Source organism: Bos grunniens, chromosome 13 (assembly GCF_055505025.1).
Source record: "Bos grunniens cultivar Pamir isolate PY7600 chromosome 13, Bosgru_T2T1.0, whole genome shotgun sequence".
Taxonomy (NCBI): domain Eukaryota; kingdom Metazoa; phylum Chordata; class Mammalia; order Artiodactyla; family Bovidae; genus Bos; species Bos grunniens.
In genome coordinates this window covers 42,813,285-42,957,463 of record NC_141177.1, presented here as the reverse complement: position 1 = coordinate 42,957,463, position 144,179 = coordinate 42,813,285, and the positions used below count along the sequence as shown (strand labels likewise).

Sequence of the window (144,179 nt, the reverse complement as noted above, 5' to 3'; positions counted from 1 at the left end):
CAAGTGAAGTTCGGATACAGCTTGATCAAGCTGCGTATCCTGACACTTCCTGTGTGTCAGACTCTGGGGGACTAGTCTTTGGGAGCACAGGGCTGGATCTGATATAGTCACTGACCTCGGGCGCCCTCACTCCAACAAGGGTGAAAAAGCCTGAAGCTCAGCACATTGTGTACAGCCCCTTTGGTAGATCCTTTGTCCCTGAAGCTCTGAGCAGCGAAAACACTATTCCTCCTGCGGCTGAGTTGGGGAACTTTCACGTGGGAGGTGACATTAGCACAGGACAGGCGGGGCCTGGAGGAGCAAGAACACTCCAGGCAGAGAAATGACCCCAGCAAGGCCCAGAAGCATAAGAGAACTGGTGCAAATGAAACGGTCCTCACATGAAACCAGTGCAGGACGTGTGTGGCAAGGATGAGGGCTGGAGGGGCGCCCGAGAGGAAGAGGGGCTACAGACTGTGGGAGCAAGGGGGGAGGCTACAAAGTGTGGGTGATTGATGCCAAGGTTGTCTCCAAAGAAGATCCAGACGCTGGAGAAGAGCATTAAAACCAGTGAGAGTTTTGAGATAAAAGCAATTTCAACAATTAACAGTATAGGGACTTTCCTGGTGATCCACTGGTAAAGAATCTGCCTTGCAATACAAGGGACAAGGGTTCGATTACTGGTCAGGGAACTATGATCCCACAAGCTGCAGAGCAACTGAACCCATGTGCCACAATGAAAGATCCTGCATGACTCAACGAAAACGCTGTTTAGCGACTGAGACTCAACACAGCCAAATAAATAATACATTTTTTTTAAGGTTAAAAAAAAAATCAACAGTATAGTGATACACCCAGAAAGCCAGTTTGAAAATATTTTTTAAAGATGCCATTTACAGTAATCAAAAATTACATGTGAAAAATCTTCAAGTTTTTAAGCCATCAGTGAAAGACGAAATTTAAACATCTATTGACAGTAGAGAACTACACATTTATGGATGAGAAGATTCTATTTTCAAAAGTACAAGTTCTGTCCAGATTAATCCCAGAAGTCAATGCCATTTCAATCAAAATCCCAACAGGTCATTTCCAAGAAGTTGACAAGCTGGTCATTAAGCTTGGAAGGAATTTAAAGGTTCAAAATGGCCAACAGTTCTGCATAATAAAGAGAAGATCTTACCATAGCAAACATCAAGATTTATTATCAAGATCATCATTAGGTCTGTGTTCCAGGCTCAGGGCTGGAAACTTGGAGCAGAATGTTGCTCAGTTGCTCAGTCGTGGCCACTCTTTTTGCGACCCCATGGACTGTAGCCCGCCAGGCTCCTCTGTCCATGGAATTTTCCAGGTAGGAATACTGGAGTGGGTTGCCATAGAGGCCCCAGAAAAAAACCCAGGCATGAGATCTGGGTACAGACAGATGTTTCAGAAACCAATGAGGTGGTAACAGACTTTTCAGTGAATGATGCTGGACCAGTTGGTAATCCACATGGCAAAACACAAAATTAAGTGTGTTATGCTTCAATCATAAAGTATTTATTTTGCTTCAATTATCTCTCAGCGGATAGCAGCATCTGTAATGACCCTTTGTCAGTTTCTGAAGGGAGCAGCCCCACACCCGCTCCTCGAGCCTCACCCTCCCCCAGCTCAGGATGTGGCCTTGCTCCTGTTCAGCAAAGACTGAGGTCGAAGCTTCTGGCTGTCCTTCCACTGCCATCTCTTAATACCTGGCATCTTCTATCCTTCCCTCACTGCCTTATTTCTCCCCTACCATTCATTCATTCATTCTCTCATTTATTCACTTACGCATTCAGGGTACATTTGACACCATTTTCCTTAGTACATTTTTTCTATTTTTTTAGCTGGCTAAATGTACATAAGATTTGCCGTCTTAACCATGTTTTAAATGTACAGTTCATTAGTATCACATACATTCATAATAGTGTGCCAATTGTCTTTTTATTTAAAGATAAAAATATTTTTCATTTTTAAATAAACTATTTCCACAACTCATCTCATCTTGTAAAACTGAAACCTGTTCCCATCGCACAATAACTCTCTGCCCTCCACTCCCCCCAGCCCTGACACCCATCCTTCTACTTTCTGCCTCTATGATTTTGACTAGTCTAAGAACCTCACATAAGGGTGCCTTCTTGTGACTGGTTTATTTCATTCAGTATAATGTCCTTAAGCTTCCTTCATGTTGAGCACACATCAGAATTTCCTTTCTTAAGACTGAATAATATTCCATCATACAATTTCCCAGGTGGTACAGTGGGAAAGAATCTGCCTGCCAATGAAGGCGACATGGGTTGGATCCCTGGCTCAGGAAGATCTTCTGGAGAAGGAATTAGCAACCCACTCCAGTATTCTGGCTTGGGACATCCTATGGACAGAGAAGCCTGTCAGGCTATGATCTATGGAGTCCCAAAAGTGTTGGACATGACTGAGCGACTAAACAACAACAATATTCCATTGTAGGTGTGTGCCGTATTTTGTTTCTCTGTTCATCCATCAGTGGACACCTGGGTTGCATCCATGTTTTACTTATTGTGAATAAGGTTCTTATTCACTTATTTTTATGAACATAAAAATGACCTCTTTCCCTGCTTTCCATTCTTTTGGGTATGTCCCCTGAAGCAGAATTGCTAGATCATGTAATTCTGTTTTTAATTTCTTGAGGATCTGCCATCCTATTTTCCACAGTGGCTGCACCATTTTAAATACATTCCCACCAACTGTGCATAAGGGTTTGAATTTCACCAACACTTGTTATTTTCTGGTATGTTTTTATAGCAGCCATCCTAATGGGTGTAAGGGGGTAAAATTTATACATCACACTTAACACAGAGGAAATTCCAACTAGAATAAAGAACTAAAGTGAAAACGAAGACTTTAAAACTCTTAAAGAAAAAAATAATAGGCAAGTGTCTTTATGACTTCCAAGCAAGGAAGAATTTCTTAACACACATAGAAAATGCACAAACTCATAAAGAAAAATATTAATAAATATTACATTGAAACTAGAATGTTCTGTATGAGAACGACACCAATAAGATGCAAAGACAAGCCATGGACTAGAAAGTGACATTTGCAGGATGTGAGTCCGTCAGAGCTCTGCAGCGAAAATACATAAAGAACTACACATCAACAGGAAAAATGTGACACAGAAAGATGAACAAAGGATTAGAATGAGCGAGTCATAGGAAGAGTAACCTACATGGGCAGTAAACATGAAAAGGTACTCAAACTTACCAGAAAAGCAAACAGCAAAAGGAGAGTACAACAACGCAGCTTTCTATACCCAGAGGACAAGGCAAGGATGGCAGGCAGATCCCTCTGAGCGTCAGGAAGGGCACCAGGAAAGAACTTGCACGCACTTTGAAGAGCACATTTATATCAAGCACCATTGCAGATGGTGTCATAACCTGTGATGCTATGGTTCTGTAACCGGAAGTGGGGTCTGGCTGCTCACCTCTCAAAAAGCAATGAAAGAGGCAAGGTTGGTGGAAAGGAAAGTTTGCTTTATTTCAGGTGTTCAGATGCTGGCCTCTTGGAGGGAGGGCAGACATCAGTCCAAAGGCTGACTCCCTCCACTGACTATCAGTGTACAAGAGCTTTTATAGATGGACGGAGGGGCTGCATGTAGAAACAGCACAGTCAGCTCTTGAAATTGGTCATTGGTGATCTGACCAGCATCATCTTGATTATTTTAAGTACAATTAATCTTCATTTCCAGGGTCAGTTTGTTTCCATTTCTTGAGGCCAATTCTTGGAATTGTGGCAGCTCATGTCATGGCTGGGGCTTCCCAGGTGGCTCAGTGGTAAAAAATGGAGACCTGGGTTCAATCCCTGGTCTGGAAAGATCCCCTAGAGCAGGAAATGGCAACCCACTCCAGTTTCCTTGCCTGAAAAATCCCATGGACAGAGGATTCTGGTGGGCTACAGTCCATGGAGTCACAAAGAGCTGGACACAACTTACCAACTGAGTAATAACAACAAATGTCATGGTGATAGTCTGCTCATCATGTAGTGAACTTCTCCATCTGGTGGGGGTTTCAGTATCTACCAGACAGCTCACAGAATATGGCCCAGAATATTATCTATAGCCCTTGAGAAGGAACTGAAGGTCCTTATTTATGCTTAATGACTAAACTAATATTATCTTTCCTTTGTTTCTGCATGTTCTCACTTCTCTGATTAAACTTATTCTTTGGGTAAATATTTCCATAGACAAAAAGCAGCAGAGGGCATGGGCGGTGGGGGGGGGGGAGGGGCGGGTAGAGAACCATGGGATCCTATTCCATTTCAGTTCCATCTCTAAATATATACTTGACAGTCACATTGTCCGTACACTCATCACCAGCTTCTTGTGACCCCTGAGAGCTTGAAATGTGGCTCATCTAAACCAAGAAATTCATATCGGATTTGAAGACTTTGTATGAAAGAAATACTATAGGGTGTTTCACTAACATATTGGTTATATGTTGAAATGGTATATTAAACAAAAATATGTTAGTAAGATTAATGTTATCAATTTGTTTGTATCTTTTTTTTAATGTGGCTACTAGAACATTTTCAGTTACATACATAGCTCTCGTCTGTGGCTTAATTATATTTCTAGTAAGAAAGTCTCTGTGCAGAAACTCTGTTGTAAACACAAAGAGACACGATCAAAATGTTAATTGTTCTGTTGTTTGAAATGGCAAAAATTGGGGCACATTAGTGCCCACTGCCAGGAAAACAATGAGAAGCACATGTTGCTGAAAGATTTAAACTGTGAGTAAAACCCACGTTAAAGTGAAAGACACAGAACAATTCACTGTATCATTTGCAGGGAAGGAGGGGGCATTCAGATGAAGTGAAAATGTAAAATGTGGGCAGAAGAGACATAATCAGATCCTGCAGAGTGACCGGCCCTGGAAAGAGGACAGCAGTGCGAGCCGTACGTACAGAGATGATGCACTCAGAACAGCTTCTTTCAGTTTAAAAACCAAGTGTGCTAGGCAAATGTGGCTAAGTGCCAACTTTTGTCAAATACTCATCCAATCTGAGTGTGGCCCCGTGACATCTATGCTATGCTATTCTCTACATGTTTGCATGCTAAAAATAATTCATCGTTTTTTAAAGAAACGGTCGTGAAGAGATTTGTATCTCATGCAGAGGGGTTTGGACTTTATTCTTTTGGTCAACGTTTAGAAGCCATAGAAGGGTTTTAAACAGGGGACAAGATTTCCTTTTGGAGGAAGCATTTTGGCAGCCTCATTTTAGGCTCACCCAGTCCAGCTAATAAAAGTCAAGAAAAAGATTTCATCGCTTCCAACACATACTTTTCACCTCGTTTAAACAGCTCTGAGACTTGGGCCACCTTGTGCGAAGAGTTGACTCACTGGAAAAGACTCTGATGCTGGGAGGGATTGGGGGCAGGAGGAGAAGGGGACAACAGAGGATGAGATGGCTGGATGGCATCACTGACTCGATGGACGTGAGTCTGGGTGAACTCCGGGAGTTGGTGATAGACAGGGAGGCCTGGCGGGCTGCGATTCACGGGGTTGCAAAGAGTTGGACACGACTGAGAGACTGAACTGAACTGAACTGAGACCAGGCTGTGCCGTGCTGGCCGGTCAGGAGTCAGGGCTCGGGTGTTGCTGACGTCGGCACTTGCAGGATGGGCAGCAGGCCCCTGCGTGAGTGTCCTGGGGATGATGGAGCGGCCTTAAATGCTGCCCAGGCTTGCTCCTCAGGGTGCAGAGAGCAGCAATGCTGACAAACCTCAGTATCAGCGACTCTGAATCAAAGCGTGATCTATGTGATTTACAAGGGTGGGTTCCATATGTGTAGGACTTTTAAAACAGTGTTAACTTTCTGAATTAGTTCATAGTTTCCTTTTTATGTGTGCGTAAGAATGGAATTTTTTTAAACTTTTTATTTTGCATTGGGATAGAACTGATTAACAATGTTGCGATAGTTTCAGGTGAACAGCAAAGGGACTCAGTACATATATATGTATCCATTCCCCCTGAAACTCCTCTCCCATGGTGGATTTTTTTTTAGTTAAAAAAACTTTTTTTTTTTTTTAAAGTTCCCTAGTGGTCCCTGGAGTGATTGAGACTCCAAGTTTTCACTGTCAGGATCCCAGATTCTATCCATGGTCAGGGACCTAAGATCCCACAAGCCACAAGGTCAAAAATAAAAATGAAATTTTTAAAATCATGGTAAAATTCACGTAATGTGAAATTTACCACCTTACCCGTTTTCAAGTATATGGCTCAGTGGCTTTAAGCACATTCACCTTATGCAACCATCGCCACCATCTGTCTCCAGAACTCTTTTTATCATGTGCAGCTGGGATTCTGGCCCCTTTATGCAATAACTGAGAAGGCTGAGCTCCAAAGAACTGATGCTTTTGCATGGTAGTGTTGGAGAAGACTCTTGAGGGTCCCTTGGACTGCAAGGAGATCCAACCAGTCAATCCTAAAAGAAATCAATCCTGAATATTCATTGGAGGGACTGATGCTGAGGCTGAAGCTCCAATACTTTGGCCACCTGATGCAAAGAGCCGACTCATTGGAAAAGACCCTGATTCTGGGAAAGATTGAGGACACGAGGAGAAGGGAACGACAGAGGATAAGATGGTTGGATGGCATCACCAACTCAATGGACATGAGTTTGAGCAAGCTCCAGGAGATAGTGAAGGACAGGGAAGCCTGGTATGCTACAGTTCATGGGGTCCCAAAGAATCAGACACAACTGAGCAACTGAACAACAAATGCAATAACTCCCATTCCTGACACCAGAACAAACCAGTCTCCAAGTCTCACACAGGTCCGTCTGATCAGTAGGGGCTCCTGAAATCACAGCAGAACTCTAGTCCAAGGAGTCTGGAGGGGGTTGTTTAGCGAGGTGCCCTCAGGGGCCTGGTTGGAGGTGGGGACCACTCTGCCATCTGTGCTGTCAGTGCCCACCAGCCCTGGTCCAGGAAGCCTGGGGCGGGATTGTTCGAAACAGAGAAACCTGAGCAGAGGCAAATTCTGTGACTTGGAACCACAAAAGTTGACCTTGCTTGAACTCTGTCCCTAGGGACCCATGCCTGTAACTCCCAGTAGAGTCCTCTGCAGGGTCCCGATGGCAATGGGACATCACATATCCTCCAGGATGAGACTCTGTCAGGGCCAGTCCAGGCTGAAGACCTTATGAAGATCTTCTGAAAGGCCCATGTCCTGGAACTTCTCATCTCAGTGAATTGCTCCTCTAATGCGTTTCCTTTCCCAACCACCCAGGTGCCTCTTGGGCTCCCCTACCCCAGGCTTTCCCAGTTGCCATGTGGTCTGAGGGTTGTGCTGTTGACGAGTGGGGTTGTTTATGCCCAGTTCTCTGTCTGGTCAGCTCGTGAGTTCCCTCCTTCCTTTCCTCAACCAAAAAAAAAAAAAAATGAGGAAAGCAAACAACTACAAATCCTAACAGCTTTTATCCAGTTCTCAAGCTTTCACCCACTTTCAGTGCTCCTGTCACCAGTGGTTGTGTCATCAGCAGAGTGCTTTGGGGACAATCAGATTTTGATGCATCAAACTGGCAAAAACATATTAAAGGAGATCTCAGTAATTCCAGCCCCAAATCCAAGCAGATAAGGATGAGATTACTCAAGAACAGATGCCGAGTGACAGAAACTAAACTCATCCAACGAGAAAGCTCATTAGTATTCATCACCCAAGACCCCAAGTCTAACCGCTTTGGGTAGTGGGTTTTATATATTTATTTCAAAATCATCTGGAAATCTCTGGCTCCTGGAGGTAGCTCCCTTTAAATCTTTTTTGAAAGACACGGTGCCGCCATTTGCCTGCCTCCACTGATGTTTTCCATTTCCTCAGGCCGGTCCAGCCTTTGACACCAAGACTAATATTTGGTGACAGATGGCTCTGTGAGCTTCTGGTAAGGCCATATCTCACTTTTGGAATGCAAGCGATAACCGGGTGCCTCTAGAGACTTATTTATTATACTATTATTACGTGCAAACTCATTTGTTGTAAAACATTCTGCCAGTCAACTTGAACCCTCTCTTCCCCAGCTGTCACGTTGGCAGCTCAAAGGACAGCGACAGCTGATGCTGATGGACAGGACGTCTGCCATCTCCTGTCTTCCCAAATTTAAAGCCGGATGCTTCCCGATCGAGGGAATGTGCTAGAGACAAGAGCTAGGAAGGCACTCTGCAGCATCCTGCTGGTTAATAACCATGGAGGTTTACTGAGAGTCCCTTGGACTTCAAGGAGATCAAACCAGTCAATTCCAAAGGATATCAACCCTGAATATTCACTGGAAAGACTGATGCTAAAAGCTGATGCTCTAGTACTTCAGCCACCTCATGCAAAGACTTGACTCACTGGAAAAGACTCTGATGCTGGGGAAGATTGAGGGCAAAAGGAGAAGTGGGCAGCAGGATACGGGATGGTTAGATAGCATCACCAACTCAGTAGACAAGAATTTGAGCAAACTCCAAGAGTTAGTGCAGGACAGAGAAGCCTGGCATGCTGCAGTCCATGAAGTCACAAAGAACTGGACACAACTTAATGACTGAACAACAACAACAAGTTTACCAAGTGGCGTTTGCAGGGTCCTGTTGCCAGGCTTCCTAGCACTTGTGAGCATACTTATGGCAACGGTATGAAATCAGCTGAAAGCAGACCACCTCGCTTTCTCCAGAGTCACGGGAATGCTGTCAGTCTTCCATCCTGGTCCCAATTCTTGCCAAGGACCAGTTCTTTCTCCTTTTCAGAGATGCCAGCATCCAATCTCCAAGCTCAAACATTTCTCATAGACACCTTGGCAATAATATAAGAAGTAATGATTTATTCAGTCACTCACTTAATAAAGGCATGCAATAAATACTAGCTAATGGTATTATTGGGCTTTCCAGGTGGCACTAGTGGTAAAGAACCCACCTGCCAATGCAGGAAGCATAAGAGACATGGGTTTGATCCCTGGGTCAGGAAAATCCCCTGGAGGAGGGCATGGCAACCCACTCCAGTATTCTTGCCTAAAGAATCCCATGGGCAGAGGGGCCTGGCAGGCTACAGTCCACAGGGTTGCAAAGAGTCAGACGTGACTGAAGCAACTGAACATGCATGCATGCAATAGTGTTATTACTTGCTGTTTCCTGGTGGCTTCGCTGGTAAAAAATCAGCCTGCAATGCGGGAGATCTGGGTTCGATCCCTGGGTTGGGAAGATCCCCTGGAGAAGGGAACAGCTACCCACTCCAGTATTTTGGCCAGAAGAATTCCTTGGACTGTATAGTCCATGGGGTTGAAAAGAGTTGGACATGACTGAGCAGCTTTCACTTTCACTTTTCTGTGGAAACATGTTAAGGACAGGATAGACCTCTGTGCATGGATTCAATCAGGAGGTTACCTTTGGAGTGAGTCTCAGAGGACTAATAGGAGTTTGACAAGTGGACTACTGGGGGATTAGTAGTTCTGGGCATGAGTGTGCCAGGGGAGGTGTTACCTGAACAGGTAACCATTTTTACCTGTGAGCAATTAGAATTTTCTTATGTGAAGAGAGCTCATGTTAGGCTCCTGAGTCTCCCATTTTAACCCCACGGTGACCTTAAACCTCAGCAAGTCCTCTTGGGAGAATGTGGGAGAGGAACAATTATTAATATATTGGATTGGCCCAAAAGATCATTCAGGTGTTTTTTTTTTTCCATAAGAACTTACAGGAAAACCCAAACGAACATTTTGAGTTTTCACGTGAAGAAACAGGTATATGCACAGTAATAATAATTCTCAGTTTGCACATTATCTTGCCCGAAGTTGAATAACTTCACAAGTTTCTTCTTCATTTTTCTTTGTTTTACTTTTACTTATTTATTTATTTGGCTGCATCAGGTCTTAGTTTTGTCATGTGGGATCTTTGGTTGCTGCTCACAGACCCTCTATTTATGGCTCACGAGCTTCAGAACTCGAAAGCTCAGTAGTTGTGGCTCCTGGACTTAGCTACGGCATGTGGGATCTTAGTTTCCCCACCAAGGATTGAACCCACATCCCCTGCATCACAAGGCAGATTCTTAACCACTGGCCCATCTGGGAGGTCCCACACAAATTTCTTGGTATTGTGCGGAAGGATTCTGAAGGTTCCTGGGGCACTTATTGTCATGGCCCATCTGCAGGTTGGAGAAGAATTTCCAGACATGAGGCAAAATAAGAGAAAAATAAAGTTTATTAGAGTGGAAGACACTGTTAGAACAGCAGACTGGTTCAAGGGAGAGCTGACCTCTTACGTGGGCTACTGCTGTTGCTGCTGCTGCTAAGTCCCTCTAATCGTTTCCAACTCTGTGCAACCCCATAGACAGCAGCCCACCAGGCTCCGCCGTCCCTGGGATTCTCCAGGCAAGAACACTGGAGTAGGTTGCCATTTCCTTCTCCAATGCATGAAAGTGAAAAGTGAAAGTGAAGTCGCTTAGTTGGGCCCGACTCTTAGCGACCCCATGGACTGCAGCCTACCAGGCTCCTCCATCCATGGGAGTTTCCAGGCAAGAGTACTGGAGTGGGTTACCATTGCCATCTCTGATGCGGGCGAGTAGCCAGTTTTCATAGCCTCAAGATAGAGAAAATTCCTACTGGAATGGTGGCATTAGGTGATTGGTTAGAATGCTATAGAGTGGTAGCCGGGTGGGTATTTTACCTAACATGGGATCAGGCAACTGGCAGGTTTAGATCCAGAGGCTCATGGCAACAGTTGCCATGGGGCTTGGTCAGTTCCAGAGATTTTTGTCCTGTGACCTTGATACAGGGCTCCACACATAATGTTGCCCTCATGTCACATGGGAGAGTCTGTTTTATTCTAATAAATGAATATTTAACAAATGTTTACAAGGACTTTCGAAGGTTTATTTGTGACCTGAATCCTTAAGGTGTAGTGCCTTTCCAAGAGTCCTCTGCGTAGACGGAAAGGACCAGGACCCTGGTTTAGCCAGCTCCCACCTCCAACCCTCTCCCCCAGGAAATCTCCAGAAACAGAATATTGCAGGGACCCCATGGGCAATACAATGACCTGGGAAATCGAATGTCTTCCCTGTTTCTTCCTACAGAAGCAGCTCTGCGAGAACTGGGTAGGGACAGATTGCATCCCATCTTCTCTGTGGCCTCAGGGGAAGAACTGCTGATTAAAAACGGAAGGTTGACATCATTCCCGCTGGGCAAACTTGAGATATTTGAAGAGACTCTCAACCCAGTAGGACTCTCAAACCCTGCTCGGAGCGAGCAAAAGGAGACTCAAAGCTTTCCCCTTGGAGGCCCATCTTGGCCTGAGCTCATCATCAAATGAGGAGCGTGTGGATGTTTATGTGGCCAGTGCTGCCCCGGTCAGAAAAGCAGTCATCACAGCACCTCGCTTTATCACTTCCTGCAGAACCTAGATTCCAAGTCACGCCAAGCCTCTCTTGTCGGAACAGGGGAGATGACATTGGCCCACGTGAGTCTAGAGTAGCACACCGGCTCTCAATTGCAAAACTGGTCTGTGGCCTTACTTGACCCCTCCAGCCTAATGCTGCATCCATTTGCCAAACCCAACAAGCTCCTTCAGGGCAGCAGAAAGCTGCTGAGATTTTAAATAGATGTCACATATTATTGTAGCTGTCTTTTGGGGTCATGGCCATCTTTCTCCATTCTGGTGATTATAGGCAGGGACTCTGACCTAGCTATATTCTCATGGAGGGGGAGAGGCGGGGTGAGGGATGATCCCTGGCCCATAAGAAGCAGACCACAGGCTGGGGAGAGGCCCCTTGCCTCTTATCCCTGTCCACCAGCGCTCTGACCTGGCCTCCAATGCTTTCCTGATGAGGCTGTCTCTGCCTGGGCTTCCCTAAGTCCTGCTTGGATTCCGCACCTCCTCGCCTAGCACACGTAACTTGACAAGGAGAAAACCAACATCCCCAGGCCGGGACCTCAGCGGGAGCTGTTGGCCAGAATGGCAACACCTGGCCTCTCCATGTGATTTCTTGGCATCCTCATAACCTGGTGGATGAATTGAGAGAGAGCAAGAGACGCTTTCCCTTCAGACTGGAAGCTGTATTGCCTTGTCTAACCTGGCTTCGGAAAGGCAATGGCACCCCATTCCAGTACTCTTGCCTGGAAATTCCCATGGATGGAGGAGCCTGGTAGGCTGCAGTCCATGGGGTTGCTAAGAGTTGGTCCCGACTGAGCGACTTCACTTTCACTTTTCACTTTCATGCATTGAAGCAGGAAATAGCAACCCACTCCAGTGTTCTTGCCTGGAGAATCCCAGGGACTGGGGAGCCTGGTGGGCTGCCGTCTATGGGGTTGCACAGAGTCGGAGACGACTGAAGCAACTTAGCAGCAGCAGCAGCAGCAACCTGGCTTCAGGAGTCACATACTTACTATCCCTTCTGCCACATTCTGCATTGGGATCAAGTCAGTCAGGCCAGTCAAATTCAAAGGAGGGAAATGACGAGAACATGCTACAGCAGGTTCAGACCTGTTTTAACTTTACCATGCATCTGCACAATTGTCAAAGTTCACTGACTATTTAAGAACTGTTCACCATATGGTTGGTTGTGATATTATGACTTATCATAAGAAATATATATATATATATATATATATATATATGGTCTTGGTTTCCCAGTTCCTGGCACAGAGCTCCTGAAACTCAGGGAATTTTCCAAGTTCTGAGAGCGAGTAGAGATTTCTTTTGTGAGGTTAATGAGGCTGGAGAACCAGCCTTGATTGGATGGTTGGGAATTTCAGTTCCACCCTCTGGTTTCAGGGGAGGAGAGAGGGCCTGGAAATGGAGTCAGTGATCCATCATGCCCACCAGATGAAGCCTGCAGAAAAGCCCAAAGTGTAAGTTCGGAGAGGGTCCAAGTTGATGAACATATTGAATTGGAGGGAATGGTGGACCCCAGAACAGGAAAGCTCCATGCCCTTCTCACCCACTAGCCCCATGAATCTCTTCCATCTGCCTGTTCATAGGTGAGGTCCTTTTATAACAAACTGATAAGATAGTAAAGAAAGCTGAGCACCAAAGAATTGATGCTTTTGAACTGTAGTGTTGGAGAAGACTCTTGAGAGTCCCTTGGACTGCAAGGAGATCCAACCTGTCCATCCTAAAGGAAATCAGTCCTGAATATTCATTGGAAGGACTGATGCTGAAATTGAAACTCCAATACTTTGGCCACCTGATGTGAAGAACTGACTCCTTGGAAAAGACCCTGATGCTGGGAAAGATTGAAGGCAGGAGAAGAAGGGAACGAGAGAGGATGAGATGGCTGGATGGCATCACTGACTCAGTGGACATGAGTTTGAGAAAAGTTGGTTGGAGTTGGTGATGGACAGGGAGGCCTGGCGTGCTGCAGTCCTTGGGGTCGCAAAGAGTCAGACATGATTGAGCGACTGAACTGAACTGAACTGATAAGCTAGTAAGTAAAATGTGTCTCTGAGTTCTGTGAGCCACCCTAGCAAATTAATGACCTCCTGAGGAGGAGGTCATGGGCACTTCTGATCTACAGCCCCTGGGTTAGAAGCACAGGTTATGGCCAGGCCTTCAGGTGGTCTCTGAGGTCTCAGAGGAGGACAGTCTTGGAGGACTGAGCCCTCAACCTGTGGGACTGTAACCCAACAGGGACTGTACCTCCACAGAGACCCTTCATTCCTTTTCTTGTCCAAAACTTGCTCTTCTCAAGATTGAGGAGTGTCAACTTTTAAAAACTTTTTAAAAATGCACAGGGACTTCCCTGATGGTCCAGTGGCTAAGACTCTGTGCTCCCACTGCAGGGGGCCCAGGTTCGATCACTAATCAGGGAACGGGATCCCACATACTGCACTAAGAGTTTGCATGCTGTAACTAAAGATCCTGGGGCAACCAAATAAGTAAATCAATGTCTAATAATAATTTTAAAAGGCTGTTAAAAAATGCACAATGTGAGAGTAACAAACTAAGTTTTACTTGAGGCAAAATGCACTGAGAAAATGCTCTCAAGAGGTTGGGGGGAAGGTCAGTAAAAATGTGGCCTTTGGTGAAGGGGGAAGCACATACCATCAAGTATATGTTTTTCCAGAAGATTTCTCCTGGTCTCGTGAAGCCTTTGCTAGTCGCAGGGAACCATCTTCACCTTGGACGATTTCAGTGCTTTTTCTAGATATGGGGAGATACAAGAATTGGGCTTCTAAAATCAGCTCCTGGAAATATCTGCCTGAAGACATGTCCTGCCAGTCCTCACCCGCCCCCAGGACTGAGGGCCTCATTTCTGTTCTCCACCCTGAATTCCTTTCATGGGGTGTTGAAGGTCAGCAGCTGCAGCAGGACATGATTTAATCTTTGTAGAGGTAGATAAGTAGATAAGTATTAGTCCCTCAGTCGTGTCTGACTCTTTGCAACCCCATGGACTATAACCCACCAGGCTTCTCTGTCCATGGGATTCTCTAGGCAAAAATATTGGAGTGGGTTGCCATTTCCTCCTCCTCCAGGGGACCTTCCCACCTGTACATAAACGGGACTTCATTAATGGGCATTAGAGGATCCCCCAGGTTAACCTGTCATAGAAAACTGTCTCTTGAGCCTTTAAATTCTATACCAGTTCTACACCTCTGGTTGGCTTATCATTTCTTCCTTTATTTAGGTTTTAAGGTGAATGACCTGGGGCTATTTGTTTCCATCAACCTGATTTCAAATCTAAAGGCACAGTTGAGATGTCTATTTTTCTTGCTATCCTCAGAAGATATTGCTGCAAATCTACTCTGATTCTCATTCTGTTCAGCTTACAATACAAATAGCTTATTATTTTTTGCAACCTATGTCTTACAATAAAGCAGTGCTGAAAAATTAAATAGAAGAAAGTTCAGTTGCCATATTGGCTATGAAAATGATTTGCTGGTGGTAATTTTTAAGCCTGATTCTAAATAGATTTTCTGAGAAGGGCACTTGGAAAATGTGGTTCAAATTTTGCTATTTAAGGTATCTTGAAATTAAAGGTTCACTCTCCCTAAAATTTCAAAAAGCATAGAACTTAGGCTTTTAAGGGTATAACAGTGAGAATCCCAGGGACGGGGGAGCCTGGTGGGCTGCCGTCTATGGGGTCGCACAGAGTCGGACACGACTGAAGCGACTTAGCAGCAGCAGCAGCAGCAGTGATAAAAGCTTTCATAATCATTTCTAAAAAGCAACACTTCACAGTTTTGTCTCTCCAATGGTTCTCTAATATACTTGTAGAAGGAAGGCAACAGAAAATCAAGAATAAAAATAGCTGAGCTCTCCACAGTTGGGGTTCCTGCCTACTTTTCCTGTTCAAAGAAAAGAGGAGACACCATCTTACAACAGATTCATCATAGACAACTGGGCTTCTCCAGGGACAGTCAGCATTTGATGCCCCATATCCCTTGGTTCTTGTTGCCAATGGTCAGCCTGGTGATGGTGGTGAAATGGGGGCAATTAACCTGTAGATGAGGGAGGGCTTCCTTTAACAGTTGAGGGTTACCATCCAGCATGATTCCAAAGACCTGTAGTGTTTTTAGTGTGGGAATTTCTCTAAGTTCAAGTAAAGTTTCAGGTATTATGTCATAGCACTGACTGAGTGCTATGTTGGAGGTAGCTGAGTTGGTAAATATCTAGAAAGCAGTCACTTTTCAGCATAACACTATCACTTAAGTATAACGGTGGACAAGATTGGGACATCTTCCCAACTGAGGCAGAGACATCTGATCTCTGCAGATTCCTTTGGTACCTGCTGAGATTCAACTGGATGATGGTCTCCGACATGTATGCTGCTGCTGCTGCTGCTACTAAGTCGCTTCAGTCGTGTCCAACTCTGTGCGACCCCATAGGTGGAAGCCCACCAGGCTCCCCCATCCCTGGGATTCTCCAGGCAAGAACACTGGAGTGGGTTGCCATTTCCTTCTCCAATGCATGAAAGTGAAAAGTGAAAGTGAAGTTGCTCAGTCATGTCCAACTCTATGCGACCCCATGGACTGCAGCCTACCAGGCTCCTCTGTCCATGGGATTTTCCAGGCAAGAGTACTGGAGTGGAGTGCCATTGCCTTCTTCTGACACCATGTGCAATAGCCACCTATAGGTGCTTTTCAGTGAAGTCAAAGCACCAAGAGAGTTTCAGCTCAGCTCATCCAATCTGGAACAGCTGCTCAGCAAAATCTTCAGGGCAGATTCAGAGAATCCAGAATGCCCAGAAAGGTTGAGTTGCAGTAAATTTGTTTTCTTAGCAAGATTATCAACAATGGGATCAGAAAGCCAGAGGCCTTCCAGGCTGAGATTCTGCAACTTGGAGCAGTGAGACAGAAGGCCGTGGAGGGTAAACACGTCAATCACTAAGTTCGATAGGTCCAGGTGCTGTAGACAAAAAGGGCTGAAATATTCAACTAACAATTGGTCCATAAATGATCACGGGCAGCAGAAGGCAACTACCCATCAGGACAGAAGCCGACCAACCACATCTGGGTAGAGGTTTCTGCCCATGAGGTCTACAGTCTGCCAGAGAGACTCATCAAACTCTAGATAATGCTGTCTCTTAACAAACACTGGAGACTTTCAGGAGTTCAGGGAGGCACAGACAGGAAAAGATTCCTAAGAGTAGCTCGTCTGGAAGGGAGTCCCAAGAAATAGCTGGAAAGTTCTCTTGTTTAGCTTAGGTCTGCGGATAATCTCAAAGTCCTTGTCATTTCCTTTGCTTTTCAGCCATTTTCATGGGGGACTCTGTGGGTGGCCCAGGTTTGAAAGCAGTTGCTGGGGGATAGTCTCACTGTCCATCTCCTCCTTCTCCAGGGTGGAGACCCCCATGCCTGAAAGCAGTCAGAAGTCTAGAACCCCCATCCCCACGTGAAACTGGTGGTGGCATTGGTCCTCTGGTTGGGTGTCTCCTGGAAATGTTTCCTGTGTGTGGCGTCTGCAGGTTGGGGAGTTTTAAATGTGCTTATTAATTGCAGAGGTGCCCGCCTCCCAGATTCCCACTTTAGCCTGTCAGTTCAGTTCAGTTCAGTTCAGTCGCTCAGTCATGTCCAACTCTTTGCAACCCCATGAATCGAAGCACGCCAGGCCTCCCTCCCTGTCCATCACCAACTCCCGGAGTTCACTCAAACCCACGTCCATTGAGTCGGTGATACCATCCAGCCATCTCATCCTCTGTCGTCCCCTTTTCCTCCTGCCCCCAATCCCTCCCAGCATCAGAGTCTTTTCCAAAGACTCAACTCTTCACATGAGGTGGCCAAAGTACTGGAGTTTCAGCTTTAGCATCATTCCTTCCAAAGAACACCCAGGGCTGATCTTCTTTAGAATGGTCTGGTTGGATCTCCTTGCAGTCCAAGGGACTCTCAAGAGTCCTCTCCAACACCACAGTTCAAAATCATCAATTCTTCGGCACTCAGCTTTCTTCACAGTCCAACTCTCACATCCATACATGACCACTGGGAAAACCATAGCCACCAAATAGATAAGTAGATGGCAAGTGCCAATTTGTAGTTGACAGGAATACCGAAGAAAGGTGGAGGGGCAGAAATTGTAACCAAGAAGTACCCCTTGGGGCCTTCCTGGGTTGGGGGAGGGACATGTCTCCCCCCACCCCCATCCTCTGCTTTAGCTCCTCTCGTAGCTCAGTTGGTAAAGAATCCGCCTGCAGTACAGGAGACCCGGGTTTGATCCTTGGGTCAGGAAGATCCCCTGGAGAAGGAAATGGCAACCCACTCCAGTATGCTTTCCTGGAAAATCCCATGGACAGAGGAGCCCGGTGGGCTGCAGTCTATGGGGTCGCAAAGAGTGGGACACGACTGAGTGACTAACACACACACAAACTATCTAGATAACAATATTGGATGCAAATTTCCTGAGTTGTTTTAAAGATGTAAAAGCCTCCCAGTCTCCAACAAATGGAAGATGTTGACTACTTGAAGACCGAGAGCACAGAGCCCCAAGCCTCCTGGAGCCTGAGGGCTGAGACACTCTGAATCCCTGTGATCCCATCCTTCTGCCTCAGCATCAGCCAGTCAGATAACTGCACAAGCTGACCTCAGACCTGTGACACCACTCCCTTCCCTGGTCCTAAAAATGCTTTCCCGAAACTCTTTTGGAAACTAGAGGTTTTTCAGGGCGAGAACTACCTTGTCTCCTTACATGGCCCGGCAGTAAAACTTGCTCTGCTCCAAACTCTGACCTTTCTGTTTGTTTGGCCTCACTGTGCATCGAACACACGAACTTGCATGAACATGGTCTGATGCTGTCTCGGGGTAGACAGTGTCAGAACCTAGTTGAATTGTAGGACACCCAGCTGGTGTCAGAGAATTGCTTGATGGAGAATTGCAATTACACACTGAAACTGGTGTCAGAAGCATATATGTTAATTATAACCCAATGTTAGGGCTTCCCGGGTGGTGCTAGTGATAAACAACCCCCCTGCCAGTGCAGGAGACGTTAAGAATCACAGGCTTCGTCCCTGGGTTGGGAAGATCTCCTGGAGGAGAGCGAGGCAACCCACTCCAGTATTCTTGCCTGGAGAATCCCATGAACAGAGGAGCCTGTCAGTCTACCATCCACAGGGTTGCACAAAGTCAGACATGACTGAAGCAACTTAGCACACATGTGCACACTCCAATTTTAAAGTATGGAAAATAGCTTTTCTTGACACTAAAATAGAGCCCACACCCCACTCTCATGCTCTATCCCTAGGCCCTGTTTTATTTTACTCCATAGCACTTATCACAACCCAATTACATGTTGTTTCTTCACTTAGTTGCTCCCTACCCCAAGCAAGACTGTAGAATCTAGGAGAACAGGTCATTTTTGATAAACACCCAGCACCTGCAAAAGAGGCTGACACAAAGCTGTGCAGTCAAGATCTATCAAACGTCACCAAAAGCACTGAATGACCGCAGTCATTGGGGAGGGAAGCCCCATTCAGCTGAAAACAAGTGGCAACAAGCTGTGTATGTCAGCGTATTCAGTGAAGATCACAAATGCCACAGGCATTTGGACAAGGAAGGGGTGTCTAATACTGGATGGTTAGAGCCAGAAGTATCCTCAGAGGTGACTGGGTGTAGCAAGTGGCTTTACAAGTGAGGACAGTGAGGTCCCAAGGAGGCGAGAGGCTTATTCAAGGCCACACAGCGGTAGGTCTAGAGTCAGGCCAGTGACTTGGGTCACTATGTAAACTTAAAGCTCCACATGTCTTATTCCTCTCTCCAATGAAGCATGTTTTAGGGCCGTAGCATCTGGAGCCTGACAGTGCTGATTGGCTGGGCAAAAACGAATGAGATTTCAGGAGGAGACTATGGACTGGACAGTGAAAGTCAGGCTCACATGCTGTGGGATCTCTGGGTACTAGACAGAAGGAAACATATTCTTTGGAGCTTTATTTGATTCACCTTGGGTCATGGGATCAGCTGCATGAAAAATATTTCCAGTCTTTGGTATCATAAAAGCCTGTTTTTCCCAGACATCAGCTAAAGTGCTCACTGTAAAAGACAGAGGTTTCTAAGCCAGTTCTCCTTAAGTAAGTGATCCCGTGATAGAAAGATAGAAACACGTGACTGCCATTCACACAGAAAAGCTTTCAGGTTCTTACCTTTGTTAACTTTCTGAAAGCACTAATTAATTTGAGGCACTCTCTCGTGGTGCTGGACTAGTTCCCACATTGTGCAACTAGAATTTGAGTCATGACTCATTTCTGCATTACACAAGTGTCCAATTCTGTCTTAGTTCTCATTCAAGTTTCTTGAGTGATTCTATTTGAGTAACATATTCTAAGACAAAGACGTGCACTAGTCCAGGTAGAAGATTCATTTCAGAAAAGAAAACGAGGATTTGCAGAACAGTGGGAATTAGTTTTTTAAAAAATACAAGAAATGAGAAATGGTGCTTGCATGCTTTCTACACCAATGGACTTTCTCCTTCAAATTGGCATGGTTTTAGCAAATTTAGCAAAGTGGGCCACTGGTAATATTTTTAAATGCACAATTCTTCTCCCGGCCATCCTTATTTTCATCTTCATAATTAGGTTTACCTTGAAGAGTGAAAGTGAAAGTCACTGAGTCGTGGCTGACTCCTTGTGACCCCATGGACTATACAGTCCATGGAATTCTCCAGGCTAGAATACTGGAGAATTCTCTGGAGTGGGTAGCCATTCCTTCTCCAGGGCATCTTCCCAATCCAGGGATCGAACCCAGGTCTCCCACATCGCAGGCAGATTCTTTACCAGCTGAGCCACCAGGGAAGCCCATCTTGAAGGGTGTTAATGACAAATTGGCAAGAGTGTCAACTATGAATTGGCACTTACCATCTACCTCTACAGGATTAAAGCATGTGCTGCTGATCTTCGACACCCCCTGAAAGGAGTTCAGGGTGGAGAGCAGTAATGAGACCCTCTGTGCTCGGGGTGGGGGTTGGGGAACTGATAGAACACATCTCCAGATAGTTAGATATTTTCAGGGGCCAATTTTATGAGCCCAGTTTTTACATCTTCTTTATCTAGAAAAGCATGAAATTCTTCATGGTGACAGCTGCTCCTCATGACCATCAGAACCTTCTGTAAAAAATAATGTGCTTAATTGCATGTACTCTACCTTCGCCAAAATCACATATGTACTGACCTTCCCCCTTGCCTCTTTGGAGCAGTTTCTCAGAGCTATCTGAAACGCTGTCTCCCAGGCTACAGTCCTCATTTTGCCTCAAACCAAACTTAACTTGCAACTCTTGCACTGTGTATTTTTTAAGTTGACAAGAGAAAACAGTTGAGTGAGACAGGGTGAGATAAACCCTTTCTTTTTTTTCCTCTTTGTAATCATTATGAACTGTACATTCCAGTTTTCTTGTTTGTGCTTCAGATAAAATTGTATCAGCCCATGTGGTCACTTCATGCTCCCTTGGAGCTGTCTGCTACTTGCCCTTTTTAGACTGCTGCAGTGACCCACACCCATCCTACGGAGACTCTACAAATGTATCTACTACTATGCCTTGCTCATAGTAGATGCTCACTAAATGCCTGAAGACTGAATCTGTGAAGAGAATGCCTTCTGTACTCCCCACCCTTCAAAAAGAGGATTTCTGAAATCTTACAAACATGCTTGGAATGTTTAGAGACAAACAAAATTTCAAGATTCATGATATCTGTGAAATTTGTCTTAAGAATGTACATAAGTCACACATCTAAGTTAGGACTTAAACCTTTGGTAGGTATGTGGTCGCAGACAACGAGGCAGAAAGAGGAGGAAATCCATGTGAAGCACTGCCACTTATATTTGGCTCAGTTGTGGACAAGCAAGTTCAATTGTGTGTGAGTGAGTGAAGTATAAGTATACTAGCGAGGTGGAAAAGCAAAATAATGAAAAGCAGATGGCAGAGGGCCACAGATGCTAGTCTAAGGAGTATGAATTCCACTCATAGAAATCAGAGAGCCTCCTAAGGTTTTAGACAATGACAAGAATGCTCATAGAGGCCATGCCTATAATCATCAAACATATATAACATAAATGTTGCTCGGTTGCGTCCGACTCTTTGCGAACCGGTGGACTGTAGGCCACCAGGCTCCTCTGTCCATGCGGATTCTGTAGGCAAGAATACTTGAGCGGGTTGCCATGCCCTCCTCTAGGGAATCTTCCCAATCCAAGGATTGAACTCAGGTCTCCCACATGGCAGGTGGATTCTTTACTGTCTGAGCCACCAGGGAAGCCATATATGTTACCAGCAATTCTTATTCCTAGTATTTTCTCTAAAGAAATGAAAAGTGTATTTGCAAACACAAAAAATTTGTACATGGGTGTCCACAGAAGCTCTATTCCAAAAAGCTGAAAACAACTCAAATATCCACCAAGAGGTGAAGATCCAAGAAATTGTGGGACATAGACATAGCAATTAACAAAGGATTGATTCACAGAATATGGATGTTTCAAAACCATTACGCTGAGGAAAAGACATCAGACAAAAGACTACAAATGGTAGGTTTCATTTATAGGAAAATCTAGAAAACAAACAAAAAACTTGCCAGGTGGTGCTAGTGGTAAAGAACCTGCCTGCCAATGTAGAAGACACAGGTTTGATCCCTGGGTCAAAAGGATCCCCTGGAGGAGGAAATGGCAACCCACTCCAGTATTCTTGCCTGGAGAATTCCATGGACAGGGGAGACTGGCAGGTTACAATCCATGGGGCCGCAAAGAGTCAGACACGAATGAGCACACAAGCACACACTAGAAAAACTATTCTACTGGGACAAAATGCAGATTAATTGTTGCCTGAGGCCAGGGGTGAGGGGAGGAGTTGCCACCCCATGCACAGGAGCACAGGGAACTTTGTGTGTGTGTGGGGCAATAGAATTATTCTATGTCCCAGTTGTAGTGGTGGTTTCACAAGTATATACACTGGTCAAAATTCATTGACGTGTACACTTGAAACGGATGCATTTCAATGTATGTAAATTAAAGCGAAATGAAGTTGGTTTAAAAAAAAGAAAACAGAACTATATTTGGGCACAGCACTACTTAGGGCAAAGGAAACAGCACAGACTTTCCTAACGTGGTTGTCCTTTAGCCTGAAGGTGAGGTGTAGCCTGTGACATAGAGGCCCTGCTCTGTAGCACCATGGACAGCAGCGTGGGGAGGTGGGGGGGTGCCAGGTGGCATGGCCAAGGAACCACGTGGACAGAAAGGAGCCAAGAATGCCTGTGTGTGTGTGTGTGTGTGTGTGTGTGTGTTTATGTGTTGAGGGGATGGGATCCCTGCAGTTAATTAATGCATGTCGTTCTAGTGAAGATCTTACCTACTGGCTCATCCTTCAAGATTCTTTCCAGTCCTGCTTCCCATAAAGTCTTACTTGAGCTCCTGCCCACACCAGCCTTTTCCTCTTTCTCTCTTCTGAACTCTTACAGTAAGTCCTGTTTGTTTAATTTGTTTGGAGGTAACTATGGCTTTTTTTTTTTTTCTTCTTGTACTGCTCTTTCAGTTGCTTATTGCTACTTAATTTGAAATGTGGTTACACTTTACATCATCTTCTACTGCCAGGCCCTGAAGAGGGAACCACTGTCTGGATCCCCCTCAGTGCCTCCAGAGAAGTCAGGCAGTATTTGTGTACGTTCTTGATTCATGTTGGTTTTCACTTCCTAAAACTGGACTCTGTTAATAATTTGGCATAAGGAAGAGACAGCTACAATTCTGTTACGATTGAACTTAAGGGCTAAGTAGGGAGATACTGGGGCTTCCCAGGTAAAGAACCTGCCTGCCAATGTAAGAGATGTGGGTTTGATCCCTGGGTTGGGAAGATCCCCTGGAGAAGGAAATGGCAACTCACTCCAGTATTCTTGCCTGGAAAATCCCATGGACAGAGAAGCCTGGCAGGCTACAGTCCACGGGGTTGCAAAAGAGTTGGACATAACTCAGTGACTAAACAACAACAAGAGATACTGAGGTTTGTGAACCCTTCGGTAATTCATCTCTGTTTCTACTTTAATTGACTGACGATAATTTCTACCACAAAGCCAATACCCTATTCAGGCGATGTTTTCTCTGCAGCAAACTGAAATCAAGTTGATGTATTTCCCTGATGATTTCATATCTCCATCATTTTTTTTTTTTCAATCCTGAATTTCAGCCAGGGCAGTCACATTTGTATTCGAAGCCTGCCAACTCTGGCCAGAAATCAGGTGTCCGCTTAAGACACACCTTGACAAGTGGATTAGATGTTCCAATGAAAGGCAGATAAATGTCACTCATGTCACTATAAATAAAAGTCTAGGCCTGCTTATCAGCTTGTAGGGTTGAGGTTGTACCTTCAATACTTCTGAGTGCTTCACGCTTTATTATCCTTGAAACGAGGCTGTTTCCCTCCAGTCTCTCCACTTACACACCCAAAGGGAATTATTACCATTTGACTCCTTGAAACATGTGCCTTCTGTCAGTGTCCTGTCTTTTGCTTTAGGAGACAATATAACCTGTGGCCTTAAACAGAAATCTGCCAGGATCTTCTGAAATGTCATATTATGGGGTGAAATGTAGCAGGAGTCTTTCATGGTGCTGACCGAGAACGTCTAGTACCTGCTTTATAAGCAAATCACATTCTAGCGGACTTTGACTGTTTGGGGTTATGTTTTAGAGCATGGGATTTGTCACTGAAACCCATGTAATAATAAGTATGATTTAGATTTGTGGTTTTGGTCAAATCCTGTTCTTTGAAACCAAACTATGTACAGCCAGCCAAACTTTGCGAAAATGTCAGTCACAACGTGTCACACTTACAAACATACAGCATCAATTCTAAAAGCATCTGAGGGATACAAGGCCTTGAAAAAAAAAGAGGGATTTTTGTGGTTGGAGAAATTGAGAGATGAGGCATGAAAAAAGGCTCTAAAATGGCCACAGAAATGTAGGCCACTTAATGCAATTTAACCCTAACATCATTTCATTACAGTTTCCCTTTCTCAACACTTTGGGGTACGATGCTCATTGTTTAATGTCTTTGGTTAACTTAAGGTGTGAGCACAGATGGAGAAAGTTGAGAAGGAAATAATCTTTCTGAATACATTCATCAATGTGTACAGATGGAGGCCTTACAAATGCATCTTTCAGTTATCTACATTTCTGAGCTGCATTCTGAAGTTCAGCCAGGACAGGACTGCATAGGAGCACACATGCTTTCACCAACGTCATGTTCATTTGTACCCGTGAATTACACTTGGTGATGATGATTGCCTATTGCGTAAGATCTCAATATATCAAAATCCTAGAAATCTGAAAAAGTAGCTTTGGATTGGGTTCTAAGAGCAGAAATTTGTTGATTCTATTTCCATTTCTTATGTCTTAAGATAGAGGTTCTCAAAGTGTTTGGCCTTGGGACTCCTTTATACTCTTACAAATTATCCAGCACCCCAAAGAAGTTTTGTTCAGGTAATTATACCTGTCAATATTTACCATGTTTGAAATCAAACCTGAGAAAATTTTAGAAATATTTAAAATGCTAAAATAAATAATTATTAATTCATTTAAAAATAACAAGAAGCCCTTAACATGCTAACAGAAGTAACATGCTTATGAAAACAACTATTTTTCCCAAACCCAGATTAGTGAGGAGATTGGCACTGTTTTATATTTTTTGAAATTCTTCAGTGTCTGACTTAACAGAAGACAACTGGGTTGCCACAGCTGTTTCTGATTGGCAATTCGTTGAGAGATCCCATCACATAGCCTCTAGAAATTTCCATTATATACTTTATACACTTGGAGAATGAAAGTGAAGACAGAAAATCACACGTTTTTTTGGCTGTGCAGCATGTGGGATCTTAGTTCCTCAGCCAGGTGTTGAACCCATGTCCTCTGCATTGGAAGCTTGGAGTTCTACCCACTCGACCACCAGGGAACTCCCCCAAATCACATCTTAATATTATTATAAAAAGTTTTAACATCATGGACCCACTGAATGAATCTCTGGGATCTTAGGGATCCCTTAACCACATTTTGAGAACTACCGCTCTCAAAATTCAATACCATGAAAATATTAACAATCTACTGGATGCTCATCACAAAATCAATAAAGACACATCCCTGCCTCCAGGGAACTTACAATGTCTTCTTCCACACACATCTCATTTCCAACCCAATCTCACTGAGATTTCAAGACTCCTTGTCAATCTATTTCCTCCCTATCATCTCTGACTACCCCTTTAGATGACTAGATCTGTATCTTTTTAAAATGTCTGTAGCAATTGTCTGTGCAGTTCATTTGGGATATTTAATAAGACTTGTGGTATGAGGCTTGTTTATTATTGGTCAAAATGTGACTTAATTACTTCACTTATTTCATATGCCGTGGCTGTACTTTGTCCTTGCTAGTGATGGATAAGACAGGTGATGGTAGCAAGACAATGATTTATTTTGCTAATGGTGCCCACATAGGCAGCAAAGGCTGTGGACTTTAAATAGATATTTAATAATTTGATTTGCGGCTTAACTAAGGAGTGTGGCAGAGACAATGCTGTGTTCCCCCATCCTGTTTCCTTTTTCTATTTATTGAGTACTCCAAAAGATGAGATTGGGAAATATTTCCCCACAATATTTCCCAATCTCGTCTTCAGCTGGGAGCCAAGTGATTGGAATTTGGTCAAATGAATGTAAGTAGAAATTATGTAAGCCACCATCAAGCCTAGCCCTTCAGAACATTCAGGGCAGCCCTCTTGCCCTGCCTTCCTTTGGTAGTGGCTGTGGTGGTCACATGTTGAGCTAACAGAACCGCAGGATGAAAACAGCTGGATCCCTGAGTCACCATGTGGAGGACAAACAGCCCTGGAGGGAGCTCAACCACACTTTTGGTCAGCTGATGAGATTTCAGCCATTATTTATTATCCCAGCAAAGCGTAGCTTGTCCTGGTATATTAGAAGAAAGAGAATATTTACAGATGAGATAAGGAAAATGTAAGATGCAATACCACACGTTAGAAGTCAAGGAGAGCTATGGAAGATGAGAACTGGCAGGAGCCTTGGGCTCTGTGCTGGGAAAAATTTATGGAGAAGAGGGGAAGTGGAAACACGTAGGATTTGAGCTGGCACAAAGACTCTTTCCTATGCAAAGGAGAGGAACTTAGCTCCAAACAGCTTAGGGCAAAAGGATCATTTATTGGCACGTGGAAATAAAGAACAGGTTTACCAACCAAACTGCAGGAAGAGGGATTTAGCTGTACTCGAAACCCACTGCAACCAGGGACTAAATCTGGTTCTCTCATTGCAGACCGGCAAGAAATCCCATTGTGATCTTTCAGCCTCAACCATCTGGGAGGTACTGCCTCACCTTCCTTATGGCTTGAAGTTGAAAAACACTGGGCAAGGACTCTCAGGGACTCAGCTTTCCCAGCTAACCATCCCCATACCAAATGCCTACTGGACATGTGTGCCTATGAGAACATAGCACTGCCCAGGGAAGTCAAATACTTGAGGAAGGGCTCTTTGTAGGAGAAACGAGGGACTTCACCACAGACACAATTCCAGGTAATTATGTTCTTAGGTTCCAGGTTTTGACTGTTCTTAGGTAAAATATGGGCTAACCATTTCTTTAATTTCTACACCAGTGGTTTAAACAAAGTGGCATCAGACCACAGAGAAGGGGGCAATGAATACTGCCAGGTGGCAGGGAGAAACACTTCCCTAGAGACCTCTTGAGGTGAGCCTTTAGGATTGAGTGTGATTTGTCAAGGCAGGAGGGGATTCCAGGGAGACAGACTTCCAGACTTGAGCAAATGGACATACATTCCTCCTCTTCCATGCCTCCCTTCTTATATGTTGAAAAAAAAAATGTATTTAAAGCCATCAGAAAACAAAGGATATAAGCATCCTCTTAGTGCAAGGACAGAGTATTAAATGATCTTTACTTGGACTGAAACAGAAGCAGTGTGAATAAGCAAGAGACTTAAGCCCCCTCTATCGCGGCCTCTCGTCTGTTACAGGAAGATGATGAAAGCACCCTCAGAAGGCCCAAGTGACGATCAAATTTGATAATGCCTTGCTGCTGCTGCTGCTAAGTCGCTTCAGTCGTGTCCGACTCTGTGCGACCCCATAGACGGCAGCCCACCAGGCTCCCCCGTCCCTGGGATTCTCCAGGCAAGAACACCGGAGTGGGTTACCATTTCCTTCTCCAATGCATGAAAGTGAAAAGTGAAAGGGAAGTCGCTCAGTTGTGTCCCACCCTCAGCGACCCCATGGACTGCAGCCTACCAGGCTCCTCCATCCATGGGATTTTCCAGGCAAGAGTACTGGAGTGGGGTGCCATTGATAATGCCTTTGCCAATGCTTTAGCACAGTGTAAACTTGCAAATAAGTGCTGGAGAGTGACACCAGCAATTATTTTACACTCATAAATGTAGCTGGAAGGTTGAATTACATGCTACATTGCATTTTATAACCAGTGATAAGTGAGTTGTTTACGCAAACCAGCCGTCATCAGTGCAAAATACTTAAAAAAAAAAAAAAAAAAAAAACGGTTGCTAACCCAGATTCATGCTGTGGCATAAAATCGGGAGAAAGCAGGAAGCAGAAGTAACGAGTGCGTGTGGATGCTTAGATTCTACATGAATCGAGGTGGGTGAGAAGGAGGAAACCAGTCCGCCAAGGCTCCCCTGGAGCAGCCTGGTACGCAGGGTTCCCGCCCGAGGGTCGCCGGTTGCCGGGGAAGCTCCGAGTCCCGTGCGGCCGAGGACGACGAGCCACGCGGGCCACTGCTCCGGGCCACCCGCTCACTAGCCCCGCCCCTTTCCGGCCCCGCCCCACCCGGCCGGCACCTCCTTCCTGGTCTCTTCCGCGGCGGCGCCGTGACCTAAGTTCCGGTCGCCGGGCGCACGTGGGCGGAAGCGCCGGTGCCCGCCGCGGCTCGTCTCTGTGGTTACCGCGCGTTCGCTGGCCGGGCCGCCGCCCGCTGCTGCGCCGCCGCCATGGGAGTCCCGGCCTTCTTCCGCTGGCTCAGCCGCAAGTACCCGTCCATCATTGTCAACTGCGTGGAAGAGAAGGTGAGGGGGCGCCAAGCGGCCGCCACGCCGACGCCTAGAGCACGCCCCTGCCCCGGCGCGCGTGCAGGCCGCGGTCCCCGGGGGGCCCGCCGCCCGCCCGCGGGGCCCGCGCCCGCTGCCTCCCCGGTCGCCGCGGGTCGACGCGCGTCGGGGGCGCGGGCGCTCGCACTCCCGGCCTGGGAGCGGCTCGGGCGGCGCGAGAGCCGCCCCTGCGCTGCCCGCGGGTTCCCGGGCGGCAGACCCCGCCCACGGCTTTGTCTCCTCCCGGGGCGGCCGACCTGAGAGGCTTTCGGCTCGGGGAGAGGCAGTCCGTCGGTGTCGTGTTAGGGGTCGCGCGGGGAGAGCAGCGCCTCGGGAAGGTCTCGGACAGCACTCAAGTCCGCGAAGGGGCCCCTCCCTCGTTGTCTGACTGCAGGGCTAAGCCTGTCTTTGACATTTTCAGGGTTCCTGGGCGCGCTCGATCGGTGCTATGCCTCTTGCTGTTGGTTTCTTGGCGTTTCTTATTGGTCGTTTCCAGGTTTCTCCGTCCGGTTTCGATTTGGTACCCGTGCTTTCAGTTTCCAGATCGGGGAGGTTCAGGGACACACGATGCCCTGCTTTTGAACGAAGTGCCCAGCCGACACTGGGAACTTTCTGCTTCGGCTAGTGAGGGTTTTTTTTTGGGGGGGGGGGGTGGCAAAGGTTTGTTTAGTTTTTGTTTGTTTTGGACAGGTAGATGGGTCTTCAGACTTCATTCATCATTCTGTGTGAGATCTTGACCTTGCTTAGTTCCTGTCCGAGGAGAAACCGAAACTGATGGTTCTGATGAAATTTCCAGTACCGCCTGTGTTTTTCTCAAAGAGAAACTGTGGAAACAATGCTCATGTCCTTTGCGTTTAAAACTTTTCTTAACTTTATATCTTACCTCCTTTCTGCTCTGCAGGGATAACTGCTTTAAACTTATTTTTGGTTCTGTCTCTGAGTGTCATGGTTATGTTTGATGTATTGCTTCTGGATGTATCTGTGGAATTGTAGTTGTGTTAGGAGCAGTCACTTGTACAGGCCCCCGCCCCCCACCCCACCCCACCCCACCCCACCCCCTAATCAGTGCCTTTATTCTTCTACTGATAAACTATAGCGTTAAGTAATGTATTTTTTTTTTTTCTTTTTCCTCTCCTATACAGAGTACCCCTTGACCCTTCACATGCTGAGGTTAGGTATTAACTTTTCTAAACCCCTGCTGTCCTTACTCCTCATACCAAGCTTGTCAGCTGTGCTTTTTGCCTTGTTGGCATCCAGGATTAAATTGTCAGGGCTTTGGCTATACAAGTTTGTTTTAAAAGCTGAAGAATCAAGTAGTGTTGGTGATTATTGTCACTATGTAGATCTAGGTTGTGTACTAGGATTCTCTTTCTTTTCTGCTACGTTTATCTTTTTGCCTGTTGCGTGTTTTCCACTGTACATGGTTCCCCATCCAGACTCTTATATCAGATATTCTATCAAGTCCTCTTTCTAATTGGAGACTGCTTGAAGTCTGTATTTCTGCTGCTGTGGCACCTGGTTATGTAGCCTAGCTGAAAAGCTGCTTCTTGATATTTTTAAAAATTTCTGCAGTTGGAGGTACTGTTTTTTAATCATTTTTCTTGGTTTTTGTTCTTACTTGAGTTCTTAAGAAGTGCTGTTGTAGTATGTGAGTTTTCTAAGTCCATTCTGCCTCGTAAACATGAGTAATCATTAGCTAGGCAGAGGTTGAGTTTGAAAATTGCTTTCCCTCAGAACTTGGAAAGCATTGTTCTTTTGATTTTTGTCATCCAAAATTGTTGATGAAAAGTTGAATGTTAATGCAGTTTATTTATTTAGCTAACACTTAAATGCAGTATATAGTAGGTACTAGGCATTTCACCAGAGAAGGCAATGGCACCCCACTCCAGTACTCTTGCCAGGAGAATCCTGTTAGGAGGAGCCTGTTAGGCTGCAGTCCATGGGGTCGCTAAGAGTCGGACAAAATCGAGCGACTTCACTTTCACCTTTCACTTTCATGCATTGGAGAAGGAAATGGCAACGCACTCCAGTATTCTTGCCTGGAGAATCCCAGGGACAGAGGAGCTGTTGGGCTGCCGTCTGTGGGGTTGCACAGTCAGACACGACTGGTGCGACTTAGGAGCAGCAGGCATTTCACAGATGAATTTATTAAATCCCCATAACAACCACGTAACTATTTCTTCTCCTCTTCCTCTTGCTTCTTATTACAGGTGAGAAAACTGAAGCACAGGCGGCTTAAGTAATGTACTCATGGTCATGTGGTTAATGCATGTCAGAGCCTGTGTCAGCCAGGAAGCCCATGCTCTTAATTTCTGTGTTCCTTTGCTTTCACTCTTTTGTAGTTGATCGGTTTTTCTTTCTGAATTTTAAAAAGAGCTTTATCCTTGATAATATAAGCTTGTGTGACTGTGTATTACAGATTTTTTTTTTTTTTTTTTTTAGATTTTAATTCCTTTTCATCAGTGCTTGGCTGACTGTGAGTCTGGAGGCTTGTGTTCGTAGTTATGGGGAATGCTTTTTTATTTTTTTCCCGTTTTCCTTTTACTTTGTTCTCTGAACTCTGAATACTGGTCCTTCTAGTTGATTTATTTTTCTTTTCTCTCTCCTCCCCCGAGGTATAATTGACCTAGAACAAACTGCACTTTTTTAAAGTGTACAATTTAATACATTTTGACATGTGTCTATCCATGGACTCCTCACCACAATCAAGGTAATGAACATCACCTCTGAGACATTCCTTCTGCTCCTTTTTTGTTCCCCCAGCCCCTTCCTGCTGCCCATCTTTGGTCAACCACTAATTTATTTCTATCGATGTTTTCATTTTCTAAAATTTTATATAAATGGAATTATACAATAGGTACTTTTTTAAAAAACCTGACTCAGTTAACTTGGTTACTTTCATTCAGAGTAATTATTTTGAAAGTCTTCCATGTTGCTACTTGTATCAATAGTTTCTTATTTTAGAATTGTATTCTGTGTTGTGCATATATTACATTTTGATTTTCATTCATTGGATTGGTTTTCATTCACCTGATTGGTGAACATTTGGATTATTTCCAGTTTGTGGCTATTAAGAAAAACTGTGAACATTGGCATACAGATCTCTGTGTGGACATAATGCTTTCATTTCTTTAGAGAAGTGCTTGCATTGTATGCTGGTGTTTGATTATTTAAAAAGAAAAAACTAGCCAGACTGTTTAATAAAGAGGCTGTACTGTTTTACTGCCAACAGCAGTGTATGAGAGGTCTGGTTGTTGCTCTTCCTTGTCAGCACTGAGTGTGGTTAGTCTTTCTGGTTCTAGCCATTCTAGTGCAGTGGTACTGCAGTGTGAGTTCAATTTGCATTTCCCTGATGACAGATGATGCTGAGCATCTCTTTAGGTGCTTATTTGCCTTCCATATATCTTCTTGAGTTGGGTATCTGTTCAGATCTCCCCTTCCCCCCTTTTTTAAGAGTAAGGACTTTTTTTTTTTTTTTTTTCCTTTTATGAGACTTGAGGAATCTTAGTTCCCCAACCAGGTATTGAACCCAGACACACAGCAGTGAAAGCAGAGTCCTACCGGGGAAGTCCCTTTTGCCCATTATTAAGTTGGATGGTTTGTCTTACTGAATTAGAGTTTTTTACATATTGATTTTTTTGGTAAATATTTTCTTTTAATCTGTGATTTCCTTTTTCATGCAAAAAAGAGCAAAAGTTTTTAATTTTAGTAAAGCCTGCTTTCTTTTTTCTCTATATTACTGCTTTTTGTGTTATGTTTAAGAAATCTTTGTCAAAGCCAAGGTCACTGAGATTTTTCTTATGTTTTCTTAAGAGTTTTTAAAATTATACTGTTATAAAATTACACTTTATGCTATGCTTTCTCTTTTTTAGTTTGTTTTTTTTTTTTAAATGGTGAATCACATTGATTTTTAAATGTTAACATGAGTCTGGTATTTCAGGTAAACAAACCCCACCTGGTCATGGTGTACTATTTTTTTATATACGTGGGAGTCAATTTGCCAAATTACTGCTACTCATTTCTAGAATTTTTTTATCATTCCAAATAGAAATTCTGTACTCACCTAAACAATTCTCTGCTTCCCCTGCCACCTACTTTCTGTCTTATGAATTTGCCTATTCTAAGTACTAATGTAAGTGGAATCATATATTTGTTATTTCGTGTCTGGTGTATTTCTCGTTTTCATTTCGCATAATGTTTTTAGGATTCATCCTTGTTCAGCATGTATCAATTTATTATTTTTTTTTTTTCAGGATTTTTGGAAACCTTTATATGCCGTATTTATAAGCAAACTGGAGTTTCTTGTATTTCACAACCCCATTCCTACAGTCTATGCTCTGGTCATTTCTGTATGAGAGCTGACATAGGGCAGAGTGCTGCCTTGTTTAACATCAGTTGGGAGTGTGTGTGTCGGTGGACTCAAATTTTTCCATTCTGCTTGTGTTTGTGAATGACCTCGAGACTGCAACAATATTAATTTGGGGTATAATAAAATTTTAGTGAGCAGATGAGTTCGCAAATTGGAATTCGTAAATAAAGATGACCAGTTGTATGTGCGCCACAGAAGTTGGTTGTGTGGATTGAGTCAGTAAATCCAAGTTAACAGCTTCGAATAGTGCCTTGCATTGATTGATAAGTTAATTTTGGTAGTTTATATATCCAAGTAAACGTGGAGATATTTTTGTGTCTAGTTCTCAGTAGCATTGCGTCGTATAGAATTATGCTGTTTGCCTGCAGTGAAATCTAGGTTTCCCACCTTGTTTTTTTCTTTCTTGGTCAGACTTGTCAATTTTGTTGATCTTGTAAAACAACCGCCTTTTGGTTTCATAGATTATTTATTTGCTTGTGGCTGCACTGGGTCTTGATGCTGCGTGAGGGCGTTGTCGAGTTGTGGTGTGTGGGCCTCGTGTAGTGGCTTCTGCTGGTGCAGAGCTTGGGCTCTTGGCACATGGGCTTCAGTAGTTGCAGCACAAGGGCTCAGACTTGCGGCTCACAGGTTCTGGAGCAGAGGCTCAGTAGTTGTGGCGCACAGGCTTAGTTGCTCTGTGGCACGTGGGATCTTCTGGGATAAGGGCTCGAACTCGGGTCCCCTGCACTGGCAGGTGGGGTATCCACTGTGCCACCAGGGAAGTCTAGTTTCATAGATTTTTTTAGAAAATTGTCCTTTTTATTCTCTGTGTCATTTTCTCTCATATTTGTTTTCTTCCTTCTGCTTGCTTTGGATTTATTTTGCTCTTCCAGTGTCAAGTTGGAAGGTTAGGTAATTGACTTGAGATCTTTCTTAATACAAACATTTACAGCTATAAATTTTCCTCTGAACACTGCTTTTGGGCTTTACAATGTTAGTTTTCATATGTCGTATCCTGTTTTTCATTCATCTTAAATCATTTTCTGATTTCCCTTCTGATTTCTTCTTGATTGTTTGTGAGTGTGTTGTTAAATTTCCCATGTTTACAGATTTGCCAACTTTTCTCCAGTTATTGAGCTCGAATTTTATTTACTTTGTTGTGGTTGAAGAACATGCTTTGTATTACTTTCGTGCTTGTAAATTTATTGAGGCTTGTTTCATGGCCCGGCGATTGGTCTATCCCAGAGAATGTTGCACACGAAATCGAGAATGTATATAGTCTGTTGAGCGTTCCACAGAAGTCTGTTATAGACTAATGCAGTGACACCTGCAAGGCTTCGCCTCTGAGATTAATGTCTGGTATCTGTTCTAACCCCAGCTGGAGGGCGGCTCCTCCCAACTGTCTTAAACGCCACTTCTGTCCCACAGACTAGCCAGTCTGTGGTCTAAGCTGTATCTTCCTTAGGTCCCTGATTCTTTTCTTGGTCCCTTTTCGCCACAACTTACACAGTTCTTGAGAATGCCCTTGGGTGTGAATTTCTCCACGTTCTGTCACAAATGAAGTGAGTTCTGAATTTTCAAAGATTTTCTTGACTAGATTGCTCTTTGCCTCCAGACTGTTTCCAAAGGCTTTAAATTTAAATGCTTTTGTCTTTTTCAAAAGATTCTCACTAGTTCAGCTGGAGAGCAGGTGAGCAGAAGTCCTCATGCTGTCATGTGGCAGCTCTCCTCACCAGTGTGCCCTCTGGGCAAGTGAAGATCAGGTTCACACGTCAGCACGCTATGTGTCCCCTGTAGTTCTGGCTGTGGTCCTTGATGCCCGTTACAGGTGTTGAGTTCATGCTGAATCTAGTGAAATTGCAATTAATCAGCCTGACATACGGCTTAAGGTACCAGCTCTGAATTCAGATGACTGAGTTCAGTCCTGGTCTCTGAACTTGACAGAAGTATGACATTGGAAAGCCACTTAACGCCTCTGAGCATTTGTGTTCTCATTAGTAAGTGAGATGCTCTATACCTCACAGGGTTGTTGTGAAAAGAGAGGGAAATAATCCACGAGTAAAAGCCCTGAGAACAGTGCCTGTCCCATTTTAAGTATTCTGTAAACGGTGGTGGTAATTAGTAGTCCTTGTTGACTGACACCATATAAAAATGGAGAGCTGACATACTACATGAAAAAATACTAATCACTAAAAATATGAAGCTTTTCTATTTGGCAACTACATCAAAATTTATGGCCTGAAATTTTAACAAGAATACTGTAATTTAAATTTTTCAGTAGCCTTGTGACCCTTTCTCCCCAAAATATCACCTGTGTTTTGTAAGTCTTTTCTGAGCTGCTTTTTTTTTTTTTGTAAGTTCTGAGCTGCTTTAAGGGAAATCTAAAACCAAGTTCTACAATATATTATCTATCAAGAATCCACCGGCAATGCAGGAGACCCCAGTTCAATTCCTGGGTCGGAAAGATCCGTTGGAGAAAGTACAGGCTACCCACTCCAGTATTCTTGGGCTTCCCTTGGGGCTCAGCTGGTAAAGAATCTGCCTGTAATGCAGGAGACCTGGGTTGGATCCCTGGGTTGGGAAGATCCCCTGGAGAAGGGGTAGGCTACCCACTTCAGTATTCTTGGGCTTCTCTTGTGGCTCAGCTGGTAAAGAATCTGCCTGCCATGTGGGAGACCTGGGTTCTATCCCTGGTTTGGGAAGATCCCCTGGAGAAGGGAACAGCTACTCACTCCAGTATTCTGGCCTGAAGAATTCCATGGACTTTATAGTCCATGGGGTCGCAAAGAGTCGGACATGACTGAGCCATTTCACTTCCCTTTCATTAAATGGAGGGAGTTCTTACTGCAGCAGAACCTCAGGCATGAGTCCTGATTTTTCTGTGTCTGCGTGTGCTGTACCCTTAGTTGCTCAGTCGTGTCCAACTCTTTGTGATGCTTAGGACTGTAGCCCACCAGTCTCCTTGGTGCATGAGATTCTGCAGACCAAAAACTGAAGTGGGTTGCCATGCCCTCCTTCAGGGCATCTTCCCAACCCAGGGATCAAACCCCCATCTTCTGTGTCTCCTGCGTTGCAGGTGGGTTCGTTATGCTGCTGTGAAATGTGTGCAGGCTTACACAAAAAAATGCATTTACTTAAATATTACTGATAGTTGGGGTTTCTACCTTACATGTGAAGAGCCAGAAAGTTGTATATTGTTGACTAGAACAGCAGGTTGGTGTGGAGTTTATTTTAGGGGTTTTGCATTAAAAACTGTGGAGTGTATTTTTATACAGAGTCACTATTTGTGTGTGGACCATATTTACTTTTTCACATACCTTCTTTATCAGCTTGTGCAGAAACAGGGTGATCTCTCAGCTGCTTGTCTGGGATACAGATAGTTCTTTCTCCCCTCGTGCCGTGGGCCGTGGAGAAGTGGGCTTCCCACGGGGTAGGACTGCCCTGATAGCTAGCCTTCCATCAGCCGGGGTGCTGACTGCCCTTCCTCCGCAAGCACCCTTGTCCTTTGAGAATAACGGTCTCAAGGTGCCTGGTCCTCATGGGGCCTGAGACGGTGAGCGGAGGGGAGAGTGCTAAGTTTGACCAGCTGGACTGTTCCTGCTGTTGCTGCTTCTGGATCCTCCAGAGGCTCTTACGTGAGCCCCCTGTGGGCCTGGAGCCCTCAGATTCTCCCACATCTGCATGTTTGAGGCACGTCCTCTGATCAGATCTACTAGTTTTCCACGTTTTGGGCGTCCCCTGTGATTTACCAGTCACCGACGGTTCTTCTCTTGGTTTTCCAGCACAGCTCTGTAGTTGTGGTGGGATGTTTTTAGTCTTTTACGTGGTCCGGGGATAGAAAGGAAAGGCTGCGATGTGTGCTCAGTTTATTACTGGAAACCCCCAAAGATAATGAAAAGCTATTTGAGATGAATTGGTTTTCGTGTTCAGAGTAGCTGTCCGTGTAGCTACTCTTTGATTAAGAATCTCTCGAATCCAGCAGCAGATACACTCACATTGTAGTTAATGGCCAGCCTCTTGAAGAGTAAGTTCCTTTGTTGAGAATCTTCTCCTGAAGAAAGAAACTCTAGGGTTATGTAATTAATGTGTTGAAGATATCCTTAGAACTCCCAAGAGGAAAATGTGTGTCTTTCTTGTTGGGAATGCCTGGCGCTCTTTTCTCAAAATCAGGACCCGCCTACACCTTCTTCCCTAGGCTCTGCTTTCTAGGCAGGGGAAGTGGAAACTCATCAGCTACACTCAGCATTTGTTGAAAAGCTGCAATATAGCAAGCCAGCGGTCTATACTGTTTTTGTAAATAAAACTTTATTGGAACACACCTATACTCATTCATGTCCATATTGTTTAGGGGTGCTTTAATTTTATAAAGGCAGAAATGAGTCGTTGCAACTGAGGTCATAGGTCAACAAGTCAAAAATACTTAACTGTCTGACTTCTTGGGAATCATAGAGAAAGTGGGTCTGGATTTTCCTGAGTGTGGTGTCTGGTTGGTTCAGGAGGAAGGGAGGTATGGACCTTGAGTGTAGAGCAAGTGGAGCGGCACAGCCTCCTGCCTTTGTAGAGCTTGTTTTTGTTTGAGAGTCATCAGACGATCTTCTCTGATAGACCGCAAAAATTGACTTGCTTTCCTTCTGGTTCACTGCTTCTGATCAAGCCCCTCTTCCCTGATTCACAGGGTGTCTGCACAGAACTCTGATAGCCTCTTTCTTTGACACCCAGTTCTTCCGATTAGAAATGCAAATTGAAGCCCAATCTCATTCCTTCTCTCTCGAGGATCACCACTGTCCTGAGATTGGTGTTCATCCTTCATCTGCTCTTCTCTGTGGTTTCTGTTCATCCCGGAACAGTGCCTAGCACTGTTTTGATCATTTATAATTTCCTGTAAGTGGTATACAGGATGTGTTTTTCTTCACCTCCTCTTTTGGCTTAAGGTATTTGTGACCATCCAGCTGGATGTTACTTTTGTAACATTTGTACTTATTGTTACTTTTGTACATTTGGAATGTACTTTTGTCAGACATTGCAGTACATGGTTGTACCACGGTTTCATCAATCCTTTCTGTGGGCCCTGTTTTTTTTCTCATTAAATTGACCTTTTGTCTTTATATCTTTTTAAAATAGCTTTATTGCAATATGTACCATATAATTCACCCTTAAAATGATACGGTTCAGTGCTTTTAGTATGAATGCAGTGGTACAGCCAGCACCATTACTTAATTTTAGAACAGTTTCCTCATTTCCAAAAGAAATGTTGTAACCATTTTCTGTCACTTCCTATCTTCTCCCTTCCTTTCCGCCCCCACTGCAGATTGAAGCTAATCTGTTTCTTTCTAAAGATTTGTCTGTTCTGAATCATGTAAATAGGATCTTTTGTGGTCTTTTGTGACTGGCTTTTATTTAGCAGAATGTTTTTGAGGTTCATCCATGAGGTAGCATGTATATAATGGGTTTTTAAGTTCACAATTTTTTTTAAAAATGATACTTTGCATGTGTTATTTTTAAAGTGCCTTTACTATTATTAAGAATAAAAACCTAGCTCTTATCATTTGCTAAAGCTCTGGCAGAAAGAAAGATAATGCTTTACCACAAAAATACAGTTGAGAGCCTCCAGGAGTGAGTGTAGCACAGTCCTTACCTTTTGAAGAACTTGCAGTGTAGTTGGGGGTTAGAATGGCAAACCAAGTAATAAAACACAGAATAAGAAGAATTGTGAGGACATAGAAGAGGAGCAGTTAATTCGTTGGGGGGATGTGTTCAAGGTGTGATAACACGGTGGCATTCGATCTGAGTCTAGACTTTGAAAAATGAATAAGGTGTCAGGAAGGAGTGTTGGTCAGGAGGGAGAAGGAGGAACAGAGGCGTTGAGAGATGGAAGAGCATCTTCTGGGAACAGGGGAGGTGGGGTGGCCTGAGCAGCGTTGTGGCAGGACCGAGGGCTGGTAAGGGCCAGGCTTGTGGATCTGCACGTGCTGTGGTGGCACTGGAAGATGTAGGCAAGAGAAGACACAGCCACGTTTGTACTTAAAAGAAAACTGACAGCATAGAGGGTGGGCTGGAGAAGAGAGAGCCTGGAAGTGGGGCAGTCCATCCAAAGGCCGATCTTTTGGGTGAGAAGTGATGCCTGATGCTGGTAGCAGGAGTGAGAACATGTGGCATGGAGAGGCATCTTTCAGGTTAAGTTGAAATGGGCGGTAAGGAAGAGAATTCTGGAAAGACTCCCTGGTCTGTCTCTTGCACAGCCGAATGACTTGGGAATTTGGTCACTATCCCCCACGTAGTCAAGAGTAACTTGTGCTGGAAGCTTTAAGGAGTAAAAATAGCCTATCTTGTAACTTAAAGATGACTAAAAGTATTTTATTTCCAATTCAGAAATGAAGCACAGGTTCATACTGAGCCTAGGATATGTCAATTTCAGACTTGAACAGTCAAACCAAACTACTATTAATTATCACTTCCTCATAGCCAAAAGAATGCAATGGTGTAAAGATTCCTGTCGATGCCAGTAAGCCTAACCCCAATGATGTGGAGTTTGATAATCTGTATTTGGATATGAATGGAATCATCCACCCCTGTACGCATCCTGAAGACAAGTACGTAACCCATTTTTGTCGCTGATAGCACAAGTCACGGAGGAGTGCTATATGATATTACACTATTTGCTTGTCATTGTAGACCAGCACCAAAAAACGAGGATGAAATGATGGTTGCAATCTTTGAGTACATTGACAGACTCTTCAATATTGTCAGACCAAGACGGCTTCTCTACATGGCAATAGATGGAGTGGTAAGTGCTGAATGACTTAAAATCAGTTCCCCTGTGTTTGTTTTTGCTGTGTTCCCAGTGTCTAGAATGAAAGTCAGCTAAGTGAAGAATGGTTGACGATAATGAGTTTGAGAAAGAAAGCCTCACCTTTCAGCCTCTCATTCAGCTGTGTTTTGTGAGTGTGCCTGTTTTGTGCCAGAGCCCATGAGGTCCTGGGGGTGTTGGTGGCTGCCACTGCAGGGGCAGAGGCAGGGGTAGATGGGTACGGTGAGTTACCCAGGGTCTTCCTGAGCATCAGCAGCGCATGCAGGGCATTGGGGCGTGGAGTGGGCAGTGCTACATGGCAGTGAGGCAATAGAGAGGAGCGGGCCTTTGTCCCATTTATTTATTTATTTATTTTTGAAGAGTTAAAAGTAATGAATGAAATAATTTTGAAAATCCAGAAAGCTTTGGGTTCGAGAAGATTAACTTTTCTATTTATTCAAGGAAAGAATCTTAGCTGCCTAAAAACTTAAGCTACAAGTAAAGTATAGTAAAAAAAAGTAAAGGGAACGGGAGTATGTCTTTCTTGGAGCAGATTACAGCTCACGTTAGCTAAGTTTCTTGCAGAATCCCTTTCACTGTACTCCACTGTGTTTTTCTGCTGGGTCAAGGATAAGTTATGTGCACATTTGAATGTTTATAGATATGTACCCATTCTTGTCTGTAACCCTTTTTTTTGTTTATGTTAAAAATATAAATGTAGATCATAGCACTTGAAAGAGTTAGATTAGGTGGTCTCATTTTACAGGAAAGGGAACTGTTTAAAGAGAATATGAAATAGCTTACTTTATGCAGACAGGAGGCTTGAGAGTCCCTTCCAAACCCAGTTCAGTAATTGCAAAACCTTACAGTTCAGTTCACTTCATTCACACTTACTCAGTGATTGAAGTTACATTTGGTTAGAGTGATATAAGATAAAGTGTTCTCTTTCTACCCGCTGTGCTTTATTATAGAGACAGCGTGATAATTATGGTCTTGTGAATCCCATTTAGAGACCTTTCTTCCTTTTAGGTGTGGGCTCAGAGAAGGTATTCCTGATCCTGGCTCTGTGGCAACTACTCCCTCTCTGTGTGCTGAGTCTCTGAGTAAAGCGAGCTTTCCATTGTATTGCAGCCTAGTGGAACTGTCCTGGGCCCGCCCTTGTGCTGTGCGGCCCTCAGTGCTGTGGCCTTATAGAGGGGTTGTCCTTTATTGACACGTCACTCGTTCACCTGACTGCACTGCGTTTAAGGGTTTTGGTCCAAATTTAAGCCCTCAGGTTCTACTGTATGTGGTGAAAGGATTGTTTGGACGTATTACTTAGCTTTTCCATTTGAGTGCGCTATTTTTATCAGAGTAGCTGGTTCAAAATAATGTACAAATATAGTTATAAATGTTTGAAATAGTATGTGAATATGAAATACCCATTTTCAGGCACCGCGTGCTAAAATGAACCAGCAGCGTTCAAGGAGGTTCCGAGCATCCAAAGAAGGCATGGAAGCAGAGATAGAGAAGCAGCGAGTCAGGGAAGAGATCCTGGCGAAAGGTAAAGAGCATGCACCTTGGGCTTGGATGTGTTACACGAACTGTGTGGAGGGGGCAGGGCTGGTGCCTTCTCCTCACAAGTAGGCAGGGTTTTAATTTAATCAAGATCCCAGGATATCCAGGAGAAGTTTATGTTCACTGTTGAGGAAAAGTAGTTAATAGAATCGTTTATTCCTTTAATAAGCTTTTTCGTTTCTGAACTCTGTAGTAAAAGGGAAGTGAAAGTCTCTCAGTCGTGTCCAGCTCTTGCGAACCCGTGGACTCTACAGTCCCTGGAATTCTCCAGGCCAGAATACTGGAGAGAGTAGCCTTTCCCTTCTCCAGGGGATCTTCCCAACCAGGGATTGAACCCAGGTCTCCCACACTGCAGGCAGATTCTTTACCAGCTGAGCCACCAGGGAAACTTGTGGACAAAAGGAAGGAATTAAGTAGGGAGAGCAAATTGTCAGCTTCTGTCAGGGCGAGTGCAGCCCTTCGGTTCAGTTTCATCTGTCTGTAAACTAGAAATACATTGAGTGCTTCTTATTGCCTTTTGCTGTGGGGGCTGTTAGGAAGCCGCACTACTGTAAGCGTTTTCCTCCCATCAGTCTTGGTGGCTTGCTTGCTGCTTCTCCGTAGCACTCAGGTCTGTATGCAGAGGCCTGGGATGATGGCACCATGTTTCCAGGCTGTACTGGGATCGTGCACACTCACCGTGCCCAGGGCTCCCTCAGTTCAGGAAGGGGCTTGTGGGGTCGAATGGGGTCGTCTTTGCAGTCCGTCTAAGGCCTGATGGGTCGAGGCAGGAGTTGGCTGTGACTCAGAGAGGAGGGAGACCAGGGTGCTGAGCCCCTGGGACCGCTTCTCCCAAGACCCCTGTGGGTGAGGCGGGGTGAAGTGCGGTGCCTGCAGGGTGACTCGTTTGCTGTTGTGTTACCTGAGGCAACGTGATAGACCAGGAGAGCCACCATTATTGGTTCAGGATGTTGTGTCTGGCAGGTGGAAAAAGAGGCGTAGTGTAGTCGTCTGAGACTTGTAGTTACCGTGCATTTCATGTTTTTTAATTTGCTGGAAGTATGCAAGTACATACATATTTTAACAGCTTGTAATTAATATTCTGATTACTGTTTGTATTTATAACAGGTTGTCTTTGCTTCTAAAGATGTCTTTTTTTCTTGAAGATGTTAGAAGCTCAAGAAAAGGCTTTTCAGTGATACAGAGGAAAAAATAGAATTTCTAAATCGCTCTAAGTGATATAAAGCTGTGATAAACTTGGCTTTTTAGTTTTTTCTTGGGCCCCTTCATCTTAAGAACTGTTACTGGGATTAGAGCCTCTACCCTGTGTGTGTGTGTGCACACGCACGCGCGTATGCCAGGTCATTAGGAAGAATGTCTTTTTTACATAACGATAGAGTATCTTCCGTGTACCATGTCTTGTTTGACAGTCATGTTAAAGCAGCTTCATGTAATTTGAGGGGAGGAATCTTATTTTCTTCGAAAAGGGGGAACATTGTTCCTCAGGTGACAACACTTCTCTTTCTTTATATTTCAACTTTCTGTTTTTGTTGTTCTGGTCTAATATTGAGTAACTTACCTCACTGTTTATGGGGAGAACAAAGCATTGCCCCTTCTTCTCTAGGTGGCTATCTTCCTCCAGAAGAAATAAAAGAAAGATTTGACAGCAACTGTATTACACCAGTAAGTAGTCTCATACTTTGCTAGCTATTGCTAACTCTTAAATGATAGGTTAATTTATTTTTTTCTATCATTTTAGGGAACTGAGTTCATGGACAATCTTGCTAAATGCCTTCGCTATTACATAGCTGATCGTTTAAATAATGACCCTGGGTGGAAAAATTTGACAGTAAGTTTCACATTTTGGTACTTCAAAAAGATGAGGGTGACAATTTGAGTCATATCAAAGTTATGTCCTTTGATAGGACTGATATTATTTGTCTTTTTCTCCCTCCATGAAATGCTGATTGATGTTAGAGGAACGAGAAGCTTCTAGGGTTATTAGAGATGGGGTACCTTGCATGGTCCAGTGACCGGCAGCCGAATTTTCTCTCAGTGCCAATTTTGTCCTCTTACCGTCACCATGAAGCTGTAAGATGGGACTCATGATTTAAAATACATATATATGAAAGTAATTTCTGTTGTTAGAAATCAAAATACAGCAAGATAAAAAACCCTGGGGCTGCCTTTAAAGAATGGCTGTGTGCTCCTGAGTGTTTAAGTAAAATTTAAGCAAAATGTTTATATAATCTTGGGTTCATAAGCCCATTTCCCTGTTAATTAGATGTGGTACTCTGTATTTAATGGGTATCTCTTACCAATTACTCTCAGGGCTTGTATGGCTTGGTGCTGTATACTTGAGTAGCAGTGAAGAGTAGAAACTTGTGAACTGATCTGTTTTTCTAATGGCTAAGTTTGACCCAAACATTTCATTTTTTCTATTTCAAGTAGTCAGTTAACTAGTGAAATAATTTTGATGTCTAACACACACCTTATTAAGAAAAATTTCCAATTAGCAACACTGTTTTAATAGAATTATCCCAGTTTATTTTAAAATGTTCAGTTCTGTTGATTTTTGAGCTTGAAAAATGGGAATGAGCTAAAAATGTTTAAACTGTTTTTTGTAGGTTATTTTATCTGATGCTAGTGCTCCTGGTGAAGGGGAACATAAAATCATGGATTACATTAGAAGACAAAGAGGTAAAATTCATATATAAATAGTTGATTATATGTTCTATTAAAAAAAAAAGACAAGCCATTGTGTAGAAAATGTTTGGTAAAATGTGATATTCCTGTAGTATGAAATCTATTTACATAAATATATATTTCCCATCTCTCTAGCCCAGCCTAACCATGACCCAAACACTCATCACTGCTTATGTGGAGCAGATGGTAAGTTTCTTCTTTGGGATCTGAATCTCTTTGGGTTAAACAGTAGCGAGTCCATGGTTTGGTGTGTAGTAATGAATTATTCATGGCTGCCTGGAAATTCTAAAATGCCATGCTTATTTTATGTTTGAGAGAGAACTAGTGTGGAGTCATTTAATCTGTGTTTAATATTCACCTATCTTGATTTTTTTTTTTTTTCAACTTTTTAATATGGTCACACATATCTTTAAAATGGAAAGTTGCCAAGTGTTGACTTCTGAGTGGTAGTTACACTCTAAGCTCATGTTTCTGGAGGTCCTGTTCTTGGCCACTAGGAAGTTTTAGGCTTTTCAGCTTTGCTCTCTGTGTGATCCTTGGGGCTTTTCTTTGCCTTGCTGTCTTGTGTTACGATATTATCTTGCCTTTGGTTACAGTAAGGGTCTTCCGGAAATGCTCACTGTTTGGTGTTTTGTTGTTGTTGACTGATAGCTGATCTCATTATGCTTGGCCTTGCTACACATGAGCCCAACTTTACCATTATCAGAGAAGAATTCAAACCGAACAAACCCAAACCCTGTGGTCTTTGTAATCAATTTGGACATGATGTCAAGGACTGTGAGGGTTTGCCGAGAGAAAAGAAGGGAAAGGTAAGAATTTCAGGATGGTAGTAGCCTCATTTAATATTTTTCAGTTTTATTTTTGTGATCAAACATACATACCAAACTACCACTTTTTAGCCATGTTTAAATGTGCAGTTCAATGGCATTAAGTATATAAATGCCTCATTTTAAAAATGGATAAAAAGAAGACTGGTTGATTCGATTTTTCATCTATTTGCTCTGTTACCCCTCACAGAGATGTATCTTTCCAAACTCCTTAAACACACATTCACAACCTTGCACGCAGTCAGATTCTTTCTCCTCCCTGCTTTCCTAGCACAGCTTACATCTGCACAAGGCTGAGGTCTCATAGGTAATGATGCCCATTGTGCATGATTTGTTTGAACTGTAAATAAAGTCTATTAAACTTCTTGATACCTTTGAGTAACTCCTAGTTTCTCCCTATTATGAGTTCCCTTGGTTATATCCATTTAACCATTTATATCCTTTTAAAGGGTGTCTAAGAATATGGTACCTCTTTAAAAGACGTGTTGAGTGAAAACTGGTAAAAAGTATACATATTCACAGAGAAGGGTGAGGCATGTACATTAAAATGTTAATATTGGTTGGGTGTAGGTCAGGGTTTGGCAAACTATAGCTCTCCAGGTTTGACCTATGAGTTTAGAGGGTCTTTTGTTTTTAAAGGGTTGTAAAAATAAAACATGAAAGAATATGCAACAGAAACCATACATGTCTCCCTCCGCAGGCTGAAATAGTTAGTGTCTCGCCCTCTGTTAAAAACATGTGTGTGCTCCGTCAGTGTCTCAATAATAAAGAACCTGCCTGCCAGTGTAGACCCGCAGGAGACGCGGGTTCAGTCCCTGGGTCGGGAGGGTCCCTTAGAGGAGGAAATGGCAATCCACTGCAGTGTTCTTGCCTGGGAAATCCCATGGACAGAGGAGCCTAGTAAGTCCCATGGGGTCGCAAAAGACTCAGACACGACTGTGCGTCTGAGCGCTCAGCCCCTGGTCTAGGTGTGACTGAAATTGTGGGTAATTTTTATTTTTAAAATGGTTTGGTAAATTCTGCTCTTACTTAATACTTGTAATATTAAAATGGGTCTTGCTTTAGAAGAAGCTGTGCTATTTGTTTGGATGAAGGAAGTTCCAAGATTCGGAGTAGATATATTGAGTCTTCCCCCCTTTCTTACAGCACGATGAACTGGCAGACAGCCTTCCTTGTGCAGAAGGAGAGTTTATCTTCATTCGTCTCAGTGTTCTCCGTGAGGTATGTGGCGGTGACCGTTGGCATGGGTGCACCAATAATAAGCCAACTGCTATTTGATGGCTTTAGTGACAGCATTCCTTTTTGGTCGCAGTATTTGGAAAGAGAGCTCACCATGGCCAGCCTGCCGTTCACATTCGATGTCGAGAGGAGCATTGATGACTGGGTCTTCATGTGCTTCTTTGTGGGAAACGACTTCCTTCCTCACCTGCCATCCTTAGAGATTAGGTATGTGTGTGTGAGCTTGTGTGCTCAAGCTCCTGTTTAGCCCTCTGGCCTTTCAGTGCAGTCTGGTCCTAATGCTTGATGTTTGTTTCCTGGTGGCAGGGAAGGTGCCATCGACCGCTTGGTTAACATATACAAAAATGTGGTACACAAAACCGGGGTAAGTTCACTCTTGAATAATTTCAAAACAGAAGTGTTTGCTTTTGTAAGAAGGTCATTTTACATGTATTTTATCACTTACAGGGTTACCTTACAGAAAGTGGTTATGTCAATCTGCAGAGAGTACAGATGATCATGTTAGCAGTTGGTGAAGTTGAGGATAGCATTTTTAAAAAAAGAAAGGATGATGAGGTAAAGTGTTTCTCTTGCAGTAGCTCAATTGCTCCTGTCTCTCATAGGCTGTGATGATCCTGTGATTGTCCTTTTAACCTCTCTGAGTGCGCTGTTAAATCAATGTAGTGTATCAAATACCAGTGTAATCACGAGTGGTCAGTGCTTTGATGATTTTATAAAGGCTGTGATGCTTGCTGTGTGGAATTATGTATTGCACCCTGTGTGAGTTGCATTGTACCTTCTCTCTTTTTAATCCCAAGTAAGATATAAATCCAAATACCTGCCTAATCAATGGGCTGTGAAATGAGGGTTCCAAAGCTAGAAGAATGCTGGAATTGAACTCCTGGCTGCCGTGTTTTATAGGCACTGTGTATGCTCTGGACTTTGCAACTCCGTACTCTGGTGGCGGAATGTAGGGGATCTGGGATGGATTGACTGCATTGGCCAAGGCAGAGGGTTGCAGCTGGTGTAAGAAATGTGGGCATAAAAGAAGGAAATAAAGTCGCAGAGCATTTTGGAATTATTTATGTGGGATAGGGTGAGTCTTAGCATGGGCAGTGGAAGTTTGCTGGTGCCATTCACCCAGGCAGTGAGCCCTGCAGGTGGAGCAGATGGGGTGGAGATAAGGTCGAAATGAGTTTCGTTTTGGAGGTGCTGCAATTGAGGGGCCACAGGACACCTGAGAGGAGAAGTCTATGAACCAGTCAGATGGATCCATGTGGAGCTCAGGTCAGAAATCCTTCAGAAGGAGATTTGAGAACCGTGAGCAGATAGGATATGGCTCCTATCTTGAGCAGAAACTTGACATCTCTGGGAGTTTATAAAGAGGGAAAGTGCTTTCCATCAGGGGTCTCTGGGAGTGTAGAGGTTTCAGGAGAAGGTAAGGCCGGGGGAGGAAGCCCCTGGAGAGAGGCGAAGCTGTTGGTGCTGCCTGAGGTTGTCAGAGTGGGATGGATGGGCCCCTGGTCCTCAAGCTAGAGGGAGGGGCCGCAGCCTGGAGGCAGAGTGGGCTGGAGGGAGGCCGACAGTGGGTGAGAGGAGCAGAAAGGAAGCAGAGGAGACCCTTCAGCTTCTTAGTCCTATAGATCTTTATGAGCAGATGGCAACATAATATTGATACATAACTTCCTGATCTCCTCAAAGATTAAAACATGTTATTGTATCTGATAAGATTTTGTGTTTTCCTCAGCTTTGCTACTGTAGCTAATGGCCTCTTCTTTAGAATCTTGGGTACCATTTTGTATAACAGTGAGTGGCCTGTAGGCATTTTTTCAAAGCCTTTGGTACTTGGTAATCGTCACATGTAAGATTCAAATCGCAGAAATAACTCACTCTGAAGTATGAAACACCTACCAGAACAGCCATTTTAACGAGTCTTCAGCCGTCACAGTGGCTCCACTTGAGCTGCTGCTCTTTATGCTGAAGAAATAAACTACACACATTTTGTATTAGTTGGTATAAAAATCTCATCTTAGAAAAGTCTTTTTCTGTGACTTTAGCGGACTCTGTAGTGTTAAATATTGATGGTATTTGGCATTAGACTGGGATGTGTAGGATTTGATAGAAACCAAAGTGCTTCAGACTTCGGTATATCATGTGGTTTCTGGCTGGCCTGGCAGAGAGGGCATTTGACAGCTTTGGGTCTTTGTTGGTGTCCATGACTTGTTACAATGTTTTTTGGCATGGTTGGGCATTGTATTGGACAGATTTATGAACCCTCAGAAACTCAACATAAAAGTATCTGAGTGTATATAATTTCCAGGAATGTGTGTCCATGGCTTTTGACAGATTTCCAAAGGAATTCATAAGACACAAAAGATGAAATATCAGTAAGGTCTTGTCCAGGTAGATTTGATCTGCTTATGTGGCTGCCGCCCTTAAAAAGAGCAAAATAGTAGAATGGGAGTCTATCGATACTTGTTATTAAAATAGAACAGTTAGGTCAGAAATGTCTTTTTTATTTTATGAGCTTTAATCTTTGCCTTTTATCTTGCAAATGTTCATTTATTCAGCACACATTTCCTGTTTACAATGTGCCTGATAGTATTCATATTCTGAGGGTTAGTGATACAACAAAAAAACAAAATAAAAAATAGATGGAACTTCTTAGCTCGTGGAGCTGACATTCTTCTGGGGGAGATGGATAATTAACACAAAGCTGAAGTGTAGTATGCAGGGTGTGAGAGAGTGACACGTGCCCTGAAGGAAGTTAAAGCAGGGGACGAAGTGTCTGGGGAGATCACAGCCCTAGGAAAGGTGGCTGGAGAAGGCCTTGCTGATGTCAGGGAGTGGACCATGCAGATGTTTTCAGGAAGAGCACTGCAGACGGACGGAATCACCCACCAAAAGGCTCTGGTCTGGAGCACGTATGGGATGTTGAGAACAGCGAGGAGCCCGTGTGGGAGCAGAGGATGCAAAGGGAAGGGAATAGGAGAAGAGGTCAGAAAGGTGGTGGATGTAGTAGAACCCTCTCGATCATTAGCAGGACTTCAGCTCTCAGTCTGCATCACTGAAGCATAGAAGTGACAAAGTCTGACACGAACTAGGAAACATTAACTCGAGCTGCTGTGTGGAGGCAGAGACAGAAGCATCAAGCCCAATTAAGAGGCTCCTCTGCAGTATGCTAAGGGAGCCAGCATGGTAGCAGTGAAGGTGGTAATAGATGGTTGGATTTGAGATAGGTTTTGAAGCTAGAACCAGTGGGATCTGCTGATGGATTAAATCCTAGGTGTGAGAGAAGGAAAGGTATCAAGCATGACTCCAAGGCACCTTTTTCTGAACAACCGAAAAATGGTCTGGTCTGAGTAGCTGTGAAGAGAAGACTGGGAGATGGAGAGATGGGGGTGGCGATTCTGTTTTGGACATGTCAGGGTTGAGACACGTAGGTGGGGGTGTTGAGTTGGCAGAGGCTCTGGTTGGAGACTCATGAGACTAGGTGATTATTGTTAGGAGAGCAGAGAAGTGGGGAGGTCCAGGTGATGGGCCCAGGGGAGCAGTGGCTTTCAGAGGGTGGAAGGAGGGCCGCGTGAAGGCAGCAGCAGGAGTGAAAGAACAGGTGAGTGGTGTCCTGGCAGCGAGGTGAAGAGCGTGGTTTCAGAAGGAGGAGTCACGGCCAGATAAGAGACGGCTCATTAACTGTGTAAGCAGAGTGTGGTTAGGGAAATTGGCAGTGTTCAGATCTTAGGAGGTTTTAAGTGGTCAGTCAGCATGTATCTGGCATTCAGCCCCTCCTGGCAGAAAGTGCTAACCTCCCATCTTGTTAAGTGTTCTCTTGGAGTGGCAGTACTGCCTTGGAGGGTGGAAGTGCCAAGAGGAGGGTGATGGTCATTATAGTACCTGCTGTGGGCACCTTCGCTGTCGTTTCAGTGCCTGAACACTCAGGCATGGGCATGGGAGGGGTGCTTTCTGGGGAAGGACGCCTTTGAATGACTCAGTTAGTGGGGAGCAAGGTCAGCCCTAAATCCTGTCTAGTTGAAATCATGGCTAGATTTCAAAAATGAGTGGAGGGAAGAATCAAGGCAGATTGGACCCTTTCCTGTGAGTTAAACTGGCCCAGAATAAGCAGTGCAGACATCTGTCTTTTCTTCCTTCTCTCATTGGGTCTATTTGGTGGTGGTCATTGAGGGGAGCATCTGAGTGGTAGTGTTTTCCTAGAGCCCCACTGTTCTCTTTATCACTTGTGCCACACATGTGATAGGGTAGGGACTGTCCAGCCCTTTGTAGGTAATAGAGGCTCATTATTAAATTGTCTTATTGAATTTTTAAAATTTTCATCTTGATTATGAACTATATTCAGCTACAACTTAAAGAATTGTTTTCTTATGTGTATCTTCTCTATACTGACAGCCTGTTCACTCCAGGGTGAAACCAAGGGTCTTTGTCATGACTCTTACATTTTTCCCTGAAATGATATTAAAAACTATCTGCAAAAAAATTAAGAGGAACCATTTAAATTGTATATAAACCCAATTTAGAATACCCTCTAGCCATGTGCAGTTCTGATAAGCAGCACTATGAACATGCAGTCTATTGCCTAGTTTCATTATGTACCTAGGTTTCTGGGGTCTTCCTTTAAAACTTTAATTGTCTCTCAAATCATTCCTGGTAATGTTTAACTCTTACATTTTTGTGTAATTATTTGACAGAATATGTGGATTTTATACTTTTAGGACAGTTTTAGAAGACGACAGAAAGAAAAAAGAAAGAGAATGAAGGTGAGTTTTAATTCATAAGACTGGCAGTGGTATAAGTTTACAATTTGGGAGGAATGTGTTCATGACAGTAGCTTTTTATTCTTTACCCAGTAGGATCTGGTTAGAGACATGGTACCCACCCAACTGCCTTCCTGCCTGGTATTGATTTTAAAGGAGTCCTATCTAAGCTCTGTCTCAAGTCTGAAGGGAAATACTTGATGGGCAGGTGGTACTTAGTTATTTGAGTTTTTTACAATGATCAGTTATTATTATTGTTTTTGTAATAAAAGCAGTCAACCTTTGGTATCTCTTGAAGTCACTATGCTCTGTCTTTAATTTTGTCAGGTTAATCTTCCTAGAATAGAATGCATGCATGCTCAGTCGCATCCTATTTTTTTTGCAACTCTGTGGGTTGTAACCACCAGGCTCCTCTTTCCATGGGATTTTCCAGGCAAGAGTGCTGGAGTGGGTTGCCTTTCCTTTCTCCAGGGAATCTTCTTGACCCAGGGATCTAACTCACATCTCCTGCTTGGCAAGTGGACCCTTAACTGCTGTGCCACCTGGGAAGCCCACAGAATAGGATGGCTACCTGGAGTTTTGTTGTTTCTCTGATCAGAAATCAGCAGTGACTTCTTAGTCACCCTCAGAGTCCATTCTCAGTCTGGCTTGCAGAGCGCTGGCCGCCAGCTCCTCCCTTCCTGTCCTCTCAACATCCTCTAAACAAGCCAGGCTGTTTTAGCCTGGCCTCCGTTGCCTCCTCCAGAGGTTCCTCCTCCCATCTGTGCACACTTCGCCTTCTCCATGGCTTCCCTTGCTGCCTGGCTGGTGCCTGGGTTGAGCAGGCCTTTCCTTTACCTCTGGTGATTCTTGTTGTCCTTCCTAGATTTTAAACTCAACGGAGTTGAGGGACTGCCTTTTATTTTCAGATTTTATTGGGTTTGAGCAATTTCAGGAACCTAGAAAGAAGAATAATTTATTGCTGAATTAGTTCCAAACCACTTAGATCTGGGGAGAAGCCTGTTTGGTTACTGCTTTCTTTTTTCTTTTATTAATTTTTTAAATTGAAGTATAGTTGATAACTGAAGAAGGGAAAGGCTTATCCACTCCAGTATTCTGGCCTGGAGAATTCCATGGACTGTATAGTCCATGGGGTCACAAAGAGTTGGACACGACTAGGTGACTTTCACTCACTCATTCATAGTTGATATATAATATTATGGAAGTTTCAGCATAATGATTCACAGTTTTTAAAGGTTATAATCTATTTACAGTTATTATAAAATGTTGGCTGTGTTCCCTGTGGTCTTGCAGTATATCCTTGCAGCTTATTTATTCTATCCATCATAGTTCATACTGTGTATGATTATTTTCTTTCAGTCAGTATTTGTTTTTAAAACATCTGTCAGTCACAGCTGTCATCTATTATAGCTGTTGTCATAGCTCTGGCAATAAAGAGTTAAATTGTAGCAAGGTGAAGCGTGAATAAAAGCTGTATTTCCTAAGTAGAAATCAAACGCTTGACTTTTTTTTTTTAACCATTAAGGTAAAATGTTAATGTTATTTGTTATTTTTATTTGACTAGAATTATGTCTCGAACATGTAGCGAAATTATAAGAGAAAAGCCTGAGACTTGAATAGTTCCATAGAGTGGAACTGAATGTGATGATGGCTATTCTCAAACTTCCCATGTATGTACCAGAACAATGAATTATATGTACTTTTAGAGCAGAGTTGCTATTACAGACTGTTTACAGGGTGAGTTACCATCATATCAAAGGGTAAACAACCCTGAACGTCAACAGAACATCCCATCTTTTCCATGCTTGTAGTGGGGTCTCTTTCCATTGCCCTCTTTTTTTCCCTGTCATCCAGTTGTGTTGTGGTTTCATTTTAATTTCTACATTCGTTTGTCTTCATTTATTTTAGAGAGATCAACCATCTTTCTCTCCTGGTGGAATATTAACCCCTCATGCCCTTGGTTCAAGAAGCTCACCAGGATCTCAAGTGGCCAGTAATCCAAGACAAGCGGCTTATGAGATGAGGATGCAGAATAACTTGGTAAGGGACTCACTCTTCATGTAGCCTGAAAGGCTGGTGGCTTACCAGGTGCCCCTTGTAGTTGTGTGTGAATTTGATCATGTAGCCTGGAGGTGTTTTTTGTTTTACAGCTTTTTTCAATGTCTTTTACCTTGGGATATTTTTATTTCTGTTAAATCTATCTTTATTAATATGAAATGATCTAAATGTGAATATGAAATATGAAAATACGTAAATGATGTGAAGGGAACGAAAATGCATGTAAATAAGATGGCTTAGTGGCTGCAGTGTTTCCGTAATGAACATGGGCCTCAGTGCTTCCAGCTCCTCCCCAAGGCACGATGGTGATGGTGATGGAAGCGTGAGGGGACATCCACATGTCTCATAGCTGGGGCAAGAGAGGAGGGAGGGTTTTGCTACCTAATTTCCCCTTTCTTCCAGGGATCACTTGTGGGCATTTTGCAGAATGGTATTCCTCAGTCTGTTAAGTACAGGTGCTCATTACTGCCTAAAGTCTCGCTCTCTGATTCAGTCATGGAATAGATCCAAGTATCTATTTTAAGGTAGCTCTCACTACCGAAATTCTAGTTGCTGCCTGTTTGTAAACTCAGGAACTAAATGGATTTGCCTTGTGATAGCCCTCCTTGTTTGAACTTTGTAATCCAGACTGCAGGAGCGGACCATCTCAGCTGGCAAGTCTCTACTCTGCCCATTAGCTTTCTGTTGTATTGACAGAAGACCCAAGAGCCTGGGGCACATGGCGGACAGCAAGCAGGGATGAGGGAAGAGACCATGAGCTAACACAGACAGACAGCAGATGATCGAAGCTATTGCTTATTTCAGTCTAGCAGGCCTGAGAGAAAGAGTTCTGTACAGGGAAAAAAGATATATAACTTTTTACTATGGTGAATTCAAGGAAATTGTGTAACTTTGGATATTTAAGTTTTATTATTCCTTTTAGTTATCCAGTTGATGTTCAAGTTCTTTATTATAGGGCAATCCTACATGTGGAATTTTTGCCACGTCAAGAGACTGAATTTATATTCCCATTAACTCACAATGAGAAGTTTTAGGACCTTAGATTTGAAATTGAAGAAACAAGGTTTTGCATCTTCCCAGAGAAGAAGCTTGCCTTACTGTTGTGGGTTTGTTATTTTTATTTTTATTTATTTATTTATTTTAGTATTATTTTTATTTTATATTGAAGTATAGTTGGTTAACAGTGTGTTGGTTTCCAGTTAGATTCAGCTGTACATATATACATGTATCTGTTCTTTTTGCTCTTTGTTTTCTTGTCTTATTTCTTGCACCATTAACAGTGAGCTGCAGAGGGTCAGTGAAAGGGATTGCAGTGAGACTCTTGAGTAGGACAAAAGAAACTGATATTTGTCATTGAAGAGCACAGTGGCTACGGTCCCCACAGAATGGACTGAACGTGACTGGCAACACCATGTTGATGATGGAGTGCTGTTTTCTTAATGTCAGGGAGGCATTAGGTCTAAACTCTGTAACCTGTGACACCTGGCCATACAGTATCATGAGTAAAGTTGATGCTCTACATTTTTAAAAGAAAGGGTTATAAACACCATGTGAAACAGAATTTTGCTTTGTTGTAACAGACTTTCTTAGCCTATGGTTTGAACTGCCTTTATGCTCAGATTTTACAGTTTCATCATAATAGCCTCTTGAACTTCTCAATTTAGAAAGTTCAATTTATTCAAAATATCTAATAGATTTTCACTAATAGAACAAAACCTTTACTATGAAAACCTTTTCTGCTGCATATGTTTTTGGTCACTTAAAACTAAAGTTGCAGAAGATTTTAATTTTTAGTTTAAAGGATAGGGTGTGCCTATCCTCACTGAGTTAGGTACATAGAGAAGAGAACACTGAATTTAAACTGGTATCCAAGTCTTTGAAATACTAATGTATATTTTTCTAAGATGACCAATAGATTTTTATTTGTACATTGAATTTTAAAGCAGTGTATGTAAAATATTTAATAATTTAATAGTTACCTGGCTGAGTCTTATTACTAAACTATTGCTTTCCAGAGTGGTTATACTATGCTAGGTTGAACACGTACCATTTAAATTCATTTTCATCTGCTTGGCTATTTTATAGTTAATTTATATATTTATCTTTTCCCCTTTTACAGTTCTGCTGTTTGATTAGTAGAAAGTGATTGTGAATTCGTAAGATCAGGGGATCAGCAAAGAAAAGAAATATTTAAATAATAATTTTAAAAATCTATAAAATTCAGTTTTTCTTTTCAAGCAGTTTTTGCCCTAAGAACGTTCAAATTCATTTAAGCATAGGAAACTTGGTACCATATTACTCTTTTTGGGGAGAAGTACAATAGGCCAAAATCAGTCTTTATGCTTTCTAAATATATTCACCATATCCATTTAACAGGTTTAAAAAATAACAGCTTTAAATAAGGTATTACCATGAAGCATGGTGGTAGAAGCAGTGGGATGTAGCTTCTTTTGTGAAATGAATAATTAAATCCTTCCTCTGTAATGTCATAATTGTCTGCAGAGTCCATCAGTCTCTCCTAATACGAGTTTCACTTCTGACGGCTCCCCATCTCCGAGAGGAGGAATTAAACGAAAAGCGGACGACAGTGACAGTGAACCTGAGCCAGAGGATAACGTCAGGTGAGGCCATTTTTTGGTAGCACTTTGTTAGCAAATTGCTGAAATAGAGGTGGTCTAATTAATGCTATTTAGCTCAGAGAAGCAGTGCCTTCAGTTGCTTGCCTGTGATCTTTTTATCCAGCAGTAATTAATGTGGAGGGTTAGGATAGTCAGTAAATTCCAGTGAGATGTGTAAGCTATAGCTGTTAAACCTAAGTATCTAGATTAGTATGCGTGCAGGTTCTCATCCTCCAAGCCACTTTCCCTCTGAGACCAGGCGCTAGATAGGCTAGGCATGAGGTGTTTAGCTCTGACTATGTGATCTGAATGTGACTGTGTGGGGATTAAATTTTCAAGCTGCTTAATCCAGAAAGTTCAGTAACACTTGGATACTTGATATAGTTTGCTTTAATCTTCTCAGTTGAAAAGTTTCTTCCTCAGGATGAAATATGCAGAAATCGTTTGGTTAAGAAATATGTATATTTTTAAAAACCACAAATTTGTATATGCACAGTTCTATTTCATGACAAAGGAGTTTCCCTTTAACTGTACACTTAACATTTATGATGGGAAACTTTGATTCTTTCATTTGTCCAGATCAGAGATTAATAACCTCTTTTATAATTAAATCTAAGCTTGAATCCTAGACTCCCAAGTACAAAAGGCCAACAGTCTCAATAAATGTAACTCATTAATAATTTAGCAAAATAATAGGTAGTCCAAAGTTAAGCGAACAATAGTGGTCCAAAAGCATGCACAAAAGCAGCTCATGCTTCTTATATAGGTTATGGATGGTGCGTTTGTGTTTATGATTAGAAACCTCACAAATGTCGTGTGGTTCTGCATTTTCCAAACAACCTTTGATGTCAGGTACTGCAGTCTGTGATGACGTGTCATCGTACTTTTACCTTACCTGAGTTTTTGTCCTCTGCTTCTATGACAATGGATTTTCCTCTTTGAGTGTTTTTTGTTTACTAAGAAGTCATCATGATCTGGCTAGTTTAATAGTAAACTAATTAATGCTAGCTTAATAGTAAACTTGATTTATTTAGTGTTTTATTGTTTAATTTTGGTGCTGGGAATAATCATGATGGAAATGCTTCTATCAAGAAATGCTTGGGATTCTTAGCATTTATTTTCTTACTGTCTTTTGTATAATGGTGATCTACATCATGAATAGAGATATTTCTCCACATTGGTGTTCTGTGAATCCTTTGTGTAGCTATGAAACCTTTCATAGCTAGAATGGCATATAGTGAAGAACCAGTTACCCCAGGTCGCATCTTGCTACACAAAATAAATGGAGATCAGGCCCAGCTGCTCACAGACACAGCTCACAGCTCTGACGACTGATGCTCAGACGCTGAGTGTGGTTCCTGAGGAAGGAGCTGGCAGGGCTGCTCCCACTCCTGGGGTGCACCCTGAAAACAAACATGCTAAACAAGATTCCTACTTTTGCCTTTTTAAAAAAAAAATGAAATTGTCTCTTCACTTCTTTCACTTAGGGAAAACAGGCATTGATGGAGGTCTTTTGCACAAGCCAAGTAGTGTAAAGTGAACTTTGGAAAGGGTTTACCTGTATTCTGAAACATGACTGCAGTTACTTTGTAAGGTCTGGCACATGGTAGAAAGTGGCCTTACTATAGAGGCATCTTGAGATCTGTCCTGATGAAAAGAAAATTATTTTGGCTTCTTTGTGTTCTATCAAGAAAATGTTTTAATCTCTCAGAGAATGAGAAATCAGTACTTTGTGGTTCTTCTCATTGTATGTTTAGTAATTAATGATAACTTAGTGAATTGATTGGCCTGCTTCTAAGTTTTACCAGAACATGCAAATATACATACATACGTGTGCATGCATGTCCTTCCCTTTAACTCTTAGCTTTAAGATGCCCAAGCATGCAGAGTATAGATTAGCTATACCAAGTTTCTGCCTGGTTTTTACTCTTTTATAAATTGTGTTTTACCTTTAAAAGAATTACCCATAGCAAATCTTTTTTTTCCAAAGTAGTTTAATTGACTTGTTTTGTACAGTTTAGATATATCCTAATAAACTGAGGAACTTGAACTATATAAAAATATATTCACTATTTGAATCTTAAAATGTAGTTTTAGAATTACTCCACGGTCCAAAAGCATATAAAATAGTATAAAATTTCAAGCACACAAGTGTTATGTATCTGTGCTTAGTCACTCAGTCATGTCTAACTCTCTGCGACCCCATGGATTGTAGCCCACCAGCTCCTCTGTCCACGGGGATTCTCCAGGCAAGAATACTGGAGTGGGTAGCCTATCTCTTCTCCAGGGGAATGTCCTGATCCAGGAATCAAACCAGGGTCTCCTGCATTGCAGGTGGATTCTTTACCAGCTGAGCTACCCAGGAAGCCCTGTTACGTATCTACTTTAGCATAAGTGATGATCCTTTTTTAAAATGTAGTTTTAGAATGATCTTACTGGAATCAGTGTTTTGAATTTTTGATGTTTAAATATCTTTAAGTTGGTAATAAATCCTGTGAAAGTGGAGGTTTTAGAAAATAGTTAAATGAACTGTGTTTGCTAGTGTTACTGTTGAACTCATTTACATTTCACCTGGACATTAGATGTAAGTTGATTGGGGTGATAAATAGGTGTACACTTACCATATTAAATCAGGATAAACTGATCTTGCCTGGTTTTTTAGGTTATGGGAAGCTGGTTGGAAACAGCGATACTATAAGAACAAATTTGATGTTGATGCAGCAGATGAGAAATTCAGACGTAAAGTTGTTCAGTCTTACGTTGAAGGACTCTGCTGGGTTCTACGATATTATTACCAGGTACAAAGGATATTTTCCTCTAAATTTCTAGCTGATAATTTTAGAAAGATAATTTTTGTAATAATGTGTATTATTGAGCCTAATATTTGTTTATAAAGCTCATTAATGTATACACAGAGCTCATTTTTGTTGTTAAAGAATTTCAACATAAAGGAGTGTTGTTGAGTATGCTTTGTCTTGCAAATGACTACAGTTTAGTGTTTTTTTAAGTTGGAATAAAAAAACAACTGAATAACTAATAGGTAGTCACTAAATGAATTGGAAGAAAAAAAATAACTGAGCAACTATTAGATAGTCACTAAATTACAGAACAAAAGAGAAAGCCTGGAAAATACTAGTAAGAATTGGAAAGGAATTTGAATGATACCATTTCTTCCATGTAAAGTAATGATGTTATTGAAGTTTGACTTAAAGCCTTTGGTAATTGGGATGTCAGATTGGTGAGAGGTTAGGTAGACATGGGGGTTGTAACTCATAGTTAGTATCTGGTTTTGTGTTTGTAGAATGAAGCAAGTTCAGTTTGTTGTAATCTGAAATTAGTAGAAAGTAATTTAATGTGTTAAGTATCAACTATAGAATTTTTTAATATAGTGTTTTACTTCTACAAAGATTAATTCCCCAGGCACATTGTCAAAATACATATCATTGAATATTTTTATAAGAAAAAGAAAGTTCTCACTGAAAATCTAGGGAATTCTCAAATGAAGCTTTTGCTGGTTTTGCTGTCAATCATGGTGATGTCCCTTCTCCATCTGTAGGCTCAGTGTCAGCTACACTTTTGTTCTTCATTTTAACTGGAAGCTCTAGAGTTGTAAAAAAATGCCACCAAACGCATTTGAAGGACAAAAATTTCACCAAATTGTGTTTGTCAATATAAAATTTGGTATTAACTACTGATTTTAAAGGTGTTTTGCAGTATTTTTTTAAATAAAGGGGCCATTGATATGAAGTGAAAGGTTCAAATTGAATCAAAATAACTTTTAGAACTCATGGAAAAATTAATACATGGACTATCTACTAGAAATCATATGTTTTATAAATAGAATATTATAGATTAATAGCCTAATATTTTTTGGTTTTCTGTGTATATCATTAACATAGATTTGTGGCTTTGCTGTTTTGAATGATTCCAGGGCTGTGCGTCCTGGAAGTGGTATTATCCATTCCATTATGCACCATTTGCTTCAGACTTTGAAGGGATTGCAGACATGCCTTCTGATTTTGAGAAGGGTACCAAACCGGTAAGCTGAGCTATTTAGAGCCATAAAATTTATAGAATTTTGGCATAGATCAAAATTGTGTGTCATATGTTAAAGTTTTTTGTTTGTTTTGTTTTTAATAGTTTAAACCACTGGAACAACTTATGGGGGTTTTTCCAGCTGCTAGTGGTAACTTTCTACCTCCATCATGGCGGAAGCTCATGAGTGATCCAGTGAGTCTCTCCCTACCCGCCCCTGCCAAGTCTTAGACACGTTTATTATTTTGCAAAATAACAGGTGCATTCTATTTCTTCAACCTGCTAATAACTAAGTAAACTTCTTAATATTAAATAGTAAATTTAAGCATTTTTCTTGATTGGTGTTAGTGGTGGTTTGTTTGTTTTCTTATGATATAGAAACTTTGCTGTCTGGCTTGAGAGAGTAAATCTTTGGAGTTGTTCACAAAATTAGCCAAATTTAAATTATTCTATATTATCAACATGTTACTGTGTTAATGTTAAATTCAATATGATGTATCCGATATATTCTGAGATATATTTGCCATGAGTCTTGGTGTTTTGAGTGTGTACCTGGGTTTTTGTCATACACTTTACTAACATGAGTCACAGTTGCATTTGCATTTCATAGTTAAAAGAGTGAAGTACAGAAACAGTGCAAATATTTGAGTTCTTCTGTATTTTTTCACAACTTTATTATTTTTTTCTGCTTTTCTTGGCTATCAGTACCCTATTTAGTAAATAAAATGCATTTGTATTTTGAAGAAATTCTTAAAACAGTTATTTTGTTCTCCGCCTACCTGTAAGCCATTGTTTTTGTTTGTTCCGGGCCTTTGTGGTGGCTGCCAGACCTAAGACTGGCACAGCTGGAATCCCCTCCTAGCTTATCTTGTATGTGAGGAGGAGTGAGGCACAGCTGGGAAACAGGGTTCTCTGTGAATTCTTCACTGTACACTGGATCCACCGATATCCACTCTAAAATTCTTCTGTGTTAGTATCTTTTATTTTTATCTTTTAAAATTGTTGATTTTTTTCTCCCTGGACCTGCAATTTAAAGAATACTATTTTAAAAGGAAAGCTTGTTTTCTTATCATGCATGATAGTGTGATCAAAAGTTTTATATCAAATTTTTCATAACAGAAATGTGTGACTTCATTTTGTGAATCTATTTGTCTCCCTGCTATAGGATTCTAGTATAATTGACTTCTACCCTGAAGATTTTGCTATTGATTTGAATGGGAAGAGGTATGCATGGCAAGGTAAAATTTAGACAGTATTCCTTTTTGTTAAAATAATTTTCTCTTTCTGATAAAACTATGTACTAACATGACTTTTTCCAGAAAAACATCTGCTGCTTCTTCATTGACTACGCTAAAAGCCTTTGACTGTGTGGATCGCAACAAACTGTGGAAAATTTTTCAGGGGATGGGAATACCAGTCCACCTTACCTGCCTCTTGAGAAATCCTTATGCAGGTCAGGAAGCAACAGTTACAGCCAGATGGAACAACAGTTAGTTCGAAACTGAGAAAGGAGTACATCAAGTCTTTATATTGTCACCTTGCTTATTTAACTTATGTGCAGAGTACATCATGCAAAATCCTGGGCTGGATGAAGCACAAGCTGGAATCAAGATTCCTGGGAGAAATATCAATAACCTCATATACGCAGATGACACCACCCTTATGGCAGAAAGCGAAGAGGAGTTAAAGAGCCTCTTTAGTGAAGGAGGAGAGTGAAAAGTGAAATAGTGAAAAGAGAGTGAAAGTAAAAGGGGAGAGTGAAAAGGCTGGCTTAAAATTCAACATTCAGAAAATGAAGATCATAGCATCTGGTCCCATCACTTCATGGCAAATAGATGGGGAAACATTGGAAACAATGAGAGACTTTATTTTCTTGTGCTCCAGTGCTGGGCTACACCATCACTGTAGATGGTGACTACATGAAATTAAAAGACAGTTGCTCCTTGGAAGAAAAGCTATGACAAACCTAGACAGCATATTAAAAAGCAGAGACGTTACTTTGCCAACAAAGGTTTTTGCCAACAAAGGTCTTTGCCAACAAAAGTCAAAGCTATGGTTTTTCTACTAGTCACGAATGGATGTGAGAGTTGGACCGTAAAGAAAGCTGAGCACTGAAGAATTGATGCTTTTGAACTGTGGTATTGGAGAATACTCTTGAGAATCCCTTGGACTGCATGAAAATCAAACCAGTCGATCCTGAAGGAAATCAGTCCTGAATATTCATTGGAAGGACTGATGCTGAAGGCCACCTGATGCGAAGAACTGACTCATTGGGAAAGACCCTGATGCTGGGAAAGATTGAAGGCAGGAGGAGAAGGGGACGACAAGGGATGAGATGCTTGGATGGCATCATCTACTCAGTGGACATGAGTTTGAGCAAGCTTGGGAGTGGGTGATGAACCAGGAAGCCTGGTGTGCTGCAGTCCATGGGTCACAAAGAGTCAGACACAACTGAGTGACTGAACTGAACTGGACATGACTTACGGAATGAAAGAATTTTCTATGTTTTGCCATCCAAACTGGGATTAGCCATGATTAATGTAATTTTAATAGTCACATTATGATAAATAGTAAATCAGGTTGAGACAGATTAATCATTTTATCTTTCATCTCCTTTGAATTAACTAATGGAGCCTGGGACTTGGCTCCTGTTAGTCATTGATGCCTTATGAAGTTGCTTGGTGATGTATTAATAGAAACACAAGGGTATCCATGTGGAGATTTACTTACACTCTTTTGAAAAATATATTAGACATTTAGTTTAAATGTTTAACATTGATCATCACTTAAAGTTTATTATTTATCTATATATTACTTTCTCATTTCTTCTGTTCATGGACTTTGTAGAAGTAAGGGCAGTAAAAATTAGTATTAAATTTAAGGTGATAATTTAGCATTCAAAAAACGTGTAATAACAGAACACAAGAAAGTCTCAAACACAGTAAGCCAGCTGTTGTTTCCCATCAAAATCCCTTTCAACAAGTCATTTTAACCTCTCCTTCCACCATTATTGTTCTAAAATGATAAGTGTGTTTAGTACTACCATTTTTCACACCTTTTCCTTGATTATTCTCTGTGGTGCAGAAGACCAATAAAATAACTCAAAGAGAATTGTGGAACAAAGGGGAATAAGTAATAATTTACCAATTGAAATAATTATTTTATGAGATTTTAGAGTTGACTTACGCAGTAACTGGAATTTCGTATTAACTTGAAACAGAATGGTAGTGCGAAATGCAGCCCATTGCTTGGGGCTATGCAAGTGTAGTGCTCTGTGGGCATATTGTGTTACACATATGAATTGGGATTTAGGTTGCTTTTGAAGATGCTTTGTGGAGGAGTAACAGGGAGAGGAGACAGGAGAATAGGAAGTAGTAAATAAAAATATGAGTGTATTTATGTGAGTGTGTGTTAAATGAGTAAGTAAATACATACACATGCAGACAACCTGCTATTACTGTAGTATAAATTACCCAGAGGAAAGGTCAGGCAGTGTGCATTAGTTACAGCTTCTCCACATCCTTACTGATAGTAGCTTTCTGTTCCCTTTGATAGTAGCCATCTGGATGGGTGTGAAACGGTGTCTCATTGTGGTTTTTATTTTCATTTTCCTAGTGATTAGTGTTATTGATCATTGTTTTCATGTGCTCATTAGCTATTCCTGTATCTTTTTTGGAAAATTGTCTGTTCAAGTCCTTGGCCCATTTTTGACTTGGGTTTTTGGTACTGTATGGTAGATGTCTTTTGTATGTTCCAGTCTCTAATCTTTTATCAAATAACATGATTTGCATATATTTTCTCCCATTCTGTGTGTTTTCTTTTTCCCTCTGTTGATAGTGTCCTCTGATGCACAGAAATTCTTAATTTTGGTGAAGTTCAGTTTTAGTTGGAGTGTTTTGTTGTTCCTGCCTTTACTTTTGGTGTCTTAAGAAATCACTGCCTGGCCCCGTGTCATTGAAGTTTCCTCTGTATGTTTTCTTCTAAAAGCTTGATAATTCTGGCTCTTTACATTTAGGACATTTGAGCCATTTTGAGTTAATTTTTGTACATGGTGTAATGTAAGGGTCCACCTTCTTTCTTTTGCGCGTGGATATCCATTTTCCCAGTGCTGGTTGCTGACAAGACTGCTTTTTTTTTTCCCCACTCAGTGGCCTTGTGGGGGTTTATTCCTGGGCCGTCTGTTCTATTGGTCAGTAAGTCTGTCTGATGCCAGTACCGTATACTGTTTTAATTACTGTACCTTTGCAGTAAGTTTAGAAATCAGAAGATTGGAGTCCTCTAACTTATTTTTCTTTGTCAAGATTGTTTTGAGTCCCTTGAGAGTCCAAATGAATTTTAGGGTGGGTTTGCATGCGTGCATGCTCAGTCATGTCCGACTCTTTGGGACCCCCCCCTGGACTGTAGCCCGCCAGGCTCCCTCTGTCCATGGGATTCTCCTGGCAAGAACACTGGAGTAGGTTGCCTTCCTTCTCCAAGAGATCTTCCCAACCCAGGGATCGAACCCATTTCTGCATCAGCAGGCAGATTCTTTACCACTGCATCACCCGGGCAGTCCCAGCATGGGTTTAACTCAGACCTTTAATATTTTTATATCTTATATAAATATTTTCACTTAGTAGACTCTGTACCAAGAATATACCTTTCTTGAGGTAAAACTTACTACTATTAGGAGGTATAGTTTTTTTCTCCATACATGTGTTTAAAACTTACGGAAGGTAATGATAATGCTTAGTTAAGTTCTTGCCTAAATTGAGTACATCTAGCATATTCAAAAGCAGAGGCATTACTTCGTCTAGTCAAGGCTATGGTTTTTCCTGTGGTCATGTAAGGATGTGAGAGTTGGACTGTGAAGAAGGCTGAGCGCTGAAGAATCGATGCTTTTGGACTGTGGTGTTGCAGAAGACTCTTGAGAGTCCCTTGGACTGCAAGGAAATCCAACCAGTCCATTCTGAAGGAGATCAGCCCTGGGATTTCTTTGGAAGGAATGATGCTGAAGCTGAAACTCCAGTACTTTAGCCACCTCATGTGAAGAGTTGACTCATTGGAAAAGACTCTGATGCTGGGAGGGATTGGGGGCAGGAGGAGAAGGGGACGACAGAGGATGAGATGGCTGGATGGCATCACTGACTCGATGGACGTGAGTCTGGGTGAACTCCGGGAGTTGGTGATGGACAGGGAGGCCTGGCGTGCTGCGATTCATGGGGTCGCAAAGAGTCGGACACGACTGAGCAACTGAACTGAAAATGATAGAAGATAAAACTTATCTGGGTATATTTCCAACATTTATTGACCATACAAATACTATATGTAATAATATAACAGATATTTCAAGTGTGTTTTTTATATGAACAGAGAATATAAGTTATTTGATCAGTGTCAGAAGTAAGACCAGAACCTGGAAAGTGTGACCACTGTTTTTACCTAAATACTACCACCATTTGGACTGCCTCTGGGCTATTGAGACGATTAAACGAGCCATTGGATATAAGTGCTCAGGAAAAAGTCACCACTGCTGTCGTTTTTACTATCATTTCATTCTCAAGCACCACCATCTTCATACCTGGGTGCAAAGTGTTCTTTTTTCCACTGGCCTGTAGGGCTTGTTTGTTACTTATTAACCATATTGCTGTCATTAGCACTGCAAATTGCTTACTCTTTGCTTCTGGAGTTGATATTGTAGGAAAGTCTCTCATAATTTGTTTAGATCCTGAATCTAGTAGGTAGAAAATGAAAGCCAGGTAGTGTTTTAGCTTTTCATGGTAATTTATGTGTATAGACTAACTAAACTCAAACAACTCTCGAGGTTTTTTTCCATCTAAGTGTTTATCAGCTGTTTTGCCCTATGAAATTCACACTAGAACTTAGTTTCTTTTTAACTTAAAAAAAAAATATGTATTCTCCTTAGTAGGTAGTACACATTTCTTAACTTTGAAAATACGGCAGCTAAATCATTAATGACAACTTTGGAAACTTTCCACTTCTAATCATTTTAAAGGGAACAGTCATAAATGCAGCAGTTTTGAATGGCAGTTTCAAAACTGTTTAGCTTCATTTAGCATTTCTCTTTGCTATTTAAGTTTTTTATTTGGCAAAGATACTATTTATACTATAGGCAGCATAACTTTAGTTTAGTTTTAGTTCAGTCGCTCAGTCGTGTCCGACTTTCTTCAACCCCATGAATCGCAGCACGCCAGGCCTCCCTGTCCATCACCATCTCCCAGAGTTCACTCAAACTCACGTCCATAGCTTACTACGCTTCAGAAGCTTCATACGTTTTCTAGTAATGGATCCTGCATTTACTGGTGTGCTTCTTTGAAGATGATGCACACAGGTCTAGCTAAAACAATGACCTTAATTTTTAACACTCCAGAGGACAATTTTCAGCCTGAAAATTAACATCTCTTCTACCATCCCCAAGTTATTCAAGCAAACAAATCTCTAAAATTTTTGTGTAAGTTAATTATTAGGTTTTAAAATGTGATAGAACTTCTAAATACTTTTGTTGAATTATCTTGTTTTATAAAAGAATCCAACGTTCTAGAATGATGAATGGATAAACCCAAGCCCTTTGGGGAATTGACTAACTTGCCCAAGGCCATCTCATAAGGAAGATGAGAACAGGCTGCTATCTTAAGTGTTATTTTAACTTAAAATTTTTATTATCACAGAGTTAAGATCAAAGATGGTTTTCCATATGAGTCGTTTTAAGAATGGAAAATTGGAAGTTTTTTCCTTCTGCATTTGAATTTTGGCTATATAGTTCAATTCCAGGATGTTTTTATGTTTGTGGAAATACTCTACTAGAAATGTCCCCTTGGATCAGTTGCTATTTAGGTGACTCTCACACTTGGGCGCTTGGTGTGCTTTTGTGTCCCCAGGTGTGGCTCTGCTGCCATTTGTGGACGAGCGGCGACTGCGTGCTGCCCTGGAAGAGGTGTACCCAGACCTCACCCCTGAAGAGAGTAAGGCCGTGCCCACCGGGCAGCACAGTCTGTGACACAGGCTTCACGTTTGCTTATAGAATTAATTAGACCTTTTTTTTTCATTTGTCAAAGCTTTCATAAAGGAGGCACAAATCATTGATTTTACTTCTTTGTAACAAAAATTAGTTTCTTAAAATTAATACTATCTGTACATTGAGTAGTAATTTAATAGTAAATTAAATTGAAAGTTTTTAAGTTATAAATGTTTGATTTCCTCCATCTCCCTTCTTCCCTTCATCTTCCCCCACCTCCCAGATTATAATTTTGCTTGAAGGATAAGATGAGTTGTAGGCATTTACTCTCAGATTGTTAACTTGAAATGTTATTTTTCACAAGTGGGATTTTTGTCATTATACTGATAGTTAAAATATTAGGAAATTGCAAGGTTGGGTTCAACTGGAAAATTTAATGTAAGTGTACCAAACCTATAGAAATAATTTATCAGCCATCCTTTGGATAATTTTTGTTCTTAGATGATACAATTTGTATTTTCTTGGGGAATGTTCATATCTTATAAGAAATTGAGTTCTACATAAATAAAATCTTGCAATTCTATATGCAGGTATCTTTTAGTGACTTTTCCTAATAGTCATTGATTTTTAAAGTTTTTTTGAGATTAAATTTTTTTTTGATAATAATTGATTTTTGAAACCTTATCTTCAAAGTTTTGTTTCTTCTGCAGAAGCACATCACCTAAATTTAGGCCTCTTCTTGTTATTTTCTCACAAACTCTATAATTAAGTTTTTAAAAAAGCATTCATTTATTTATTTGGCTTCGTAGGGTCTTGGTTGCATTATGTGGGATCTTTTGCTGTAGCGCGTGGGCCCTCTAGTTGTGGCGCTCAGGCTTAGTTCCCCTGCGGCCTCTGGGGATGCTGGTTCCCTGACCAGGGATCGAACCCGCACCCTGCACTGGCAACAACTGGATTCTTAACCACTGGTCCACCAGGGAAGTCCCTATAATAAAGCTTTAAAAATTTAGATGCATCTTCTAATTTTGGTCTCATAATAAAAACTGCTCTTGCGGATATAACTTTGGTCTTGTCCTGCATTCCCCCCAGCCAGAAGAAACAGTCTTGGAGGCGACGTCTTATTTGTTGGGAAACATCACCCACTGCATGACTTCATTTTAGAGCTGTACAAGACAGGTTCCACAGAGGTATGGTTTCTTTTCCATCATGATGCGTTGCTTGACAGTACATTCATTTGATTATTTAATCAGGAATGCATTTTTACAATTTTGGCCAAATATAAACCTAATTTACCATTCGGAGCATTTTTAAGTGTGTAATTTTGCGGCATTAACACCATTTACAAAGTTGTGAGTCTTCCTGATCGGAAACTCTGTACCTGCCAGACAGCATTAAACACTCCTCCGCATCCTTCCCTGCCCCCAGCCTCTCACAACCTCTGCTACATGCTGATTTTATGGAGTCGCCTAATTTTAACACCTCCCCTAGGTCACATCATACAGTATTTGTCCTCCCACTTCGTTTAGCAGAATTTTCAAGGTTTAGCCATCTTACGTCAGTGTTTCTTTCTTTTATGGCTGGATAATACTTCATTTGTGTATACACTACATTTCATTAGTCCACTCATCTGTTGATGGGAACTTGCATGGGTTCTACCTTTGGGGTGTTAAGAATGGTAGGCCTGTAACCACTGGTGAACAAACATGTTTGAGTTCCTGCTTCCCATTCTTTCACCTGTATAATCAGGACTGGGTTGTTTTTTTTCCCCACAGTCAGTGGATGTACCACCTGAACTGTGTCATGGGATCCAAGGGAAGTTTTCTTTGGATGAGGAAGCTGTTCTTCCAAATCAGTAAGCATCATTGTATATAATTGAGGGGGTGGGAGGATGTTTAGTTAGCATTTCTACTTTGTTGCCTAAATGTTTCATTTTCTAGAAATAATAAGAAAGTAGTGAGAAAACAAAACAACATAAAACCCTTGGACTCTTGGGGTCAGAGCCCACCTCTTGAGGCGATCCACAAGGTCAAAATTACTTTCATAATCTTATTAAAGTGTCAGGATGTTGTGTACCTTGTTGTGTACCTGTCTCTCAACTGTTTGGTGTTCCTTATTTATGAAATACCTGTTGTATTTTTCTATTCAGTTATCTGTTCCCCCACTGCCCCCTTTTTGGTTTATAGAATATAAAGAATTCTTATACCAGAATTCTTTACAAATTCTGATATAAGCCCTTGTTCATAATTGTTTTCTATTAGTGAAAATACAAACAGGGCCCTTTTTAAAAGTTACCTATGATTATATTGTTTTTATTGGTTTAGTGATTTCTCTCTCTCAAAGCCTAAGAAACATAGCAACATTTTGTTTCCACTTTTCCCAAAGGTTACAACTTACAAAGGGATGGTTCTTTTGTTTCTTTTTAGAGTAGTATGTTCTCCTATTCCTGTGTTAAAGGATCTGACACACAATGCTGTGATCAGGTAAGTTTCCCCAAATTTCTGACATTTGCCCAGAGTACAGCTCTGAACTTGCAAATAAGTGTAAGAAGACCTGTGATTCACAGGGATGGTAATTATTATTCCAGCAAGTCTTTGATATTTGGAGAGTCCCTGTGTTACAGACCTCCAAGTAGAGTAGAGCCTCTTGACTTTAAATTATGTATATTGTTAAGGTTACTGACTTAACAAGCTTACTTCTCTGCTTTCTGGTTTCCCCTAACAACCTCTAATTCTTCCTGGATTAGAGAGGTGGAAGATAGAAAGTAGGCGTTTCCAGGAGTTGTGTGCTATGTAGGTTCAAACAGACCTCTGCACCCTGGAGGCCCCATGGCCTCACGGTATTGTAACGTAATGTAAACTGTATTTATGTTCGTGGCCCTGTAGAGTTCAGAAACAGAGCTGTCAATATACTTTATTTTGGTTAAGATGAGATAGAAGGAATTTGTGGAATATTTTTTTTATCAACAGTTACAAACTTTTAAAGGGCTAATTTCTGCTCTGTGGAAAACTCATACTTCATTTCCTCAATGGTGACAGCATTTTCTGCCAAGTATGTAAAATATAATACGGCTCTTTAGAATAAAAATCAGCAAACTTATTACGCATCTGTGTAACTGTTGTATGAATTCCTAATCTTGATGGCAAGGTTTATGTTGTTGTTTCCCTCCCTCTTTAGATGAGAACAGGGCAAATGTTCAAGTAACTCGAGGATTTTGTAAAAGCTGTTCCTGAATACTGTTTTCCCACATGTTATTATTTCTCTCACTCTCGGGGACTATTTTGGATTTTATTTAGATTTCTCATTGTGAAGTATACGCATGTTTATTTTCCTATCTTTAATGGATTTAGATAGCAGCTGCCATTCTAGGAGGGCTTTCACTTATAGAAATCCTTTGTGAATTTGAAAAATCTTGCTAGATTAATTGTCTTCATCTCTCACCACCCCCATTCTTAAATTTCCGGTGGATCATTTTTTAAATTAATTTGTATTGGCATATGGTTGCTTTACCCTTTATCTTTACCCACAGTTTTTGTTTATCTTGGCGTATAATCTGCCCTGGCTCTTTGTCTTTTGGCTCTTTTGTTAAAGGCGGGATTCAGAATCATAAGCTAGATTCCTGTGTCCGCCACAAACAGTCTGATTCCGGCAGAGCCAGTGTGGACTCTGTGTTTAACCCCTGGGTCCCTGGCTTGCAGCAGCCCTTCAGGCCGGTTACTGCCACCAGTCCTCTCCGGATTGGCACGTTTGCTGTGCTCCTTAGTTTCTCAGTGTGTTTCAAGGGTCTTCCTTCGCAGCCCCCTAGAAATAGTGAGTTCTACTTAACTTTCTAATTAGGACAGAGACTTGCCCAAGTAAGAGTTCCAGAGTTGACAAATCCTGGAGTTTTGTTTGTATAATTATGATGGTGATGGTGATTTCTGAGCCTGAAATTTCCTTTGGTGTTATTTGGTATCCATTGTTTTCACAAGATTATTAAATTTATAAAAGAAATCTCAAATTCAGCTGGATATTCAGGTGTATATTGAATGTAACTTCATAATAAAATTGAGTTTATTTCCTGGAGATGCCTGAAAGACCAAAAGTAACTCTTTTCTTATGAGGTCATTTTCAGTCTTTTCTCTGAGGGGTCATGCTGAGACCGATGCAGTTTACTTTAGCTTTTTGGGTGTTTGTTTCAGGGCTTCTTCTGTATCTCAGTGTTGTTCTTGCTTTACAAACAAAAAACCTGAACATGCAGCCTCCAGTGCCCCCTGCCAGTTATTCCTGTCTACGTTGACTCCTGGCATTTCCCCCTTCTCTGTTTGCGCTCATCTGGTGTTGGAGTCCATATTTGAGAAATTGTCTCCTTGAGTCCACTTTAGTGGACTTTCCCTCACCTCCTGTTCCCATCACATTAGGTCTTACCTGTGTTGTTGAGGAAATATATTTTAGAAGTTATTGAAGTGTCTTAAATTCATGGAAGGACTCTTAGAGAATACAGTCAACTGTACTTCTTTCAATTTCTGATTCCATAAATCTTTCCACATAGTAGTTAGTAGTTTAACTGTGAGTAGAGCTGAGCCGTCTCCCAGAATTTCTCTCGTCCCTTTCTTCCTCCACCATTGTAACTTGCTTGGGCCTGGTACTTTTACATTAGCTCTTCGTTAACTGTGAATATATAAAACTTCTGTTTGATTCTCAGTTTTCTTCCCATCTGGAGGAGCAGGTGCCACCCTCTGTGTCACCCGGGCTCCGTGTCCACACTGGCTGCTGTGTCCTTCACCCACGCACACCTCCTTGCCCATCTCTCCACCTTTCTCTCACCTCTTGTTCCCCTCTTGCCCAGACTTAGGAACTTCAACTTCTTATGGTATATGACTCTGTGTACTGATACCACTGCTCTGGAACCGTCTTTCTTTCCAGTTATTTCTCACATCTGGCTTTTCCCAGTGAGCCTATTTGTATTTTCTTCTCCTGGATTACTGTAGTGCTCTCCCAGCTGATTTTTTTCCCAAATCCCACCTACCTTCCCACTGAATCTTCTCTCATCTTTCTTAACCATGGCCACTCCTTGGAGACCTTTGGTTCCTGCCATAGTTTGGTGGAGCCGTGCTCTGTATCTGGGTCCCCACAGCTCCGCAGGGACGCCTCCTCCTTGCTCTCCAGATTGGTCCCTCCGTGAAGACCCCCTACGTCACATACGCGTGCATTTAGCCCACACTCACAAGGTCCTATGTGGAAGGCAAGTGACAGGCTTTGATAGCATCTTTCTTGTGCCTGTTGTGGCCTTTTCCACTTTCTTCCTTACTAAACTGTTACACTTTTCCAGTCTATCTCTCTTGTTAGAAGAGGAGGCAGGCCCCATGGTTGGGTACTGTTTGTGCCTCTGCGCCCACCACGAGACCATGTATACAGCAGGCATGCTGAAAATTTGTCCGGTAAACTGCTGAAAAGGCTGCTGACACTAAGAGAACTGCTCTGAGATCCTTTAGTTGCAGGCCTTGCTTTATTACCAATTTTCTCTGTTTACTTTGTGTCTAGAAAGCCCCAACAAATCCACATACCTACCTACCACCTTGTCTCTCACCCTCTTAAACCTTTCACATTGCCTAGTATGCCTGGCCTTGCCTTAAGCCACCTGGAGTAGAGAACATCTGAGATAAAAACAGTCATGGTGAAGAGTGAGTTTATAAGAGGAACAGATTGAGTCAATGAAGTGCTGTTTAGCTGTTCTTGAGCTTATAGCATCTTTATTATAAATGGAACCATTGTTTTGTACTTAAAATATACAGTTAACAAAAATTTCTCTATAACAGATGGGCCCTAATTATTTTAAGTGGCATTATTTGAAGAGAAAAAAAGTTAGCTATCTAAAATGTCAACCAGTTCAATAAAACCCCTTTTCACTGATTGCAACTGTAATCTGTAATCTTCAGAGGATCTTTGGAGAATATAAAAAAGCACAGAGAAGGAAAGGAAATGGCTGGAAATGGTTGTGTGTACAAATAACCTTCTGGTGAACGTGTGTCTAGTCTGTTGCCTGTATTTCCCCCTTGTCATTAAGTATTTTGTTAAATTTTAAGAAATGCCAATTGAGGATACCATTTGTATTTATTTATTATTTTTAAAAAATTGAAAATTTATTTTTGGCTGCCCTGGGTCTTTCTTGCTGCATGTGGGCTTTCTCTAGTTGTGCTGAGCAGCGGCTGCTCTCTGGTTTAGCTGCACAGGCATCTCATTGAGGTGGCTTCTCTTGCTGCAGAGCACAGGCTTTAGGGCGTGTGGGCTCAGCAGTTGTGGTGCACAGGCTTAGTTGCCTCTGACATGTGGGGTCTTCCTGGACCAGGGATGGAACCCACATCCCCAGCATTGGCAGACAGATTCTTAACCACTGGACCACCAGGGAAGTCTCTGAGGATACCATTTTTAGAAAGAACCATAGTTTCTTTAACCAGTCCACTGTTCGCCCATATACTTAGGTTTTACAGTTTTTCAGCATTATGAATCCTGATGTTACGAGCATCCTTAGATATAAACTAGGTGCATATCCAGAGTCCTAGAAGAGACATTGCTTTGTCAGAAGGAAGACTTGGGTGCTTTGGGTGAGACACACACACACAGACACAGACACACACACCCCCCCCCCCTACACTCAAAAAGGCAGTTTGGCCCAACTTATTAAAAGTCTGTATATTCAGCCATCACATCGTTTCAAGTTGTGACTGTTTACATTCTCACAGAAACACATTAGTCGAGCAGGATATGGGGCTTCCAACAGGGAGGCTTTGTGTTTTTTCCCCTGTGGATTATCTGTTCATTGTTTTTGATTTTGCAAATGTTTCTACTGTTTCTTGTAACAAGCTCTGATCTTGAAGATGTTCGAGGGAGGGTCTTTGCCATGGACTGAACAAAAGGAAAGGTGGTTTTTATTTTTGTTGTTGCAAACCTCTTGTACCAGTGTTTGGTATCATACCGGAGTTTCTCAAGAGTTGGGCTGTGTCTGTTGTTCTTTCTCTGCAATCACCTACAATTAGGTGGAGCATGACTTTACATATAAAGTTACATGAGGGCCATCCTGGGGATTAGTGGCAGTTTGGTGAGACAGATGTATAGCCATTTGGCAGTTTGGCAGAATCTGCTGACTCAGATAATTTTGGGAGAAGACTTCTGAATTGTAGTCATTCTGTTTAAAGAGCCACAGTATCTAGTTCCCTGGTGGTTTAGTGGTTAGGATTCCAGACTTTTACTGCTATGGCTCGAGTTCAGTCCCTGGATGGGGAACAGAGATCTGCAAGCCATGCAGAACAGCCAAAAAAAAGAAAAATAAAAAAACTTTAAAAATAGAACCAAGGTCACAAGTACCTGAATTTACATGGTAGTAGTGAAGCAGGCTAATTTAGTGAAATCATTAAATTGTTTCTTGTTATCTTCTAGTATCAATTTTAAAGACCCACAGTTTGCTGAAGATTACATTTTTAAAGCTGTCATGCTTCCGGGAGCAAGGTAACAACTGTACAAGTTAGAAAATATAAACTCTTAAAGTTTATTTTGTGTAAGTGAAGTCCATCCCTGTAACTAAATATTGTATTTTCAAATGGTTAGAAAACCCGCACCGGTCCTGAAACCTAGTGACTGGGAGAAATCCAGCAACGGACGGCAGTGGAAGCCCCAGCTTGGCTTTAACCGGGACCGGCGGCCTGTCCACCTGGATCCTGCAGCCTTCAGGGCTTTGGGGTGAGTGGTAGGTTTTTCTGTCTGTGTATTTTGATTGTTCGGAATCGTCCATGGAGCATTTTCAGCACTTACACCACAGATATTCGAGATCATTAAATATAACTGTTCTGCAGCTATTTTAATGACTTTGATGCTTTTCTGCTTTTCTTCATTTTTTAAATTCAATTCTGTGTCTTTGGTTTATCTATTGTTTTGTGTTGCCTGAGAATTCCATTATTTTCTCTCAAGAGATCTTGCTGTCTCTGACCGTTATTTCAAAAGAATGAAACATGCTCTTTACTCTCAAGAGAGTTGTGACTGAGTTAACCTCTGGGTGTCACAGTCCCTCTATGAGGAGCCGCCAGCTCCTGGGCTTGTGCCCGTGTGTTGAGGCCTCCGTGATGCCTGAGTGTATCTCCTGGCGTGTTAGTGAGGTCAAGCCTCTCAAAGTGTCTGCTGGCCTTTTGTATCTCCTCTGCTGTGAATTTGTTTTTTATTCTTTGCTTTCATTAGCTTCAAATTTTCTTTTTTCTTGGCTATAAAAGAGGGAGCTTTGAAGCAGAAACACATAAAGCTGAGATAAAAAGAGCAAAGTGCTAGGGCATGTATTAATGAGTTATCATCTGTGAATTGATGTTGGTAACTCATAAATAGATATTTCCAATTCATAGGAAAGCTTTAAGATTCAAAGTGGGCTTTAGGCAGTAGGTTACCATCAGTAGCATGTACTTTATGCGGTGACTAGTAAGGGACAGTGGCATCATGGGCTTTGAGTCCTGAGTGTCTGGATCAGACACTTTGTCTACCACTGGATATTCTTGTTAAAGTTACAGAACCTCTCTCTGCCTCTGTTTCCTGTGTGTGAAATGGAGGTTGTAATCACACCAGCCTCGTGAAGTTGTGGGGATTAACTGCTTGGGATAGTTTCTAAACCACTGTATAAATGTGAGGTATTCGGCAGGTTGCTTGAAAGTCTTCATTTAATAGTAAAAAAAAAAAAAATGCAAGTCTAAAATACTCTCTAGATTTCTTTTTTGCATTATTTCAGCCACTTTGGAAAGCAACGTAGAAGTATCTCTAAGTAGGGTGTTAAGTTCTGAGGATCCTCTGAACTTTTGATTCAGATTCCTACTTCTTAGAATTTATCCTGAGAAAATATTTTAGAGGAGCCTAGTAATACACCCATGTCTCTAGGCATTGCTGTCTATACTACTAGTACTAAATAGTACTAAATGAGTGGACAGGTTTAGTAATGTATGAGACACTAACATGTAAGTATTCTGTAATACTTAATACACATTACACTTAGGAAGACTATGAAAGGTATATGGAAATGTTTGATGCAATAAACTGAAAATAGTAAAACATAGAGTAGCAGTATATATAGGTGAACCCTGAACGACTGTAGGATTAGGGACGCTCACTCACTGAACATCTGCAGCCATGGATTGTGTAGGACTCTGGTGTTTACTGTTGAAGACACTCCACGTATAAGTGGACCTGTGTTGTTCAAGGGTCAACTGTATAGTGACAGCCACAGCATAGGTCTTTGAGGGAAAAAGTAAATAGAATGCAGAAAAAGAGAAATAGACTGAAATGATTTTTTTGCATAAAGTACTAAATAGTTACATGATTATCAGGAAGCTTTGGTGTGACAAATGAACATTTGCTGTCTCCATTATCAGGTAACGTTTTGAACTTTGTTCATTATAAATCTTTCAACTTCGCGTTGTCTTGGTCAGGTCTAGTAGTGACGAGATGGCCCAGGATTTGTTTTATTATAATAGTGATGGGTGTGTCTGTGTCTAACTTGTTTTTTGGCTGGGGGGTCCTTTCACAGCCACGTTATGCCGAGAGGCTCCTCCGGAACTGGTGTCTACAGCAACGCTGCACCACCACCTGCAGCTTTCCAGGGGAACATGTACCGGCCACTCTTGCGAGGACAAGCCCAGATTCCAAAGCTCATGTCAAGTATGTTTCCCATAATGGGTTCTACCTCCTAGATTAAGTACTGCGACAAAGGGTGGTTTCTGATCTGCATTGCTAAAAGGGTGGACCTAACAGCATAATTGCCTTCATTTTAGTTCATATCCCCATTTAATGTTACGTTTGCGCTCCATGGCTGTGCTCAATTTTCTAGAAAATACAGGCCATGTACAGGCCATCTCAAAGCCACTTTTCTTCATGAAGACTTTGCATCTCCATTCCTGGTTGTCCGATTGCTTCCCAACCAGTCAGCCCCCGGGTGGCAGGGGAAGATACAGTGTGGCCAGGATGCTGACATTTTTGTTAAGTCCAAGTGTCATATCATTTAAATTTTCTTCTGAATGTTTCAAAGAAACATTAAATTTAGAAAAAGCAGGAGGGGTTACTCTATTGCAGAGAACCCTTAGAACTCTTTTAAAATCAAAGTTACACCTGTCAAAGAACCAGATTAAAGTAATGATTGTTGGGAAATATTTATGCCATGTATTTAGTATTATTTCATGCTAATTTATTTACAAGAGCATTTTTAACCTGAAGCCCTGTAAGAAAGGAGTTCTGACAGTCTCCTGCTCTCAGGGTTCTGTTTTCACTGTGTTCCGTCTGTCTGTATGTTTCTCTGTGAATCTTAATGATAGTGAATGGAGCGTTCTTGCCTCCATTGTAAAGTCTGTGGACTTGAACGGTTCTCTTCTGTTCAGTGAAGGAAGCACAGAGGGTGTGGCGTTTAATAGGCTGTGGAGAGCTCCTTGGTACGGTAGTTTCTTTAGCTACTTTCCCCCCAAAATTGAGCAAATAGTGTTTCTTAGCATTTCCATTTATGTCTGTATGTGGAGTATGTATCAGGATGTACCACATACAACTGAAGCATCTAATCAGTTTTAAAGAGCTGTCTATGCCCCGGGAGCTCACCAGTGGGTGAGGGCACCTCCGGCGGCTAGTTAGAGCCCACTCTTCACTCACACGCTCCTCGTCAGTGCCTTTCTTCTGTGGCTCTTGGCTGTTTACTTCTATCTGCTGGTATCACGGCTTCCCAAGAGGAGAACAAAATAAGATGCAAATGCTAGACCCAGGTGTAATCCATCTATCACTCTGTCTTGGTTTAGTCAGTCATTCTCAAGACTACGGTTGTGATTGTGGGGAATTTTGGAGGTCAGTGTGTCGAGTAGAGAGTCTGAGGTTTGAGAAAACAAGTTTGAATAGCACAGGTGAAAGAAAGCACGGGCTCCGTGTTAAGCAGCTTCCTTCCATCATCGATCAGTGCATTCTGGGTTTGATGTCCTTGATGTATTTTTTTCAAATATACATCAAAGTGAATACAACCATGATGATAACAGGCTTTTTCATGGACCTCCAATAAACCATCTTTTATATCACCTGTGATATGCAACACACTTGGGAAGTATTACCCAGGTCAGTAGTTCTTAACAGGGCATCACAGACCCAAATGAGAATCTGTATAAGTGGGCCTGGTTCGAGTCCTGGTCAGGGAACTAGATCTCACATGTTGCAACTAAACATCCCACATACCCCAAAGAAGATGGAAGATCCCACATCCTGCCACAAAGACCTGGTGCAGCCAAAATAAGATAAATAAAATTTTTAAAATAAAAATTAAAAATAGGAAATAGGCTTTGTAGAGTAGGGATTCACCTTGAGCAAGAAACAGGTGGCCCTCCCTGCCTGGTGACTTATAAACATCATTTTCCAGTTGCTTGCTTGTATATATAGAGAGAGAGAGTTGATTTTTTAATATTGACTGACAGTGTCACTAAAATTCATTTACTCTGAAGTCTTGTCTGTATGTTCTTTTGGATTTTGCCCTTTTCATTCATGTCATCTGTGAGTAGTGATAGTTTTATGTATTCATTTTCTGATCTTAATGCCTTTGGTTTTTTTTGCTTTATTCCACCACCTAGGACCTCTAGTGTGATTGAACATAAGTGGTGATGCTGGGCATCCTTGTTTCATTCCCAGTCTTCAGGGCAAGACTTATTATATTTCACCATTAAATATGATATTGGCTATAATTTAATTTTTAGGTAAATTTTTAATTTATATTTTAACAACTTAAAAATCTTAATGTATAGATAACCTTTGTTAGGTTGGAGGAGTTTCCTTCTATTCCTTGTTTCTCGTGGATGTTGGATTTTATCAACTGCTTTTCCTCCATTTCTTGAGGTGATAATGTTTGTTTCTTTTTTATTTTTTCTTCTTCTGTTACGTGGTGAATGACACAAACTGATTTTTGACTATTACACTAACCTGGCATTACTGGAATGAGATTAATGTTGATTTATCTGTGTGTGTGTGTGTGTGTGTGTGTGTTAGCATTTTGTGGGATATTGATTCATATCTATGATTTGAGAGACAAGTTTACAGCTTCACACATTCTGGGCTCATAAAAAAGTTAAAAAGTGTTTCCTACATTTTTATTTCTCTAGTAAGGGTTACTGTGAGATTGTTGTCACGTCTTAATCCTTCAAAGAATTCAGTGGTTTGTGTGAGTTTCTTTTCTTGCAAGAGCTTTTTGAAGCTTTTTAAAGGAGAAAAGTACACAGTTACATCTCATTTCTAGAACCACAGATCGGTTGTGGAAAGGCTTGGTGGTGGTTCTGGTTAGGGAGAGAGGTGAAAGTCTGCACTCATCTGTGGCCACACTTGTACAATAAGCACAGACAAATGCTGCAGCGGTCAGGAAAGGAAATCCCATGTCCTGTGAAGTTTTCACCCATACTCTTCACACACAGCTCAACATAAGATTTGGCTTTCCTTCTTTCTTTTGTTTTTTAAGTTAACTGTCATTAAGATCTTTATGGCATATTTATCTCATGGCCACTTGTGACCTCTCAGTTTCTGTTTATGCAGACAGACCTAATCCCTGCATGTATGCCAACCAGTCTGTCCGTCCATCCATCCATCCGTCCATCCATCCGTATCTCTCTCTATATTTCCTATCTGATTTGTATCTGATCCTTTACATTTACACTTTCATATCTTTTTTGAATACCAAATGTTTTAGGGTGGAGATATCCTTTTAAGAAGACCAGTGATAAGATCTTTTCTTATTTTCTCCCCATGAGTCTGTGTTGTCAAGACGCTCACTCCCAGAGTGCATGTGTGAAGTGTGCTTGTTTCCCCTCCTATTTTAATTAGATGTGTGTATTCTAAACTGAAAATACTGAAAGTAATGTGCAGATCCCCAGTCTTGCCTCCTGGAGATCCTGAGCTTCTGAGTCTCTGGTTGAGGAGGCAGCTCTCCTGGTGCTTCTGACATAAAATAACGTGAGACTCACCTCAGCCAACAGCGCGAGTGCATGTGGACTGTGGCATGGCACGGTGTGGTGGGCGTGGTCCTGGCTTCCCCTCCACCCCTTGACAGCCTGTGACCTCAGGCAGGCTCTGATCAGTACTCAGCGTTTCTTCATTTCTGAAATGGTACAGAGAACACCCATCTCACAAAATTCCATGGTGAATGAGTTTAAGTTATTAAGTACTTGAACCAGTACCTGGCACATGGTGCGTGCTATGAAAGTATTAAGTGATAAATGATCCTCTATATAGCGTTCCTCTCTATAGAATTTTGAACTTTAAGTTTTGGTTAGAAATAGTTTTAGTAAAATTGAGATCTAAACTGGTTAGTCAGTCTTTTAAAATATTTGTAGTATCACAGCTGTTTCTTCATGTGGTGCTGAGTTCCATCAAGGAGAGCCACGGTCACAGAGCCAGTTTCTGTCAAGTGTCTGCTGCAGGCGTCTCTCTGTCGGTCTTTGATTTGTCTTTGATGTGTCAGTTTTTGGCTGATGGGTGATTGTCCGGGGACTGTTGGGAGTCAAGTGCAGCCCTGAGTGCTCGGCATGAATAAAGCATTCGCTTCTGCAGCCTGGTGAACATGGCATGTCACTTCTCTTCATTTCAGTCCGTAAACTTGTCAGTTATCTGCATTTGAAAAGTGATTTTTGATTCGTGGCAATCAGTAAACATGAAATCTTTTCTGTGATTGCCACGCTGATTAGGTAAATTGTCACTTGAGGAACTGTTGGTAAAGCCTTGGTTTCTGTGGCCGGAGAGCTCTAGAAAACGGATGTGTTTTTAAAGATCATGGGAAAAAATTAGCTCTCATTTTTTTCTCTCTTGTGCTTCTACCTTTCTGAAGTGCAATTCAGTATCTCAGAATTTTTTCTCCCCCTCTCTAATGGATCTTCTGTTAGAGCCATACAAATGAATGATAATAAGTTTGTTTTGCATTCTATTTCATTACTTCTCAGCCAGGAAGTATTTCTGCTTTATGAACACTTACATGCCATATATATTGTTCAGAATCACATGAAGAGATTTGTTTAAAGGTAGCCTTGAAGTTTGTCAATCCTCTTTAGTTTTCTTCTTTGAGAGCAAGAGGTATTTTAATAGTCATGTGATAGAATTTTTAAAAGTCGTATAAAATTTGCTTAGGTTTTTAACAAAAAACGATAGTTTTGCATGTGCTGAGTTTGGAAAGAAGATTGTCTTGGTGGTAAGAAATAGTGAACGAGAAACAGAGGAAAGCAGCTGGCATACCAGAGTTGGTGGGGTAGGAACTCCGGCTGCTTTCCTGGGCACTTAGAGGGATACAGTTAGACTACTGAGAAGGGCTCTGCCTCTCCGAAGAAAACATTTGTGCACAGTGAACTTTACATTCCAGTTCTCCTTAGAAATATTGGTGTGCTTAATCTAACAATGTGGCATATTCAGATGTAGTGCATATTCCAGAATGTTGAAGACTTTGCCTCTACTTACAGTGTTCCTGGGAGGAAATACACCTGCTTTTTTTCCCTACCTTTACTTTTCATAAAACCTTAGGATAAACATTTCTGAAGGCTTTTCTTAATGTGACTGTTTTTTTTTTATTATCTTCATTCAGTTTTCTTCGTATTAGGGGGCAGTCCCATGGAGAGTGCGTACTCTGCCATGACACCGTATATAAAGAGACACCATGCAACCCAAATCACAGAATTAAGTCTGTTAAAAAGGAGGCCTGTTTCTGGGCTGACCACAGTGATTTTGGAACGTGTAAAGTACAGAGTTAGACAGGGGTCCGAATGAAATTTACTGTATTTCTTTTGATCTTTTTTTAAATTATTAATTCATTTTTTGGCTGTACTGATTCTTCCTTGCTGTGTGAGCTTCTCACTGCGGTGGCTTCTCTCGTTGCAGAGCACAGGTGAGCTTCAGTAGTTGTGGTTCCCAGGCTGTCAAGCACAGGCTTATAGTTGTGGCCCTTGGGCTTAGTTGTTCCATGGTGATGTTTCTCATATTAGCTAACTTTGTTTAAATAAGACGCTAAACTATAATGCTTCTGGGAACATTTTACCAGTTTTCACAAACTTAAGTTTGGTACAATATCTGAATAGTTATGGACTACAAGTTTAACAAAGTAATGATTAGAAAAAGTGGCCCAAGTGTTGGTTTTACTGTTGGTAGATTCCTTTTTCGTAATTCATTGAAAATCATAGTGTTTTGGGGTATGTGTATTTTAGATTTCTCTATAGAAATAAACCACACAGGTGAAATGATTGCTGTCTTGTAAGAAGTTCTGGTTTTACCTCCTCTGATTTAGATTTCCTGATGGTGCATAGTGATTCAGACATTACTCCTGCCCGGGCCGGACTAGGGTTCCTGGCCTTGCTTCCTGTGAATTGTGTGGTGATGAACTTCTTGAGTTTCCATTCAGGTCTGAATATTAAATGACCACAGAGAAAGGTCATCAGCATTGTTCTCGGTTTGGCTGCTACTAATTTGGTTTTTAGGGCTTCCCGGGTGGCTCAGTGGTAAAGAATCCCTCTGCCAGTGCAGGAGATGCAGGTTCAATCCCTGGGTTGGGAAGATCCCCTGGAGAAGGAAATGGCAACCCACTCCAGTGTTCTTACCTGGAGAATCCCATGGACAGAGGAGCTGGTGGGCTATAGTCCATAGGGTCACAAAGGGTCGGACACAACTGAGCAACTAAACAACAGTTTGGTTTTAAAGAGATGACAGGGAGGCATAATTCAGATTGATTGGAAATGCCATCCCTCTTTCAGTTTGGAATGGCATTCTGCTTGGGAGTGACGGAGGTGAAGGCCTCACTCATGCACGTGCCATTGGCCTGGGACTGGGTGGCTCCCCTAGGCTGGTTTGTCCACCTCGGAGGCTTTCTTTGGGCCAGCACCTTGGCCATGTTGCTTCCAGAGCGGAAACAGCCAGGTGCTTCCTGCTGGAACCCTTGTGAGCAGCCAGGTGCCTTTACTTGTTCCTGATTCTCCTTGGTAGGAGGTTTTAAAACACCGTTCTACTTCTCTTTCTTTTTCTCCTCAAGTAAACCCAGATTGCATCTTTTTGGTTGCTAACCAGAGATAAGCTTTCATTTCTTCTTTCCTTTAAGAAAGTAATTTTGAAAAGCATGTTTCTAGTTTGTGTTTCCATTAAAATGTGAGCTTGAATACATTATGGTAAGCCTGTTGTCCTTGGGCCTTGGGAGTCTGGAGGCCTTACTGTCCTCACACGGAGACCTCATTAGACAACTCCTGGAACAGCTGGTCACACTCAGACCCTGCCAGAAGGTGGCCGAGGTGGCCTAGAGTGGGGGCCAGAGCGGCGGACAGTTGATACAAACTGTGGGCCGCGCTGGGGGTGCCCTGCAGCCCATTTACACAGAGGGCCGGCAGCCACTTACCTGTTGCTTGTCATTCGTTCAGTGTTCCCGGCTTCGGTTCATGTTAGGGGAAGAGGTTTGACTGTCAGAAAACAGCAGGAAAGTAGGCGATCCCTTGTGAGCACATCCTCTGGCCTGTTTTGGAGAGACTGCTGTCTGCGTCCTGTTGGCATCGCTCAGAAAGTCAGGGTGCTTTCAAGTTGACATGTTTAAGGGGCAGATTTTAGGCTTTCTATTAAAGTTACTTATTTGTTCAGTTTTTGTTTATGGATAAAGCCAAAATACCATTGTTTTGCACAGCATTTAAAATATGAATGTAAAATACATACATATGTCTTTGCACACACACGTACACACACAGCAAGGGAGGGAGAAACGTGAGTTTAATGAGAAAGGCTTCTCAAACTAAAAGCTATGTTTTCTTATCAAAGGAGAAATAATTTTACAGACAAATTTGTTGACTTTGTTGATTTCATATCTTTTCACTTTTCCATGGTGTGTAATTATGCTAGTTAGTATATTCAGTCTCAATTTTTCCCAAGAATTGTTAATTATAATATATGTGGGTAGCTGAATAATAATTACTTTTCCAAAAAAAAAAATTCTGCTGTTTAATCCTTTCCTGTTTATCTTCCAGATGTGAGGCCTCAGGACTCCTGGCGAGGTCCCCCTCCCCTTTTCCAGCAGCAAAGATTTGACAGGTAATGCAGACATGAGTTTTCAGTAATTTTTCACACCAGCATTTGAGGTTTGGGCTTTCTCTGTAGTATGAAATGTACTTTCTCCCCTCTAAAGAATTTCTTTTGGGCCTGTTCTTTAGGAAAATACATGGTTAACACGTTGAAGCAAAAGATTCATATTTATATAGTTTCCTGCTTTTCTTGGTTCCTAGCCTTTACTTTATTGATGCTTTTGAGGTGCCCTGAAAAATGCAACACAGAGAGCTTAAAATTGTTATTAGGTTTTGGTCAGGCTAAACAAATTTCTTTTTAGAAGAGTTGTGCAGCTTAATGAGGCATAACTAATGGGGTTCCACTTTTATCATTTCTTTGCCGGCAACACAGTGTCAGTACAGACCCACCATTGATCCTTGCTGCAGACCTCTTGAAGTCCTAATCAGCTTCTTTGGTACAACTTTTTCAGGGTTGACAAGCTTATTGTGGTGCAGTGTCACTGTAGGTCAGTAGTTATTAGTTGCCACTGAAAACAGTTTCTTCAACTACTTAAGACTGAACTGAATTAAACGCAGAAGGGACTCAGAAGAGGATTATGGGATCTGCAGTCTAATAAGTACCACGGACGAGGAAGAATGTGACATGGTTTAATAACAAGGGATGTTTGACATGTGTTCTTTCATTGATAAGTTGTGCGCGCCTAAGTCAGGTGGTCTCTGCACGACAAGGCAGCCAGGCGTGTTATGAATAATTATATTAACATCTGAAGAATAATTTTTAAGGGTAGCTTTAAAGTCTGTCGTCTCATGCTGGTCTTGCCCGCATCAGTAGATGCTGAGACGAGTTTAAGCCTCCTCCTAGCACGGCTTCCTTCTTTGCCTTCCCAGTCCTGATCTGTTTTGTTCGCCTCTCCTTTGCTGTTTTAGCAGTCTGATCTGTTCACATCTGAAATGAATGAAGTGTTGTTATTTGAACAGGGTTATAACCTCTACCCCCTTTAAGAAAGTTCTTTTTTTAGAGACTCCAAAACCTTATTTCATTATTTTCTTCAAGAAGATAAAAGAAATTATGTTATTCAATTGTTTATTAATAGTATCAGCTACTTAGTGCAAGCTGCATTTTAATTTAGAACAGCTGCTCTTGCCTGTGTTTATGTTCTGCTTTCAGTGTGAGTGCTCAGGGCACATGGTATGTGCCACTTCAGCACCCTCAGAGTGGCACCATCGTCACTAAATGAGTGAGGGGTGAATTTTTCTAAATACATATTATCACATTCACACTGATCTAACCTTAGATGACCGTCTTCTGCAGAACGTTTGTCACGTTTGATGTTTAAGATTTGGTTTCCCCACTTTGTTGCTTGCTTTTTCCCTTGTTATTAAATACTCACCAATATTAATAATCACCAGAGAAACATGAATTCATTTATTCCTCCTGTCACCCCTTTGAAGTAGATATTGTTACTTTTACAGATGAGGAAACTGAAGCCCACAGTTCAGTAGCTTATCTGAGGTCTCTCTTCCATACCGTTCTTTACGAAGAAACTTTTCACCCGAGCAAAACTCATCAGAAAACTGCTCTGAGCATCCTGTCCCGTGAAGCCACAGGGACTTCAGAGAAGTCCTTCCCCTTCTGAGGCACCCTTTCTTCAGTTCTGCAGCTTTCCTTCCCTCTCCACATTAAGCCCCCCTAAGATCGTCACTTATGTCCTGACATCCGTGGGGTTTTCTTTGATCTATGATCTGTGCCCTAGTCAAGTTGGTATCTTCCTGATTGACTCTGTGAACCCAGCAGATGTGAGGTGTGTTCTGTTGGAGTTTTGGTTTACTTTCAGTCAGAAACTAAAACCGTGCCATAAGGCAGAAGTTACGTGTGAGCTTAATAGAATTCTTTCTTATGTCTTAGAGCGCAGTCATTTAAGAAACACACTGTTTATTCTTAAAACAAAGTTTGAATTTAGCCTCCTAAACTTCTCCATTAGCCAGCCTTTCAGCAGATACATCACTCATTTCTGTAGCCTGTGTCAGTCTAACCTTTCTGACCTTACATGACATAGAGGAGAAAATACAAACTCACTTTGCCTTTGCTGAGATGTCACAACTGGTAAGTAGAATTCTTGCTAGAACCAGGTTTCACTGATCATTAGTTCAGTACTTTTCCACTGCACTGTTAAGTGTTTGGTTGAGAATCCTATTAGAGGAGAAAATTTTTTAAGTGTACTTTTTTTTTTAAACATAAACTACACTGTTTATTGAATTAATTCGTACTTTGAGATAGTATTTATAATTCATATGTTCATTTCACTTAAATTACAACAGGAACACCCTGCTCCCACCTTTGCCTCCCCTCAAAAGGACAACCTAGCCGTCATCATGATGGTGATCGAGGTCCAGGTCCAGCTCGTGCCTCCTCCTCCCCTGGGTGCTGCCCTGTTGTCTGTGTCCTTGCCAGTGGGGAGTCTCTTTTCTGGCCATATCTTATCCAAAGTGGCCATTTAGTTTTTTAACTTAATAGGTACTAAGCTCAGTCGTAGATTTTTAAAAGCTGATTTGTTATATACATATATGTGTGTGTGTGTGTGTATTTATAAATTTAAAATATTTTAAAATAAATTTAAAATAAATTAAAACAATGAGTAGTATATAGTTATGTCATACTGCCAGCTACTTTCCAAAACAGTAATTCAGAAACTTAAGAATATTTTTGCCATCCATGGTGTGGAATGCCTCAAATAAGTTGCTTCAATCAATAGCTACTCATTAAAAAAAATGTGTGTCAGCCTCAGCACTTCCATCTCAGATTTAGAATGTATTTTCCAGGGCAGATTTCAGTTTGTAAAAGTATTTGCAAACTGATATAATTAGTATAGAAATATGATAAACTTAGGTAAAATAAAGGCCTTTCTGCCACTATCAAGCAGAAGAGGGTAGTTCATACAAGTCCCTCTTACGTGGCTCTTTCCATTTAATTAATTATTTTTGTAACTATTTGATTATTATTTTTATAAATATTTTTGTCAAAACCCATTTCAGGTAATCGTTTTAAACCAAAAGGAGAACTTTGTGCTCCTACATTGTGGCCTTGTTCCTTTCTTTAGGTCATAAAATAATGGAGAAGTGCATTTATAATGTATTTTAGCCATGCCAGCTGATTTTCCTGAAACTCAGTTGACTTAGTTTTACTGTTGTAAAACTGTGGAGAAAACATGATCACAGCTCATAAACAGCGTGTGAGCTGTACGTAAAACAAGCGGGTTTTGCATTAATGGCCCAATTTTCACGAGCCTCCTTGGTCACAGCACGAACCTTAACTGCTCAGTCCTGCAGAGACTGGAAGAGACCGTGTCTTCTCTGCATACAGAGCCGTTCCTGCTTGACAGTTGAGCCATTCTCGCTGAAATATATTTGTATTAGTGAATTCAGAAATAAGTAAAAGCCCCGAATATATGCATATTCTTTCTGAGGTACAGATTTTTCAGTTTATTTCGACTCACAGCAGATTATATTATTAGAGTTCTGGTCCCACCACTAACTGTGAAGAATAGCACTGGCCTTTCTAGGATTCTTTAGAGAGCACTTCTTGGAGACATCACACAAAAATAGTTGTCTTTGCTGGTTTTGTTTGTTTTTTTTAAAGGGCAAGCTCCAAGTGAAGGAAGGAGAGTGGGGGTGGAGAGGATGGATTCAGGCTTGAATAGCTGTGAGAAGAATGCATTACCCGGTGAGCCCAGCTTTGGGCTTTCCCTGCTAAGACCTAGGCAGTGAGATTCATATGCTGATGTGGTCATAGCTAATACCAGCTACTCAGTGCTTTAGCAAATTTCAGGTTTTCTTATAATTCCTCTCAGTGTCTGTAACACCCCCCAAAGCTTCTACTGCTGAAGTACACTAGGGAATTTTGCTACTGTTTATTCTTGGTAGTGACTGTTGAATAAAATGGAAGTTGAAGAAAATACCTCAAGAAAGCTGTGTCATACAGGGTGATTGCCTTTAGAGGGTAAATCTTTGCTACACTGTTTATGTGACAGCTTTAAATTGTTATGATTTAATACTTCATACCTGTTGTTTTGTATCTGCAGAGTTAAAATAGGCACTTGAAAACAATTAAAACATTTCTTTTGACCAGTAATCCGGGCCAGCAAACTGGGTTATAATAGCTTTTGAATCTGTGTTCCCATGTAAACTGTACACCAAATGCCAGTCAGTCCATGCCAATTAGTGCTCATGTTGCTAGGTCACCATGGTCAATTGAAAGCCGCATCAATAGAACTTGAAAAGGTTTCCTCCTGATCAGACCTTCTGACATATTGAGCAGAATAATGGATGGGAAAAAACAGCCAAGTCCCCTACCCTAGATTCAAAATACTCAGCAGTAAGAATTCATTTGCAGCATGCAATTAACTAGAAAGAATGGACTCGAAGAACGAGCCTGGACATTTTAAAAAATAAAGCTTCATTCTCTTGTCTCGTGCATGTTTACTCTTTGGATAGCATCTTAAAATGTAGCCAGCTTGGTGATCTTGGGTCCAAAACTTTAGTGACTAAAAAGGAAACTTTACAATTGAAGATGAACAATTTTTTTTTTTAAGTCAGATCTTTCTGATTCAACTGAGTTTTAAACAGATGCTGATATTTCATGAAGTATGTTACACTACACTCGCTGTGAGGGACCTGAAGGCCACTCTGGTCCTATATATCCCATATGACAAATCCAGGCACACTGGATTGTCCCAAATTTGGAAATGGTACCTGCCAGATTTTTGACCTTTAATGTAAATGTGATGCCTTTCCACAGAGGTGTTGGGGCCGAACCTCTGCTACCATGGAACCGGATGCTCCAAACCCAAAATGCAGCCTTCCAGCCAAACCAGTACCAGATGCTGGCTGGGCCGGGCGGGTATCCACCCAGACGTGACGATCGTGGAGGGAGACAGGTGATGGATGTGGTGTGGGCTTTGGGGTGGAAAGCTTACTGCTCACTTTGTCCTAACCGTACCTCTTGGGACTCAATGGTTGGTTGGTTGTTTTAAAATATCTCTGTGTAAGTACTGTTAAGAGTAGCTCAGTTTCCCTTGGATCTCTCATTAAAAATGTTTATGGGATGAGTATCTGCCTCACTAAATAGGTTGTACTTTGAAGATGCTGAAGAATTTTCAGACCAAAAGCCCCTTTAATCACAGCAGTCCAATATTTAGCACAAATATGGTCCAGCACCAAAACATATTGTTTCTCTTTATAATGTTGCTTTTTGTTGTATTAGAAACTGGATCTCTCAAAATGAATGGTAATTTTATAGAAGCCGAAAGTAATCTCTCACCTTTTCAGCTGTTACTTTTATTCCCCTTAGGAGTTTTCTGTCTTGATTTATCTGTTGTGTCTTCATGGAATGAAATCTCTCCTAATTTCCCACTTTTTTAAACTAAATTTAAACATACATTGAATGAGTATAGTAATTCCTAGACAGATTCAGTAAGAGGAAGCTTTATGTCCTTCTCTTTATAATACATCCATTTGTAGCAACATTTAAGCCTGAGGTCTGTTTGCCTCAGTCTGTGCCTCAGCCATTTGACACCCTGGCCAGTATTTACATGCTCCTTAATCCAGTGCTTGCCAGAGAGCAGGGTCTGAATGCAGTGATTCAGAGTGTGTAGTATTCGTGGAGTTGCTGATGTGAAGTGGTTATTAAATTGCTTACCTTGTGTTACCTCAGCCTTTTGCAGTGCTTCGAGTATTAATTTTCTAACTCACGTTCTTGCCCTGTGTCCCTTTCTTCTGACAACTGAGAAGAATCTCTTGCCAGCTAAGAAAAATCTTTTCTTCACACTTTTTTTGGTGTACTCTTAAAAGTCTCAGTTCACTTTATAAGAAAATAATCATCTTAGTTGTCCTTTGAGAGAATTTTGTTAACAGTTCTTTAGATGTATAATATTACTTTACATACTGTCTGCCCAGAATCTCTACAGATGATATCAGCAGGTTCTTTAGATTGAGACTTTATGCTGCTAGAGTCAAGGTGAAAGGAAGGTGTACCTGCAACTAGAAGTTGCTCTGGAGAAATTTGAGTCCAGTCCCCTCATTTTCCAAGTCAGGAGTTAAAACCTCATATCTGCTGTTCAGCAGCAGAGCTGGGGGTGCCTGTTAACTTCTGACCCCAGTTCAATGGCTCTCCTGCCTTCTTTAGGGGAGACCCTCCCTTTAGAGGAGCTTTCTGCTGTTCCAGGAGGTCTAATTGTTATTCACTCAGGAGATCTAAATCATTTAGGACCTTTTGGAAATACATTTCTTTTTCAGCCTTTTTTCTGCAAAGATTTCTTTTTCAAGTAGAATTTTGAAGCACTGTTAAATTGTAGAAGCTCACTGTTAAAACCAGTAAAACTATACTTTCAGTATATTTTTAGTGGAGAACTAGTAAAGTGCTCTGAGCCAGTATGGGGAAAGGGGTCCATTTTAGAATCCTCCCTAGAAATGAGGAGTTGTGATGGCAGACACATCACATTCATCTTTAGGTTGTACCTAAATGGTGTTTGGAAGCATACTAGGAAATGTTTTGAAAGTTCCCTGTAATTGATTATGTAATAACCTAATGTGGTCTACTATTATTTATAGCTAAACAAACAAAAACGCCTAAAGGCTTCAGCTGAGGCAGCAAGCTCCTTCCTTGGTTAAGCAAAATGGCTTTCCTAGTCTAATATGTCTGAGGATGACATGGGCACCTTCCCACAATGTGGCCTGAAACACCATGGGGGCTGGGGGAGGGGCTGGTGGTGGGCGAGACTGACAAGTGTTTTACACAAGACACTTAACTGTCCTTCATTTGTGTACATTTTAAGGAATTTCTTAGGTTCTTGTTAAGGCTGATTTGGTTAGTTGTCAGTGATAGCATTTATGCTAATTTCCACTCGCGTGCAGCTTTGGAAAAGGCTGAAAACCAAATACACGTGTTTATGGAGACCATCCATGTGATATACCTATAAGAAATAGTCCCTTTCTTTTTGGTGTGTTTTTCCATTGAGAAGTAAGATTAATTTCTTTGCAGGAGTGTTAATCCACAAAGTAAACTTTTGCTTTTTTTTTTTTCCTTCAGGGATATCCCAGAGAAGGAAGGAAATACCCTTTGCCACCACCCTCAGGAAGATACAGTTGGAATTAGGCTTTTGTAAAGCTTTCCCAGATCCTTTCATCATTCTACAGTTTTATGCTATTTGTGGAAAGATTTCTTTCTCAAGTAGTAGTTTTTAATAAAACTACAGTACTTTGTGTATTTCTTTTAACTGTATATTTCTACTGATCCGATCTCACTGTTTTATGTTGCTTTCCAAAGATGTGTGTTGCATAATACAGTGGATCTGAATTTATTATTGCTTGTAAAACACATTTGATGGAATAGGAATACTGGTTTTTCATTATGGTTAAAAATCAAACCAGCTGTGGATTTCAAAACACAGTGTATTCTAGATCATCTAAGATCCATGCTGATTTTTAATGCACAGGAATTAAGTATGAACTCTTGAGCTGGAACCCTCAGCTAACTAGAGTGTATATTGTTCAGTATTTCTTTGGGAACATTTCATTGATGTACTTGTCATATGGAAATTTCTGGACTTTAGTAAAAAACAATGCAAAACTTAGAACTCTGGTCTCTTTTGTTGTTTTTCTTTTACAGTATTTAAACTTTGAAAATCTTGGCAAGTGTATGGTTGTTGTTTTTTTTTTTTTTTTACCACTATATCAGAATTTTCTACAATTAGGTGTCAAAAGAAAATCAATGAAGAAGTAGATTTTAAGAGGATATGGTCAGAAAGACAACCCATCCGACTCACGTATGCCTTTCCACTACTAATTTGGCAAGTTATAAAATCTTCATGAGATTATCTACATTTTACAAATTTCATGCATATTTGTGCTGTAGTTTTAAAGATTTGTTTTAAATCTTGGAGAATTCTCAAAGTTTGAGAAAAATCTTTGAGAAAAGTTCAGGGGGTGGTGATGAGAGAGAGGTGAGGAAGACTGTGGTATAAACAAACTTCTAGTTACAAAATAAATGAGTCATAGGATGAAATTTACAGCATGGAGAATATAATATTATTTTTGTATGGTGACAGATGGTAACTAGATTTATTGTGGTGATCATTTTGTAATGTATAGAAATCTGGAATCAGTCTATGCCCCTGGAACTAATGCAGTGTTGTAGGTCAGTTATACTTCAGTTGAAGAAGAAAAACAACCCACAATGGAAGAACAGAAAGAAGAAAACTTGCAAAGTTTTGGACTTCCTTAGTGGTCCAGTGATCAAGAATCTGCCAGCCAATGCAATTCCCAGTCCAAGAAGATTCCACATGCCTGGGGCAACTACGCCCCAGCACTGCAACTACTGAAGGCCACTTGCCCTAGAGCCTGTGCTCAACAACAAGGAAAACCCGCACACCACAACTGGAGAAACCCAGAGCGCAGCAATGAAGATCCAGCGCAGCCAGAGATGAATAAATAAAGGATTTAAAAAAGAAAACCTGAAAAGTTTAATTCCTAGCTAAATTGCCTATGCTCCTTGGTATATTTTTGCATTATTTCACAATAGATTCCAATCTGTACTCATTTTTTCCTTGCTAGTAAGTACACTCATTCCTTAAATGTATGCTTACAGGTCACACACAAGCACTTCCATATGTGTTTTTCGCTTTCCACAACAGATTTAGACACATGTATGAAGATTTGTCCCCTTTTCCATTCTAGCCTCAGATTGTAAAATCAGGTTTCTGTCTTTCTGACTTTTGACATTTTTGCTTTAATATTCAACAAAGGCAACTTGTTAATCTTAAATCTATTCAGGAAAAATCCCACCTTAACCTTGGATAGGAAGGTATTTTGAAGCTATTGAGTTCATTGCTGATGATGGGTGAATAGAGCAGAGTTCTTTATTGTTGAGATAAAGAGTCTCTGCTGGGAATTAACCATTATATATTACCATCACAATAGAATGAAGGAATAATGCTGTTTATCTGCTGAGTATTAAAAATGTGTAACACCTGAATCAAGTATTGCATATTCAGAAGGAGCCCATGTACATGTCTTAGGGTATACAGCTTCAATAAGTACCCTATAGCCATGCTTCTACAGGACCTAGATTTCTCAGATCTTTAATTTTGGTCTAGTTTTTTAAGTTTTCATGAGCGTATCTAAAGTAATTTTGACTTGGTTTTTTGCACCATTGCACATAACTAATGAAAACATACTAAGTTTGAAAATGTTTTTAAGTGTTTCAAAGACATCTATCTAAGCAAAAGCCTGATGGGAAAACTAAGCCCCTAGCTTTCCTATAGCAGGTGGTGAGCCCTTGCTTCCTTCTCTCTCCTTACTCTGACATCTCTTTACAACTTGTCCCCACGTTTGAATCTTCCAGAAAAAGTCCCCGTTATTTCAACAAAGGCTTTTTAGAACTTTCAGTGGCGCGTTTAAAGCTGTAACTAGCCCTCTCCACACTCCGGAGTAAAAGCCAAAGGATCGATTTTGTGTAGTTTACTCCACCTTACTATGCTTGAATAGGGCCAAGGTTTTCAAGGTCTCATGTTGAAGGTTTTTAAGCATTTAAGAACCTGGGGACAGCCCGACTTTATCGCGGCGCTGAGAGCCGGTGGTGAGCGTCTGTCTTCAGGGTAAGGTCGAGGGCAGCACACGGCCATCCGTCCATCCCGGAGCGCTGTCCGGCCGCGCGGTGTCGGGGAAGCAGGTGGGGAGGTGACCTGCAGGCTGACCCCGAGCCACAGCCGGGCGGGCGGCTCAGGGGGGCGCGCGTCGGCGGCATCATCACCTGGGTTCCTTGGGTCCCCGCATGGATGCGATCATCGGCCCTGGAAGGAGGCAGCGGAAAGGGTCTTCTCCGAGGCTGCTGTTTTTTTCAGTTCTAAGCCTGAAGGTAAGTGAATTTCGCTTGGCTTGGAAATCAGAATGTAGTCGTTCTCCGACGTAACCTGGAAGCCGGGTTAGCAGGCGGCGCGGTCCCGGGCGTGGTCTGCATCCGGCTCGTCCAGCTCCGCGGCTGCCTGGAGCAGATCCGCTAGCCTTCGGCCCGCGAGTGCCAAAACTAATTTAACTAGCAAGCGGCCCATTCTCGGCGGATTTCTTCTCCACTCAGGGTGAGGTGAATATCTGCATTGCTAGTTATCTGATACCGCATGTATGGCACGAGGGCCAGAGGTAACAGGCTTTAATTAGTGTGTGTGAAATGGGAATGGAACCATTTACTACCGCAAAACAGTTTGCACAACTTAAACTTAGGTAACATTTGTGATTAAACGTTTATTAGAAATCACCTAAGCAATTACTGAAAGAGGTTACATGGAAATTTAGAAACTGAAAAGGCATTTCATTCCAACATTCTAAAGCAAAAACAAAGGAAACCAAAACACCTCTCTCAGAAGCTTCCAAATCTCCGTGCTCAAAAAATAATGACATAAAAGTGATCCTAAAATCACAAAGTGATCTCAATACTTACTGGAGAGAGTGACCCCTGACTTCGTCTTCTTTGAATCTTCTCCAGATGCTCACCCATTTTCACTAGCAGCAAAAGTCTACTTATTTAATTCATTTTTAATAAAATGTATCCTAGTGCCCTGTTTCATTGGATTTGAGCATGGCAAGTAGCAGTATTTTTAAAAACTGGACTTGAGTAATTAACATACAGAGTTTTATCCACATATTAATGTTAACGTTAAAGAGTTGGGCGGTATCATTCATATTCTCAACTACATCTGAAACTTTTATCACCATTACACTGTGCATTATTTTATGCACAAATTCATATCTTAAAATCCAGTCATGGGTCTTTATGTGATTATAGTTCACAAATTTAAAAGTCTTTCTAAAAGTCATCATTGCGAAATGCAGCTAACAAAGCAAGTCTTTGGAAGGTGCTTGCATTTAGTGAACAGGATTGTGTCTCTGATTTGCTTTAAATTGAAAGTAAACAGTCAATAGCAGAATGGAGTTTGGACACAACATCTGTGTTGATAAAAGTCTGATTGACTTACTTGTTTTGACTGTTAGGTTTTAGTTCTAAGCAAAGCCTCAAACAGAAGACAACTGGGTTACACCCCCTCTTCCATGTACAAAACACCCTTCCTGTATCTTTCAACATTGGGCGCGCGCGCGCGCACACACACACACACACACACACTACTTCAATTTACATCCCAACACAGATTTCAGAAAAGTACCTGCAATCTCCGCCGTTCCTCTCTGCAACTTGGATTCTGGATTTTGGTTTCTGTGCCTCAACTGGGAAAAAACAGGTTAGAGTGTTGTAAAACCCCAAAAACCTTTAGGAAACTGTGACATCCTCAGTTAGCATTTCTCAAACTGAGTTTTGCTGTGGCCTCTGCTAAACTTTGGAGGGGCTTTGTTCCCACTTAAACCCTGCGCCAACCTCTCTCTTGGTTGTGAAGACACTTATCCTCCTCTTCAGTTAATGAGTTTCACCTAGTCTGGCCGTTTGTGTTTTTATAAAAGATCTGCAAAGCACTAATTGCAAAAGAAGCAAAAAAAGCTTTTGTTTCACATTAATCAGAATGTGGAATTCTACAGTATAAACATTTTCTATTTTAATGTTTCAAAAGCAAACCTTATCCTAATTTCTGGATGTGCACACATAAACTCAGTACATTTCTGGGTGCAGAATGTTAAGCTCTCTGCGGCAATTACCTCTGGCTTGAGTCCCTTACTATTTAAAGGAACGCTGAAAGGAGAAAGATATGCCTGCACCAAATACACTTTCAGAAAATATTGTATAAAGAAGGCTGTTTCTTCTTAATGGTCTTTTTGATTGATAGTTCACTTAGTCTAAGGGATTTTTTTGTTCCAGAAATTATCAAGGGAAAAACTGTGCATGAAGATTTATTTTCTTTAAATATGCTACTCGGAACCCTTACTCCATAAGCTACTGGTTTTGTTAAGTATTGGGCTGTAAAAAAAAAAAAAAAAATTACAAACCATGTGAACTTTTATAACATGTTTTCTAGAAGTAGAATTTCAGAAATTGAAGGAATCAATATAAAGAAGCATTTTTAAACCTGGCACATCGGTAATAGTTATGCTAGCCTGGTTAGCATTTTGAAAATCAATTTTATTAGTATGCAAAAACTCAAACTGGGAGAATTTTCTGAAAGTGTACTGCATCATTTTCATATTTTTTCTGCTCAAATTTTCTTTATGTAAAATGTGTTAAAAATCAGTTGTCAGTTTACAAAAATGCATTCACAGACCCTTGATAAAGATTGATTCACTTGCTTCTGTAGTGTTTTTTTTCTCTTTGTGAAAGGAACTGGAGTTTTTAATTATTATTACTGTTTACTGTAGAAAATATAGAGAAAGTGCAACTTTTAAAAACACTTTGCACAGTTCAGAAAAATACCCAAGCAATGAAATGAAATAAAATGTTTCACTTCAAACTATAATTCTAAAATTTCAAAAATGTAGAAGAGGTTTAGGGTCTCTGGGAAATGTTTTGGTCATTTGTAAAACATGCATTATCCATGTTATGTCTTTAATTTTTCTTCATTTTATGAACTCACTTTCTCCAGCCTTCTTTTAGCATTTTTAATCTACTACCAGTTCTTTAAATCATGAATAAACTGAGCTGTGTTGTCACATCATGCCAACTAGTATAAAAAAAAAAAGCCTATACAACGTAGTGAAAAAGAAATGATCATTTGACATTTACCAAAAAAAAGTTCTTGAATTCTTTTAAGTTATATTTAAATATCCTTTTGAAACATAGGAAATATAAATCAGCATATTAAAGAGTAAATACATTATTTGTACAAGAAAACACCAACAAAATCGGTGTGTAACCCCTATTAACTTCTAAATATGAGAAAATAATATTTTACTGATTCTTTACACACTGATTACCATTCAATAAGTCACCTTATTTTCTTCCTTGACATGCTTTGAAAAATAGATTAATTGATGTCTGTCTTAGCAATTTTGCTTACTTGTTCTAGTGTTTTATCAAGGTACTTTAATTCAGATAATCAAATACCTTAGAAAGAGTAAATAACATGTCTGTAGAATAGGGTATAATTTATTTTGTCCGTTGATTTTGGGAGACCAGTTTCCATATAAAAAGTAGCTTACAATCCTTTCTTTTGATGAGCTGCATCTTAGGAGGAAAAGCCTCTTTTAGGATAATATACAAACACTCATTGCCAAATCATGATCAAAACATTTAAAAACAGCATTAAGTTTAAAAAGCTATATCAATTCGTATAAGCAATATTTTGATTACGTTTATTCCATTTCTCTAAATGGCAATAACTCCTCTGCAGTAATGTTGCTATGTGCATGATCCATCTTGAGCTACAATTCAATTTACTTTCCATCAAACATTAATGAAATTGCACTTAAGCGGGGGCGGGGGGAGCGGTGAGGGGAGGGGTTTCGAAAATTAATCTCCCAAGGTAAGTTCCACTTCAAGAAGAAAACCTTGTTAAAGCTGGGTTGACTTTTAGAGCTACAAACACCACCTAAGTCTCCAACGTTTAAAACTCCGAGAGCTTTGGTTAGGAACGTGGTGGTGGATGTGGACTCGGCCGGCTTTTTACACAATTTAGGAACCTCCGGAAGGAGGAAATCACCTCAAAGCCTCCTGGCCGGCGCGATCTCAGGATTCGATCCTGGGGCTTGTCGCGTCCCCACCCGCAGCGGAGGCCCGGCGCCCGCCCCTCTCCGCGATCCGTCCGTTCTCTCGCAAGCAGCTGCCCCGCCGTCGGCGCGAGCAGACCCTCGGGCGGCGGCGGGACCCCCGGCCAGCCGCGCCGTCACCACGTCCGGCCGTAGAGCAGGTTGGCGCCCAGCGCGCTGCCTCCGTAGTCCCCCGCCGCCGCCGCGTCCAGCCCCGCCAGGCCTGCCCCCGCCCCGTGCAGAGCAGGCGGGCTGGGCGACAGCTCCTCCAGCTCCGGCGTCGGCGCGGGCGGCTGCGGGCCGGCCTGGGGCGTCGGCGTGGCCGCGCCGTTCTGGCAGGGCTTGCCGTCCTTGACCAGCACGGGCACGGCCACGCGGCGCGGCGACGGAGGCGGCGGCGGGCCCAGGACGGCCTCCTGCTGCAGCTGCTGCGCCGCTTTGTCCTTGGCCTGGCGCTTCATCTTGTAGCGGTGGTTCTGGAACCAGATCTTCACCTGAGTGGGCGTCAGGTGGATCATGCTGGCCAGATGCTCGCGCTCGGGCGCCGACAGGTACTTCTGCTGCTTGAAGCGCCGCTCCAGCTCGTACACCTGCGCCTGCGAGAACAGCACGCGGCGCTTCCTCCGCGGCGCCGCTGCAGCGTGCAGGGGCGCCAGCGACTTGGCCGCGTCCGCGATGCCCGTCAGCGACCCCATGCCGGCCACGTTCACGCCCGCCGACGGCCCCATGAACCTGGAGACTGGGGAGGGGCCCAAGGGGAAGACCGGTCAGCAGCCGCCGCCCCGCTCTCTTCACACCGCGGCGGCCGCGACGCCGGCGGGGCCGGTTGGGTCCCAGGACGCCCCGCGCGCTCAGTGTCTCAGGGCCCCAGGGTCCCAGGACGCCCCGCGCGCTCAGTGTCTCAGGGCCCCAGGACGCCCTGCGCACCCTCGGCCGGATTCCCAAGCGCTCCCCGCGCCCCGGGCTGCGGCGGGGAACGCCCGCGCCGTCCTCGGCCCTCAGTCCCGCGCTCCTCGCCCCGCTCACTTGACGAGTAGCGCGGGTCCGGGTTGGCGCCGTACCAGCCGGTGGCCGCGGCGGCCGCGCCGCCCCGCACGCCGTCTGTGTAGGCGGGCAGCTCGCCCACGTTGCCCAGGCCGCCGTTGCAGTAGCCGCCCACGGCGCCGTGCGGGAACTGCGAGACGCCGGGCGGCATGTGGTAGGTGGCGGCCGCCGCCGCTGCAGCCGCCGCCGCTGCCGCCGCCGCCGCGTTGTGGCCCGCCATGGCGTGCGGGGGCTGCATGCCCGCCGCGGCCGCCGCCTGCGAGGAGGGCCCGGGCGGCGGCGCGCGGTAGGCGGCCCCCAGGGGTGCCCCCAGGCCGGGCGGCGTGCCGTCCATGGCGCCGCCGAACTTCTTGTAGGTCTCCTCGATGGGGCTCAGGATGTCGGACACGGAGAAGGGCGTCGTGTGCTTGGGGCTCAACGACATGGCTCGGCGGGCGGCCAGGTAGGGGGGCCCGGGGCGCGCGCGGGTCGCCGCCACCTCGGCCGCGGCGGCTGCGCCTGTGACCAGGAGTCGGCGGCGCGGCGAGCCCCCCGAGCTGCGGGATCTGGGGTTTATTTTAGTCCGGCGCCGGGTTTACGACAGACTCGGGGGGCGGAGCAACATCCCAAACGAGCAAACAATGGTCCTTGACATCTTTTTTCCCTCGCCAACACCCCCACTCCACCCCCACTCCCCATAGAGGAGGCAAAAAGGTAAAGGGGGCAGTTGGATGTTTCTTGAAAGGATCACTCCCTTCGCTTTCTCCATCCTTCCTGCTTCCATCCGGACTTCCTGTTACCCTAGCCCTGGAGCATCAGAAACAGAAACTCTGAGGCTGGCGTCGAGGCTGGATGTGAAGGACTCCGCGCCTCTGCCCATCAGACCCCAGTTTCCTAAAGTGATGTAGTAGCAAAGTCCAGTGTATTTGGAGTTGGGGGGGAGGTGGACAGAATGGTGCTAAGTTGAGAGCGGATGGCGGTTTCGCCTAGTCCTCTCCAGCTATCAGCCTCTCACTTGCTCCATCATCTAAAGTGTTAAAAAAAAAAGAAAAAAAGCTCTTGGGTCCCACCGTAAGAGCGCATAAAGAGATGAGGTACAATGACCGTCCTCTCCCTTTGTAGGGTTTCTAATTTATGCGTCTTTAGACTCTCAAGCATCATTTTGTGGGCAACCAACCGGGCACTTTCAAATTAGCTCAAAGTATCCAAATCCAAAGAAGAGAAAACACACAGAGACACAAATACACGGATGCTAATTTGTAAGTATTCTGTTTCTGCTCTGTGGGGATAGAGGTTAGATAAGGGAAAGAGGTTAGGTTTTTATGTGTTCTAATGTTTCCTGTTCAGCTCGCACCTGTAAAGTTCTGTACAGGTTTCTTTCCCTTTTGTTTTCCTCCCGCACCCCACCTCCCCCGAGTGAAAATATCCAACTTGGGGTTTACTGGCCTATCACTACAGTAATCAAAAAAAAAAAAAAACAAAAAAAAAAACCCCAAAGTCCAAAATTTCTAGCTATTCGAAATGGGCCTTTTTACTGTTCAAAAAATATAATCTGCTTAAAAATGTGAAATGGATACAGAAATCAGGTGAGAGTGGTACTTTCGCTTGAAAGATACTCAACTGTAGATAAATGATTAAAAAAAAAAAACATTTGTCATCTTTTGATTTGTAAATTTACCTGCATAGCATAGAAGAACTTAGACATTGTGAACTTTCCTATGAATGCTGAACATGACAAAGAATATGACAAAGTCTGTGAAGCATATTGACTAAAAATTGAAAAGTCCTTCACTTAAAACACCCAGGGAAACGAAGATGCAGTTTTTAAGGTTTCCTGGAGACTGGGGCAGGAGAAAGAAAAACAGGGAGAATGCTTTCTTAAGCAAGATTTTATTGTTTAAAACAGAAGAAGAACAGGATGTAAGAAAACAATTCCAGTTTAACCTATTAGAACATAAAATCTAATACACACATCTTCAAGGTAAGAACAGTTACCTATTCCTTGTTTGGTTTCAGCACTTTGATTGGAATGTTTTCCATGGGTTTGCTTTTATTGTTTTAACCATTGTTTTGTTCATTTCAGTGAGTTTTGCAAAGAATCTATGGGTGGGGGGATGGGGGAGAAGGGACCCGTATTTACCTATGAGAAAAAAGTGTCAACCGGGCAAGTGTGTAGAGTATTAGTATTTTAAAATACTGAAAGAACAAAAGACAAGGTACCATGATTATTTGCAGATGTCAGTTATTAGCAATATTAGTATTGGTACAATTTTAACACCATGCCACTTTTACAGGTCTTTCCTGTGCTTGAAACATTTGGGCTGGGTCTTCATCCTTACCTGCAGTTGAATTGCTTACTTAATTTTTTTTTAATTAATGAATTACAGAGAAGCATTTATGTTTGTATTTAAGTAGTTGCTGGAATCTTGAAAACTGCACTTTGGTTTTTAAGTTTTGGTTTAATTCAAAATGTATTGTTTACTTGATCCAATTAAATAAAAAATAATAGTCTTTCATTTCAAACTTTCCTCAAAGATAACAGGGTAAGTAAAAATAGTTGTTTTAACATCCATGGACAGAAAAAGTCATTTGTGAACCATTATGTTTTACTTTTAAAGTTCAAACATGTTTCAAAAATGAAACCTATTATCATAGTCTTTGTATTGGTTAGTTATCCAAGCTGCAAAAGTACTTATCATTAGTTTTTTCCAGACAGTTATTATTTGCTCTGTTTTCAGGCTATACATTTCATCTCATGTAATATTTTTATAAACTTTAGCAGTTTGCTCGGATGGTTGAACTACAAGTTGTTGCTTATTTTGTTTTTCAACTGTAGTGGCTCCTGCTGCAAGTTCAATGACATCTGGAAAGCTCACACCTTTGAATAAAGAAAGCACCTTATCGTGTCTGGAGGCTCTCTGCAGACTGTCACTTTCTGACTGCTTGGGAACTTGATACCCTAATTAGTACTCCTTTACTAGAGGTAAACAGTTATGGAAAATATCCACAATCTTCAACAGTTCTTCCTCTCAATTGTCTGGGTCTCGTTCCAGAAATTGCGTATCTTCGTGCTGAAAACACTGGAAGTGTGCAGATGATTCTGAAAACATGTATTCTGGAGGATGTGTATATACAGATGCAAATTAGAATAATCCAATTGATACTCCATTAAAGGTTTTTATCAAATTCATTTCATCATATTATTGTCTGCCTAAATTATGTATGGAAATTAATACTCAGTAGGTTGTTAAATACTGTTGACCAAACTGGATTTCACAGGAAATATATTTCTGAGAAATGTTTTCCTGTTGGTTTTTTTCTTATCTTAAAAACAATGCTGGCACTCAGCAAAAAACAACAACAAATACTACCAAAGAGAACACGGTGAAAAGAGATGGCCCTGCCTCCCCATCCTCCAGCCTTCTTCTTTCCCCTCAGAGGCACGGTTACCTGATTCTTCTGGGTGAGTCTATACATCTTGAAACATGCTGCCATTTTACACACGGGAGGTGGCATGTGGTTTGATACCTTAGTTTTTTCACAGCTTAGGTTTTTGTACGTTTGTATACCACACCACTGAAAACTTAATAATTGGGACTGTGGCAGACATAGAAAAATTACCTAAACAAAAAGATTTAATAGAATCTCTTGGCTTTCTGACAAAAATGTGGTATTCATTGAAAATTTCTCATGTATTAGTTAACCTTAGGGCCACAATTATTTGGCAAAACAGTCCTGAGGTAGGAGCCTTACCCAAATAGGGGATTTGCTGTTGTCAAACAGAAGCTCAGAGAAAGAGACCTGAGAGACCTTGCAAAACCAGTCAGTTACTTAAAGGGCAATGTTGTTTTTCTAAGGTAGCAAGTAGATATCTAATGTGTCCTGAATTTACTTATATGGGAAAATAATGTTTGAAAATACAACTTTCTGCTTAATATTCAAGATCCATGCCTTTTAGAAATGAGACACTTGCCACATTTGTGACTAGTTTAAAATAGTTGTTAATAAAATTCTTACTCTTTGGAAGTGCCTTTAAAATATCGCCTTTGCAGTAGGGAAGGAACAAAAAGAATATGTCAGGATACTAATATTTTGTAGCAAAATTGAGATTATAAAGAGGAAACAAAATTGCTATAGATATGAAACACAAAGTTTTAAAAATTGTAAATGTTTATGAATTTCACCAATTTCTGAAATTTGATCTCTTTTTATTCCTCCTAAAAGACTCTTTGTTTTAGATGTTCATTTCAATTATTATGAGTCTCTTGTGTTAATTTTACCCTTTGTTATTAACAGAATGACTCTGTTATTTCTACCCCACCCTCAACCCTCGTGCTTCCCCACCAGGGTTCCTTGTCTTAACCCTCCGTTCTGCTCTCCCTGATGCCCTGAAATGCAGCTAGGGCCCAGGGCTGAGACTCTCCTTGGGAGGACAAAAAGAAGAAGTTAGAGAACTTGAACCACCTCCCCCCACACCTCATTCTTTCATAATTTCTTCACAAATGCAAATTTCTTGCAGTTTAACTCCTCTATTAAAAAAAAATTTGAGTCAGTGTTGCCTGATCATCAGATTTTTAGATTGAAAATATTTTTCTGATCAATGAATATATTTTAAATTGAAGTGGTTATTAGTACAATGTGAGAAAGAGTAGTAGGTGTTAAAGATGTTTGTTGTTGGAATCCTAATAATGAGACCAATTAAATGATTCCTAAAACACACACACACACACACAAAAACGAAGTCTTCCCTTTTAGTGTCAAATTGTAATACTAACTTTTACAGTCTAGGTAGAGAATAAGGTTATGCTACATCAGAGGTGTAAAAATATTAGTCAGTTTTCAAAAATATGAAAATTGACCACTAGGGCACAATTCTCCTACCCTAGGATTACAAGCTTTGGCTAGAAATTTAAATTTTTCTGTGTTTTAAAAATTATTTTTAGAGTAAGTATTAAATACATGATATGGGAAACAAGGGCAGGCAATATGGAATTATATTCCTTATTGCGGCAACAAGTTTACTTGTATATTTTGCTTACACAGAATGTTTAAACTTTAAAATAGCATTTTTATTGAACATTATCTGACATTTTTACATGTCTTGGAATGTAATTGAATTGTTCTTTTATAGGAAGAAAGAATTATTTGAATTTTAAGCAAAATTGTATTTCTATTTATTATTTTATGTGAGAAGCTAGTCTAAGTTTGCACTATATCTCTACACATAACCTGAGGGATTACATACAACTTTTTAAAAAATACAATTTTATAACTTTTATTCTCATGTGCACTTAATTTTTCCAAATCTAAGAGGTTCATTGAATTTACTGTAAAGTCTCTTTCTGTCCTACAAGTCCCATTAAAGATGTATCTTTTAATGTTTACAAATTCATTTGTGATTATCAAGGAACGTATTTGTCTTTCCACCTGAGTCAGGTACTGGGGTTATTTCTTATTGTCACTTACTTGAAAAAGAAACTTCAGTTTGGGGTATTTTGATAAACTATGTGTCGCATTTATTAACAAAGTTTTACTGTGTATATTTTTTGGGCATGAATTGAATTTGAGCAAACTCTGGTAGATAGTGAAGGACAGGGAAGCCTGGCGTTCTGCAGTTCATGGGGTTGTAAAGAGTTGGACAGGACTGAGCGACTAAACAACAAGATGTATATTTTAAAAGAAAAACAACTATGACAGTAATATAATTAGAAAATGTTGCCCAATTTTGTTGTGTTTGTTCTGTGTACTACAAATGTTGTGGAGGTCTCTGCATTCCAGGTTGAGAATTGTACTTGATGCAATAGTCTGGTGTTCATGTCATAAATCAAAATCAGTTTTTGGACATTTTGAGCAATTTAGTTTCTGGTTCAATAATTTACGAAGCTTGATATGAAATACTCTTTATTAATGTGCTTTATATAGACACTGAGTGGCATGAAGAGAACTAATTGGTGAAAGTTGCCTTGTAAGGTTTTCTTTAAAAAAAATTTTTTTTTTAAATCTAGTAAAATGAGTCTTAAATTATAACAAACCTGTCAGATGAACTTGATAATTACTAAATATTGACTCAAAATACCCAGTTTGTAAATTAAACTAACAGTGAGGTGACTCTTCAGTAAAACTAGTGTTTATTAAGTATTTGAAAATTAAGTCCTAAATTTGATCTTGTAACTGTGTAGGGAATTACAGAGGTAATACTGGAAACAAGTATCACGAGACAAGAGCTGTTGGAATTTGGCCAAAAACGCCACGTAAGAATTACTTGAGAAAATCAATACAGCCTGAATGAAAGCAACATTGGTATACAACAAGTCTTTAAAAATAAGTAATTCTCTCACGGAGTAAATCATCTCTTCCAAAATAAAAAGCATATGTGTACATGCAAAATAGTTTAAAAAGCTAACAAAACTATCTTAACTATAGGAAAATGGCAAATTTTAGTGAGTAAAAGATTGTTTTTAATTACAAAGTAAAAGAAATTTAGAATTTTTAATTGTTTAAAGTTCACTTTTTAATGGGATAAATAAATGTTGATCTGTGAAGCGTAGTTTATGCTTGAATGTTGTGCATAAGTCATTCTAGGAGTTAGATGATGGAAAATGTGGTCATTGTTTTGTGTTTTATGTACTTACCATTATAAACATATAAAATACTCTCAAAGATCTGAAAGAGAACTATTTCACATACGAAGTTTTAGTTTTCTGTAAATAGTCTGGTATGTATGAAGATTTCTTCTGGAGTTAATTCTCTTAAATGCAGTGTTTCTTTAGAATAATCTGTGGTAGTGCATATATGATTGAGCTGTCACTATGAACATAATTGATGACCATCTGTCTGCCTGATGCAGCTCTTATGAACAATTTGCAGAGATTAAAAGGGTGATGGAAATGGTGCTTTAGGAATTGCTTTCTAAAGACACCAGAGGATCGAAAAGAAACCTGGGGTTTCCAGTGCCCTCTGAAATCATTTTCACATAAAACCCAGGTTTAGTAGGTATAAGTGTTGTTTAAGTGCTCAGCTCTTGAAAAAAAATATTTATGTGGCATAAAGAGATGATTTGGTCATGAATCTTAAATGATCAAATCAGAGTGTCTGTTCTATACCTGTTTCAAAAGGAGAAATGGAGAATCTTTTACCTATTCAGTATTCCATATGTACTTCCATTTAAGTACATAGGCAATAAAAGAATATAGATAAATACTCATGAAAGTAAGAAGCTAAGATGTGGCTGAAAGAAGCATCAACTCTATGGGTCATAAAGCCTATTGAGTTCCTATAGTTGAGCCTCAGTCTTGGTTGTAAGCTGAAAAGCCAGTTAAACTTTTTTTGGGGAGGGGGGGTGGTAGAGCAACCCCCCTCCTCTGATTCCTCAGGAAAAGAAGGACTTCCTAATACTGTGCTCTGAAAGAAATTCCTCATGGGGGCTTCACATAGGAAACACTGAATATAAAATTATTAATAGTTCTCTAGCAGATGGAGTTATTTCCTGAAGTTAGCTTGTTATAGTGGCTATTCGTCAACAATTTGAGACCTCAACACCAGCTCAACTAAGGTAACTCCAAGGTGTGGGTGCAAAGTAAGCAGCCTGGTCCAGATGTGTAACCTTCTGATGGCCAAGGAATAAACTCCACACCTTTCAAAGAAGACCTCATAAAAACCACAACATTGTTATGCTTTCCCTACTACAAAGTTCTTATACCGAGGCTATGACCCTCTTAACTTGCAGGTATCAGTCCAGTTCAATACTTTGATGCCACATTGTAAGTTTGGTTTCCTCCCATAAAGCCCTCTAAATATAAGAAGGTATTATATTAATCATATTATCATACTGTGTCTCTCCTTTTCACAGAAAAATTTCCCAGAACAAAAACATCTATAATGAACATACACAGTTATTACCCAAGAATTTATCAAGTGATTACTATTTATCAAGTGATTATCAAGAGTGCCCTGAGTGCTTTAGAAAATTGGAAATGGAACCTGTCTGGTACCAGAAAGGGGAAACTTATTTTTGTCATCCTTATCCTGATCTTGAAATGGTTCAGTTCAGTTCAGACACTCAGTCGTGTCTGACTATTTGCGACCCCATGAACCGCAGCATGCCAGGCCTCCCTGTCCATCACCAACTCCCGGAGTTTACTCAAACCCATGTCCATTGTGTCGGTGATGCCATCCAACCATCTCGTCCTCTGTCATCCCCTTTTCCTCCTGCCTTCAATCTTTCCCAGAATCAGGGTCTTTTCAAATGAGTCAGCTCTTCACATCTGGTGGCCAAAATACTGAGGTTTCAGCTTCAACATCAGTCCTTCCAATGAACATTCAGGACTGATATCCTTTCAGATGGACTGGTTGAACCTCCTTGCAGTCCAAGGGACTCTCAAGAATCTTCTCGAACACAAGTTCAAAAGCATCAGTTCTTCAGCACTCAGCTTTCTTTACAGTCCAGCTCACATTCATGCATGACTACTGGAAAAACCATAGCTTTGACTAAATGGACCTTTGTTGGCAAAGTAATGTCTCTGCTCTTTAATATGCTGTCTAGGTTGGTCATAACTTTCCTTCCAAAGAGTAAGCGTCTTTTAATTTCATGGCTGCAGTCACCATCTGCAGTGATTTTGGAGCCCCCCAAAATAAAGTCTCACACTGTTTCCACTGTTTCCCCATCTATTTGCCATGAAGTGATGGGACCGGATACCATGATCTTAGTTTTCTGAATTTTGAGCTTTAAGCCAACTTTTTCACTCTCTTCTTTCACTTTCATTGAGAAGCTCTTTAGTTCTTCTTCACTTTCTGTCATAAGGGTGGTGTCATCTGCATATCTGAGGTTATTGATATTTCTCCCGGCAATCTTGATGCCAGCTTGTGCTTCATCCAGCTCGGCATTTCTCATGATGCACTCTGCATATAAGTTAAATAAGCAGGGTGACAATATACAGCCTTGACGTACTCCTTTTCCTATTTGGAACCAGTCTGTTGTTCCATGTCCAGTTCTAACTGTTGCTTCCTGACCTGCATACAGATTTCTCAAGAGGCAGGTCAGGTGGCCTGGTATTCCCATCTCTTTCAGAATTTCCCACAGTTTATTGTGATCCACACAGTCAAAGGCTTTGGCATAGTCAACAAAGCAGAAATAGATGTTTTTCTGGAACTCTCTTGCATTTTTGATGATCCAGCGGATGTTGGCAATTTGATCTCTCGTTCCTCTGCCTTTTCTAAAACCAGCTTGAACATCTGGAAGTTCACAGTTCATGTATTGCTGAAGCCTGACTTGGAGAATTTTGAGCATTGCTTTACTAGTGTGTGAGACGAGTGCAATTGTGTGGTAGTTTGAGCATTCTTTGGCATTGCCTTTCTTTGGGATTGGAATGAAAACTGACCTTTTCCAGTCCTGTGGCACTTTAAAATTATATGTACATATATGTGTATTACTTTATTTATCATTTTAAGTTTTATGTATGTATGAACATATGCTTATGTATACATATATGTGTATACACACATGTATACATGCCAGGTTCTAAACAATTGACTTACTAATGAACTTTTTAGAACATATCCTACTTGTTGCTGGCAGATTCTTTATCAGCTGAGCTAACAGGGAAACCTTGTAAGGTGGAGATAAGGCTAAAATCCTATAACCCACTAACAATCATCTTTTATTAATATGCTTTATACATGCGTGAACTGTAGGTGCTTATCTCATTTGATATAGTAGAAGGGAGCTTAAAATGTGATCAACATTGATAGTGATTCAAGTGAAAAAAATACTTTTTTTCTTCCAGTTATATTGAGATACAATTGGCATACAGCACTGTATAAATTTAAGGTATACAAGAAAGTGAAGTAGCTCAGTCGTGTCCGACTCTTTGCTATCCTGTAGACTGTAGCCTACAAGGCTCCTCCATCCGTGGGATTCTCCAGGCAAGAATACTGGAGTAGGTTGCCATTTCCTTCTCCAGGGGATCTTCCCAACCCAGGGATCAAACCTGGGTCTCCCGCATTGCACGTGGACGCTTTAACCTCTGAGCCACCAGGCTAAAGCACAAATCCAATCTCTTTTTCTGAGTTTGTTTTTGAAGTATAATTTACCTACATCACTATGTTAGTTCCTGTTACATGACATAGTGATTTGATATTTTTATACATTTCAAGCTGATTAATAAGTCTGCTGCTGCTGCTGCTAAGTCACTTCAGTCGTGTCCGACTCTGTGAGACCCCATAGACGGAAGCCCACCAGGCTCCCCCGTCCCTGGGATTCTCCAGGCAAGAACACTGGAGTGGGTTGCCATTTCCTTCTCCAATGCATGAAAGTGAAAAGTGAAAGTGAAGTCACTCAATCGTGTCCGACTCTTTGTGACCCTGTGGACTGCAGCCTACCAGGCTCCTCCGTCCATGGGATTTTCCAGGCAAGAGTACTGGAGTGAGTTGCCATTGCTTTCTCCAATTAATAAGTCTAGCTTTGATATATTATTTAATACACACAAAGACATTACATAGTTATTGACTGTATTCTCCACATGGTACATTTCATATTCATGACTCACTTATTTTGCCATTGGAAGTTTATACCTCTTAATCTCCCTCACCTATTTTTTTTCCTGCCATTACTCCCCTTAACTCTGGAAAACATGTTTGTTCTCTGTTTATATATTTTGCTGTGTTGATTCTTTTTTTTTTTTAGATGCCACATGTAAATGAATAAATGTAAATGCTCACACAGTACTTGTCTTTTTCTGACTTATTTCACTTAGCACATTACCCTCTAGTATGAACAAATCTAGTGGAGGTGACAGAATTCCAGCTGAACTATTCAAAATCCTAAATGATGATGCTGTTAAAGTGCTGCACTCAGTATGTCAGCAAATTTGAAAAGATCAGCAGTGGTCACAGGACTGGAAAAAGTCAGTTTTCATTCCAATCCCCAAAGAGGGCAATGCCAAAGAATGTTCAAACTACCGTATACTTGTGCTCATTTCACATGCTAGCAAGGTTATGCTCAAAATCCTTCAAGCTTGGCTTCAGTAGTACATGAACTGAGAACTTCCAGATACACAAGCTGGGTTTTGAAGAGGCAGAGAAGCCAGAAGCCAAATTGCCAGCATTCTTTGAATCATAGAGAAAGCAAGGGAGTTCCAGAGAAACTGCTGCTTCGTTGACTATGCTGAAGCCTTTGACTATGTGGATCACAACAAACTGTGGAAAATTCTTAAAAGAGATGAAAAAGAATACATTTGAATCAGTTCTAATGAGATGGATAAAACTGGAACCTATTATACAGAGTGAAGTAAACCAGAAAGAAAAACACCAATACAGTATACTAACACATATATATGGAACTTAGAAAGATGGTAACAATAACCCTGTGTACGAGACAGCAAAAGAGACACCGATGTATAGATCAGTCTTATGGACTCTGTGGGAGAGGGAGAGGGTGGGGAGATTTGGGAGAATAGCATTGAAACATGTATAATATCATGTATGAAACGAGTCGCCAGTCCAGGTTCGATGCACGGTACTCGGTACTCGATGCTTGGGGCTGGTGCACTGGGACGACCCAGAGGGAGGGTAGGGGAGGGAGGAGGGAGGAGGGTTCAGGATGGGGAACTCGGGTATACCTGTGGCGGATTCGTTTCGATGTTTGGCAAAACTAATACAATATTGTAAAGTTTAAAAATAAAATAAAAGTTAAAAAAAAAAAAAAAGAGATGGGAATACCAGACCACCTTACCTGTCTCCTGAGAAACCTGTATACAGGTCAAGAAGCAACAGTTAGAACTAGACATGGAACAATGGACTGGTTCCAAATTGGGAAAGGAGTATAACAAGGCTATGTATTAATTAATACATAATCTGCTTATTTAATATTATTAATATATGTAGAGAAGATCATGTGAAATGCTGGGGTGGATGGAACACAAGCTGGAGTCAAGATTTCTGGGAGAAATATCAACAACCTCAGATATGCAGATGATGCGACTGTAATTGTGAAAAGTGAAGCGGGACTAAAGAGCTTCTTGAGGATGAAAGAGGAGAGTGAAAAAGCTGCCTTGAAACTCAACATTAAAATTGTATAAAGTTTAAATTTCAGTGTTCATAAATAAAATTTTATTGAACAGAGCAGCATACCTTTATCAGTGGCAGAGTTGAGTACAGTAGTTGCAACAGAGACCATATGGCCCACTTGTCTAAAATATTTACTTGCTGGTGCTTTTACAGATAATGTTGGTCAACCTCAGCCAAGTTGAAAGTGAAAGTCATTTTTCCAAATATGCAGTCCCACAACTATCTCCAGAAGTAATCACTATGGAGGGTTTTCTGGGTATGTTTTTCTAGGTGTGTATGAATACACGTATATTCTGTAATTCTATTTCTTTATGTATCTATAACTTATGAATTCACAGTTAAAAAACATAATGGCATCATTACATATATATTCTGATTTCTTCACTTAACTGTATTGTATATCAGCTTGCAAATCAGTACTTTTACATACGTTCCTCATCAGTACAAATATGTGCTTTAATGGCAGTGCGTGTAGGTGTTCTCTTTCTAATTATTAATGGTCCATGATAGTTTTACTGTATTTTATTTCATGGGTCTCATGTTAACGAGTGTACTTTCTTCCGCTCCTCTTCTCTCTATCCCTTCCTCTCCCTTTCCACTTGTTTCTTACTATTACAAACAGTGCTGCGGTGAGTACGTGCAGATCTGTGTGTACTGGTACAAATAATTCCTCAGGATGGATTTCTAGATGTAAAATTGATGGAAGGATAAGTTTATTATACATTGTGGAAGAAGTTGCCAAATTACCCTCCCAAAAACCTGTACAGTTTACATGGCAGCCATGTGCGATGTAACTTTTTGTCTCTCACCAACACTGGATAATTATTTAAAAGTGCGTTTTTTAATCAGTCTAGTTCAGTTTTACATATGTAACTTAGTATTTCCTTAATAGTCTTCTATTTACTAAGTTACTATTGCTCATTTAAAAAACCAAAAGAAGGAAAGAAAATTAACCAAGACATACATAGAGTGCAAAGGGAAAGTCCTTTGAAATAACATTCAGAAATAACCATGCTTAAATAAATATTCAAGCTAGAAATTTTAGCTTAGGGCTCTGATATATTCATATTTTCATTCTTGTAAGTTTTCTATGAGAGGAATATGGCATAGTAGAAAGCAATCATGCTTTAGAATTAGACTTCAGTTGATTCCTACTCTATTGAACTGTAAAACTAGATGGCAAATTTTACTAAAACTTTCTGAACTCAGTTTTCCCAGCTGTAAAAATGTGAAGGGTAGCTTAAATAGGTTTAAATAGTAGATGAAATCACTGATCATAGCTGTTCCCTAGAATATTTGCTTTATTTCTTGCTTCCTTTATTTTACTCTCACTCACTGCTTTCTTTCTGAGAACAACAGAAAGACATATTTCCTGAAATACCATGTAGTATTGTAGAGGTTGGCAACCCACAATATGTCAAAGGAGATAGATGAGAAGTAACATTAGCATAATAATGGATATGGGCTTGTGGAGAGATTTATGCCTTTAAGGGCTGAGTATTCTCACCATCTCCTGACATCTCTTCTTCAGTTCTTCTCTTGTCCCATGACATTCTATAGCCAAAATGTTGAATAACATTATCCCCCCTTTGGAGAAAGCATGACTCTTCAGGCATAAAGAAAGTACTTAAAAATTTTTTTTAATTGCAGTATTGTTCATTTACAATGTTATGTTTGTTTCAGAAGTTAAAGTAATTCAGTTACTTTTAAATACATAGATATGTTTTTTCAGGTTCTTTTCCCTTATAGGCTATTATAAAATATTTATATAGCTTCCTGTGCTACAGAGTGGGTCCTTGTTGGTCATCTGTGTTATGTATAGTAATGTATACATGTTAATCCCAAACTCCTAATTTGTCCCTCCCCAACCTTTCCCCTTTGGTAACAAGTTTGTTTTCTAGGTCTGTGTGTCTATGTGTGTTCTGTATATAAATCCATTTGTATCATTTTTTAAAAGATTCTACATATGGGTGATATAATATGGTATTTCTTATTCTCTGACTTACTTCAGTTAGCACGGTACCCTCTGGGTCCATCCATGTTGCTGCAAACAGCATTGTTTCCTTCTCTTTTATGGATGAGTAATGTTCCATGGTATAAATATACCACGTCGTCTTTATCCATTCATCTGTCGATGGACATTTAAGTTGCCTTCAGGTCTTGGCGGTTGTATATAGTGCTGCAGTGAACATGGGTTCACATACCTTTTCAAATTATGATTTTTCTGGATATGTGCCTTGGAGTAGGATTGTAGGATCATATGGTAGCTCTATTTTTAGTTTTTTAAGGAATGTCCATACTGTTCCCCATAGTAGCTGTACCAATTTACATTCCCCCCAACAGTGTAGGAAGGTTCCTTTCTCTCCACACCCTCTCCAATGGTTTATTGTTTGTAGAGATTCTGGTAATGTCCATTCTGACTGGTGTGAGGTGATACCTCATTGTAGTTTTGATTTGCATTTCTCCAGTATTAATAGTTGGGGCTTCCGTGGTAGCTCAGTTGGTAAAGAATCCACCTGCAATGCAGGAGACCTCAGTTCAATTCCTGGGTTGGGAAGCTCTGCTGGAGAAGGGATAGGTTAACCACTCCAGTATTCTTGGCCTTCTCTGGTGACTCAGCTGGTAAAGAATCTGCCTGCAATGCAGGAGACCTGGGTTCCATCCCTGGGTTGGAAAGATCCCCTGGAGAAGGGAATGGCTACCCACTCCAGTATTCTGGCCTGGAGATTCCATGGACTATATAGTCCATGGGGTTGCAAGAGTCGGACACAACTGTGTGAAAAATTACTGATGTTGAATATGTTTCCATGTGCCTTTTGACTATTTGTATGTCTTATTTGGAAAAAGGTTTAGGTCGTCTACCCCTTTTTGATTGGGATTTTTTTTTTTTTTTTTTTTTTTGAGCTGTATGAGCTGTTTGTATATTTTGGAGATTAACCCTTTGTCAGTTGCATCATATGCAAGTATTTTCTCCCATTCTGTATGTTCCCTTTTTATTTTGTGTGCAAAACCTTTTAATTAGGTCCCATTTGTTTATTTTTTTATTCCATTACTTTAGCAGATGGTTTCATAAAGATATTACTACTCTTTATATCAAAGAGTGTTCTGCCTATATTTTCCTCTAGAAGTTGTATAGTATCTGGTCTTACGTATAGGTCTTCAATCGATTTTGGGTTTATTTTTGTGTGTGGTGTGCGGAAGTGTTCTAATTTCATTCTTTTACATGTAGCTATCCAGTTTGCCAAGCGCCACTTTTTGAAGAAAATGTCTTTTCTCCATTATATATTCTTGCCTCATCTGTTGTAGAGGAAATGAACATAAGTGTGTGGGTTTACTTATGGGATCTCTATTCTGGTTGCATCACTTCATGGCAAATAGATGGGGAAACAGTGGAAACAGAGAGAGACTTTATTTTGGGGGGCTCCAGAATCATTGCAAATGGTGACTGCAATCATGAAATTAAAAGACACTTGCTCCTTGGAAGAACAGTTATGAACAACCTAGACAGCATATTACCCCGCTCCAGTACTTTTGCCTAGAAAATCCCATGGACGGAGGAGCCTGGTAGGCTGCAGTCCTTGGGGTCGCTAGAGTCGGACACGACTGAGCGGCTTCACTTTCACTTTCCACTTTCCACGTTCATGCATTGGAGAAGGAAATGGCAACCCACTCCAGTGTTCTTGCCTGGAGAATCCCAGGGACGGGAGGCCTGGTGGGCTGCCGTCTATGGGGTTGCACAGAGTCGGACACGACTGAAGCGACACAGCAGCAGCAGCAGCAGCAGCAGACAGCATATTAAAGAGGAGAGACGTTACTTTGCCAACAAAGGTCCGTCTAGTCAAGCTATAGTTTTTCCAGCAGTCATGTATGGATGTGAGAGTTGGACTGTGAAGAAGGCTGAGCGTCGAAGAATTGATGCTTTTGAACTGTGGTGTTGGAGAAGACTCTTGAGAGTCTCTTGGACTGCAAGGAGATCAAACCAGTCCATCCTAAAGGAAATCAATCCTGAATATTCATTGGAAAGACTGATACTGAAGCTGAAACTCCAATACTTTGGCCACCTGATGCAAAGAACTGACTCATCTGAAAAGGCCCTGAAGCTGGGAAAGATTGAAGGCAGGAGGAGAATGGGACGACTGATGATGAGATGGTTGGATGCCATCACCTACTCAGTGGACATGAGTTTGAGTAAACTCTGGGAGTTGATGATGGACAGGGAGGCCTGGCGTGCTGCAATCCACGGGGTCGCAAAGAGTCGGACACAACTGAGCGACTGAACTGAACTAATTTTGTTCCATTGATCTTTGTGTTCATAATCTTTTTAATGTATTGTTGTATTCAGTTTGTTAACATTTTGTTGAGGATTTTTGCACCTGTACTTATCAGTCATATTGGCCTGTCGTTTTTTTATGTGTGCAGTATCTTTGTCTGGTTTTGGTGTCAAAGTGATTCTGGTCTCACGGGATTAGTTAAGAAGCATTCTTTCCCCTGAAATTTTTGGGATTAGTTTGAGAAGGATAGGTGCTTACTTTTCTATTTCTTCCTGGTTCAGTCCTGGGGAATTGTACATTTGTAGGAATTTGTCCACTTCTTTTAGGGTGTCCATTCTGTTGGCGTATGGCTGTCCTTTAGTAATATCTGATGATTTGTTGTATTTATGTGCTGTCAGTTGTAACTTCTCCTTTTTCATTTCTGAATTTATTGATTTGAGCCCTCTCTCTTTTCTTCTTGATATATCTGGCTAAAGATTTATCAAGTTTGTTTTATCTTTTCAAAGACCGAGCTTAATTTTGCTGATCTTTTCTATTATTTTTTAGTCTCTACTTCATTTATTTCTGCTTTGATTTTCATGAGTTCTTTCCTCCTGCTAACTTTGGGTTTTTGTTTGTTGTTTTTCTAGTTTCTTTAGGTGTACAGTTAGATTGTTTGTTTGAGATTTTTCTTATTTCTGAAGTAGACTTGTGTCACTAAAAGTTAATCTCTTAGAACTTCTTTTGGTGTGTACCATAGATTTTGGGATCATTGTGTTTTCATTTATTTCAGATTTTTAAAAAATTTCCTCTTTGATTTATTCAGTGATACATTGGTTGTTTAGTAGCCTATTGTTTAACCTCCACGTATTTGTGTTTTTTAAATTTTTTTCTTGTACCTGATTTCTTGTCTCATAGTGTTGTGGTCAAAAATATGCTTGATGTGATTTCAATTTTTCACATTTACTGAGGCTCATTTGGTGGTCTAGCATGTGATCTATCCTAGAGAATGTTCCATGTACACTTGAAAACAATTTGTATTCTGCTGCATTTAGATGGAATTTTCTATATATATCTTTTAAGTCCATACAGTCTATAAGGCCAGTATCTCCTTATTGATTTCCATTTGAATGATCTGTCCATTGATGTAAATGAAGTGTTAAAGTCCTGTACTAATATTCTGCTACTGTCAATTTTTCCCTTTATATCTGTTGATATTTGCTTTATGTGTTTAGGTGCTCCTATGTTGGGTGCATATATATTTACAATTGTTATATCTTCTTCTTAGTCTGTTTTGTGTGATACAAGTGTTGCTACCTTGGCCTTTTTTTTTCTATGTCCATTTTAACGATAATCTGGTTAGGAGTTGTGCTGTGTTTAATGTTTTCTGCAGTTGTAGGACATATTTCTCCAGTGTCCTTACTTTTTGTCACTCCTGTTGTTTTAGGGCCTCATTAAGGACTTTCTTAAATAGAGCCTGTGTCTCAAAGCTCTTTCAACTGCAATCCCACTGTTATTATACCATAATAGTTATGATGTGGTGGTCAGTCATGGGGTGGGGGGAAGTGTTCTATAATCTTATGATTAAATCTCAGTCTTTCAGTGGGGCTGTGTCCCTGGATGTGACCTTCACAAGTTGTTTTAGTTCTCCCCTGCCTGTAGAGAGGCAAAAAAGCTAGAGAGGGCTGGGACTGGAGAAAGGCCCTTCCCCCAGGTCAGAGAAGTCTCCAGTAAAGTCCTTGCCCTTGGAGAATGGGCATTTGTAGGGCAACGGTCTGGGTGCATTTCACAATGGCTACTCTCCCCTCCCCCTACCATAACCCTGGGGGATCTTTCTTGGCTTTTTATCATCAGAACCTGGGGTTCTTGGCGGTAAAACCCACAGAAGTGTGGACCCGTCTAAGGCTGAGCACCCCACGAGACTCTCACTCTTACGTTATTCTACCCTCAGCCTCCAGCGATTCACCACATTGCCATTTGTGTGCCCCTACCAGCCTATGGCTCCTGCACTTCTACTCCAGCTAGACAGATCTCAGCTGCGACTCCCAGGGCTCTCTCATCTTGCCAGGTTTCAAGGTACCAGATAGCCTTGCGTCCTCAGTTCTCTAATGGGTCTAAGAAAGGCCACTGATATTTCAGTTTGTCCAGATTTTGCTTGTTGTAAAAAAGAGAATGATGACTTCTAAGCTCTTTACTTTTAGAGGTGAAATGTGCTGAGCACTTAGTAGCCACTAAATAAACAGTTTATTAGACAGTAGAATTTTGTGTATTTGTTTAAAATTTTTATTTTTTGTTGTGAAAATTACCGTCTTACATTAAAAAAGCTTAGTATAAAATTAAAGCTGTCTTAAAATACTTAGAGAGTTATAAAAGGGAGATTGGATTTGTTATCAGTAGCATCAAAAGATCTATTTGGTTAATATGATATTGCTAATCAACTATACCTCAATTAAAAAAAATTTTAAGATCTATTGGTGGAAATTTTATGTGTGTAGGCAGATCTTAATTCAACATAAAAGTCTGGGAAAATTATTCAACAATGTTGGGCATATAGGTGGCAGTTTACTAATTTTAAAATCCATTCCTAATTGTGAATTGATTTGGGGATGCCACTAAATTTTTTCTGTTCCCCCAGGTGAGTAGGTAAAAGCAGAAGTTAAATGACAACTCTTCAGGTGCTGATGATAAAAGATAAACTATCTTGGATGAGAGGGGGCACTATGTAACTTCCAATGGGGAGAGTCTTTGTTTCTCAGACACTGTCCTTTAAAAGGGGAGAAGTCCACTTCTCTTCCAAAGTTTTGTCTAACTAGAGTTTCAATCCATTTACACACTTTTAATGGTGATGGCGCAGAGGATGCTGATGTTCAGTGCTCTAAACCCCATTCCAGCTTTGCTGCTAAGGGTTAGGCATGGAACCCAGCAGTGCTGGGCTGTGGTGATATTGCTCATGTTACCTGTGAGGCAGAGGACAGAGAAAGTGTGCACAAGCTCCTATGAAGTGACTTTCCCCTTTTGCAGGAGGTCAATGGCAACCCACTCCAGTACTCTTGCCTGGAAAATCCCATGGACGGAGGAGCCTGGTAGGCTGCAGTCCATGGGGTCGCTGAGGGTCGGACACGACTGAGCGACTTCACTTTCACTTTTCACTTTCCTGCATTGGAGAAGGAAATGGCAACCCACTTCAGTGTTCTTGCCTGGAGAATCCCAAGGACGGCGGAGCCTGGTGGGCTGCCATCTATGGGGTCACACAGAGTCGGACACGACTGAAGCAACTTAGCAGCAGCAGCAGCATGTGCAGAGAAGAGATAAGCTCAGGATGTCTTAAAGGTGATCTCCATTGCTAAACTGCCAAACTCCATTGTAAACTGCTGCGTGTAGCAAGCTTGCTGAAAATACAAAGCTTATGTGCAATATAGCTATTTTGTATTGCCTTTGTACTAAACCTTTATTGTTAATGACAAAGGAGAGAAAGACCTTGGTTGGTTGTTTTACTACTTACTGTTTTATTTTAAAGAAACAATCATGTTCCCAAATGTTGAAAAATAAAGCAAATCTTTTAAATGTTGTTTTCAAGGGCTGAGAAAGATCATTTTGAAATAATGATGTTTCTGAATTTTGTATAATTTATATACAGTTTTTTTCCTCTCTAATCAACCCCAGATATGTTTGTAAACATATTTATATGTTTCAGGAACCAGTGTATTTCCTGAAGAGTTGAGCCCAGAAAATTTAGGGCTTTGCCCAAGTCACTTTTGATAGTTAGTGGCAGAGTTGATAGATTTTACATAAAGTGATCCTCTCTTAGCAGTCATAATTATAAAACTTTTTTAATTAAGGCATAATTAAGATACCTTAAAATTCACCCTTTTAGTGTTCAATTCTGTGAGGTTTGATAAATGCATGTAGTCAGGTAGTCACGTAATCACCACTACAATAAAAATACTGAATATTTCCGTTAACCAAAAAAAGATCAACTGTGGCCTTATAAAGATTTAGATTTTGCTTTTAGGTCTATGATACTTTTGTGAGAATATAGGAAGTGTGGATCTAATTATTTATTTCCTTCTTCCTTCCCCTTTCTTCCCCTCTCTCTCCTTCCTCCCTCCCTCCTTCCTTTCTCTGTTCCTTTCTTTCACAAGTGGATATCCAGTTATTTGAAGACCATTTGTTGAATGGCCTTTCTGTTTTTGTTGAAAATTAATTCACCACATATGTGTATATCTAAAATTTCTGAGCTCTCACTTCTGTTTTATTGATCTACATGAGTATAAATCTCAAAGGTTTTAAATTCATTAATGTGGTTAAGATATGTCTTTGGTTCCATAATTACTTCCTAGTTTCTAGAAAATCTGTTTCAATGTTAAAAGTATTCAGGAGTAAAACATTACAAAGAGGGTAGAACTGTTTCTTTCTTTGAACTCCAGTCGCTTTGTTTTTGTCTCACTCCGTCTTTCTGGCCTGAGTTTGAACTGCAGCGCTTGCATCAAGATGTGAAGGCCCTAGCTTCTCCCCTGCCTACGTTCAAAGCAAGACTTCTTTGGTTTCTTGACAAGAGCTGTATTTCATCAGGTATTTTGTTTCTGAAGTACTCTCTCTCCAAGTCCATATTTAGCTTTAGGTAGATTTTATCTCTGTTGTTGGGGGTGGTGTGGGTACAGAAGCAAAGGATAGAGCACCAGCCACTCAAAGCCATGCTCCATACACCTCCCGGGTCTTGGGTCTGAGTTCGTCCTCACTCCTGGGACCCCATGTCTATTGAAGAGAGGAATGAGAGGGGAAGGGTTTTCCTCAATGGCTCTTGTTCTATAACTGCCATTGAGTGGGCTTTCTGTAGCTTTGCAAACATGCCCCTCTGCCTTGACACTGGACGAGCAAGGTCACTCACAGACTGTAGGGGCCTTCCACACGGCTCCATGCACACAGCTGAGCACCAGGTTCCAGAATGTTGCAGCTAGGCTTGCAGATAATGACATTCACTGCCCCTTCAGTGAGTGGCACTCGGTTGCCTCCACTAAACTGTGCTGTTTCCTGCTTGCCAAAGCCTGTCTCTTTCTCTTCCAGTCGGCAGCTCACAGCAAGCCTCCGAAGGGACTCTGCCCCGACGTGTCCCCAGAAGCAAGCCATTGCCCTTTTCTCAACATATTTCCCCCTTTCCTGATAAAGTGGGTAGTCTTCCTCACCATCCCCTCTGCTGAGATCAGAGCCCACTGATTAAGCCAGCCTCAGGCAGTTCATGGCACTCCTTAGCACTTTGCAACACCCCCAGCTCCCAGCCCCGTACCCCCCAGAGCTACAACAGACCCATTCATCTCCCTTTTCTTGAGGGCAGCATAGCCAGGAATAACTAGCTGGGTGGTGGTCAGTGAAAATGCAGCTAAGCCTCCTGACTCAGCCGCCCACCCTCCCCGTGCTCCTGGTTCCTTGTTTGCTGGGCTGCTGTTGGTGGGTGGCACCTTCCTCTGCCCTAATGGCTCAGGACTTGGAGCAGCAGTCTTCCAGGGCTGGAGGTGAAGCAACTGATTTTTATCTGCAGCCTTTATCACTCCATTTCGCTTTTCAAACTTCAGTCTTCCAGGAAGGCACCTGTGTGAAAATGATCCCAGGGCCTCAGTCACGCCATCTCTTGTCCTTTCCAGGACATGACCCCCCAGAGTCAGCCATTTTAAAATGTTGTGTGTAGTCTTCTAAATTATGTTATGCGTTTTTTAAAAAAAGCAAACATACATGGGGTGATAGACACCTTACAGACTGCAGTCTTCTTTATTCACCCCTGTGTGTGTGACATTTTTCATGTTGTAGGCTGCGTGGAATGCCAGTCTATAATTACAGCATGGTTTGCTTCTCCAGAGCCTCAGTGACCGATGTTCACATTGCCCCAATTTTCAGATGTTGTGAATAATACTCCCTTGAACATCCCTGTATGTACACGTCAGTGCCCCTGGATGATGACTGACTTAGGGTGTATCCTTAGAGGTGGAGCTAATAACATTTATATGTTGATACACTCCACCCTTTAGAAATAGCACCATTAACACTCTCCTCAGCAGTACAAAAGGGTCACTGTTCCCAGAATTAGCTTCATCATTCTTTTTCATCTGTCTCAGAGCGTACCTATATTAGGGCAGAGTATTTTATTGTTTCAGTTTGCATGTCTTTGCTTATTAATGGGGTTGGTTATCATTTCATATATGTAATAGTCAATTGCCTGTTCGTATCTTTTTTTACATCCCGGAGAAGGAAATGGCAGTCCACTCCAGTATTCTTACCTGGGAAATCCCATGGATGGGGAGCCAAGGTCACAAAGAGTCGGTCATGACTAAGCAACTAAACAACAACAGTTTTTTTTCTACTATAGTGTTCATCTTTTTTGTTTTGATTTGTAAGAGTTCTTTATATCTTTGTCTTGTGTGTGTATTGCAGGTATTTCCCCCAGTTTGTTTGTCTTTTAATTTTGATTCCAGTGTCTTTTGCTAAATGGACTTTAAATTTGTATACAGCCAACTGTGCCAGTATTTTCTTTTGTGGCTTCTCGTTTTTCACTCATTTCCTATGCAAAGATTATAAAATATGCAATTGTATTTATTGCCATTAATGGTGCTTCACAGGTGGCGCTAGGGGTAAAAACCTTGCCTGTCAATGCAGGAGACTTAGGGGACTCAGATTTGATCCCCGGGTCAGAAGATCTCCTGGAGAAGGGCACAACAACCCACTCCAGTATTTTTTGCCAGGAGAATCCCATGGACAGAGGAGCCTGGGGGGCTATTGTCCATAGGGTTGAAAAGAGTCGGACGTGACTGAAGTGACTTAGCATTCATGCATGCATTGCCATTAATGATTTTAAAAAATCTTTTAAGCATGGAGAAGCTGTTTTGTTAAAGGACAGAATATTGTAGCATGATTTCCCATGCTGAATGGAGGAGGGGAGTGTAAAGTCACTTCTTGACAGGTCTTTTGAAACAGACTCTCCTGAGCTCCAGAGAAGTTGAGTAGAACAAGAGCCCAGTTTAATGACATTGATTGTGTCTACAAAGTTAATACAAGCATCCCAAATGCTTCATAAGTAAATGAAAGGTAGAACCTATGATTCTCTTGTTATTAAGTTGAACTAATTCCAATCCCAAAGAAAGGCAATGCCAAAGAATGCTCACACTACTGCACAATTGCACTCATCTCACACGCTAGTAAAGTAATGCTCAAAATTCTCCAAGCCAGGCTTCAGCAATATGTGAACCGTGAACTTCCAGATGTTCAAGCTGGTTTTAGAAAAGGCAGAGGAACCAGAGATCAAATTGCCAACATCCGCTGGATTATGGAAAAAGCAAGAGAGTTCCAGAAAAACATCTATTTCTGCTTTATTGACTATGCCAAAGCCTTTGACTGTGTGGATCACAATAAACTGGAAAATTCTGAAAGAGATGGGAATACCAGACCACCTGACCTGCCTCTTGAAAAATCTGTATGCAGGTCAGGAAGCAACAGTTAGAACTGGACATGGAACAACAGACTGGTTCCAAATAGGAAAAGGAGTATGTCAAGGCTGTATATTGTCACCCTGCTTATTTAACTTCTATGCAGAGTACATCATGAGAAACGCTGGGCTGGAAGAAGCACAAGCTGGAATCAAGATTGCCGGGAGAAATATCAATAACCTCACATATGCAGATGACACCACCCTTATGGCAGAAAGTGAAGAGGAACTCAAAAGCCTCTTGATGAAGGTGAAAAAGGAGAGTGAAAAAGTTGGCTTAAAACTCAACATTCAGAAGACGAAAATCATGGCATCTGGTCCCATCACATCATGGGAAATAGATGGGGAAACAGTGGAAACAGTGTCAGACTTTATTTTGGAGGGCTCCAAAATCACAGCAGATGGTGACTGCAGCCATGAAATTAAAAGACGCTTACTCCTTGGAAGAAAAGTTATGACCAACCTAGATAGCATATTCAAAAGCAGAGACATTACTTTGCCAACAAAGGTCCGTCTAGTCAAGGCTATGGTTTTTCCAGTAGTCATGTATGGATGTGAGAGTTGGACTGTGAAGAAGGCTGAGTGCCAAAGAATTGATGCTTTTGAACTGTGGTGTTGGAGAAGACTCTTGAGAGTCCCTTGGACTGCAAGGAGATCCAACCAATCCATTCTGAAGGAGATCAGCCCTGGGATTTCTTTGGAAGGAATGATGCTAAAGCTGAAACTCCAGTACTTTGGCCACCTCACGCAAAGAGTTGACTCATTGGAAAAGACTCAGATGCTGGGAGGGATTGGGGGCAGGAGGAGAAGGGGACAACAGAGGATGAGATGGCTGGATGGCATCACTGACTCGATGGACATGAGTCTGAGTGAACTCCAGGAATTGGTGATAGACAGGAGGCCTGGCATGCTGCGATTCATGGGGTTGCAAAGAGTTGGACACGACTGAGCGACTGAACTGAACTGAACTGAATGTTTTGTTTCCAGCCTTGACCAAATATGTACTAACTTTATAATTTTAGACCACTAACCAGTTGGCCTAAAGTTTTCTGTATAAGGAGAAAGAAACCTGGCTAAGCAATGTGTTATTAATTACTGTTGCAACCAACCATTTTATCCTCTATTGTCCCCTTCTCCCCCTATCTGATGAGATGGTTGGATGGTATCACCAACTCAATGGACATAAGTTTGAGCAAACTCCAGGAGGTGGTGAAGGACAGTAAAGCCTGGCATCCTGTAGTCCATGGGTTCACAGAGTCAGATATAACTAAGCAGCTGAACAACACCATTGCAGCCACTCTGAGGAACCGAATGGACACTCTCTCAAAATTTGTCTCAGTTGTTAAGACTGTTGGTGGCACATACATATGAAGAGGGTATGAAAAGTTTAATTATGTCCTTAATAGGAGGTCTCTAGGGAGAGCAAGGCCAGGTAGTCAAGGAGGTCCAGAATGGCTCCAGCGTGTAAAGAAAGGAGACACATGTTTATTATGGCTGGGGTGGGGCTGGGAAGAGGGTTCCCACATGTGGGCAGGGCCTTGCCTGATTTGAGTCTTTCTCTGGTGTCAACAGAGGGAGGTGGTTGTTCATTCTCTACTCTTTGTGCCCCCATGGACTGCAGCATGCCAGGCTTCCCTGTCCTTCACCATCTCCCGGAGTTCGCTCAAACTCATGTCCTTTGAGTCAGTGATGCCATCCAACCATCTCATCCACTGTCATCCCCTTCTCCTCCTGACTTCAATCTTTCCCAGCATCAGGGTTTTCTCCAATGAGTCAACTCTTCTCATCAGGTGGCCAAAGTATTGGAGCTTCAGCTTCAGCTTCAGTCCTTCCAATGAATATTCAGGTCTATTTCCTTTAGGACTGACTGGTTGGATCTCCTTGCAGTCCAAGGGACTCTCAAGAGTTTTTTCCAGTACCACAGTTCGAAGTCATAGATTCTTTGGTGCTCAGCTTTTTTTTATTGTCCAGCTCTCACATCTATACATGACTACTGGAAAAACCATAACTTTGATCAAACTATACGGACCTTTGTAGGCATAGTGATGTCTCTGCTTTTTAATATGCTGTTTAGGTTTGTCATTGCTTTTCTTCCAGGGATCAAGCATCTTTTAATTTCATGGCTGCAGTCACCGTCTGCAGTGATTTAAGCCTCAGCAGAGGGAGGGGAGTGGCTTAAAAGCTGATAGAAGGCACAATCCTTATTGTAAGCACCAATCTCTGAACAGTTATATTTACATATCCTTAGGTTCCTGGAAGTGCTGAAAGATGGGAGCACCTTTGTGTATTCAAGAGTTCACCCCTACAGAATTCGAGTTCATACTCAGGTGTTTTCTGTAGTTACTGATAGCTGGAGATAGCCAACAGCCAAACACCTTTAGAAAGCTAAAAATATGTGTCTGGAACTCCAGATAATCACGTTGTGAGTGTTCATCACATCTAACCTCGGGTTCCTTGATGGCCCAGATATTCATGTTGAAACAGATTTTATTAATAAATGACTTCCTCAGCCACACTGATGTACATGACCTTATACTCCTCTGATGATAATGCCTCAGCCCTGAGTTTTTCCATTACTTAGTGATTTAGTTACTAATATCCTATGAATCAGATGTCAGCAATGCATTTATTTCTAGTATGCTGAGTATCAAAGCTTGGATAAACTATTTTCTTTTGTAAAAATTCTATTTGTTGATATGTGATTTTCTCATTTCCCCCTGAAATCACTTCATCATCGTCAGTAATTTCATTCTGTCTCTTTACAGCCGTTACTGCCCTTGACAACTTGCTTTTTAGATTTTCTGTTTTCTTGGTAAGCACTTTCAACAATACACACTGACATCATGGAGTATCTATTTCTTAGATACTCTTGCTTCTGTTGATAATATAAATGGCCATTTGGTTTCAGTGGTTCTTTGATTTTGATTAGTTATGTATGTGTTTGTGAACATTTAGTTCTGAGGTAAATTGGGCTTTATGTCCAATACTAATTTCCAAGGCCCACATGATTGGTTGGGAAAACTGAAAAACCAAATATTACTCTTTTTTTCCCCACTATTTAATGCTGTGCTATGTAGTTAATTTTTGCCTTCTGTGAAAGCCTGAATTCCATTTGCAGTTGTTTTTAGAGTTTGTATCTTCTCCTTTTGTTTTTATACTACTGTATCTTCTTTAATCCTTTGATCCATGCTTCCAACTTAGGTTTTTATTGTATGTACAAATAGTTTGCTTTTTTTTGAGGTATTACTCAAGTGCCTTTCACTGCATAAATCCTTTAAATCCCACATTTCTGCTTGTGGGAATTCTGGAGATTTATGAGAGATCAACAGGAATTTCACACTTAGATCAAGTTCATCGAGGTGAGGGATTTTTTACTAGGCATATTTAACAAATATAGAAAGTGTTAGTACAGAAACCTCAAAAACTAAAAATAGGAAGGGTCCTTGGTCCAGTTTTCCTGGAAAATGTTGAGTATATTTTCCCTTAAAATGGAACAAAAATCTTCCAGTCAAAAGAGTGATGTTTGCTCCCTGTAAACCAGAAACTTGATAGTCAAATACAAAGAGATTGTGCTGCCAACATTAACATGGATTAGATTTGTTTCTTTAGTCAAATGGAATTAAATCACTAAGCTCTGAACTCAGAAAAATTTGAGCAAATACAATACAATCCTTACAGCAGTTACACTATAACATGACCAACGTAACCATTATAATCTTCCCTGAAAATTACATTCAGCATAACTACACATCAATTATTGAAGGATAACTATGTCTTATTCCCTATGAAAATAGGCATACTACTACTATGATAATGAAATAATGCTGTAAAGGTGTAATCAGAAATACCTTCCAAGAAAAGGTGTCTAAAATGTAAAACTTTAATATGATATAATAATCTTCAAATATTACTATTTGGTGTTCTAGTTTATGCCTAAATCCATAAGATACTGTGGCAATATTTAATGTTATCTCACTCACCATTAGAATGTTTCTATTGCCTTTTAAGAGTCCTTAATAAATCATTAAGCCTTTTTCAGGGACTGCTGTATTAGTAAATAATCACATATTTCTCTTGATCAGTGAATCGGATTTCAGTTTGTGATTGCATGGCGTAGTAAAGCACTTGGAGAGGCTGGGATTAGGAGTGCCACGGTGTTTGTATGTTTCTAGGATATAGAGTCCATACTAGTTCTATTCTCTTTTATTTTAAAATTCTAAAACTCCACTGGTGTGATGGTCAATTTCATGTGTCAACTTGGTGAAGCCATTGTGCCCAATCGTTTGGTCAAACTCCAGTCAAATACCTGTGGAGAGGGTATTTTTTTATTTACTAGATATGATAAGCATTTAAATCAGTAGACTTTTATTAAGCATTTTACTCTTTTTAATGGGGGTGAGCCTCTTTCAGTCAATTGAAAGCCTTAGGAGAAAAGACTGAAGTCCTCAGAAGAAAGATATTGCCTCCAGACTGTACTCCGGCTCAGGGCTGCAGCATCAACTCTTCCCTGGGTCTGCAGCCTACCTGCCGCCTGCTCCACAGATTTCAAACTTGCCAACCCCACAATCTTGTGAGCCAATTCCTTAAATAAACTTCTCTCTCTCTCTCTCATATAATATATATATATATATATCTCCTCTCTCTATATATCCCAGTGGTTCTCTTCATCTGGAGAACTCTGTTACAACTGTTAAATTTAAAATAAATAATCTAAAATATAAAAGACCTCAAGAAGAAAACACACAGGCAGTAAACTCCTTGACATTGGTCTTGGTGATACTATTTTAGAACTGGTTCCAAAAGAAATGCAACAAAATAAAAAGTAAACAAGTGGAACTACATCAGAACAAAATACTTTTGCATAGCAAAGGATATCATAAACAAAAAGAAAAGACAGCCTACTAAATGGAGAGAAAGCTTGACTTATTTGTTATGTTTTCCAGTTCATAAATATATCTCTCCATTTGTTTAGGTTTCTCAATGTTTAGTAGTTTATTTTGTAAAGATTTTTGCACATATTTTGTTAGGTTTATTTCTAGGAAAATGATTTTTTAATGTATTATTTAAGGAGTATTCAAAATTTTTTATTTCTAGTGATTGTTCATTATGGAAATACAGCTACATAGAAATCCAACAAATTTGCTGAATATATTAATTCTAATACTTTATTTGCAGTTATCCTTTGGTTAGCCTGTATATCATGGCATTAGAGTCAGACAGACAAACCTGGGTTCAGATCACTACTCTGATATTTACAACTGCTTGACCTTGAGCAAGTTACTTCACTTATCGAACTCTCTGTCTTTTAGAGTAGAGATTATTTTTTAGCAGTAGTCAGATAATGTGTATACTGTGCCTGGCATATAGTAAATACTCCATAAGTGACAGCCATTATTAAAACTTTATTTCACTGTCTTTTCATCTCTTTCTGTTGCCTTTTTATTTCAGCCTATTATTTCCTTACACATTTCTGCTACCATCTCTACAGGTAATAGATTCTTGCACAGCAACAAAATATTACTAAAAGCCTTTTTTTTTTTCCTGTATACTGAATTACATCATTCCCAGAGAAAGAATCTTCCTCTGGGTCATTTAGAAGCAGTTCTCTTTCCCTCTCTTCATGGTATTTCTTCATAAGCTCCATGTGGATTTGTGTATCCTTTACTTATGTTTGGACAAGGTCAACTGTGTTCCAGTTCAATGTCCTGAAGCAGAGTGGGGGATGTTTGCCATAGCTTGGCCTCTGTCCTCCTCCTGAGACCCAGCCCAGGGGAACTGGCTGACAGGCATGTGCAGCTCTTAGACTGTGACTGAGCTGTGGCAGCTTTTTCCAGTGCCCTGTGCTCCAGGGAAGTAGCGTGGCTTTGTCCCACAGCCCTTGGTCCTCTATGACTCTGAATGGATGGATGTACACAAACAGAAGCCCCCAACTCCTAGAAGTCCTGTTACTGAGATTCTGCCTGACTCTTCCGGGAGCTTTCCTTCTGGTTGCCACTCACCACCGCCAGCCTCATCGTTTTTCAACTGTTACAGTAAACATAGGGTTAGACAAGAATCACCAAAGGGTACCAACTCTAGGGGAAATTTTGATGAGGAGAAGTATGTTTGTAGGATCTTAACATATCGCCTCACAGATTGCTTATCACTTAGAAGGTAAAAAACAAACCCAGGTTTATTTCAGTGAAGGAAAACAGAGAAATCAGGTAGTGCCTTGGCCATCCGTCCACCAATAAGGGACAGGTCGACATTGTTTGCCTCCAGTGGGATACCCTGAGAAGGATGTGGCCTCATCCATGAGCATTCCAGCTGATGAAAAAAGTGTTAGTCGTTCAGTCGTGTCCTACTCTTTGTGACCCCATGGACTGTAGCCCACCAGGCTCCTGTGTCCATGGGATTCTCCAGCCCATCCATCAATTATTCAGTTTCATTGTGACACTTAGATTGGATATACATTTAGCAGGGCAATTTATTTCTCCCTCCCTCCCTCTTTTTCCTTCCTTCCTTCCATCCTTCCTTTCTTTCACATTGAGCACCTACCACATGGCACACTGTCTGGTAGGTGATGCAGTGATGATGAAAAACAGGCATAGGGTAGATAAGCAATAAAGATTTACTCTATAGCACAGGGAATTATACCCAATATCTTGTAATAACCTATGATGGAATATAACCTCCAAAACAAAACAAAAAAAGGCGAATCACTATGCTGTACACCTGAAAGTAACACAATATTGTAAATCAGCTATACTTCAAGAAAAATAAATGGTTAAGGTTTTTAAAAAAAAAAGGTTTAACCATGTGTGTATTACCTATTCAATACACATCCATTGATGTTTCTTAATAGGCATAAACTATTACAGCTCAGCTGTGGGTGCCCTGCCCAGATGTCCTTTGCATTTGTACCATCCCTGTGTATGTTGACACTATGGCTGCAAACACCAGCATCTTGACTTCTTTGCTGAAGGTTTTATTTGTCCTCAGGACAAAATAAATGGGGCTTCCCAGGTGGTGCTAGTGGTAAAGAACCTGCTTGCCAATCCTGGAGACATAAGAGATGCAGATTCCATCCCTGGGTCAGGAAGATCCCCTGGAGGAGGGCATGGCAACCCACTCCAGTATTCTTGCTTGGAGAATCCCATGGACAGAGGAGCCTGGAGGGCTACAGAATATGTGGTCACAAAGAGTCAAACATGACTGAATCGACTTAGCACAGGACAAAAATACTGCAAAGTTAATGCCTCCCTGCCCCAGCTGCCCTCAAGCTACCCAGCTAGGGGTGGTTAGTATGAAAATCTCCAAGGGGAACAAGGGTGAGGCACGTTCCACATTGCATTCCAGACGTCCCCAGCGGCGCTGAGCCCAGAGGCCCGTAGTGGTGACCTACTCAGTAGTACACCCTCTTTTTACTTCCTTCTTTTCTCTATCACTTTCCCACTCCCAGAGGTGCTTCCGGGGGTCACCCCCCAATAAACCACTTGCGCTAAAATCCTCAGCTCAGGACTTCACTGTCTGGAGGAAGCCAAACCAAAATGTTTGTTAATATTGATGCTTAATGGCACTTACTGGAGAGTGAGGAAGACAAGTCATCACACCAACAGTTGGGTAATTAAACTCACACTGGGCATCATTAAACTCTCATTTGTAACTGAATGTACTCAAGTGCTGGCGAAGACATTTTGGTTTGGAAATGGCTCAGGCATTGTTTAGAAGATTTTCGTTTTTGATAAGAGCAATTAGTACATGCCAAGTACAAAAAACATTTAAGTAAGCTACAGGAAAGGTAGATTTATATAAAAAGCTAGCTATTTCCCCCCCCCCCAAAATAAAATAAATATCAGTGAAACTGAAAATAAATAGTTTCTGCCTTCTTTGATTTTTGAATTCTAAAGAAAAAACAGATACAGACATACATGAGGTGGTCTGAATATAACACGGTTTTGTGGATTTCTTCTTAATCACTGCTTTCTGCTTGTTGTACTTTTAGGCTCAGAAAACACCTGAAAATTGTAGTTGCTTATACAATCAGACGCTTGACAACAATTCCAGGAAAATTATCCTTATCTTTCTTTTATAATGAATCCTAGGAACAATCAGGTCAATGGAGAATCTTAGGTGCTGCTGAGAACTACCAATTTTCTGACAATCATTGAAATTGTGCTGCATTAAAGCTTCTTTGAGGACACACAAACAAAGCAGGATGTAAATAACCCTCTTTATTTTTCTCATTTCAGCTTTGGTTTTTTTCCCCATGTTAATCAAATCCAGTGTTATTGAAGACAATATGGCATAGAAAACTATATCTGATTTTTTTCCCAGGTGGTTATTATTTTACAATTATCTGGCAAAATAAGGACCAATATTTAGTCAGTTCCCATCTGTGAGACTTTGTCCATGCATGTTATTTACAATACATGAAAACCTACTTAGCAAACATAGAGAAATATAATATATTCAGCAATCAAACATTGGAACATGACTGCCTGGTATTAAATAAGATAAGCCAGTGCTGTGAAATGGCCTTTTATGGGAAAACTGTTTCATAATCATGAGTGATGGTAGGTAAACCTCTTCCCAGGTGCAAATTGGGGAAAGCTATGCCCTCAAAAGACTGCTGGCAACTGCCTAGATGACCTTAGCCGAGTCTGTTTCTCTCTCTGAGTCTGAATTTTCTTATCTGCTTGTTGAAGGGTTTCTACCAGATGCTATGTGGGGTCTCGCTGGGAGCTTAAAGTCAATGTCTGTTTAACCCAGAGTGACCCAAAGCAGAACACAGCTCACCTGGCAGGGGCTAGGTTATGGGGACAAAAGAACACAGTGACAGTCTCTGAAGAGAATTGCATGGTTACTTCTATGCATCCTTCCAGTCAAATTATAACCCCACCTCTTCCTGAAGCTCAGGTTCCAGAGAAGAAGGCAGGAAAGAGGGAGATGGGACATCAGGACATGTGGACCATCAGCCTGACTGATATTCAGGGCAGGGGTAGGAGCTGGAGTGGAAGCCAAGGATTATGCCTGGAGCCAAAATGAGGAGCAGAGAAAGGAGTGACGAGCTGTTATTAATTGACTAACAAGCTCCCAACAAAGGCGCTTCAAAGTAAGATCCAAGGACCTTTGTTAGAAATGTTCTCAGGGCAGCTACCATCATTGCCACAAACAGGCATGAGAGTCCATGCCAACACTGGTGGGGAGCCTACCGTGTGCTTGGGAGTTACTGGAAACCAAAAGTGAATTACATGTAGCCTTGTCTCCTGGGAGTTTAGAATGTGGATGGACAGATACGTATACCACTAATCAACACTTTAGTTTGCAGATGGCACTAAAACAAGCATCTAATCAAGTGCTGTGGGAGCTCGGAGAATTAAATCTGGTTCAACCAAACTGGGAAGGATAGAGGAAGGCTTTGTAATGGAGCTGGTATTGAAACTGGCTTTTCCTTGGCAGGTGAGTAGGATCCTCAGGTGGAAGATTAGGGAAGAGAAGAAAAAACAGCATGAGAAGAGGGGTGAAGGAATGAGACGATGTGATGTGCCTGGTTCCAGTGAGAGGCCGAGTGTAGCTGGAGAAGGAGGCTGTAGAGGTGGGAGCAGGTAAAGCTGGAAGGGAGGCTGACTTGAACTGGGAAGTGCTTTGACTCTCATGCTAAGGGATCTGGGCCACAACCAGCTGCTCCATCAGGTGTCCAGGTGGCCAAGCCTAGCTGCTATAAGTGGCCATAGGAGAAGAGAGAATGAGGGACCCAAGAGAGGAAGGGAAAGAGAAGTTACGGCCACCTTGCTGTTCCAAGTGAGACGAAGTGCTTAGGAATGTTAGTGACTGAGACATGGGCTGCAGAAGAAGGTTTGAAGAGAGAGATAGTAAATTCAATTTGGTAAAGTCTGGAACATCCATGAGAAGCTCATAGACCATTGATAACGTGGTTCTGAAATTTGGGAGAGAGCCAGGGCTGGATTAACTGCTTAGGAGGAAGCAGTGGGAGTAGATGACATTTCAATGTAGATTTCTTATGAATAAGGACATTACTTTCCATTACGATAGTAAAGTGACCAGAATAATAATTTCATACATTCTGTATTCAAATTTCAGTAACTATATCTAAGAAGTCCTGTTGTAGTTATTTTTTCTTCATTTGGATCCAAGCTGGGATTGTGTATTTCACTGAGTTGTCATATCTCTTTGGTTTCCTTGAAATGAAACAGTTCTTAAGAGCTTTCCTTATCTTGCATGACATTGACACTTTTGAAGAGTATGGACTGGTTATTGTATAGAATGTCATTCAGTGTGGATTTGATTATGCTTCCTCAAGACTCGATTAAGCTTTCTAATTTTTTTAGGATGGCCCCAGAAGCAATGTGTCTTTCTCACGACATCCTATCAGGAGGCACATGACGTTGCCTTATTTCCTTATCAGGGACAGAATCTTTGATCACTTGATAATGCAGGGTCTGCCACGTTTCTCCACTGTGAAGCTATTTTCCTTTTAAAATCAGTAATTTATGAAAAGATACTTTGAGACTATGTAAGTATCCTACTCCTCATTAGACAATCACCTACCATTAGTGTTTAGTATTCACTGAGATGGGCTCAATAAAGGACAGAAATGATACGGACCTAACAAAAGCAGAAGATATTAAGAAGAGGTGGCAAGAATACACAGAAGAACTATGCAAAAAAGATCTTCATGACCCAGATAATTACGGTGGTGTGATCACTCACCTAGAGCCAGATATCCTGGAATGTGAAGTCAAGTGGGCCTTAGGAAATATCACTACAAACAAAGCTAGTGGAGGTGATGGAATTCCAGTTGAGCTATTTCAAATCCTAAAAGATGATGCTGTGAAAGTGCTGCACCCAATATGTCAGCAAATTTGAAAAACTCAGCAGTGGCCACAGGACTGGAAAAGGTCAGTTTTCATTCCAATCCCAAAGAAAGGCAATGCCAAAGAATGTTCAAACCACTGCACAATTGCATTTGTCTCACACGCTAGTAAAGAAATGCTCAAAATTCTCCAAGCCAGGCTTCAGCAATGTGAACCGTGAACTTCCTGATGTTCAAGCTGGTTTTAGAAAAGGCAGAGGAACCAGAGATCAAATTGCCAACATCCGCTGGATCATAGACAAAGCAAGAGAGTTCCAGTAAAACATCTGCTTTATTGGCAACCCACTCCAGTACTCTTGCCTAGAAAATCCCATGGATGGAGGAGCCTGGCAGGCTCCATACAGTCCACGGGGTCGCAAAGAGTCAGACACGACTGAGAGACTTCACTTCACTTCACTTATGCTTTATTGACTATGCCAAAGCCTTTGACTGTGTGGATCACAATAAACTGTGGGAAATTCTGAAAGAGATGGGAATACCAGACCACCTGACCTGCCTCTTGAGAAACCTGTATGCAGGTCAGGAAGCAACAGTTAGAACTGGACATGGAACAACAGACTGATTCCAAATAGGAAAAGGAGTATATCAAGGCTGTATATTGTCACCCTGCTTATTTAACTTCTATGCAGAGTACATCATGAGAAACACTGGGCTGGAGGAAGCACAAGCTGGAATCAAGATTGCTGGGAGAAATATCAGTAACTTCAGATATGCAGATGACACCATCCTTATGGCAGAAAGTGAAGAACTAAAGAGCCTCTTGATAGTGAGAGAGGAGAGTGAAAAAGTTGGCTTAAAGCTCAACATTCAGAAAACTAAGATCATGTCATGTGGTCCCATCACTTCATGGCAAATAGATGGGGAAAGAGTGGAAACAGTGGCTTACTTTATTTTTTTGAGCCCCAAAATCACTGCAGATGGTGATTGCAGCCATGAAATTAAAAGACGCTTACTCCTTGGAAGGAAAGTTATGACCAACCAAGACAGCATATTAAATAGCAAGACATTACTTTGTCAACAAAGGTCCATCTAGTCAAGGCTATGGTTTTTCCAGTAGCCATGTATGGATGTGAGAGTTGGACGATGAAGAAAGCTGAGCTCTGAAGAATTGATGCTTTTGAACTGTGGTGTTGGAGAAGACTCTTGAGAGTCCCTTGGACTGCAAGGAGATCCAACCAGTCCATCCTAAAGGAAATCTGTCCTGGATGTTCATTGGAAGGATTGATGTTGAAGCTGAAACTCCAATATTTTGGCCACCTGATGCGATGAGCTGACTCATTTGAAAAGCCCCTGATGTTGGGAGAGATTGAAGGCAGGAGGAGAAGGGGATGACAGAGGATGAGATGGTTAGATGGCATCACTGACTCAATGGACATGAGTTTGGGTAAACTCCGGGAATTGGTGATGGATAGGGAGGCCTGGTGTGCTGCGGTTCAAGAAGTCTCAAAGAGTCAGACATGACTGAGCGACTGAACTGAACAGAACTGATGATATTTTTTAAATATATTTATTTATTTATTTTTGGCTGTGCTGGGTCTTCCTTGCTGCGCCAGGGCTTTCTCTAGTTGCAGCAAGCGGGGGTTAATCTTTGTTGCCACGTGTGGGCTGCTCGTTGCTGTTCTCTTGTTGTTAGCACAGGCTTTAGGGCGTGGATTCAGTAGCTGCCCCTCGCCACGTGAAAACATCGTGGACCAAGGATGGAATCCATGTCCCCAGCATTGACAGGGGGATTCTTTGCCACTGGATTACCAGAGAAGCCCCTCATTGATGACTTTTGCCTGAATCAGTTATTACTATGATGGTTATAAAATGTGTTTTTTTCCCCTAAAAAAAATGTATTCCTTCTGCATTTATTGGTTGGTTTATTACTATAAAGAAGAGCTCCTATTAACTTATTTATATCAGTGTGGATAAATGTTTTTAAAAAGAAGGGGGGCAGACATGAATTTTCTTAGAGATGGAATGAAAAGACTCAGTAAGTAACATAGGGAATAATAGGGGGTAATTTAAGCCATCGAGTCTAAAGGAGGAGTGGGATGAAGATGCAGATTGAAGAAGCTGGTCCTAGACTGGTGTGGGAACTCAGCAGTGTGAAACCAGAAGGGAAAAAAAGGTGAGGTGGTGGTGGTGCTGCATCAGGAGGTTCAGGGACTCATTCCTGATGCCCTTCACTGGGGACATGAGGGATGTGGTGACGTCAGCCACACATGTCCTTGGTTCTGTTAAGAGGAACTGCAGGTGGCTGGCAGGATGAGTAGTAACAACTACCGTTAATCCCAAACACTGTGGTGAGCGCTAAGTACAGGTCTGCAATCCATCATCTGAAATCACTGAGGCCAGAGGTGCTATGGAGTTCAGAACACAGGGCAACGTGGTGCATAGACCATGTGTTATGTACCACTCCCAGCAGAATCTGGGGCAGCACGTGGTAATCACCCCAGTTTCTATTTCTAAAGTGAAGCCAACATTTCTAAAGAAAAAGGTAACATTTCACACTGACTATAAATGACAGTCTCATGTCAGCTCAGATTAGGTGAGGCCACCAAAAAAAGTCTGCATGGAAGTTATCAAATGAAGTTTGGGGCTTTCTAAGTGTTTTACATTTCTGAACTGTGAAAAAAGGAATGGGGGGTGCGCTTATGTAAACAGTTCTGTGAGAGCATGTCCTCCCAAATCAAGGAGTCAAGGCTGGCTCTGCACCTGAGAGGGGCCTTGAGGAAGGTATAGGCTTTGATTAGCAGAAACTGGGGGTTAGAGGTAGGAGAGAGGAAAAGGACATTCCAAACAGAGGGACGGATTTAAGCAAAAGCATGGAGTCAGGGAAGTCCCCAGCCCGTCTGGGTGATTATTGGTAATTTCGGGTCACTAGACCTGAAGCTGGCAGGAGGAGTGGCGGAAAATCCAACAGGAAAGGTGGGTTGGAACCTGAACACACAGCTCCGAAGGGCATCCTCGGGGCCTGAAACCTGATTCTGTCATCAGCGAGGAGTGACACATCACATCTCTGCCTTTGTTAAGCGGAACCTGGGCTGACTGCATCCTTGCTTTGTGCCCATGCAGAGGATTAATTCAAGTCAGGGGACACTGAGGCAGGAGGCAATAGCAGCCGTGCAAGAGATGTGTTGAGAGCTAGGGTGAGCCCAGCAAGGGGAGGATGGAGATTTGAGAGCCAGGTTACACTCCATTGGCCTTGAGTAATTGAAGAGAGGGGGCAGAGGAAAGGGAGATTCAAAGCTTCGCTGCTCACTGAACCTCTAGGACAGAAAGCTGGCCAGCATATGTGTGATGAAGACTGAGGACTCAGATATTCACCGGCCTGGACTTATGTCCCACTTCCAGCTTCCTACCTGCCAGAAGTGCAGCCAAGAGCTCAACCTTTCTCCCATCTGCAAAATGGAAATACTAGCATCTTCCTGAAAGGATAATAGTGTGGCTTAAATGAATTAATCCATATAAATACTAACCATAGGGCCTGACACACAGGAAACATAGCACAGATGTCTGTGAGTCTTGTTGATGGTTTTGATGATGATGACATTGAGTGAGAAAGAGGTCTCAAAAGATGTTTTCATTCTGGAATTGTATATAGATTGACTTGTAGTTATAAGGTCATTTGAGGAAATGACTTTTGACTATTTAATATTCCCAGCTGCTTCAAAAACATTTATGTAGAATAAAACAAAAACCTATTAATATTCTTCAAGACATATCAGGCCCTGTGGTTAGTATTGCTATATGAATCGATTCATTTAAGCCAGGCTATTATCCTATCAGGAAGATGCTATTATTAGAGAATTGTTTCTTAAGATAGCATGCATACTCTATACCCTTGCCTATTATGTGTACTTAAAATTTTATTTTAATTGGAGGATAATTACTTTACAATATTGTGATGGTTTTTGCCATACATCAACATGAATTGGCCACAGCTATACATGTGTGCCCCCCCATCGTGAACCCCCACTCACTTCCCTTCCCACCCTATCCCTTTGGGTTGTCCCAGAGCACCAGCTTTGGGAGCCCTGCCTCATGCATGGAACTTGCCCTGGCCATCTACCAAACGCTACTATTTATTGGGAAGAAATTTTTCTAGAGGGCGTGGTTGCTGTAGACTCTAAGGTGATGGTGCAGTGAAGAAAATGAACTAATAGACTTTCATCAAGGGGAAATTCAAAGAACTAGTCAAAGATACTCAAAACGGTATTAGCAGTATGGCCAATATAGAAAGATGACTTGGAATTTCAATATGGTTGGAGGGCTGCCTTCACAAGAAGACCTTTGTGTCTTGGACTCTTTAAAATTCTTTGAGAGAATTGCTTAGCCTTCTGGATAAAAAAATACCATAATTGGACTCACCCCTATGGGGCAGCATCCAGATCTCCTGAGTTTAGGTCAAGGACCTTGATGTTCAGCCACCTCTGGAGCAGAGATGTGATCGAGACTTGTGAATGTCCTTCAAAAAACATCACAGGGAAGCGGGCAGAGTTGATACAGATGTCTTTCGAGGTATGTCTGAAGTGGAAACTTAAGCAAACTGTTAAAAACCCTCAAAAGTCACTCCCCACAATCAAGTACTGAAGAAAGAGTTGCGATTGCTGCGACTCTAGGTAGAAAATTCAAGTGCAGATTAAGAGACGTGTGGGAGCATGGTCCTGCAGCAGTTAAACTCCATGTATATTAAGTTACACAAACTTACGAACATGTGGAATGAAAAACCAGTGTTCTCTATAAAACACTTTCTCTTATGTGCCATCATCTTTAGCAAAATGGAAAGTGTCCTGCATTTGGAAAGCAGTTTCTTCTATGTGAAGAATGGAAGTTTTCTGATATATAAAAAACATTGTTGTATTCTCTCAAGTTAAAAAATGTTTGAGGGGCTTCCCTGGGGGGATTTGCTTCCCTGAAGCAAAATTATTTGGGGGGACTATGAATACAGAGTAGTAATGGCAAGCATATAATATAATGTTATATTTCCTCATGGACCCCTGTATTTTGGAGGAAATGTGTTCTCCAGTGGCTTTAATATTAGAGAGTCCAATTAACTCAGACTTATCTCAGCTCAAAAAAGGTAAAACCCAAATGTTTTTTGAAACTTTGTGGTATAGGAATTATTTTCAGGAACCTAAAGCCATTGATTATACAGTGGAAGTGAGAAATAGATTTAAGGGCCTAGATCTGATAGATAGAGTGCCTGATGAACTATGGAATGAGGTTCGTGACATTGTACAGGAGACAGGGATCAAGACCATTCCCAAAGAAAAGAAATGCAAAAAAGCAAAATGGCTGTCTGGGGAGACCTTACAAATAGCTATGAAAAGAAAAGAAGTGAAAAGCAAAGGAGAAAAGGAAAGATATAAACATCTGAATGCAGAGTTCCAAAGAATAGCAAGAAGAGATAAGAAAGCCTTCTTCAGTGATCAATGCAAAGAAATAGAGGAAAACAACAGAATGGGAAAGACTAGGGATCTCTTCAAGAAAATCAGAGATACCAAAGGAACATTTCATGCAAAGATGGGCTCGATAAAGGACAGAAATGGTATGGACCTAACAGAAGCAGAAGATATTAAGAAGAGATGGCAAGAATACACAGAAGAACTGTACAAAAAAGATCTTCACGACCCAGATACTCACGATGGTGTGATCACTGACCTAGAGCCAGACATCCTGGAATATGAAGTCAAGTGGGCCTTAGAAAGCATCACTATGAACAAAGCTAGTGGAGGTGATGGAATTCCAGTTGAGCTATTCCAAATCCTGAAAGATGATGCTGTGAAAGTGCTGCACTCAATATGCCAGCAAATTTGGAAAACTCAGCAGTGGCCACAGGACTGGAAAAGGTCAGTTTTCATTCCAATCCCAAAGAAAGGCAATGCCAAAGAATGCTCAAACTACCACACAATTGCACTCATCTCACACACTAGTAAAGTAATGCTCAAAATTCTCCAAGCCAGGCTTCAGCAATATGTGAACCGTGAACTTCCTGCCTTTTAGAAAAGGCAGAGGAACGAGAGATCAAATTGCCAACATCCGCTGGATCATGGAAAAAGCAAGAGAGTTCCAGAAAAACATCTATTTCTGCTGTATTGACTATGCCAAAGCCTTTGACTGTGTGGATCACAATAAACTGTGGGAAATTCTGAAAGAGATGGGAATACCAGACCACCTGACCTGCCTCTTGAGAAATCTGTATGCAGGTCAGGAAGCAACAGTTAGAACTGGACGTGGAACAACAGACTGGTTCCAAATAGGAAAAGGAGTACGTCAAGGCTGTATATTGTCACCCTGCTTATTTAACTTCTATGCAGAGTACATCATGAGAAACGCTGGGCTGGAAGAAACACAAGCTGGCATCAAGATTGCCGGGAGAAATATCAATAACCTCACATATGCAGATGACACCACCCTTATGGCAGAAAGTGAAGAGGAACTCAAAAGCCTCTTGATGAAAGTGAAAGAGGAGAGTGAAAAAGTTGGCTTAAAACTCAACATTCAGAAAATGAAGATCATGGCATCCGGTCCCACCACTTCATGGCAAATAGATGGGGAAACAGTGGAAACAGTGTCAGACTATTTTTCTGGGCTCCAAAATCACTGCAGATGGTGACTGCAGCCATGAAATTAAAAGACACTTACTTCTTGGAAGGAAAGTTATGACCAACCTAGATAGCATATTCAAAAGCAGAGACATTACTTTGCCAACAAAGGTTCGTCTAGTCAAGGCTAAGGTTTTTCCTGTGGTCATGTATGGATGTGAGAGTTGGACTGCGAAGAAGGCTGAGCGCCGAAGAATTGATGCTTTTGAACTGTGGTGTTGGAGAAGACTCTTGAGAGTCCCTTGGACTGCAAGGAGATCCAACCAGTCCATTCTGAAGGAGATCAGCCCTGAGATTTCTTTGGAAGGAATGATGCTAAAGCTGAAACTCCAGTACTTTGGCAACCTCATGCGAGGAGTTGACTCATTGGAAAAGACCCTCATGCTAGGAGGGATTGGGGGCCGGAGGAGAAGGGGAAGACAGAGGATGAGATGGCTGGATGGCATCACTGACTCGATGGACGTGAGTCTGAGTGAACTCCGGGAGTTGGTGATGGACAGGGAGGCCTGGTGTGCTGCGATTCATGGGGTCGCAAAGAGCTGGACACGACTGAGTGACTGATCTGATCTGATCTGAAGGCCATCAGAAGAAAAGTTATGTTCAACAAGCACTTGGAACATTTAACTTTGTATTAAATAACATTCTACACAGATGCATGAATATTAAGCTAGACAAATCACTGCAAAGTTAAATAGTCTTATCTTTTTTTCTATTTTTTGCCACACGGCTTGCCTTGCAGGATCTTAGTTCCCTGAATAGGGATTTAATGCAGGCCATGGCAATGAAAGCCTGGAGTCCTAACCACTGAACCCCGGGGGATTTCCAGTAGTGTATCTTTGAATAAGCTTTGTCTATGTATGGAAAGTTAAGTCAAGACCTGTACCAATGATCCAGTTAAAATAAGCTGCACTCTCCTTTCCTTCCCTTTTATCTGAAATATCCATGCAAATTTTCTTTTGGTTTTCAATTTGCTTCTTTACTATATTTTGCCTGTATAGATAGAACCCAAAAGATGATTAGAGGTTTACATTATTAAAATTAATATGGAAGCACATACATGCAAGCCAACCAGGAAAAAATCATTTTACCCTTTAAAGCTTCAAGCCTACTTACATAACATCTAATTTGAAAATATTGCAGATAATGGGATTAGTGTACTTAATTTTAAAAATAAATCTCTAATCTTAACAAGAAATCTCAGTAATGAAAAGGAAATATAAAGAAAGCTTCAAATAAATGACACTGTTTCTGAGAAGGATGGTTAATGGCCATGAGTAATGAAATTTAATTCTTCTTAAATTAGATCATTTATTTAAGGCGATTTAAGGTCTGTTTTTCAGGATCTTGAGGAAGTAACACTAAAGTTTTATCTGAAAGAGATAAAAAGGCAGATATTGTCAAGCCAATGATTGGAGATCCCATATAAAAGCGTGTGTTAAAGCTATGCTATTTGAAACAGAGTGGTTAAGGCATTCAAATAGATGAGTGTAGCAGAACAGCTAGCTACATGATTGTAATTGTACTTGAAAACAACATTTGATAAGAGAAGCATCATGGATCAATAGGTATAAGAAGAATAATTCAATATGTGGTTTGAAAAAGTTGACAAGCTATTTGCAGAAATAGCAAAGGAAAATATAGATTCTCCTTCTCTGCCAAAACTTTATGTATAAATTTCAGATAAATTTAGAATTAAATATTTAAGAAAATTAAGTAATAGTATTTGAAAAAAATCGATAAATATGTAACTGATCACTAGAAGAAAAGACCATTTGCTAAACATAATGAAAATCACAAGGGAAAATACCAGTATTTTTGAGTTTATAAATTTTTATCTCTATGCTTAAGAACTGATAAAATACTAAAAGTAAGCAAAATGTATGAAAAAATATGACTTTCAAATATGACTTTAAATTATAAAAAGTTCATACATTAGAATCTTGATAAATTCATGGCTAAAGAACAAGAATAGATAATATGAAAAAATAAAAGTAAAAAATAAATTTGTGAAAAAATTCAGACTCATCTGTAATGAAATGTCAATCAAAACAGCCATGAGATACCATTTTGCTGATGAAATTATGAAAGATTGAAAATCAGTGATGTTATTGAGGCTTCAATTAAGATTGGGGCTTCCCTGGTGGCTCAGAGGGTAAAGCGTCTGCCTGCCATGTGGAAGACCCAGTTTCCATCCCCAGGTCAGGAAGTTCCCCTGGAGAAGGAAATGGCAACCCACTCCAGTACTCTTATCTAGAAAATTCCATGGACAGAAGAACCTGGTAAGCTACAGTCCATAGGATTGCAGAGTCTCACAAGACTGAGCAGCTTCACTTAAGACTGGGGCTTTCATAATGGCTGGTGGGAAGTGAATTGGTACAAATAATCTGGAAAAGGATTTGGCAACGTGAACCCAGAGTAGGATTACTGACAAATTATCCAAAATTCAGTCAGAAATACAGGGTTGTTCGCTGCAGTATTATCATTATTGTTGTCATAGCAGCAAGTGTCGTGATTTGGTTTATTAGAAATACAGCACATTATATTTGCATTTTACCAAATGCCAAATATACAAAAACTGAAATTGTCATGGACAATGAAATTTCAATAGAATTATATGTACTGAGTTTAATAATCAGAAGCAATTGGGTAAGGTTTTTTTTCAATTGAGATATAATTGACATAGAATGTTGTGTAAATTTAAGGTGCAAGATGCATTGATTTCATCCATTTATATATTGTAACATGATTGCCATTGTAGCTTCAACTAAACATCTCCATCACATTACATAATTATCATTTTTTGTGGGGAGAGAACATTTAAGATCTAGCTTCTTAGCAGCCCTGAAGAATGCTAAATCATTGGAAAAGACCCTGATGCTGGGAAAGACTGAAGGCAGGAGAAGGGGATGACAGAGGATGAGATGGTTGGATGGCATCACCGACTTGATGGACATGAGTTTTAGTAAACTCTGGGAGTTGGTGATGGACAGGGAGGCCTGGTGTGCTGCAGTGCATGGGTTGCAAAGTGTTGGACATGAATGAGCAACTGAAATGAACTGAAATGAACTGATAATTATACTACTGTGTCCCGGAAGTTATTCTTCTTATATTTGGAAGTTTGTGTCTTTGAACCACATCTCCTGAATTCCCCCACACCACCTTCAGCTCCTGGTAGCACCATTCTACTCTGTTCCTGTAAGTTTGGCTTTTTTAGATTCCAAAAATTTAGATCTTTATAAGATCTCCACATATAAGGGAGATCATACAATATTTGTCTTTCTCAGCCTGACTTAACTCACTTAACATAATGCCCTCAACATGCATCCATGTTTTTGCAAATGGCAGCGTATTCTTCTTTTTCATTAATGAATAATATTCCATTGTACATATTATCAGAACTTCCCAGGTGGCATCGGTGGTAAAGAACCTGCCTGCCAATGAAGAAGACATCAGAGGTGCAGGCTTGATCCCTGGGTTGGGAAGATCCCCTGGAGGAGGGCATGACAACCCACTCCAGTGTTCTTGCCTGGAGAATTCCATGGACAAGAAAGCCTTATGGGCTACAGTCTACAGGGTCGCAAAGAGTCAGGCACCACTGAAGCGACCTAGCACGCACACACACATATGTGTATCCTGTCTTCCTTATTCATCTGTTTTATTCATCTTCTTTATTTGTCTGTTGACAGACACTTCAGTCGTTTCCATATCTTGGCTATTGTGAATAAAGCGGCAATAAACATGGGAGTGCAGATATCTTTTCTATATCCTGTTATCATTTCCCTTGGATATATACCCAGAGTGAGACTTTGGATCATATGGTGGTTCTATTTTTAGTTTTTTGAAGAACCTTCATACTGTTTTCCACGGTGGCTGGACTAGGGAAGTTTTGTGATGGACTGAAGACATTAAGGACCAGAATAGGGGCATCTGATGCAGCCTGGTTGGAAGCAGAGGCTGGAGAAAAAACAATTTCTGTCCGTGACCTACGAGTAGGGACCATTTCATCATCAGTGACTCATGTATCACACCCCTCCCCCAGATTTTAAGGAGCTCGAGGGCAGGGAGTGATTCTAATGCTTTTGAAGCAGCCAGAGGCCAGCTCTGTGCTGGACATAGAAGAGGACCTTCAGACATGTGCTTTCTGGAGGAGAGCTTCTCCAGCTGGCTTCTGCCCACCTACTTTCTGGGCTGTATTTAATTTCTACTTAGTCTATTGCTGATGCAGGTTTTGTTCGTTCGTTTTAAACTAGGCTCTGATTTCTGAGGTGGGGGAGGTTATTATAAAACAAATACATCTCTCAGCTAAGCTATTTACAGTACCCAACACTGGCAACAACAACAAGAAGTAAGCTACTTTATAATTTTAGAAGGTTATGTTTGACTCAGAGTCTTGTATCTCTGAGCCCACAGATACTCTGTCACTGGCGCTCCTTGCAGCCATGGTAACGGTTAGGGCCCATGGGTGTCAGGTGTTTTTGTATTGCCCCTCTAAGAGTGAGCAGTCCTGGAGGCCCTTTTTCCCCCTCTTTTAAATCATGTCTGTCTTTATTTTTGGCTGTGCTGGTCTTGATGCTCAGGCTTCCTCTAGTAGCAGTGAGCGGGGCCACTCCCCCTTGTGGTGCACGGGCCTCTCCTTGCGGTGGCTTCTTGTTGCATGGGTTTTCGAGTGCAGGCCCAGCAGCTATGGCTAACGGGCTTAGTGGCTCTGAGGCATGTGGAATCTTCTCAGACCGGGGATCGAACCCGTGTATCCTGCATTGATAGTCAGGTTTTTAGCCACTGTGTTGCCAGGGAAATCCTCTGAAAGTCTTATTAATCTCTTCAACCAACCAACCTCTCTATTTAGAATGCTGAAAGGGATTGCAAAGTGGAA

At 41.3% G+C, this 144,179-nt stretch overlaps 2 protein-coding genes, 1 long non-coding RNA gene and 2 pseudogenes across 8 annotated transcripts; 2 read left to right on the top strand and 3 right to left on the bottom strand.

Annotated features, from left to right (window-relative positions):
• Positions 1-15,162: 15,162 nt before the first annotated feature.
• LOC147360866 (S-phase kinase-associated protein 2 pseudogene) lies at positions 15,163-15,867 on the bottom strand (annotated as a pseudogene).
• A 71-nt stretch (positions 15,868-15,938) lies between these two features.
• On the bottom strand, positions 15,939-16,965 carry LOC147360865 (S-phase kinase-associated protein 2 pseudogene; annotated as a pseudogene).
• Positions 16,966-28,296: 11,331 nt separating this feature from the next.
• Positions 28,297-90,987, top strand: XRN2 (5'-3' exoribonuclease 2). 6 transcript variants are annotated; one of them, XM_086333681.1, is made up of 30 exons: positions 28,297-28,460; positions 39,292-39,419; positions 39,502-39,613; positions 41,048-41,159; positions 42,777-42,835; positions 42,912-43,001; positions 43,780-43,852; positions 43,994-44,044; positions 44,510-44,667; positions 45,832-45,906; positions 45,998-46,131; positions 46,231-46,288; positions 46,372-46,479; positions 50,631-50,675; positions 52,581-52,712; positions 55,233-55,351; positions 58,011-58,146; positions 59,280-59,387; positions 59,489-59,578; positions 60,549-60,621; positions 66,262-66,345; positions 67,428-67,525; positions 68,111-68,190; positions 68,762-68,818; positions 73,752-73,820; positions 73,920-74,051; positions 75,871-76,001; positions 83,321-83,384; positions 88,152-88,290; positions 90,441-90,987. In XM_086333681.1, the coding sequence occupies exons 1-30, from the start codon at positions 28,386-28,388 to the stop codon at positions 90,504-90,506; spliced, it is 2,856 nt and encodes a 951-aa protein (XP_086189807.1). In that variant the 5' UTR covers positions 28,297-28,385; the 3' UTR covers positions 90,507-90,987. The 6 variants fall into 6 exon arrangements, with proteins under 6 accessions (XP_086189807.1, XP_086189808.1, XP_086189809.1 ...); XM_086333684.1 differs by lacking the exon at positions 28,297-28,460 and adding an exon at positions 31,097-31,191; XM_086333682.1 differs by lacking the exon at positions 46,372-46,479.
• Positions 90,988-97,026: 6,039 nt separating this feature from the next.
• On the bottom strand, positions 97,027-98,498 carry NKX2-4 (NK2 homeobox 4). Its single transcript, XM_086333679.1, has 2 exons — positions 98,057-98,498; positions 97,027-97,769 (listed from the first exon to the last, which is right to left on the bottom strand). Exons 1-2 carry the CDS (start codon positions 98,496-98,498, stop codon positions 97,168-97,170), a joined length of 1,044 nt encoding a protein of 347 aa, XP_086189805.1. The 3' UTR covers positions 97,027-97,167.
• On the top strand, positions 98,358-101,251 carry LOC147360862 (uncharacterized). Its single transcript, XR_015139443.1, has 3 exons — positions 98,358-98,516; positions 99,176-99,312; positions 100,890-101,251. It is a non-coding gene; the product is annotated as an uncharacterized LOC147360862 (long non-coding RNA).
• The last annotated feature ends 42,928 nt before the right edge of the window (positions 101,252-144,179 follow it).

Bases quoted from the DNA above. Each gene is read 5' to 3' on its own strand.
- XRN2 (XM_086333681.1), top strand. From the start codon at position 28,386: ATGGGAGTCCCGGCCTTCTTCCGCTGGCTCAGCCGCAAGTACCCGTCC. The intron at 43,002-43,779 runs GTAAGTTTCACA...TGTTTTTTGTAG, and splicing joins CTGGGTGGAAAAATTTGACA to GTTATTTTATCTGATGCTAG. The intron at 83,385-88,151 runs GTAATGCAGACA...GCCTTTCCACAG, and splicing joins CAGCAGCAAAGATTTGACAG to AGGTGTTGGGGCCGAACCTC.
- NKX2-4 (XM_086333679.1), bottom strand. From the start codon at position 98,498: ATGTCGTTGAGCCCCAAGCACACGACGCCCTTCTCCGTGTCCGACATC. The intron at 97,770-98,056 runs GTGAGCGGGGCG...GCCCCTCCCCAG, and splicing joins GGACCCGCGCTACTCGTCAA to TCTCCAGGTTCATGGGGCCG.